The sequence below is a fragment of the Platichthys flesus genome, chromosome 8 (genome assembly GCF_949316205.1).
Source record: "Platichthys flesus chromosome 8, fPlaFle2.1, whole genome shotgun sequence".
Lineage (NCBI taxonomy): Eukaryota > Metazoa > Chordata > Actinopteri > Pleuronectiformes > Pleuronectidae > Platichthys > Platichthys flesus.
In genome coordinates, this window is record NC_084952.1 from 27,157,055 (window position 1) to 27,301,233 (window position 144,179).

General features: G+C 41.2%; 2 protein-coding genes across 7 annotated transcripts; both read left to right on the forward strand.

Moving 5' to 3' along the window:
* The first annotated feature begins 1,190 nt into the window (after positions 1 to 1,190).
* On the forward strand, positions 1,191 to 84,476 carry enpp6 (ectonucleotide pyrophosphatase/phosphodiesterase 6). The gene is made up of 8 exons (XM_062393418.1): positions 1,191 to 1,505; positions 74,092 to 74,271; positions 77,059 to 77,170; positions 77,633 to 77,774; positions 77,867 to 78,046; positions 83,394 to 83,531; positions 83,842 to 83,965; positions 84,119 to 84,476. Exons 1-8 carry the CDS (start codon positions 1,250 to 1,252, stop codon positions 84,352 to 84,354), a joined length of 1,368 nt encoding a protein of 455 aa, XP_062249402.1. The 5' UTR covers positions 1,191 to 1,249; the 3' UTR covers positions 84,355 to 84,476.
* Positions 84,477 to 104,630: 20,154 nt separating this feature from the next.
* On the forward strand, positions 104,631 to 140,954 carry csnk1a1 (casein kinase 1, alpha 1). 6 transcript variants are annotated; one of them, XM_062393423.1, is made up of 12 exons: positions 104,631 to 105,357; positions 105,617 to 105,723; positions 111,938 to 112,064; positions 115,596 to 115,694; positions 127,538 to 127,621; positions 131,934 to 132,073; positions 132,384 to 132,462; positions 133,051 to 133,125; positions 133,209 to 133,315; positions 133,683 to 133,831; positions 136,989 to 137,073; positions 140,262 to 140,954. In XM_062393423.1, exons 1-11 carry the CDS (start codon positions 105,235 to 105,237, stop codon positions 137,027 to 137,029), a joined length of 1,131 nt encoding a protein of 376 aa, XP_062249407.1. In that variant the 5' UTR covers positions 104,631 to 105,234; the 3' UTR covers positions 137,030 to 137,073; positions 140,262 to 140,954. The 6 variants fall into 6 exon arrangements, with proteins under 6 accessions (XP_062249407.1, XP_062249409.1, XP_062249408.1 ...); XM_062393425.1 differs by having other exon boundaries at positions 133,683 to 133,795; XM_062393424.1 differs by lacking the exon at positions 136,989 to 137,073.
* Positions 140,955 to 144,179: the final 3,225 nt, after the last annotated feature.

Below are 144,179 nucleotides of genomic sequence, written 5' to 3' on the forward strand. Positions count from 1 at the left end.
GTGGACTACAGCTCTGCGTTCAACACAATTGCACCTGCCAAGCTCGTCCCCAAGCTCAGGAGCCTGGGTCTTAAAACCCCCCTGTGCAACTGGATCTTGGACTTCCTGACGAGCAGACCCCAGTTGGTGAGAATGGACAATCACACCTCCCTCACACTGACCCTGAGTACCGGGGCCCCTCAGGGCTGCGTACTTAGCCCCCTCCTGTACTCCCTATACACGCAGGACTCTGTGGCAACACACAGTATCATCGGCTGCCATCTCCCTTCCGTGCAAGGTATCTACAACACAAGATGCCTGAGAAAAGCACGGAAGACCATCAAGGACCACAGCCACCCAGGCTGTGGTATTCTTACACTGCTGCCAGCTGCACGGACTACCAGACTCAAAAACCGCTTCTTCCCCCAGGCCGTAAGATCTGAACAATCAACACTGACCCTCTGAACAGTCACCATTTACAGTCTGCTCCCCCACTCATACAAATATACTTGCTTCACATATATTCATTTTATTTAATTTAATATCCCCCACTTTTTCACCCTGTAAACTGCTGCCTCATTTGACTATGTTATATGTTATACATATATTCATTTTATTTTATTTAATATTCCCCCTTCTTCACCCTGTAAATTGCTGCTTCATTTGACTGTTATATGTTATACATATATTCATATTATTTAATTTAATATTCCCCACTCCTTGCCTCTGTACTTGTACTCTGTGTAATGACAATACATTTAATCCAATCCAATCCAAGAAGTTATATGTTATATGTTATGTTATGTTATATAGTATGTTATTTTTCTATTTTGTAAGGCGTTTATGGCGTAGATGTTGCCTGCCATGTCACAAGAATTTCACTGCTCCGATGACGCTGTCATTGGTGCATGTGACAATAAACTTTGATTTGATTTTGATTTTGATTTGAATATGGTTACATTAGGAATACATTGGGCCACATTCACAGATTTGCCCTTTATTTTGCAGTAAAAATACATAGTTTACCTGAAGAGATACGGCATGAGGATACAAAAATAAACAATCAAATGAGAGACTATAACTAAAATATAGTTGTGTTTTCGTACTTTTTAGGCGCTCCGACTATCTATACCGCTTTACCGTATGAGGCACTGGTAGACGCGCAAAAAAACCCCGAGTGGCGGCTGGCTTCGCATATGAGGGCTCACTTTACTGCAGTGTTTGCGGACATCCGACACACACAGTAAACACAGAAAGAGGCCACACCATCATGTCCGCAAAACAGAAGCTCACGCGGTCTCTGCGACTGATCCTACCGCTGCTACTGCCGTGGGGAGCGGGGCATCGGTGTGCTGCAGTCCGTCCGTTGCTCGTGTTCCTTATCGATGGCTTCCGTTATGACTACATGGATGACTTGCACGCGCTGCCCGGATTTCGAGAGCTTGTGGGCAATGGGGTGAAGGTGGACTACATGACGCCGGACTTCCCAAGTTTATCATATCCAAACTACTATTCATTAATGACAGGTAATCATAATCTTTTAATATGTTGTAAATAGCCGATGGCCCTGACACCAAGACTGAAAATAACTGATGATACTTGTTGCACAGGAGCCGACCTGGATAGCTATTGAATAACCAATGTTAAACAAAAAGATTCAATTACAGGAGGCTAGAGGAGGAAAGGCAATTTATATCTATAAAAAAAATAAAAAAGAACAATAATAATTGTAAGTTTTCACTGTTGACACAGGAGCTTATACGTTTCACTGTGGAGCTTCTGAGTAAAGCTTTACCCTTTTATAACACTTTAAAAAGTACTCCACCAGGTTGCACCATAAGTGGTAGAGCCAGGAATCCTTCAATGGGGTGGCAAGGATGGAACTAGTGATAATTTCGGTGGGTCACAGATGTCTCACTAGAAAATGAATGGCTATTAAATCATCTAAACCACACCTCTACAATATTTGAAATTCAGGCAGTACTGGAGAGGATATTTATAATAATAAATAATATTCAGTGTTTCTAAAAACATTTTTACTCATCCTGTAGGCAAAGTAATAACGAAGCCTGCACTATACAGATTTAGAACAATATACAGACTACTAAACTACTCAGTATTACTACTTTTCTCAGAGTAGATGTTCAGGTCAGCTTATGGTGATAAGCAGAACTTTGACCTTGTTCTACCAGTGTATCAACAAGAATACATAGACACAAATACATCATTTGAAAAACAGATTATTTTAATCAAAGTATGATAATAATATTATACATCAATATCTACATAAAACCTCTGTACAGTGTAGATCACAATAGCCCCATCAATGAATTAAAATTGATACAAGTGCAAGAGGGTCATTTTTACATTTGCGGTATATTACAAAAACCTCTGACCTGACTCTCTGAGCAAGCACTATTAAGTTAAACCTTACTTATTATTCATTGTCAAAACACAAATTATGAATAGTAATTGCAACTAGAAAACCTACAGTATTCTTATTACAAGGGATTATTATTATTATTACTTTAGAGCTGTCTCAAACTAATGCTTGAATCCCTGTTAACAGCATTATGCATGTGACATGAGTTACATGCATTCAGCTTACAACAGCTGTTTTCTGCGGTTATTGTGGAATAAATGATTTTAGTGTTTACTTTTAATTAAACTTGTTAAAGTTAATTTTAATTTTAGAGTTCACTGAACTCACTAAAATCCCCAGTGAGATATTTTCATTTGGTGTACCCAATGGGCAACATTCCGGGCTGAACGATGAGGCCAATACGGAAGTGCAAAAAGCTGCAGTTCGCTGGGTGGCCACTTGAGGCTGGCTCCAAGAAGGAGTCAATTCCCATTGAGTCCCATGTTAAAAAGCCTGACTCTAGAGCAGAATTAAACCTGTTTACAGCCTGTTTAATAAAACGTTTTTAGTCTCAATCACTAAGTTCTGATTACATGACAACTCTGAGGGGGGTGGATTTTAAGTTAGGATGCATAAGTGAAAAATAGTCAGATGAAGGGAGGGCTTCTAAAAAAGAGGAGGTCAGAGAGGAGGGAGCGAGAATGTTGTGACAGACAGGTACAGAGTTAATGTGGTAGGGTTGACAGATTGTGAGATAGTAGAACTTGAGATAAAGAACTTGAGCATTTCTATAAGAGAGCCTGTGACTCAAGCATTTCACTGCCAGCAACTGCTTAATGTTATTGTTGTGCATTTGATAATAAAAATCTTGAGAAGTGTCAGAGACATTAAGTGGGATCACAGTGAGATTTAGAGCAGTTTGAGGTGAAAATAATCGTCAAAGTGGTTACCAGCTTTGTAAGTAGGAGGGGAAGGACTGAGTGAGAGAGCAGAAGAAGTAGAGGGACATTTTCCAGGATGTTCTATAAGAGGAATTCCTAGACATCTCCGAAAGGACCTGGTGAACGATAGAGAACAGCAATTATGAGTACCTGTCACAGCATGAAATTCAAAAGACGAAGGGGTAAAATGTCGAAGAGGGTAGAAAAACTCCATTTTGGGGTGATGAGTACCTGTACCACCACCGCTACCAGTGGGTATGGGTGAAAGAGAAGGCAGAGGAGAATGCAACAGGGGGATAGATAAGAGGCGAAAGATTACGGTGAAGACCGGTGATTGGTGAGGCCGATAGTATCTTGGAGTAGATGTGCGAACAGGGACGGAAAGAGAGGATTACAGGAAGGTTGGTTATAAAAGAGTTATTTAATAAGAGTATTACACAAGGTAATACATTTCAACATCCTGATCTCCTCAGGCAGTTTGTACCAAAGTCTGGGGGCATGAATGGCAAATGCTCTGTCACCTTTATGTAGAAGCCTGGACTGTGGAATAACCAGGAGGGCAGCATTTGCGTATCCGCAAGGTTACTACAGTGAGGAGTAATGATATGTGAGTAAGGGCCTAGCAGGTTTGTGAGTTCGGTATGTGAGGAGTTGGTAGCAATCAGAAGTATTTCTGTCCTTTATCGGTACAGCTGAAGTTTATGTGCCATCCAATTTCAATATCTGTGAAACCTTTTAGAAGTGAAAACATTACATCTGGAGTAAACTTGAGTGTCATCTGCATAATAATGAAAACTGATGTGTTTAATCAGGTGACTAAGGGGTAACATCTAGATAATTAACAAAATGGCTATTGTGGTTCGATGTAAAGGCTTGCGTGTCACAACATGGCGTCATCAATCAATCAATCAATCAAATTTTATTTGTAAAGCCCATATTCACAAATCACAATTTGTCTCATAGGGCTTTAACATGGTGTGACATCCTCTGTCCTTCACCCTCAGCAAGAATAAGGAAAAACTACAAAAAAAACTTTTACAGGGTAAAAATACCTAGAAACCTCAGAGAGAGTTACATGTGAGAGATCCCTCTCACAGGACGGAGAGAAGTGCAATAGATGCCACGTGTAGGAAAACATCATCAAGATTAAATGCATGCATTTATGACGGTCAACATCTCAGAGGCTCAAGGTAAATCTGACTGGCTACTGGTTTGTATGCTAGTACGATGAAAACTATGTGGCCCACTCAGTAGATCAGCTATCAATACCTCTATGCCTTTTTAGACTTAACGCTTCCTAGTTTAGAAAAAATAACAAGTTATGTTCTGCCACACTAATTAGCTCTAACTATAAGCTTTATCAAAAAGGAAGGTTTTGAGCCTACTCTTAAACGAATAGATGGCGTCTGCCTCCCGAACTGAAAGTTATTGCACAGCAGAGGAGCTTGGTGGCTAAAAGCTCTGGCTCCTGCTCTACTTTTAGAGACATTAGGGACGACAAGTAGACCTGAATTCTGGGAGCGGAGTGCTCTACTGGGTTGATAATGTACTAACAGCTCTTTAAGGTAAAAAGGCGTTATATTATTAAGGGCCTTGAAGGTGAGGAGGAGAATTTTAAATTCTATTTTAGATTTAACCGGAAGCCAGTTTAGCGATGCTAATATTGGAGAAATGTGCTCTCTTTCCTTGGTTCTCGTCAGGACACGTGCTGCGGCATTTTGGACAAGCTGCAGAGTCTTTGAAGACTTACTGCTGGTGCCTGATAATAATGAATTACAATAGTCCAGTTTCGATGTAACAAAGGCGTGGACTAGTTTTTCTGCATCTTTTTCCGAAAGGAAATGTCAGATTATTGAGATATTAGGCGGTCCTACAATTTTTTTTAAGTGACTATTAAATTAGGATCGCAGATCACTCACAAGTTCCTGACTGTTTCATTGGAAGAAAGGGCAATTTCGTCTAGTGCATCTATATCATTAGATAATGTATCTCTGAGGTGTTTGGGGCCAGGTATTATAACCTCTGTTTTATCTGAGTTTAATAAAAGAAAATTGCGGGTCATTCAGGTTGTTATGACCTTGAGACATGATCGAAGTTTAGTTAATTGATTACTTTGTTCAGGTTTTATTGATTATTGTTATAATAAAATTTGATGGTCAATTGTGTTGAATGCTGCACTGAGATCTCACAGAACGAGGACAGACACAAATCCCTGATCTGAGGCTATTAGAAGGTCATTAGTGAGTTTTGCCAAGGCTGTCTCTGTATTGGCTCTAAACCCCGACTGACAGTCTTCATTTTCCTGGAGAAACTCACACAGCTGATTGGCTACAACATTTTCTAAGATTTTAGACATGAAGGGGATTAAGATTAAGATTTTAAGATTAAGATGAAGATGCATTTATTAGTCCCAAACACATGCACAGCCATGCAAAGGCACACTCATGCAGGTAGGGACATTTAACCTCTGCTTTTGACCCATCTGGTGCAGGACACACAGAGCAGTGAGCGACCATGTACGGTGCTCGGGGAGCAGATGTTGGGGGAGTAAGGTGCCTTGCTCAGGGGCACTAAACATGGTAGGGAGAATCCTCTTGGATTTTTGGACAGATCAATCCAGGTTCGTCTTTTAATGTCTCTCCGTGGAGTCGAACCAGAGACCTTCTCTGCCCATAGTCCAAGTTTCTGCCACTAGACCACCGCCTCTTGGCCTGTAATTGGCTAAAACCCCTGGGTTTAGGGTGAGTTTTTTGAGTAGGGGTTTGATTACAGCTATTTTAAAAGACTGTAGTACATAACTTGATGATAGTGACAGATTGATTGTGTTAAGTAACGAACTATCAATTAGGGGTATAATTTATTTTAGTAATTTTGTAGGAACGGAATCTAAGATACAGGTTGTTGATTTAGAACCTGAGATTATTTTGGTAAACTGATCATGGGTGATCAGATAGAAGCTATGTAAGTAATCGGAAGGATTCTCAGCCGTTTCTGAGATCTCTGTTGTTGGGAGGGTATTAGTGCCAATTGAGGGCAGGAGATGGTTGATTTTATTTCTAATAGTTAGAATTTTGTCATTAAAAAAGTTCATAAAGATATTGCTATTTAGGGATCGAGGAATACTGGGTTTGGTGGAGGTGTGACTCTGTCAGCCTGGCTACAGTGCTGAAGAGAAACCTGGGGTTGTTGTTCTCTTCCTTTAGTTTTGAATAGTAGGCAGCTCTTGCTTTGTGGAGAGCCTTGTTATATTCTTTAACACTATTCTTCTAGTATATGATATTTTCAACATGGTTGCTGGAGCGCCACTTCCTTTCTAGTTTTCTTGATAATTGTTTTAACTCATTTGTCTGGGAATTTTACCACGGAGCTAATTTACTATGTTTGACATTTTTCTTTTTTAGAGGCTCATTGAATCTAATGTTAATCGTAATGAGTCTGCAGCGCTATCGACAAGGTGGTCGATCTCAATGGAGATCTGGTTTATAAAGAATTTGTTCTTTATATCTATGGATAATACGGGTTTAAATGTAATTAGGGCCCGAGCACCGAAATCGGTGTGAGGCCCTATTGAATTCTTAAGGATTTTTATTATTATTAGGGCCCGAGCACCGAAATCGGTGTGAGGCCCTATTGAATTCTTAAGGATTTTTATTATTATTATTAGGGCCCGAGCACCGAATGGTGAGAGGCCCTATTGAATTTGTAAGGATTTTTAGTATTAGGGCCCGGGCACCGAAATCGGTGGGAGGCCCTATTGAAATTGAAATGATTATTATTATTATTATTATTATTTTTCAGCTCCTAAACTCATTGGCTTTTTGAGGGCTTTAATGTGCTCAAAAAGTTGTAGGAGTTTGCAGTAAATTCGAAGGCGGCGTAAATTTACATATTCTGGAGTATTTTGAAAAGGGCGTGGCAAAATGGCTCAACAGCGCCACCAACGGAGCTTCCCCTCATTTACGGAGAGCCCCTCATTTAGCATTCACTGATCCTCACGAAAATGAAGACAGTTGTGTATCATGACCAGATGCACAAAAAAGCCTCAAGTAGCATTATGAAAAAGTCAACAGGAAGCCCGCCATTTTTGATTTAGTGGCCATTTTGGGCATATTATATTTTTTTTACTTTGATATACTTGTCGTACAGCTTTCATAAGATCAACTAAAAATTTAGACGAGTGTCATCACAACAAGATGAAGATCTAAAGTTATCAAAGAATTAACTTTTAGACACACCGTCTGACCGTGGCGTGGCATCAAAGTGTGACGAAACGCCATGAAAACACGAGCGTCTGTATCTCAGACATATTTGGTCCAATCGACTCCAAACTAAACGTAAGACAAGAGTCCCGTAAGACAAGAGTCCCGACCTGAAGACATCAACACAGCAGTCGTGACATAAAATCACAGTGCCCCCTGGTGGCAACAGGAAATGTCTTGTTTTTGGTAGGTGTTATATTTGTATGTAATACTCGGAGAGCTTTCATCAGATCAACTTAAAAATTAGATGAGACTCTACAAAACAAGATGAAGATCTAAAGTTATCAATATTTAAACTTTTCATCATACCGTGTGACCGTGGTGAGGTCTCAAAGTTCGACTAAACGCCAATATAAGCGAGCTTCTGTAACTTAGACATATTTGGTCCAATCGACTCCAAACTACACATATAAGACAAGAGTCGCAACCGGAAGACATCTACCTAGAAATCATGACTTAAAAGGAAAGCGCCCCCTGGTGGCATCAGGAAATGTCTTGTTTTTGTACATCGTGCGCTTTGATTTATTTGTCGGAGAGCTTTCATCACATCAATTCAAAATTTAGACGGGTGGCATCACAACAAGATGGAGATCTAAAGTTATCAAAGAAACAACTTTTAGACACACCGTCTGACCGTGGCGTGGCATCAAAGTGTGACGAAACGCCATGAAAACACGAGCGTCTCTATCTCAGACATATTTGGTCCAATCGACTCCAAACTAAACGTGAGACAAGAGTCCCGTAAGACAAGAGTCCCGACCTGAAGACATCAACACAGCAGTCGTGACATAAAATCACAGTGCCCCCTGGTGGCAACAGGAAATGTCTTGTTTTTGGTAGGTGTTATATTTGTATGTACTACTCGGAGAGCTTTCATCAGATCAACTTAAAAATTAGATGAGACTCTACAAAACAAGATGAAGATCTAAAGTTATCAATATTTAAACTTTTCATCATACCGTGTGACCGTGGTGAGGTCTCAAAGTTCGACTAAACGCCAATATAAGCGAGCTTCTGTAACTTAGACATATTTTGTCCAATCGACTCCAAACTACACATATAAGACAAGAGTTGTGACCGGAAGACATCTACCTAGAAATCATGACTTAAAAGGAAAGCGCCCCCTGGTGGCATCAGGAAATGTCTTGTTTTGGTCATCTTACTCTTTGATGTATTTCCCCCCAGCCACTTTGCTAAACCATGTCAAACTGTGTCAAATTGGTCTCAAGATATTGATAATGTAGGCATAACATTTCTGTGACTTTTCATCATGCGGGTTGTTAATGGCGTGGCATCAAAGTTCATCAGCTCACCATGACAAATGAAACCCATTTTAACAGAGTTACCATGAACGCATCATGAGACCGCTTTCGGTTTGTTACGTCTCACACTTGGATGTATTTCTCCTCATTCACTTTGCTAAACCATGTCAAACTGTGTCACATGGGTCTCAATATATTGATAATGTAGGCATAACATTGCTGTGAGTTTTCATCATGCAGATTATTCATAGCTTTGCAGCAGACTTCTTCAACTCGCCATGACAAACGAAGATCCATTTAACACAGCTGCAAGTGAACGCCTCATGAGACTTTGAAAAAAGTTACAACGTCACAAGCTGCGGAGCTGTGGATCACGAAGAACCGGAGAACTGTTGGCGAGTCTGGATGAGAGGACGGCGGCGGAGTCATTGTTGACGTTGTTCGCTCAGCAGGTTAGAGTGTGGGACGCTCTCAAAGCTCTTTTCCCCTCTCCCCTCGTGTCTTTTCCTGTGTGAACTCTGCCGCTCTCAACAGCAGCACTGGCTATGAGCTAGCTCCTGCTAGCTCCAACGAAGCATCTCTCAACTGCTACGTAATTTAAACGGACACTTCTGACTGACTGACTGACTGTGATGATAAGCAAAAGAGACACTGTGGACTGACTTTGCAGAGTCAATTCCGTAGCGACATTGAGACTGCATGCTGGTGCACGTGTGATGTGTTGTACTGCATTTGTTTGATCTGTTTACTAATACTAGCTCTAATAAATACTGTATAAGTTTTATTTTGCTCCTGAATTGAACTGTGTTAAAGGGGTTCACATGGAAAATATATGTTGAATTATGTAAAGGGTGATTTTTGTTACTATTATACTAATGGAGATTTAGCACTTGCTACACATTGTAAGAGCAGCTGTTCAAAGGAGCACTACGTCTTTTAAGGCTCTTTATTCAGAGTCACGGTGTTGATGTCCTGTCACGTGTTACAGTGAAAAATAACCGTGTCTCCCACCTTCAGTATTTAAATCGTTAATCTCAGACAGACTTCACTGAATTCTTTTGTTAAATATGAGTAAGTCATACCCTTGTAACTTTACTAGAACAGACAGTGTCATACAGAGTTGTAGGCTTATATGCACTACCTATTTCCTAATCTGAAATGATTATGATCTGATTAACTTTGAATTAATATTTTATTTTTACCATGTCAAAGTCTGTTAATTACTTAACCTGGCCCATGTATGACTTTACATATCTGTGTATTGGTTTTATGTTCCTCTAGAAGGTCCAACTTGACACACAACTTGAATCCAACCAGACTGAACAATGACTCCAGGTACAGACCTGATTTCATTACTTAAAAACAATCAAAGTATTGCACATAATACATAATGTATTAAATTATAATGCAATACTTTTAAAGTGAAATAGCTCCAATAAAAACATTCATTGTCATGGTAGTGCACGTTTTAATCCAAAAGCATATTCAAATTCACAGTTGAATATCAACAGAAAATAAGATTACACACTTTGTTCATATGTAACTCTTCCTCTACAATAATGACGATCACTTTCATGTTTCCTATCATTTTATTAGGGACAGACGAGCCTGAAGGACACAGCTGTGATGACCATGTTCTGTCTCTTATGGCAAAGCAGAAATATAAAACACTGGGTTCTTATCTAAAGTGTATCAAATCAGATCTCCACCATGTTGCTGCTGAGGACATCAGGTGCTGCAGTTCTTCATCTATGAAGAGAAAAAACACACTGTTAAAGAATGTTTTGTGTTGTGTATAAAGCACAACAGATTTCAGATAGAACCGTTGTACTGTGGTCTTGGTTTATATCCTCATGGTTAAATGTACATATTTTAAGTCCCTTCTGATAAAAGTGCTGAAAGAAATACAACATTGTACAAATACATAAAATCTCTTTCTACCTCATCAGTACTATTCAAGGTGATAATCTCCCACAGACCTATTGATAACAGTCCAAATCAAGTCTTTCCACTTCTCTCAGTGTGAAAACAGTTACTATCACATGAAACGTACACGTGTTGCGTATTGATAGTAACTTATTAAAAAAAATAATGTCACAACCAAAACAAGACTGTGGAGTTTTCTTGCTTCAATCTGTTCATTAGACGTGATAAATAAACGGTAACTTTTATAACAATTACATATTACAAAAAACTTGAGGCATGTAAGCATATGATGATAGATAAAGCAATAGGTTATGTTGGATAGTTTGAAGGTTACTTACCTCTAGTTCAGCACCAGCGGCTGGCCAGAAGAAGTGGAGCGATCATCCTTGCCGCACAGGGCAAACGCAGGCAATGTGGAGACGAGCGCTTGGTCATCGAACGTTCTCTCTTCCCCGACCGCAACAGACTTGAAATTGCCTGTGCTCGGGCCCGTTAGTGCTACAACGTAGCCCTAGTTATTATTATTAGGGCCCGAGCACCGAAATCGGTGGGAGGCCCTATTGAAATTGAAATGATTATTATTATTATTATTATTATTATTATTATTTTTCTCTGTTTAAACTCATTGGCTTTTTGAGGGCTTTAATGGGCTCAAAACGTTGTAGGAGTTTGCAGCAAATTCGAAGGCGGCGTAAAATTACGTATTCTGGAGTATTTTGAAAAGGGCGTGGCAAAATTGGTCAAGAGCGCCACCTAAGGAAAAGCCCCTTATTTAGCATTCACCGATCCTCAAAAAAAACATACACTATTGTGTATCATGACAAGATGCACAAAAAAGTCCATCAGTGCATTATAAATAACGCAACAGGAAGCCCGGCAGTTTGACTTTAGTGGCCATTTTGGTCATATTCCATATTTTTTCTTTAATGTACTTGTCGTACAGCTTTCATTAGATCACTTTCAAATTTAGACGATCATCATCACAACAAATTGGAGATCTAAAGTTATTGAAGGTTTACGTTTTAGCAAAACCGTCTGACCGTGGTGTGGCGTTAAAGTTTGATGAAACGCCATCAAAACACAAGCTTCCATATTTCAGACATATTTTGTCCAATTGAGTCCAAACTAGACACATACGACAAGAGTCGCGACCAGAAGACATCGGTGCAGAAATTGTGACTTACAATCACAGCGCCCCCTGGTGGCAACAGGAAATGTCTTGTTTTTAAGACGTGTTATGTTTTTATGTACTACTCGGAGAGCTTTCATCAGATCAACTTAAAAATTAGATGAGACTCTACAAAACAAGATGAAGATCTAAAGTTATCAATATTTAAACTTTTCATCATACCTTGTGACCGTGGTGAGGTCCCAAAGTTCGACTAAACGCCAATATAAGCGAGCTTCTGTAACTTAGACATATTTTGTCCAATCGACTCCAAACTACACATATAAGACAAGAGTCGCGACCGGAAGACATCTACCTAGAAATCATGACTTAAAAGGAAAGCGCCCCCTGGTGGCATCAGGAAATGTCTTGTTTTGGTCATCTTACTCTTTGATGTATTTCCCTCCAGCCACTTTACTAAACCATGTCAAACTGTGTCAAATTGGTCTCAAGATATTGATAATGTAGGCATAACATTATTGTGACTTTTCATCATGCAGATTGTTAATGGCGTGGCATCAAAGTTCATCAGCTCACCATGACCAATGAAACCCATTTTAACAGAGTTACCATGAACGCAGCATGAGACCGCTTTCGGTTTGTTACGTCTCACACTTGGATGTATTTCTCCTCATTCACTTTGCTAAACCATGTCAAACTGTGTCACATGGGTCTCAATATATTGATAATGTAGGCATAACATTGCTGTGAGTTTTCATCATGCGGATTATTCATAGCTTTGCAGCAGACTTCTTCAACTCGCCATGACAAACGAAGCTGCATTTAACACAGCTGCAAGCGAACGCCTCATGAGACTCTGAAAAAGTTACGTCGTCACAAGCTGCGGAGCTGTGTATCACGAAGAACCGGAGAACGGTTGGCGAGTCTGGATGAGAGGACGGCGGCGGAGTCACTGTGGACGTTGTTCGCTCAGCAGGTTAGAGTGTGGGACTCAAAGCTTTTTTCCCCTCTCCCGTTGTGTCTTTTCCTGTGTGAACTCTGCCGCTCTCAACAGCAGCACTGGCTATGAGCTAGCTCCTGCTAGCTCCAACGAAGCATCTCTCAACTGCTACGTAAGTTAAACGGACACTTCTGACTGACTGTGATGATAAGCAAAAGAGACACTGTGGATGTGTGATGTGTTGTACTGCATTTGTTTGATCTGTTTACTAATACTAGCTCTAATAAATACTGTATAAATTATATTTTGCTCCTGAATTGAACTGTGTTAAAGGGGTTCACATGGAAAATATATGTTCAATTATTTAAGGGTGATTTTTGTTACTATTATACTAATGGAGATTTAGCACTTGCTACACATTGTAAGAGCAGCTGTTCAAAGGAGCACTACGTCTTTTAAGGCTCTTTATTCAGAGTCACGGTGTTGATGTCCTGTCACGTGTTACAGTGAAAAATAACCGTGTCTCCCACCTTCAGTATTTAAATCGTTAATCTCAGACAGACTTCACTGAATTCTTTTGGTAAATATGAGTAAGTCATAGCCTTGTACCTTTACTAGAACAGACAGTGTCATACAGAGTTGTGGGCTTATATGCACTACCTATTTCCTAATCTGAAATGATTATGCTCTGATTAACTTTGAACTAATATTTTATTTTTACCATTTAAAAGTCTGTTAATTACTTAACCTGGCCCATGTATGACTTTACATATCTGTGTATTGGTTTGATGTTCCTCTAGAAGGTCCAACTTGACACACAACTTGAATCCAACCAGACTGAACACTGACTCCAGGTACAGACCTGATTTCATTACTTAAAAACAATCAAAGTATTGCACATAATACATAATGTATTAAATTATAATGCAATACTTTTAATGTGAAATAGCTCCATTAAAAACATTCATTGTCATGGTAGTGCACGTTTTAATCCAAAAGCATATTCAAATACACAGTTGAATACCCACAGAAAATAAGATTACACACTTTGTTCATATGTAACTCTTCCTCTACAATAATGACGATCACTTTCATGTTTCCTATCATTTTATTAGGGACAGACGAGCCTGAAGGACACAGCTGTGATGACCATGTTCTGTCTCTTATGGCAAAGCAGAAATATAAAACACTGGGTTCTTATCTAAAGTGTATCAAATCAGATCTCCACCATGTTGCTGCTGAGGACATCAGGTGCTGCAGTTCTTCATCTATGAAGAGAAAAAACGCACTGTTAAAGAATGTTTTGTGTTGTGTATAAAGCACAACAGATTTCAGATAGAACTGTTGTACTGTGGTCTTGGTTTATATCCTCATGGTGAAATGTACATATTTTAAGTCCCTTCTGATAAAAGTGCTGAAAGAAATACAACATTGTACAAATACATAAAATGTCTTTCTACCTCATCAGTACTATTCAAGGTGATAATCTCCCACAGACCTATTGATAACAGTCCAAATCAAGTCTTTCCACTTCTCTCAGTGTGAAAACATAATTCTATAATTAATTTGAGAACTGTTTACAACACTGATGTGTGGAGATTAAAATCATACCTAAACTGTCTAATTCACTGTAAAACTCCATGACATTCGCAGGCCATCTGTAGTTAAGGGAGCAACGCATGGAGTGATGTGTAGATTACTAGTTTGATGATGCATGAGGAGAGGCGGTGGTCGAGTGGCAGAAACTTGGACTATGGGCAGAGAAGGTCTCTGGTTCGTCTTTGGTTCGACTCCATGGAGAGACAACAAAAGTCGAACCTGGATTGATCTGTCCAAAAATCCAAGAGTCTCCCTACCCTCTCTAGTGCCCATGAGCAAGGCACCTCACTCCCCCAACATCTGCTCCCCCGAGCGCCGTACATGGTCGCTCACTGCTCTGTGTGTCCTGCACCAGATGGGTAAAAAGCAGCGATTAAATTTCCCTACCTGCATGAGTGTGCCTTTGCATGTCTGTGCATGTGTTTGGGATGAATAAATGGATTTTAATCTTAATCTTTTAATCTTAATCAGTTGTCTTCCAGTTGACCAGCATGAAGCTGCAGATCTCCACCATGTTGCTGCTGGGGACATCAGGAGCTGCATTAATGAGGAGCAGAAGCGTACTGTTATGAATGTTTTGTGTTGTTTATGAAGCACTACTTATTTCAGCTAGAACCGATGTACTAGGGTCTGGGTTTGTATCCTAATGGTTAAATGCACATACTTTAAATCGCTTTTGATAAAACGTGACAAAGAAATACAACATTGTACACATAGATAAAATGTCTTTCTACCTCATCTGTAATATTCAAGGTGATGATCTCCCACAGAGCTGTTGATAACAGTCCACATCAAGTCTCTCCACTTCCCTCAGTGTGAAAACATAATTATATAATTAATTGGAGAAGTGTTTACAACACTGATGTGTGGACATTATAATGTTATCACTACTGTCTAATTCACTCTACAACTCCATGACAGACTAAATAAACAATGTGAAAATAGTAATGGCGGATATACCATCCTGTATCAGAATATTGGTGAAACAGTTACTATCACATGAAACGTACACGTGTAGCGTATTGATAGTAACTCATTAAAAAAAATAATGTCACAACCAAAACAAGACTGTCGAGTTATCTTGCTTCAATCTGTTCATTAGACGTGATAAATAAACGGTAACTTTTATAACAATTACATATTACAAAAAACTTGAGGCATGTAAGCATATGATGATAGATAAAGCAATAGGTTATGTTGGATAGTTTCAAGGTTACTTACCTCTAGTTCAGCACCAGCGGCTGGCCAGAAGAAGTGGAGCGATCTTCCTTGCCGCACAGGGCAAACGCAGGCAATGTGGAGACGAGCGCTTGGTCATCGAACGTTCTCTCTTCCCCGACCGCAACAGACTTGAAATTGCCTGTGCTCGGGCCCGTTAGTGCTACAACGTAGCCCTAGTTATTATTATTATTTTTCTTCGCTCAGTGAATTGGCTTTTTGAGGGCTTTAACGTGCTCAAAAAGTTTCTAAAGTGTACAGTAAATTACAAATGTGCGCAAGTTTACGTTTTCTGAAGTATTTTGAAAAGGGCGTGGCAAAATGGCTCAAGAGCGCCACCTACGGAAAAGCCCCTCATTTAGCATTCACCGATCCTCAAAAAAAACATAGACTATTGTGTCTCATGACAAGATGCACAAAAAAGTCCATCAGTGCATTATGAATAACGCAGCAGGAAGCCCGCCAGTTTGACTTTAGTGGCCATTTCGGTCATATTCCATATTTTTTCTTTGATGTACTTGTCGTACAGCTTTCATCAGATCAACTTCAAATTTAGACGATCGTCATCACAACAAATTGGAGATCTAAAGTTATTGAAGGATTACGTTTTAGCAAAACCGTCTGACCGTGGTGTGGCGTTAAAGTTTGATGAAACGCCATCAAAACACAAGCTTCCATATTTCAGACATATTTTGTCCAATTGAGTCCAAACTAGACACATACGACAAGAATCGCGACCAGAAGACATCGGTGCAGAAATTGTGACTTACAATCACAGCGCCCCCTGGGGGCAACAGGAAATGTCTTGTTTTTAAGATGTGTTATGTTTTTATGTACTACTCGGAGAGCTTTCATCAGATCAACTTAAAAATTAGATGAGACTCTACAAAACAAGATGAAGATCTAAAGTTATCAATATTTAAACTTTTCATCACACCGTGTGACCGTGGTGAGGTCTCAAAGTTCGACTAAACGCCAATATAAGCAAGCTTCTGTAACTTAGACATATTTTGTCCAATCGACTCCAAACTACACATATAAGACAAGAGTCGCGACCGGAAGACATCTACCTAGAAATCATGACTTAAAAGGAAAGCGCCCCCTGGTGGCATCAGGAAATGTCTTGTTTTTGTACATCGTGCGCTTTGATTTATTTGTCGGAGAGCTTTCATCACATCAATTTAAAATTTAGACGGGTGGCATCACAACAAGATGGAGATCTAAAGTTATCAAAGAAACAACTTTTCGACACACCGTCTGACTGTGGCGGGGCGTCAAATCAGCTCACCATGACACACGAAACCGCTTAAAGGGGACATATTCGCTTTAAAGGGGACATATTATTTCCATTTCAACACAGTTGATATGGTTCCTTGGGGTCTTAATGAAATGTCTGTAAAATATTTTGGTAAAAATACCCCAAGGATAATTTAAAACAGCACCTTTTTACTCTGTCTAAAACAGACCTCCTCAGATCAACCTGCCCCCATCTTACCCCACCCCCTTTCACCCCTCTCATCCCTCCCCCTTCTCACCCCTCCCCCCTCTCATGGAGGTGTAGGACATGTGCTTGAATGTGTTCTCACTACAGAATGCATTCAACATCTATAGGGCAGATTATGGGCCTCGTGAAAATTTACGTAATCTGGGGTATTTGGAAATGGGTGTGGCAAAATGGCTCAACAGCGCCACCAACGGTGCTTTCCCTCATTTACGGAGAAACACCTCATTTAGCATTCACTGATCCGCACGAAATTGAAGACAGTTGTGTATCATCACCAGATGCACAAAAAACGCGCTCGGAGCAATATGAAAAACGCAACAGGAAGCACGCCATTTTCGATTTCGTGGCCATTTTGGTCATATTCCATAATCTTTTACTTTGATATACTTCTCGTACAGCTTTCATCACATCAACTGAAAATTTAGACGAGCGTCATCACAACAAGATGGAGATCTAAAGTTATCAAAGAAACAACTTTTCGTCACACTGTCTGACTGTGGCGGGGCGTCACATCAGCTCGCCATGACACACGAAAACGCTTTAACTTCCGTGTTCATGGGTCCATCTCCCTCAAACTACATGTGTGTATCATCAGCCCCCCTCCCTTGAAGATATTCAGATGGTTTTAAAGAATGGGCGTGGCAAAATGGCTCAACAGCGCAACCAACGGAGCTTCCCCTCATTTATGGAGAAACACCTCATTTAGAATTCACTGATCCTCACGAAATTGAAGACAGTTGTGTATCATCACCAGATGCACAAAAAACGCGCTCGGAGCAATTTGAAAAACGCAACAGGAACCCCGCCATTTTCTATTTGGACCATATTCCATGTTTTTTATTTTCAAGTACTTCTTGGAGAGCTTTCATCAGATCAACTGAAAATTTAGACGAGTGTCATCACAACAAGATGGAGATCTAAAGTTATTGAAAGATAAATTTTTCGCCACACCGTGTGACCGTGGCGAGGCGTCAAAATGTGACTAAACGCCATCAAAACACAAGCTTCTGTATCTTGGACATATTTGGTCCAATCGAGTTCAAACTACACATGTAAGACAAGAAGCGCGACCTGATGACATCAACAAAGACACCATGACTTAAAATCATAGCACCACCTGCTGGCTACAGGAAGTGAAGCGTTTATATCGCAGCAGTGCGCAAATGCATGCAACGCTGAGACGAGCGCTTGGTCATCGAACGTTCTCTCTTCCCCGACCGCAACAGACTTGAAATTGCCTGTGCTCGGGCCCGTTAGTGCTACAACGTAGCCCTAGTTATTATTATTAGGGCCCGAGCACCGAATGGTGAGAGGCCCTATTGAATCTGTAAGGATTTTTATTATTATTATTATTATTATTATTATTATTATTATTATTATTATTTCCCTTTGGGGGGCTTTTTCAGGGTCTAGACATGCTCAAAAAGTTATGAAACTTTGCAGGAAATTCAAGGTCTGCGGATATTTTAGTATTCTGGAGTAATTGGAATTGGGCGTGGCAAAATGGCTCTACAGCGCCCCCTGGAACCAGCCCCTAGGTTTCCACATAACGGATTTTCATCAAAATCTGGATATAGGTGTATCGTGACCAGTCATGAAAAAAAGTCTCATGGAGCATTATGAAAAACGCAACAGGAAGTCCGCCATTTTGCTTTTAGTGGCCATTTTGGCAATATCCCACATTTTTACTTTTACGTACTTGTCCCAGGGCTTTCATCAGATCAACTTCAAATTCAGATGAGTGTCATCACAACAAGATGGAGATAAAAAATGATTGAGGGATTTTTTTTTTATCACACCGTGTGACCGTGGCATGGCGTTAAAAATTGGTTTCACGCCATCAAAACACGGGCATCTGTATCTCGGACTTACATGTTCCAATCAAGTCCAAACTAGACATGTAAGACAATAGTCCCCGCCTGATGACATCTATGCATAAATGATGACTTAAAACCGCAGCGCCCCCTGGTGGCAACAGGAAATGTCTTGTTTTTTGCTTGTCTTACACTTGGATGAATTTCTCCTCATCCACTGACCTCAACCATGTCAAACTGTATCAAATGGGTCCCAAGACATTGACAATGAAGACATAAGATTACCGTGACTTTTCGTCAAACGCCATATGAATGGCGTGGCATTAAAGTTCATCAACTCGCCGTGAAACACGAAATTGCTGTAACTTCAGTGTTCATGATTCTATCTCTCTCAAACTACATGTGTGTAACAACAGCCCCCCCCTGAAGATATTCATATGGTTTTAAGAAATGGGCGTGGCAAAAAAACTGACCAGCGCCCCCTATAGGGCAACCCCGGCACTACGATGGCCGACATTTATACAAATCTATCGGGACATGTGTCGTTTCATAACAAACAAAAAAATATCTTGGATAGGTATGCTTGACCAAACAGGGAGGCCGCCATTTTGGATTAAGTGGCCATTTTTTTTCCATATTCCACATTTTTACTTGATGCACTTGTCCCAGGGCTTTCATCAGATTAACTTCAAATTAAGATCAGTGCCATCACAACAAGATGGAGATAACAAGTGATTAAGAGATTGACCTTTCGTCACACCGTGTGACCGTGGCGTGGCGTCTTGAGTTTGATTAAACGCCATCAAAACACGAGGTTCTGTATCTCGGACATACATTGTCCAATCGAGTCCAAACTAGACATGTAAGACAAGGGTGCCATCCTGATGACATCTACACAGAAATTTTGACTTGAAATTACAGCGCCCCCTGGTGGCTACAGGAAGTGACATGTTTTATACTTTGATGAACTGCTCCTGGCTGATTTACAATATACAGCTCAAATCAGATCAGTCAAGTCATTAGATCATGGTCAGAATTGTGACGTTTCCTCAAACCGTGTAAACATTGATGTGCGGCGAAGGATCTTCCTTCGCCAAAGGACACAATGTTATCATAACTCCACTGTGCATTGTCCTATCACTACAAAATTTCTGTCACATGGTCAGAGTCCAAGCCTGAACAGCTCTATGTGTCAATATTTCCTCAGTGTCATAGCGCCACCTACTGATTCGCCAGGAAACAGGAAGTACTTTGTTAATCCACTCTGCATTATCCAACCGGCTCCAAACTACTGACCTATGATCACAATACTGATCTGAACAGCTCCACATATAAATATTAGTAAAGGGTCATAGCGCCACCTACTGATCAGTGTGAAAATTAAGTTGTGTTAACATTGTCCAATTGACACAAAATTGCTCACGCTACATCAGAGCGCCTACATGAACAGATATATATGTCTGTGCGTAATAATAGTGATGGCGCCACCTACTGGCAAACCTACTGCCGCAGAGCGCAAAACGCATGCAACGTGGAGAAGTGCATGCTCGATCGATGATGTGCGCTTGGTCATCGATCGCTCTCTCCACCGACCGCAACAGGCTTCAACGTGCGGGTGCTCGGGCCCGCAAGTGCTACAACGTAGCCCTAGTTATTATTATTATTTCCCTTTGGGGGGCTTTTTCAGGGTCTAGACATGCTCAAAAAGTTATGAAACTTTGCAGGAAATTCAAGGTCTGCGGATATTTTAGTATTCTGGAGTAATTGGAATTGGGCGTGGCAAAATGGCTCTACAGCGCCCCCTGGAACCAGCCCCTAGGTTTCCACATAACGGATTTCCATCAAAATCTGGATATAGGTGTATCGTGACCAGTCATGAAAAAAAGTCTCATGGAGCATTATGAAAAACGCAACAGGAAGTCCGCCATTTTGCTTTTAGTGGCCATTTTGGCAATATCCCACATTTTTACTTTTACGTACTTGTCCCAGGGCTTTCATCAGATCAACTTCAAATTCAGATGAGTGTCATCACAACAAGATGGAGATAAAAAATGATTGAGGGATTTTTTTTTTATCACACCGTGTGACCGTGGCATGGCGTTAAAAATTGGTTACACGCCATCAAAACACGGGCATCTGTATCTCGGACATACATGTTCCAATCAAGTCCAAACTAGACATGTAAGACAATAGTCCCCGCCTGATGACATCTATGCGTAAATGATGACTTAAAACCGCAGCGCCCCCTGGTGGCAACAGGAAATGTCTTGTTTTTTGCTTGTCTTACACTTGGATGAATTTCTCCTCATCCACTGACCTCAACCATGTCAAACTGTATCTAATGGGTCCCAAGACATTGACAATGAAGACATAAGATTACCGTGAGTTTTCGTCAAACGCCATATGAATGGCGTGGCATTAAAGTTCATCAACTCGCCGTGAAACACGAAATTGCTGTAACTTCAGTGTTCATGATTCTATCTCTCTCAAACTACATGTGTGTAACAACAGCCCCCCCCTGAAGATATTCATATGGTTTTAAGAAATGGGCGTGGCAAAAAAACTGACCAGCGCCCCCTATAGGGCAACCCCGGCACTACGATGGCCGACATTTATACAAATCTATCGGGACATGTGTCGTTTCATAACAAACAAAAAAATATCTTGGATAGGTATGCTTGACCAAACAGGGAGGCCGCCATTTTGGATTAAGTGGCTATTTTTTTCCATATTCCACATTTTTACTTGATGCACTTGTCCCAGGGCTTTCATCAGATTAACTTCAAATTAAGATCAGTGCCATCACAACAAGATGGAGATAAAAAGTGATTAAGAGATTGACCTTTCGTCACACCGTGTGACCGTGGCGTGGCGTCTTGAGTTTGATTAAACGCCATCAAAACACGAGGTTCTGTATCTCGGACATACATTGTCCAATCGAGTCCAAACTAGACATGTAAGACAAGGGTGCCATCCTGATGACATCTACACAGAAATTATGACTTGAAATCACAGCGCCCCCTGGTGGCAACATGAAGTGACATGTTTTATACTTTGATGAACTGCTCCTGGCTGATTTACAATATACAGCTCAAATCAGCTCAGTCAAGTCATTAGATCATGGTCAGAATTGTGACGTTTCCTCAAACCGTGTAAACGTTGATGTGCGGCGAAGGATTTTCCTTCGCCAAAGGACACGATGTTATCATAACTCCACTGTGCATTGTCCTATCACTACAAAACTTCTGTCACATGGTCAGAGTCCAAGCCTGAACAGCTCTATGTGTCAATATTTCCTCAGTGTCATAGCGCCACCTACTGATTCGCCAGGAAACAGGAAGTACTTTGTTAATCCACTCTGCATTATCCAACCGGCTCCAAACTACTGACCTATGATCACAATACTGATCTGAACAGCTCCACATATAAATATTAGTTCAGGGTCATAGCGCCACCTACTGATCAGTGTGAAAATTAAGTTGTGTTAACATTGTCCAATTGACACAAAATTGCTCACGCTACATCAGAGCGCCTACTTGAACAGATATATATGTCTGTGCGTAATAATAGTGATGGCGCCACCTACTGGCAAACCTACTGCCGCAGAGCGCAAAACGCATGCAACGTGGAGAAGTGCATGCTCGATCGATGATGTGCGCTTGGTCATCGATCGCTCTCTCCACCGACCGCAACAGGCTTCAACGTGCGGGTGCTCGGGCCCGCAAGTGCTACAACGTAGCCCTAGTTATTATTATTATTTCCCTTTGGGGGGCTTTTTCAGGGTCTAGACATGCTCAAAAAGTTATGAAACTTTGCAGGAAATTCAAGGTCTGCGGATATTTTAGTATTCTGGAGTAATTGGAATTGGGCGTGGCAAAATGGCTCTACAGCGCCCCCTGGAACCAGCCCCTAGGTTTCCACATAACGGATTTTCATCAAAATCTGGATATAGGTGTATCGTGACCAGTCATGAAAAAAAGTCTCATGGAGCATTATGAAAAACGCAACAGGAAGTCCGCCATTTTGCTTTTAGTGGCCATTTTGGCAATATCCCACATTTTTACTTTTACGTACTTGTCCCAGGGCTTTCATCAGATCAACTTCAAATTCAGATGAGTGTCATCACAACAAGATGGAGATAAAAAATGATTGAGGGATTTTTTTTTTATCACACCGTGTGACCGTGGCATGGCGTTAAAAATTGGTTACACGCCATCAAAACACGGGCATCTGTATCTCGGACATACATGTTCCAATCAAGTCCAAACTAGACATGTAAGACAATAGTCCCCGCCTGATGACATCTATGCATAAATGATGACTTAAAACCGCAGCGCCCCCTGGTGGCAACAGGAAATGTCTTGTTTTTTGCTTGTCTTACACTTGGATGAATTTCTCCTCATCCACTGACCTCAACCATGTCAAACTGTATCAAATGGGTCCCAAGACATTGACAATGAAGACATAAGATTACCGTGACTTTTCGTCAAACGCCATATGAATGGCGTGGCATTAAAGTTCATCAACTCGCCGTGAAACACGAAATTGCTGTAACTTCAGTGTTCATGATTCTATCTCTCTCAAACTACATGTGTGTAACAACAGCCCCCCCCTGAAGATATTCATATGGTTTTAAGAAATGGGCGTGGCAAAAAAACTGACCAGCGCCCCCTATAGGGCAACCCCGGCACTACGATGGCCGACATTTATACAAATCTATCGGGACATGTGTCGTTTCATAACAAACAAAAAAATATCTTGGATAGGTATGCTTGACCAAACAGGGAGGCCGCCATTTTGGATTAAGTGGCCATTTTTTTTCCATATTCCACATTTTTACTTGATGCACTTGTCCCAGGGCTTTCATCAGATTAACTTCAAATTAAGATCAGTGCCATCACAACAAGATGGAGATAAAAAGTGATTAAGAGATTGACCTTTCGTCACACCGTGTGACCGTGGCGTGGCGTCTTGAGTTTGATTAAACGCCATCAAAACACGAGGTTCTGTATCTCGGACATACATTGTCCAATCGAGTCCAAACTAGACATGTAAGACAAGGGTGCCATCCTGATGACATCTACACAGAAATTATGACTTGAAATTACAGCGCCCCCTGGTGGCTACATGAAGTGACATGTTTTATACTTTGATGAACTGCTCCTGGCTGATTTACAATATACAGCTCAAATCAGATCAGTCAAGTCATTACATCATGGTCAGAATTGTGACGTTTCCTCAAACCGTGTAAACATTGATGTGCGGCGAAGGATTTTCCTTCGCCAAAGGACACGATGTTATCATAACTCCACTGTGCATTGTCCTATCACTACAAAACTTCTGTCACATGGTCAGAGTCCAAGCCTGAACAGCTCTATGTGTCAATATTTCCTCAGTGTCATAGCGCCACCTACTGATTCGCCAGGAAACAGGAAGTACTTTGTTAATCCACTCTGCATTATCCAACCGGCTCCAAACTACTGACCTATGATCACAATCCTGAATAGAACAGCTCCATATATGAATATTAGTTCAGGATCATAGCGCCACCTATTGATCAGTGTGAAAATTAAGTTGCGGAAACATTGTCCAATTGACACAAAATTTCTCACGCTACATCAGAGCGCCTACTTGAACAGATCTATATGTCTGTGCGTAATAATAGTGATGGCGCCACCTACTGGCAAACCTACTGCCGCAGAGCGCAAAACGCATGCAACGTGGAGAAGTGCATGCTCGATCGATGATGTGCGCTTGGTCATCGATCGCTCTCTCCACCGACCGCAACAGGCTTCAACGTGCGGGTGCTCGGGCCCGCAAGTGCTACAACGTAGCCCTAGTTATTATTAGGGCCCGAGCACCGAATGGTGAGAGGCCCTATTGAATCTGTAAGGATTTTTATTAGGGCCCGAGCACCGAATGGTGAGAGGCCCTATTGAATCTGTAAGGATTTTTATTATTATTATTATTATTATTATTATTATTTCCCTTTGGGGGGCTTTTTCAGGGTCTAGACATGCTCAAAAAGTTATGAAACTTTGCAGGAAATTCAAGGTCTGCGGATATTTTAGTATTCTGGAGTAATTGGAATTGGGCGTGGCAAAATGGCTCTACAGCGCCCCCTGGAACCAGCCCCTAGGTTTCCACATAACGGATTTTCATCAAAATCTGGATATAGGTGTATCGTGACCAGTCATGAAAAAAAGTCTCATGGAGCATTATGAAAAACGCAACAGGAAGTCCGCCATTTTGCTTTTAGTGGCCATTTTGGCAATATCCCACATTTTTACTTTTACGTACTTGTCCCAGGGCTTTCATAAGATCAACTTCAAATTCAGATGAGTGTCATCACAACAAGATGGAGATAAAAAATGATTGAGGGATTTTTTTTTTATCACACCGTGTGACCGTGGCATGGCGTTAAAAATTGGTTACACGCCATCAAAACACGGGCATCTGTATCTCGGACATACATGTTCCAATCAAGTCCAAACTAGACATGTAAGACAGTAGTCCCCGCCTGATGACATCTATGCATAAATGATGACTTAAAACCGCAGCGCCCCCTGGTGGCAACAGGATATGTCTTGTTTTTTGCTTGTCTTACACTTGGATGAATTTCTCCTCATCCACTGACCTCAACCATGTCAAACTGTATCAAATGGGTCCCAAGACATTGACAATGAAGACATAAGATTACCGTGACTTTTCGTCAAACGCCATATGAATGGCGTGGCATTAAAGTTCATCAACTCGCCGTGAAACACGAAATTGCTGTAACTTCAGTGTTCATGATTCTATCTCTCTCAAACTACATGTGTGTAACAACAGCCCCCCCCTGAAGATATTCATATGGTTTTAAGAAATGGGCGTGGCAAAAAAACTGACCAGCGCCCCCTATAGGGCAACCCCGGCACTACGATGGCCGACATTTATACAAATCTATCGGGACATGTGTCGTTTCATAACAAACAAAAAAATATCTTGGATAGGTATGCTTGACCAAACAGGGAGGCCGCCATTTTGGATTAAGTGGCCATTTTTTTTCCATATTCCACATTTTTACTTGATGCACTTGTCCCAGGGCTTTCATCAGATTAACTTCAAATTTAGATCAGTGCCATCACAACAAGATGGAGATAAAAAGTGATTAAGAGATTGACCTTTCGTCACACCGTGTGACCGTGGCGTGGCGTCTTGAGTTTGATTAAACGCCATCAAAACACGAGGTTCTGTATCTCGGACATACATTGTCCAATCGAGTCCAAACTAGACATGTAAGACAAGGGTGCCATCCTGATGACATCTACACAGAAATTATGACTTGAAATTACAGCGCCCCCTGGTGGCTACAGGAAGTGACATGTTTTATACTTTGATGAACTGCTCCTGGCTGATTTACAATATACAGCTCAAATCAGATCAGTCAAGTCATTAGATCATGGTCAGAATTGTGACGTTTCCTCAAACCGTGTAAACATTGATGTGCGGCGAAGGATTTTCCTTCGCCAAAGGACACGATGTTATCATAACTCCACTGTGCATTGTCCTATCACTTCAAAACTTCTGTCACATGGTCAGAGTCCAAGCCTGAAAAGCTCTATGTGTCAATATTTCCTCAGTGTCATAGCGACACCTACTGATTCGCCAGGAAACAGGAAGTACTTTGTTAATCCACTCTGCATTATCCAACCGGCTCCAAACTACTGACCTATGATCACAATACTGATCTGAACAGCTCCACATATAAATATTAGTTCAGGGTCATAGCGCCACATACTGATCAGTGTGAAAATTAAGTTGTGTTAACATTTTCCAATTGACACAAAATTGCTCACGCTACATCAGAGCGCCTACATGAACAGATATATATGTCTGTGCGTAATAATAGTGATGGCGCCACCTACTGGCAAACCTACTGCCGCAGAGCGCAAAACGCATGCAACGTGGAGAAGTGCATGCTCGATCGATGATGTGCGCTTGGTCATCGATCGCTCTCTCCACCGACCGCAACAGGCTTCAACGTGCGGGTGCTCGGGCCCGCAAGTGCTACAACGTAGCCCTAGTTAGGGCCCGAGCACCGAATGGTGAGAGGCCCTATTGAATCTGTAAGGATTTTTATTAGGGCCCGAGCACCGAATGGTGAGAGGCCCTATTGAATCTGTAAGGATTTTTATTATTATTATTATTATTATTATTTCCCTTTGGGGGGCTTTTTCAGGGTCTAGACATGCTCAAAAAGTTATGAAACTTTGCAGGAAATTCAAGGTCTGCGGATATTTTAGTATTCTGGAGTAATTGGAATTGGGCGTGGCAAAATGGCTCTACAGCGCCCCCTGGAACCAGCCCCTAGGTTTCCACATAACGGATTTTCATCAAAATCTGGATATAGGTGTATCGTGACCAGTCATGAAAAAAAGTCTCATGGAGCATTATGAAAAACGCAACAGGAAGTCCGCCATTTTGCTTTTAGTGGCCATTTTGGCAATATCCCACATTTTTACTTTTACGTACTTGTCCCAGGGCTTTCATCAGATCAACTTCAAATTCAGATGAGTGTCATCACAACAAGATGGAGATAAAAAATGATTGAGGGATTTTTTTTTTATCACACCGTGTGACCGTGGCATGGCGTTAAAAATTGGTTACACGCCATCAAAACACGGGCATCTGTATCTCGGACATACATGTTCCAATCAAGTCCAAACTAGACATGTAAGACAATAGTCCCCGCCTGATGACATCTATGCATAAATGATGACTTAAAACCGCAGCGCCCCCTGGTGGCAACAGGAAATGTCTTGTTTTTTGCTTGTCTTACACTTGGATGAATTTCTCCTCATCCAATGACCTCAACCATGTCAAACTGTATCAAATGGGTCCGAAGACATTGACAATGAAGACATAAGATTACCGTGACTTTTCGTCAAACGCCATATGAATGGCGTGGCATTAAAGTTCATCAACTCGCCGTGAAACACGAAATTGCTGTAACTTCAGTGTTCATGATTCTATCTCTCTCAAACTACATGTGTGTAACAACAGCCCCCCCCCTGAAGATATTCATATGGTTTTAAGAAATGGGCGTGGCAAAAAAACTGACCAGCGCCCCCTATAGGGCAACCCCGGCACTACGATGGCCGACATTTATACAAATCTATCGGGACATGTGTCGTTTCATAACAAACAAAAAAATATCTTGGATAGGTATGCTTGACCAAACAGGGAGGCCGCCATTTTGGATTAAGTGGCCATTTTTTTTCCATATTCCACATTTTTACTTGATGCACTTGTCCCAGGGCTTTCATCAGATTAACTTCAAATTAAGATCAGTGCCATCACAACAAGATGGAGATAAAAAGTGATTAAGAGATTGACCTTTCGTCACACCGTGTGACCGTGGCGTGGCGTCTTGAGTTTGATTAAACGCCATCAAAACACGAGGTTCTGTATCTCGGACATACATTGTCCAATCGAGTCCAAACTAGACATGTAAGACAAGGGTGCCATCCTGATGACATCTACACAGAAATTATGACTTGAAATTACAGCGCCCCCTGGTGGCTACAGGAAGTGACATGTTTTATACTTTGATGAACTGCTCCTGGCTGATTTACAATATACAGCTCAAATCAGATCAGTCAAGTCATTAGATCATGGTCAGAATTGTGACGTTTCCTCAAACCGTGTAAACATTGATGTGCGGCGAAGGATTTTCCTTCGCCAAAGGACACGATGTTATCATAACTCCACTGTGCATTGTCCTATCACTACAAAACTTCTGTCACATGGTCAGAGTCCAAGCCTGAACAGCTCTATGTGTCAATATTTCCTCAGTGTCATAGCGCCACCTACTGATTCGCCAGGAAACAGGAAGTACTTTGTTAATCCACTCTGCATTATCCAACCGGCTCCAAACTACTGACCTATGATCACAATACTGATCTGAACAGCTCCACATATAAATATTAGTTCAGGGTCATAGCGCCACCTACTGATCAGTGTGAAAATTAAGTTGTGTTAACATTGTCCAATTGACACAAAATTGCTCACGCTACATCAGAGCGCCTACATGAACAGATCTATATGTCTGTGCGTAATAATAGTGATGGCGCCACCTACTGGCAAACCTACTGCCGCAGAGCGCAAAACGCATGCAACGTGGAGAAGTGCATGTTCGATCGATGATGTGCGCTTGGTCATCGATCGCTCTCTCCACCGACCGCAACAGGCTTCAACGTGCGGGTGCTCGGGCCCGCAAGTGCTACAACGTAGCCCTAGTTATTAGGGCCCGAGCACCGAATGGTGAGAGGCCCTATTGAATCTGTAAGGATTTTTATTATTATTATTATTATTATTATTATTTCCCTTTGGGGGGCTTTTTCAGGGTCTAGACATGCTCAAAAAGTTATGAAACTTTGCAGGAAATTCAAGGTCTGCGGATATTTTAGTATTCTGGAGTAATTGGAATTGGGCGTGGCAAAATGGCTCTACAGCGCCCCCTGGAACCAGCCCCTAGGTTTCCACATAACGGATTTTCATCAAAATCTGGATATAGGTGTATCGTGACCAGTCATGAAAAAAAGTCTCATGGAGCATTATGAAAAACGCAACAGGAAGTCCGCCATTTTGCTTTTAGTGGCCATTTTGGCAATATCCCACATTTTTACTTTTACGTACTTGTCCCAGGGCTTTCATCAGATCAACTTCAAATTCAGATGAGTGTCATCACAACAAGATGGAGATAAAAAATGATTGAGGGATTTTTTTTTTATCACACCGTGTGACCGTGGCATGGCGTTAAAAATTGGTTACACGCCATCAAAACACGGGCATCTGTATCTCGGACATACATGTTCCAATCAAGTCCAAACTAGACATGTAAGACAATAGTCCCCGCCTGATGACATCTATGCATAAATGATGACTTAAAACCGCAGCGCCCCCTGGTGGCAACAGGAAATGTCTTGTTTTTTGCTTGTCTTACACTTGGATGAATTTCTCCTCATCCACTGACCTCAACCATGTCAAACTGTATCAAATGGGTCCCAAGACATTGACAATGAAGACTTAAGATTACCGTGACTTTTCGTCAAACGCCATATGAATGGCGTGGCATTAAAGTTCATCAACTCGCCGTGAAACACGAAATTGCTGTAACTTCAGTGTTCATGATTCTATCTCTCTCAAACTACATGTGTGTAACAACAGCCCCCCCCTGAAGATATTCATATGGTTTTAAGAAATGGGCGTGGCAAAAAAACTGACCAGCGCCCCCTATAGGGCAACCCCGGCACTACGATGGCCGACATTTATACAAATCTATCGGGACATGTGTCGTTTCATAACAAACAAAAAAATATCTTGGATAGGTATGCTTGACCAAACAGGGAGGCCGCCATTTTGGATTAAGTGGCCATTTTTTTTCCATATTCCACATTTTTACTTGATGCACTTGTCCCAGGGCTTTCATCAGATTAACTTCACATTAAGATCAGTGCCATCACAACAAGATGGAGATAAAAAGTGATTAAGAGATTGACCTTTCGTCACACCGTGTGACCGTGGCGTGGCGTCTTGAGTTTGATTAAACGCCATCAAAACACGAGGTTCTGTATCTCGGACATACATTGTCCAATCGAGTCCAAACTAGACATGTAAGACAAGGGTGCCATCCTGATGACATCTACACAGAAATTATGACTTGAAATTACAGCGCCCCCTGGTGGCTACAGGAAGTGACATGTTTTATACTTTGATGAACTGCTCCTGGATGATTTACAATATACAGCTCAAATCAGATCAGTCAAGTCATTAGATCATGGTCAGAATTGTGACATTTCCTCAAACCATGTAAACATTGATGTTTGGCGAAGGATCATCCTTCGCCAAAGGACACGATGTTTTCATAATTACACTGTGCATTGTCCTATCACTACCAAACTTCTGTCACATGATAAGAGTACAAGCCTGAACAGCTCTATGTGTCAATATTTCCTCAGTGTCATAGCGCCACCTACTGATTCACCAGGAAACAGGAAGTACTTTGTTAATCCACTCTGCATTATCCAACAGGCTCCAAACTACTGACCTATGATCACAATACTGATCTGAACAGCTCCACATATAAATATTAGTTCAGGGTCATAGCGCCACCTACTGATCAGTGTGAAAATTAAGTTGCGGAAACATTGTCCAATTGACACAGAATTGCTCACGCTACATCAGAGCGCCTACATGAACAGATATATATGTCTGTGCGTAATAATAGTGATGGCGCCACCTACTGGCAAACCTACTGCCGCAGAGCGCAAAACGCATGCAACGTGGAGAAGTGCATGCTCGATCGATGATGTGCGCTTGGTCATCGATCGCTCTCTCCACCGACCGCAACAGGCTTCAACGTGCGGGTGCTCGGGCCCGCAAGTGCTACAACGTAGCCCTAGTTATTATTATTTCCCTTTGGAGGGCTTTTTCAGGGTCTAGACATGCTCAAAAAGTTATGAAACTTTGCAGGAAATTCAAGGTCTGCGGATATTTTAGTATTCTGGAGTAATTGGAATTGGGCGTGGCAAAATGGCTCTACAGCGCCCCCTGGAACCAGCCCCTAGGTTTCCACATAACGGATTTTCATCAAAATCTGGATATAGGTGTATCGTGACCAGTCATGAAAAAAAGTCTCATGGAGCATTATGAAAAACGCAACAGGAAGTCCGCCATTTTGCTTTTAGTGGCCATTTTGGCAATATCCCACATTTTTACTTTTACGTACTTGTCCCAGGGCTTTCATCAGATCAACTTCAAATTCAGATGAGTGTCATCACAACAAGATGGAGATAAAAAATGATTGAGGGATTTTTTTTTTATCACACCGTGTGACCGTGGCATGGCGTTAAAAATTGGTTACACGCCATCAAAACACGGGCAACTGTATCTCGGACATACATGTTCCAATCAAGTCCAAACTAGACATGTAAGACAATAGTCCCCGCCTGATGACATCTATGCATAAATGATGACTTAAAACCGCAGCGCCCCCTGGTGGCAACAGGAAATGTCTTGTTTTTTGCTTGTCTTACACTTGGATGAATTTCTCCTCATCCACTGACCTCAACCATGTCAAACTGTATCAAATGGGTCCCAAGACATTGACAATGAAGACATAAGATTACCGTGACTTTTCGTCAAACGCCATATGAATGGCGTGGCATTAAAGTTCATCAACTCGCCGTGAAACACGAAATTGCTGTAACTTCAGTGTTCATGATTCTATCTCTCTCAAACTACATGTGTGTAACAACAGCCCCCCCCTGAAGATATTCATATGGTTTTAAGAAATGGGCGTGGCAAAAAAACTGACCAGCGCCCCCTATAGGGCAACCCCGGCACTACGATGGCCGACATTTATACAAATCTATCGGGACATGTGTCGTTTCATAACAAACAAAAAAATATCTTGGATAGGTAGGCTTGACCAAACAGGGAGGCCGCCATTTTGGATTAAGTGGCCATTTTTTTTCCATATTCCACATTTTTACTTGATGCACTTGTCCCAGGGCTTTCATCAGATTAACTTCAAATTAAGATCAGTGCCATCACAACGAGATGGAGATAAAAAGTGATTAAGAGATTGACGTTTCGTCACACCGTGTGACCGTGGCGTGGCGTCTTGAGTTTGATTAAACGCCATCAAAACACGAGGTTCTGTATCTCGGACATACATTGTCCAATCGAGTCCAAACTAGACATGTAAGACAAGGGTGCCATCCTGATGACATCTACACAGAAATTATGACTTGAAATTACAGCGCCCCCTGGTGGCTACAGGAAGTGACATGTTTTATACTTTGATGAACTGCTCCTGGCTGATTTACAATATACAGCTCAAATCAGATCAGTCAAGTCATTGAATCAAGGTCAGAATTGTGACGTTTCCTCAAACCGTGTAAACATTGATGTGCGGCGAAGGATTTTCCTTCGCCAAAGGACACGATGTTATCATAACTCCACTGTGCATTGTCCTATCACTACAAAACTTCTGTCACATGGTCAGAGTCCAAGCCTGAACAGCTCTATGTGTCAATATTTCCTCAGTGTCATAGTGCCACCTACTGATTCGCCAGGAAACAGGAAGTACTTTGTTAATCCACTCTGCATTATCCAACCGGCTCCAAACTACTGACCTATGATCACAATCCTGAATAGAACAGCTCCATATATGAATATTAGTTCAGGATCATAGCGCCACCTATTGATCAGTGTGAAAATTAAGTTGCGGAAACATTGTCCAATTGACACAAAATTTCTCACGCTACATCAGAGCGCCTACATGAACAGATATATATGTCTGTGCGTAATAATAGTGATGGCGCCACCTACTGGCAAACCTACTGCCGCAGAGCGCAAAACGCATGCAACGTGGAGAAGTGCATGCTCGATCGATGATGTGCGCTTGGTCATCGATCGCTCTCTCCACCGACCACAACAGGCTTCAACGTGCGGGTGCTCGGGCCCGCAAGTGCTACAACGTAGCCCTAGTTATTATTATTTCCCTTTGGGGGGCTTTTTCAGGGTCTAGACATGCTCAAAAAGTTATGAAACTTTGCAGGAAATTCAAGGTCTGCGGATATTTTAGTATTCTGAAGTAATTGGAATTGGGCGTGGCAAAATGGCTCTACAGCGCCCCCTGGAACCAGCCCCTAGGTTTCCACATAACGGATTTTCATCAAAATCTGGATATAGGTGTATCGTGACCAGTCATGAAAAAAAGTCTCATGGAGCATTATGAAAAACGCAACAGGAAGTCCGCCATTTTGCTTTTAGTGGCCATTTTGGCAATATCCCACATTTTTACTTTTACGTACTTGTCCCAGGGCTTTCATCAGATCAACTTCAAATTCAGATGAGTGTCATCACAACAAGATGGAGATAAAAAATGATTGAGGGATTTTTTTTTTATCACACCGTGTGACCGTGGCATGGCGTTAAAAATTGGTTACACGCCATCAAAACACGGCCATCTGTATCTCGGACATACATGTTCCAATCAAGTCCAAACTAGACATGTAAGACAATAGTCCCCGCCTGATGACATCTATGCATAAATGATGACTTAAAACCGCAGCGCCCCCTGGTGGCAACAGGAAATGTCTTGTTTTTTGCTTGTCTTACACTTGGATGAATTTCTCCTCATCCACTGACCTCAACCATGTCAAACTGTATCAAATGGGTCCCAAGACATTGACAATGAAGACAGAAGATTACCGTGACTTTTCGTCAAACGCCATATGAATGGCGTGGCATTAAAGTTCATCAACTCGCCGTGAAACACGAAATTGCTGTAACTTCAGTGTTCATGATTCTATCTCTCTCAAACTACATGTGTGTAACAACAGCCCCCCCCTGAAGATATTCATATGGTTTTAAGAAATGGGCGTGGCAAAAAAACTGACCAGCGCCCCCTATAGGGCAACCCCGGCACTACGATGGCCGACATTTATACAAATCTATCGGGACATGTGTCGTTTCATAACAAACAAAAAAATATCTTGGATAGGTATGCTTGACCAAACAGGGAGGCCGCCATTTTGGATTAAGTGGCCATTTTTTTTCCATATTCCACATTTTTACTTGATGCACTTGTCCCAGGGCTTTCATCAGATTAACTTCAAATTAAGATCAGTGCCATCACAACAAGATGGAGATGAAAAGTGATTAAGAGATTGACCTTTCGTCACACCGTGTGACCGTGGCGTGGCGTCTTGAGTTTGATTAAACGCCATCAAAACACAAGGTTCTGTATCTCGGACATACATTGTCCAATCGAGTCCAAACTAGACATGTAAGACAAGGGTGCCATCCTGATGACATCTACACAGAAATTATGACTTGAAATTACAGCGCCCCCTGGTGGCTACAGGAAGTGACATGTTTTATACTTTGATGAACTGCTCCTGGCTGATTTATAATATACAGCTCAAATCAGATCAGTCAAGTCATTAGATCATGGTCAGAATTGTGACGTTTCCTCAAACCGTGTAAACATTGATGTGCGGCGAAGGATTTTCCTTCGCCAAAGGACACGATGTTATCATAACTCCACTGTGCATTGTCCTATCACTACAAAACTTCTGTCACATGGTCAGAGTCCAAGCCTGAACAGCTCTATGTGTCAATATTTCCTCAGTGTCATAGCGCCACCTACTGATTCGCCAGGAAACAGGAAGTACTTTGTTAATCCACTCTGCATTATCCAACCGGCTCCAAACTACTGACCTATGATCACAATACTGATCTGAACAGCTCCACATATAAATATTAGTTCAGGGTCATAGCGCCACCTACTGATCAGTGTGAAAATTAAGTTGTACTAACATTGTCCAATTGACACAAAATTGCTCACGCTACATCAGAGCGCCTACATGAACAGATATATATGTCTGTGCTTAATAATAGTGATGGAGCCACCTACTGGCAAACCTACTGCCGCAGAGCGCAAAACGCATGCAACGTGGAGAAGTGCATGCTCGATCGATGATGTGCGCTTGGTCATCGATCGCTCTCTCCACCGACCGCAACAGGCTTCAACGTGCGGGTGCTCGTTATTATTATTTCCCTTTGGGGGGCTTTTTCAGGGTCTAGACATGCTCAAAAAGTTATGAAACTTTGCAGGAAATTCAAGGTCTGCGGATATTTTAGTATTCTGGAGTAATTGGAATTGGGCGTGGCAAAATGGCTCTACAGCGCCCCCTGGAACCAGCCCCTAGGTTTCCACATAACGGATTTTCATCAAAATCTGGATATAGGTGTATCGTGACCAGTCATGAAAAAAAGTCTCATGGAGCATTATGAAAAACGCAACAGGAAGTCCGCCATTTTGCTTTTAGTGGCCATTTTGGCAATATCCCACATTTTTACTTTTACGTACTTGTCCCAGGGCTTTCATCAGATCAACTTCAAATTCAGATGAGTGTCATCACAACAAGATGGAGATAAAAAATGATTGAGGGATTTTTTTTTTATCACACCGTGTGACCGTGGCATGGCGTTAAAAATTGGTTACACGCCATCAAAACACGGGCATCTGTATCTCGGACATACATGTTCCAATCAAGTCCAAACTAGACATGTAAGACAATAGTCCCCGCCTGATGACATCTATGCATAAATGATGACTTAAAACCGCAGCGCCCCCTGGTGGCAACAGGAAATGTCTTGTTTTTTGCTTGTCTTTCACTTGGATGAATTTCTCCTCATCCACTGACCTCAACCATGTCAAACTGTATCAAATGGGTCCCGAAGCATTGACAATGAAGACATAAGATTACCGTGACTTTTCGTCAAACGCCATATGAATGGCGTGGCATTAAAGTTCATCAACTCGCCGTGAAACACGAAATTGCTGTAACTTCAGTGTTCATGATTCTATCTCTCTCAAACTACATGTGTGTAACAACAGCCCCCCCCTGAAGATATTCATATGGTTTTAAGAAATGGGCGTGGCAAAAAAACTGATCAGCGCCCCCTATAGGGCAACCCCGGCACTACGATGGCCGACATTTATACAAATCTATCGGGACATGTGTTGTTTCATAACAAACAAAAAAATATCTTGGATAGGTATGCTTGACCAAACAGGGAGGCCGCCATTTTGGATTAAGTGGCCATTTTTTTTCCATATTCCACATTTTTACTTGATGCACTTGTCCCAGGGCTTTCATCACATTAACTTCAAATTAAGATCAGTGCCATCACAACAAGATGGAGATAAAAAGTGATTGAGAGATTGACCTTTCGTCACACCGTGTGACCGTGGCGTGGCGTCTTGAGTTTGATTAAACGCCATCAAAACACGAGGTTCTGTATCTCGGACATACATTGTCCAATCGAGTCCAAACTAGACATGTAAGACAAGGGTGCCATCCTGATGACATCTACACAGAAATTATGACTTGAAATTACAGCGCCCCCTGGTGGCTACAGGAAGTGACATGTTTTATACTTTGATGAACTGCTCCTGGCTGATTTACAGTATACAGCTCAAATCAGATCAGTCAAGTCATTAGATCATGGTCAGAATTGTGACGTTTCCTCAAACCGTGTAAACATTGATGTGCGGCGAAGGATTTTCCTTCGCCAAAGAACACGATGTTATCATAACTCCACTGTGCATTGTCCTATCACTACAAAACTTCTGTAACATGGTCAGAGTCCAAGCCTGAACAGCTCTATGTGTCAATATTTCCTCAGTGTCATAGCGCCACCTACTGATTCGCCAGGAAACAGGAAGTACTTTGTTAATCCACTCTGCATTATCCAACCGGCTCCAAACTACTGACCTATGATCACAATCCTGATCTGAACAGCTCCATATATGAATATTAGTTCAGGATCATAGCGCCACCTATTGATCAGTGTGAAAATTAAGTTGCGGAAACATTGTCCAATTGACACAAAATTTCTCACGCTACATCAGAGCTCCTACATGAACAGATATATATGTCTGTGCGTAATAATAGTGATGGCGCCACCTACTGGCAAACCTACTGCCGCAGAGCGCAAAACGCATGCAACTTTGAGAAGTGCATGCTCGATCGATGATGTGCGCTTGGTCATCGATCGCTCTCTCCACCGACCGCAACAGGCTTCAACGTGCGGGTGCTCGGGCCCGCAAGTGCTACAACGTAGCCCTAGTTAGGGCCCGAGCACCGAATGGTGAGAGGCCCTATTGAATCTGTAAGGATTTTTATTATTATTATTATTTCCATTTGGGGGGCTTTTTCAGGGTCTAGACATGCTCAAAAAGTTATGAAACTTTGCAGGAAATTCAAGGTCTGCGGATATTTTAGTATTCTGGAGTAATTGGAATTGGGCGTGGCAAAATGGCTCTACAGCGCCCCCTGGAACCAGCCCCTAGGTTTCCACATAACGGATTTTCATCAAAATCTGGATATAGGTGTATCGTGACCAGTCATGAAAAAAAGTCTCATGGAGCATTATGAAAAACGCAACAGGAAGTCCGCCATTTTGCTTTTAGTGGCCATTTTGGCAATATCCCACATTTTTACTTTTACGTACTTGTCCCAGGGCTTTCATCAGATCAACTTCAAATTCAGATGAGTGTCATCACAACAAGATGGAGATAAAAAATGATTGAGGGATTTTTTTTTTATCACACCGTGTGACCGTGGCATGCCGTTAAAAATTGGTTACACGCCATCAAAACACGGGCATCTGTATCTCGGACATACATGTTCCAATCAAGTCCAAACTAGACATGTAAGACAATAGTCCCCGCCTGATGACATCTATGCACAAATGATGACTTAAAACCGCAGCGCCCCCTGGTGGCAACAGGAAATGTCTTGTTTTTTGCTTGTCTTACACTTGGATGAATTTCTCCTCATCCACTGACCTCAACCATGTCAAACTGTATCAAATGGGTCCCAAGACATTGACAATGAAGACATAAGATTACCGTGACTTTTCGTCAAACGCCATATGAATGGCGTGGCATTAAAGTTCATCAACTCGCCGTGAAACACGAAATTGCTGTAACTTCAGTGTTCATGATTCTATCTCTCTCAAACTACATGTGTGTAACAACAGCCCCCCCCTGAAGATATTCATATGGTTTTAAGAAATGGGCGTGGCAAAAAAACTGACCAGCGCCCCCTATAGGGCAACCCCGGCACTACGATGGCCGACATTTATACAAATCTATCGGGACATGTGTCGTTTCATAACAAACAAAAAAATATCTTGGATAGGTATGCTTGACCAAACAGGGAGGCCGCCATTTTGGATTAAGTGGCCATTTTTTTTCCATATTCCACATTTTTACTTGATGCACTTGTCCCAGGGCTTTCATCAGATTAACTTCAAATTAAGATCAGTGCCATCACAACAAGATGGAGATAAAAAGTGATTAAGAGATTGACCTTTCGTCACACCGTGTGACCGTGGCGTGGCGTCTTGAGTTTGATTAAACGCCATCAAAACACGAGGTTCTGTATCTCGGACATACATTGTCCAATCGAGTCCAAACTAGACATGTAAGACAAGGGTGCCATCCTGATGACATCTACACAGAAATTATGACTTGAAATTACAGCGCCCCCTGGTGGCTACAGGAAGTGACATGTTTTATACTTTGATGAACTGCTCCTGGCTGATTTACAATATACAGCTCAAATCAGATCAGTCAAGTCATTAGATCATGGTCAGAATTGTGACGTTTCCTCAAACCGTGTAAACATTGATGTGCGGCGAAGGATTTTCCTTCGCCAAAGGACACGATGTTATCATAACTCCACTGTGCATTGTCCTATCACTACAAAACTTCTGTCACATGGTCAGAGTCCAAGCCTGAACAGCTTTATGTGTCAATATTTCCTCAGTGTCATAGCGCCACCTACTGATTCGCCAGGAAACAGGAAGTACTTTGTTAATCCACTCTGCATTATCCAACCGGCTCCAAACTACTGACCTATGATCACAATACTGATCTGAACAGCTCCACATATAAATATTAGTTCAGGGTCATAGCGCAACCTACTGATCAGTGTGAAAATTAAGTTGTGTTAACATTGTCCAATTGACACAAAATTGCTCACGCTACATCAGAGCGCCTACATGAACAGATATATATGTCTGTGCGTAATAATAGTGATGGCGCCACCTACTGGCAAACCTACTGCCGCAGAGCGCAAAACGCATGCAACGTGGAAAAGTGCATGCTCGATCGATGATGTGCGCTTGGTCATCGATCGCTCTCTCCACCGACCGCAACAGGCTTCAACGTGCGGGTGCTCGGGCCCGCAAGTGCTACAACGTAGCCCTAGTTATTATTATTTCCCTTTGGGGGGCTTTTTCAGGGTCTAGACATGCTCAAAAAGTTATGAAACTTTGCAGGAAATTCAAGGTCTGCGGATATTTTAGTATTCTGGAGTAATTGGAATTGGGCGTGGCAAAATGGCTCTACAGCGCCCCCTGGAACCAGCCCCTAGGTTTCCACATAACGGATTTTCATCAAAATCTGGATATAGGTGTATCGTGACCAGTCATGAAAAAAAGTCTCATGGAGCATTATGAAAAACGCAACAGGAAGTCCGCCATTTTGCTTTTAGTGGCCATTTTGGCAATATCCCACATTTTTACTTTTACGTACTTGTCCCAGGGCTTTCATCAGATCAACTTCAAATTCAGATGAGTGTCATCACAACAAGATGGAGATAAAAATGATTGAGGGATTTTTTTTTTATCACACCGTGTGACCGTGGCATGGCGTTAAAAATTGGTTACACGCCATCAAAACACGGGCATCTGTATCTCGGACATACATGTTCCAATCAGGTCCAAACTAGACATGTAAGACAATAGTCCCCGCCTGATGACATCTATGCATAAATGAGGACTTAAAACCGCAGCGCCCCCTGGTGGCAACAGGAAATGTCTTGTTTTTTGCTTGTCTTACACTTGGATGAATTTCTCCTCATCCACTGACCTCAACCATGTCAAACTGTATCAAATGGGTCCCAAGACATTGACAATGAAGACATAAGATTACCGTGACTTTTCGTCAAACGCCATATAAATGGCGTGGCATTAAAGTTCATCAACTCGCCGTGAAACACGAAATTACTGTAACTTCAGTGTTCATGATTCTATCTCTCTCAAACTACATGTGTGTAACAACAGCCCCCCCCTGAAGATATTCATATGGTTTTAAGAAATGGGCGTGGCAAAAAAACTGACCAGCGCCCCCTATAGGGCAACCCCGGCACTACGATGGCCGACATTTATACAAATCTATCGGGACATGTGTCGTTTCATAACAAACAAAAAAATATCTTGGATAGGTATGCTTGACCAAACAGGGAGGCCGCCATTTTGGATTAAGTGGCCATTTTTTTCCATATTCCACATTTTTACTTGATGCACTTGTCCCAGGGCTTTCATCAGATTAACTTCAAATTAAGATCAGTGCCATCACAACAAGATGGAGATAAAAAGTGATTAAGAGATTGACCTTTCGTCACACCGTGTGACCGTGGCGTGGCGTCTTGAGTTTGATTAAACGCCATCAAAACACGAGGTTCTGTATCTCGGACATACATTGTCCAATCGAGTCCAAACTAGACATGTAAGACAAGGGTGCCATCCTGATGACATCTACACAGAAATTATGACTTGAAATTACAGCGCCCCCTGGTGGCTACAGGAAGTGACATGTTTTATACTTTGATGAACTGCTCCTGGCTGATTTACAATATACAGCTCAAATCAGATCAGTCAAGTCATTAGATCATGGTCAGAATTGTGACGTTTCCTCAAACCGTGTAAACATTGATGTGCGGCGAAGGATTTTCCTTCGCCAAAGGACACGATGTTATCATAACTCCACTGTGCATTGTCCTATCACTACACAACTTCTGTCACATGGTCAGAGTCCAAGCCTGAACAGCTCTATGTGTCAATATTTCCTCAGTGTCATAGCGCCACCTACTGATTCGCCAGGAAACAGGAAGTACTTTGTTAATCCACTCTGCATTATCCAACCGGCTCCAAACTACTGACCTATGATCACAATCCTGAATAGAACAGCTCCATATATGAATATTAGTTCAGGATCATAGCGCCACCTATTGATCAGTGTGAAAATTAAGTTGCGGAAACATTGTCCAATTGACACAAAATTGCTCACGCTACATCAGAGCGCCTACATGAACAGATATATATGTCTGTGCGTAATAATAGTGATGGCGCCACCTACTGGCAAACCTACTGCCGCAGAGCGCAAAACGCATGCAACGTGGAGAAGTGCATGCTCGATCGATGATGTGCGCTTGGTCATCGATCGCTCTCTCCACCGACCGCAACAGGCTTCAACGTGCGGGTGCTCGGGCCCGCAAGTGCTACAACGTAGCCCTAGTTAGGGCCCGAGCACCGAATGGTGAGAGGCCCTATTGAATCTGTAAGGATTTTTATTATTATTATTATTATTATTATTATTAGGGCCCGAGCACCGAATGGTGAGAGGCCCTATTGAATCTGTAAGGATTTTTATTATTATTATTATTATTATTATTATTATTATTATTATTATTATTATTATTATTATTATTATTTCCCTTTGGGGGGCTTTTTCAGGGTCTAGACATGCTCAAAAAGTTATGAAACTTTGCAGGAAATTCAAGGTCTGCGGATATTTTAGTATTCTGGAGTAATTGGAATTGGGCGTGGCAAAATGGCTCTACAGCGCCCCCTGGAACCAGCCCCTAGGTTTCCACATAACGGATTTTCATCAAAATCTGGATATAGGTGTATCGTGACCAGTCATGAAAAAAAGTCTCATGGAGCATTATGAAAAACGCAACAGGAAGTCCGCCATTTTGCTTTTAGTGGCCATTTTGGCAATATCCCACATTTTTACTTTTACGTACTTGTCCCAGGGCTTTCATCAGATCAACTTCAAATTCAGATGAGTGTCATCACAACAAGATGGAGATAAAAAATGATTGAGGGATTTTTTTTTTATCACACCGTGTGACCGTGGCATGGCGTTAAAAATTGGTTACACGCCATCAAAACACGGGCATCTGTATCTCGGACATACATGTTCCAATCAAGTCCAAACTAGACATGTAAGACAATAGTCCCCGCCTGATGACATCTATGCATAAATGATGACTTAAAACCGCAGCGCCCCCTGGTGGCAACAGGAAATGTCTTGTTTTTTGCTTGTCTTACACTTGGATGAATTTCTCCTCATCCACTGACCTCAACCATGTCAAACTGTATCAAATGGGTCCCAAGACATTGACAATGAAGACATAAGATTACCGTGACTTTTCGTCAAACGCCATATGAATGGCGTGGCATTAAAGTTCATCAACTCGCCGTGAATCACGAAATTGCTGTAACTTCAGTGTTCATGATTCTATCTCTCTCAAACTACATGTGTGTAACAACAGCCCCCCCCTGAAGATATTCATATGGTTTTAAGAAATGGGCGTGGCAAAAAAACTGACCAGCGCCCCCTATAGGGCAACCCCGGCACTACGATGGCCGACATTTATACAAATCTATCGGGACATGTGTCGTTTCATAACAAACAAAAAAATATCTTGGATAGGTATGCTTGACCAAACAGGGAGGCCGCCATTTTGGATTAAGTGGCCATTTTTTTTCCATATTCCACATTTTTACTTGATGCACTTGTCCCAGGGCTTTCATCAGATTAACTTCAAATTAAGATCAGTGCCATCACAACAAGATGGAGATAAAAAGTGATTAAGAGATTGACCTTTCGTCACACCGTGTGACCGTGGCGTGGCGTCTTGAGTTTGATTAAACGCCATCAAAACAGGAGGTTCTGTATCTCGGACATACATTGTCCAATCGAGTCCAAACTAGACATGTAAGACAAGGGTGCCATCCTGATGACATCTACACAGAAATTATGACTTGAAATTACAGCGCCCCCTGGTGGCTACAGGAAGTGACATGTTTTATACTTTGATGAACTGCTCCTGGCTGATTTACAATATGCAGCTCAAATCAGATCAGTCAAGTCATTAGATCATGGTCAGAATTGTGACGTTTCCTCAAACCGTGTAAACATTGATGTGCGGCGAAGGATTTTCCTTCGCCAAAGGACACGATGTTATCATAACTCCACTGTGCATTGTCCTATCACTACAAAACTTCTGTCACATGGTCAGAGTCCAAGCCTGAACAGCTCTATGTGTCAATATTTCCTCAGTGTCATAGCGCCACCTACTGATTCGCCAGGAAACAGGAAGTACTTTGTTAATCCACTCTGCATTATCCAACCGGCTCCAAACTACTGACCTATGATCACAATCCTGAATAGAACAGCTCCATATATGAATATTAGTTCAGGATCATAGCGCCACCTATTGATCAGTGTGAAAATTAAGTTGCGGAAACATTGTCCAATTGACACAAAATTGCTCACGCTACATCAGAGCGCCTACATGAACAGATATATATGTCTATGCGTAATAATAGTGATGGCGCCACCTACTGGCAAACCTACTGCCGCAGAGCGCAAAACGCATGCAACGTGGAGAAGTGCATGCTCGATCGATGATGTGCGCTTGGTCATCGATCGCTCTCTCCACCGACCGCAACAGGCTTCAACGTGCGGGTGCTCGGGCCCGCAAGTGCTACAACGTAGCCCTAGTTATTATTATTAGGGCCCGAGCACCTAATGGTGAGAGGCCCTATTGAATCTGTAAGGATTTTTATTAGGGCCCGAGCACCGAATGGTGAGAGGCCCTATTGAATCTGTAAGGATTTTTATTATTATTATTATTTCCCTTTGGGGGGCTTTTTCAGGGTCTAGACATGCTCAAAAAGTTATGAAACTTTGCAGGAAATTCAAGGTCTGCGGATATTTTATTATTATTATTATTATTATTATTTCCCTTTGGGGGGCTTTTTCAGGGTCTAGACATGCTCAAAAAGTTATGAAACTTTGCAGGAAATTCAAGGTCTGCGGATATTTTAGTATTCTGGAGTAATTGGAATTGGGCGTGGCAAAATGGCTCTACAGCGCCCCCTGGAACCAGCCCCTAGGTTTCCACATAACGGATTTTCATCAAAATCTGGATATAGGTGTATCGTGACCAGTCATGAAAAAAAGTCTCATGGAGCATTATGAAAAACGCAACAGGAAGTCCGCCATTTTGCTTTTAGTGGCCATTTTGGCAATATCCCACATTTTTACTTTTACGTACTTGTCCCAGGGCTTTCATCAGATCAACTTCAAATTCAGATGAGTGTCATCACAACAAGATGGAGATAAAAAATGATTGAGGGATTTTTTTTTTATCACACCGTGTGACCGTGGCATGGCGTTAAAAATTGGTTACACGCCATCAAAACACGGGCATCTGTATCTCGGACATACATGTTCCAATCAAGTCCAAACTAGACATGTAAGACAATAGTCCCCGCCTGATGACATCTATGCATAAATGATGACTTAAAACCGCAGCGCCCCCTGGTGGCAACAGGAAATGTCTTGTTTTTTGCTTGTCTTACACTTGGATGAATTTCTCCTCATCCAATGACCTCAACCATGTCAAACTGTATCAAATGGGTCCGAAGACATTGACAATGAAGACATAAGATTACCGTGACTTTTCGTCAAACGCCATATGAATGGCGTGGCATTAAAGTTCATCAACTCGCCGTGAAACACGAAATTGCTGTAACTTCAGTGTTCATGATTCTATCTCTCTCAAACTACATGTGTGTAACAACAGCCCCCCCCTGAAGATATTCATATGGTTTTAAGAAATGGGCGTGGCAAAAAAACTGACCAGCGCCCCCTATAGGGCAACCCCGGCACTACGATGGCCGACATTTATACAAATCTATCGGGACATGTGTCGTTTCATAACAAACAAAAAAATATCTTGGATAGGTATGCTTGACCAAACAGGGAGGCCGCCATTTTGGATTAAGTGGCCATTTTTTTTCCATATTCCACATTTTTACTTGATGCACTTGTCCCAGGGCTTTCATCAGATTAACTTCAAATTAAGATCAGTGCCATCACAACAAGATGGAGATAAAAAGTGATTAAGAGATTGACCTTTCGTCACACCGTGTGACCGTGGCGTGGCGTCTTGAGTTTGATTAAACGCCATCAAAACACGAGGTTCTGTATCTCGGACATACATTGTCCAATCGAGTCCAAACTAGACATGTAAGACAAGGGTGCCATCCTGATGACATCTACACAGAAATTATGACTTGAAATTACAGCGCCCCCTGGTGGCTACAGGAAGTGACATGTTTTATACTTTGATGAACTGCTCCTGGCTGATTTACAATATACAGCTCAAATCAGATCAGTCAAGTCATTAGATCATGGTCAGAATTGTGACGTTTCCTCAAACCGTGTAAACATTGATGTGCGGCGAAGGATTTTCCTTCGCCAAAGGACACGATGTTATCATAACTCCACTGTGCATTGTCCTATCACTACAAAACTTCTGTCACATGGTCAGAGTCCAAGCCTGAACAGCTCTATGTGTCAATATTTCCTCAGTGTCATAGCGCCACCTACTGATTCGCCAGGAAACAGGAAGTACTTTGTTAATCCACTCTGCATTATCCAACCGGCTCCAAACTACTGACCTATGATCACAATACTGATCTGAACAGCTCCACATATAAATATTAGTTCAGGGTCATAGCGCCACCTACTGATCAGTGTGAAAATTAAGTTGTGTTAACATTGTCCAATTGACACAAAATTGCTCACGCTACATCAGAGCGCCTACATGAACAGATCTATATGTCTGTGCGTAATAATAGTGATGGCGCCACCTACTGGCAAACCTACTGCCGCAGAGCGCAAAACGCATGCAACGTGGAAAAGTGCATGCTCGATCGATGATGTGCGCTTGGTCATCGATCGCTCTCTCCACCGACCGCAACAGGCTTCAACGTGCGGGTGCTCGGGCCCGCAAGTGCTACAACGTAGCCCTAGTTAGGGCCCGAGCACTGAATGGTGAGAGGCCCTATTGAATCTGTAAGGATTTTTATTAGGGCCCGAGCACCGAATGGTGAGAGGCCCTATTGAATCTGTAAGGATTTTTATTATTATTATTATTATTATTATTATTATTATTATTATTATTATTATTATTATTATTATTATTTCCCTTTGGGGGGCTTTTTCAGGGTCTAGACATGCTCAAAAAGTTATGAAACTTTGCAGGAAATTCAAGGTCTGCGGATATTTTAGTATTCTGGAGTAATTGGAATTGGGCGTGGCAAAATGGCTCTACAGCGCCCCCTGGAACCAGCCCCTAGGTTTCCACATAACGGATTTTCATCAAAATCTGGATATAGGTGTATCGTGACCAGTCATGAAAAAAAGTCTCATGGAGCATTATGAAAAACGCAACAGGAAGTCCGCCATTTTGCTTTTAGTGGCCATTTTGGCAATATCCCACATTTTTACTTTTACGTACTTGTCCCAGGGCTTTCATCAGATCAACTTCAAATTCAGATGAGTGTCATCACAACAAGATGGAGATAAAAAATGATTGAGGGATTTTTTTTTTATCACACCGTGTGACCGTGGCATGGCGTTAAAAATTGGTTACACGCCATCAAAACACGGGCATCTGTATCTCGGACATACATGTTCCAATCAAGTCCAAACTAGACATGTAAGACAATAGTCCCCGCCTGATGACATCTATGCATAAATGATGACTTAAATCCGCAGCGCCCCCTGGTGGCAACAGGAAATGTCTTGTTTTTTGCTTGTCTTACACTTGGATGAATTTCTCCTCATCCACTGACCTCAACCATGTCAAACTGTATCAAATGGGTCCCAAGACATTGACAATGAAGACATAAGATTACCGTGACTTTTCGTCAAACGCCATATGAATGGCGTGGCATTAAAGTTCATCAACTCGCCGTGAAACACGAAATTGCTGTAACTTCAGTGTTCATGATTCTATCTCTCTCAAACTACATGTGTGTAACAACAGCCCCCCCCTGAAGATATTCATATGGTTTTAAGAAATGGGCGTGGCAAAAAACTGACCAGCGCCCCCTATAGGGCAACCCCGGCACTACGATGGCCGACATTTATACAAATCTATCGGGACATGTGTCGTTTCATAACAAACAAAAAAATATCTTGGATAGGTATGCTTGACCAAACAGGGAGGCCGCCATTTTGGATTAAGTGGCCATTTTTTTTCCATATTCCACATTTTTACTTGATGCACTTGTCCCAGGGCTTTCATCAGATTAACTTCAAATTAAGATCAGTGCCATCACAACAAGATGGAGATAAAAAGTGATTAAGAGATTGACCTTTCGTCACACCGTGTGACCGTGGCGTGGCGTCTTGAGTTTGATTAAACGCCATCAAAACACGAGGTTCTGTATCTCGGACATACGTTGTCCAATCGAGTCCAAACTAGACATGTAAGACAAGGGTGCCATCCTGATGACATCTACACAGAAATTATGACTTGAAATTACAGCGCCCCCTGGTGGCTACAGGAAGTGACATGTTTTATACTTTGATGAACTGCTCCTGGCTGATTTACAATATACAGCTCAAATCAGATCAGTCAAGTCATTAGATCATGGTCAGAATTGTGACGTTTCCTCAAACCGTGTAAACATTGATGTGCGGCGAAGGATTTTCCTTCGCCAAAGGACACGATGTTATCATAACTCCACTGTGCATTGTCCTATCCCTACAAAACTTCTGTCACATGGTCAGAGTCCAAGCCTGAACAGCTCTATGTGTCAATATTTCCTCAGTGTCATAGCGCCACCTACTGATTCGCCAGGAAACAGGAAGTACTTTGTTAATCCACTCTGCATTATCCAACCGGCTCCAAACTACTGACCTATGATCACAATACTGATCTGAACAGCTCCATATATGAATATTAGTTCAGGATCATAGCGCCACCTATTGATCAGTGTGAAAATTAAGTTGCGGAAACATTGTCCAATTGACACAAAATTGCTCACGCTACATCAGAGCGCCTACATGAACAGATATATATGTCTGTGCGTAATAATAGTGATGGCGCCACCTACTGGCAAACCTACTGCCGCAGAGCGCAAAACGCATGCAACGTGGAGAAGTGCATGCTCGATCGATGATGTGCGCTTGGTCATCGATCGCTCTCTCCACCGACCGCAACAGGCTTCAACGTGCGGGTGCTCGGGCCCGCAAGTGCTACAACGTAGCCCTAGTTATTATTATTATTATTATTATTATTATTATTTCCCTTTGGGGGGCTTTTTCAGGGTCTAGACATGCTCAAAAAGTTATGAAACTTTGCAGGAAATTCAAGGTCTGCGGATATTTTAGTATTCTGGAGTAATTGGAATTGGGCGTGGCAAAATGGCTCTACAGCGCCCCCTGGAACCAGCCCCTAGGTTTCCACATAACGGATTTTCATCAAAATCTGGATATAGGTGTATAGTGACCAGTCATGAAAAAAAGTCTCATGGAGCATTATGAAAAACGCAACAGGAAGTCCGCCATTTTGCTTTTAGTGGCCATTTTGGCAATATCCCACATTTTTACTTTTACGTACTTGTCCCAGGGCTTTCATCAGATCAACTTCAAATTCAGATGAGTGTCATCACAACAAGATGGAGATAAAAAATGATTGAGGGATTTTTTTTTTATCACACCGTGTGACCGTGGCATGGCGTTAAAAATTGGTTACACGCCATCAAAACACGGGCATCTGTATCTCGGACATACATGTTCCAATCAAGTCCAAACTAGACATGTAAGACAATAGTCCCCGCCTGATGACATCTATGCATAAATGATGACTTAAAACCGCAGCGCCCCCTGGTGGCAACAGGAAATATCTTGTTTTTTGCTTGTCTTACACTTGGATGAATTTCTCCTCATCCACTGACCTCAACCATGTCAAACTGTATCAAATGGGTCCCAAGACATTGACAATGAAGACATAAGATTACCGTGACTTTTCGTCAAACGCCATATGAATGGCGTGGCATTAAAGTTCATCAACTCGCCGTGAAACACGAAATTGCTGTAACTTCAGTGTTCATGATTCTATCTCTCTCAAACTACATGTGTGTAACAACAGCCCCCCCCTGAAGATATTCATATGGTTTTAAGAAATGGGCGTGGCAAAAAAACTGACCAGCGCCCCCTATAGGGCAACCCCGGCACTACGATGGCCGACATTTATACAAATCTATCGGGACATGTGTTGTTTCATAACAAACAAAAAAATATCTTGGATAGGTATGCTTGACCAAACAGGGAGGCCGCCATTTTGGATTAAGTGGCCATTTTTTTTCCATATTCCACATTTTTACTTGATGCACTTGTCCCAGGGCTTTCATCAGATTAACTTCAAATTAAGATCAGTGCCATCACAACAAGATGGAGATAAAAAGTGATTAAGAGATTGACCTTTCGTCACACCGTGTGACCGTGGCGTGGCGTCTTGAGTTTGATTAAACGCCATCAAAACACGAGGTTCTGTATCTCGGACATACATTGTCCAATCGAGTCCAAACTAGACATGTAAGACAAGGGTGCCATCCTGATGACATCTACACAGAAATTATGACTTGAAATCACAGCGCCCCCTGGTGGCTACAGGAAGTGACATGTTTTATACTTTGATGAACTGCTCCTGGCTGATTTACAATATACAGCTCAAATCAGATCAGTCAAGTCATTAGATCATGGTCAGAATTGTGACGTTTCCTCAAACCGTGTAAACATTGATGTGCGGCGAAGGATTTTCCTTCCCCAAAGGACACGATGTTATCATAACTCCACTGTGCATTGTCCTATCACTACAAAACTTCTGTCACATGGTCAGAGTCCAAGCCTGAACAGCTCTATGTGTCAATATTTCCTCAGTGTCATAGCGCCACCTACTGATTCGCCAGGAAACAGGAAGTACTTTGTTAATCCACTCTGCATTATCCAACCGGCTCCAAACTACTGACCTATGATCACAATCCTGAATAGAACAGCTCCATATATGAATATTAGTTCAGGATCATAGCGCCACCTATTGATCAGTGTGAAAATTAAGTTGCGGAAACATTGTCCAATTGACAAAAAATTTCTCACGCTACATCAGAGCGCCTACTTGAACAGATCTATATGTCTGTGCGTAATAATAGTGATGGCGCCACCTACTGGCAAACCTACTGCCGCAGAGCGCAAAACGCATGCAACGTGGAGAAGTGCATGCTCGATCGATGATGTGCGCTTGGTCGTCGATCGCTCTCTCCACCGACCGCAACAGGCTTCAACGTGCGGGTGCTCGGGCCCGCAAGTGCTACAACGTAGCCCTAGTTATTATTATTTCCCTTTGGGGGGCTTTTTCAGGGTCTAGACATGCTCAAAAAGTTATGAAACTTTGCAGGAAATTCAAGGTCTGCGGATATTTTAGTATTCTGGAGTAATTGGAATTGGGCGTGGCAAAATGGCTCTACAGCGCCCCCTGGAACCAGCCCCTAGGTTTCCACATAACGGATTTTCATCAAAATCTGGATATAGGTGTATCGTGACCAGTCATGAAAAAAAGTCTCATGGAGCATTATGAAAAACGCAACAGGAAGTCCGCCATTTTGCTTTTAGTGGCCATTTTGGCAATATCCCACATTTTTACTTTTACGTACTTGTCCCAGGGCTTTCATCAGATCAACTTCAAATTCAGATGAGTGTCATCACAACAAGATGGAGATAAAAAATGATTGAGGGATTTTTTTTTTATCACACCGTGTGACCGTGGCATGGCGTTAAAAATTGGTTACACGCCATCAAAACACGGGCATCTGTATCTCGGACATACATGTTCCAATCAAGTCCAAACTAGACATGTAAGACAATAGTCCCCGCCTGATGACATCTATGCATAAATGATGACTTAAAACCGCAGCGCCCCCTGGTGGCAACAGGAAATGTCTTGTTTTTTGCTTGTCTTACACTTGGATGAATTTCTCCTCATCCACTGACCTCAACCATGTCAAACTGTATCAAATGGGTCCCAAGACATTGACAATGAAGACATAAGATTACCGTGACTTTTCGTCAAACGCCATATGAATGGCGTGGCATTAAAGTTCATCAACTCGCCGTGAAACACGAAATTGCTGTAACTTCAGTGTTCATGATTCTATCTCTCTCAAACTACATGTGTGTAACAACAGCCCCCCCCTGAAGATATTCATATGGTTTTAAGAAATGGGCGTGGCAAAAAAACTGACCAGCGGCCCCTATAGGGCAACCCCGGCACTACGATGGCCGACATTTATGCAAATCTATCGGGACATGTGTCGTTTCATAACAAACAAAAAAATATCTTGGATAGGTATGCTTGACCAAACAGGGAGGCCGCCATTTTGGATTAAGTGGCCATTTTTTTTCCATATTCCACATTTTTACTTGATGCACTTGTCCCAGGGCTTTCATCAGATTAACTTCAAATTAAGATCAGTGCCATCACAACAAGATGGAGATAAAAAGTGATTAAGAGATTGACCTTTCGTCACACCGTGTGACCGTGGCGTGGCGTCTTGAGTTTGATTAAACGCCATCAAAACACGAGGTTCTGTATCTCGGACATACATTGTCCAATCGAGTCCAAACTAGACATGTAAGACAAGGGTGCCATCCTGATGACATCTACACAGAAATTATGACTTGAAATTACAGCGCCCCCTGGTGGCTACAGGAAGTGACATGTTTTATACTTTGATGAACTGCTCCTGGCTGATTTACAATATACAGCTCAAATCAGATCAGTCAAGTCATTAGATCATGGTCAGAATTGTGACGTTTCCTCAAACCGTGTAAACATTGATGTGCGGCGAAGGATTTTCCTTCGCCAAAGGACACGATGTTATCATAACTCCACTGTGCATTGTCCTATCACTACACAACTTCTGTCACATGGTCAGAGTCCAAGCCTGAACAGCTCTATGTGTCAATATTTCCTCAGTGTCATAGCGCCACCTACTGATTCGCCAGGAAACAGGAAGTACTTTGTTAATCCACTCTGCATTATCCAACCGGCTCCAAACTACTGACCTATGATCACAATCCTGAATAGAACAGCTCCATATATGAATATTAGTTCAGGATCATAGCGCCACCTATTGATCAGTGTGAAAATTAAGTTGCGGAAACATTGTCCAATTGACACAAAATTGCTCACGCTACATCAGAGCGCCTACATGAACAGATATATATGTCTGTGCGTAATAATAGTGATGGCGCCACCTACTGGCAAACCTACTGCCGCAGAGCGCAAAACGCATGCAACGTGGAGAAGTGCATGCTCGATCGATGATGTGCGCTTGGTCATCGATCGCTCTCTCCACCGACCGCAACAGGCTTCAACGTGCGGGTGCTCGGGCCCGCAAGTGCTACAACGTAGCCCTAGTTAGGGCCCGAGCACCGAATGGTGAGAGGCCCTATTGAATCTGTAAGGATTTTTATTATTATTATTATTATTATTTCCCTTTGGGGGGCTTTTTCAGGGTCTAGACATGCTCAAAAAGTTATGAAACTTTGCAGGAAATTCAAGGTCTGCGGATATTTTAGTATTCTGGAGTAATTGGAATTGGGCGTGGCAAAATGGCTCTACAGCGCCCCCTGGAACCAGCCCCTAGGTTTCCACATAACGGATTTTCATCAAAATCTGGATATAGGTGTATCGTGACCAGTCATGAAAAAAAGTCTCATGGAGCATTATGAAAAACGCAACAGGAAGTCCGCCATTTTGCTTTTAGTGGCCATTTTGGCAATATCCCACATTTTTACTTTTACGTACTTGTCCCAGGGCTTTCATCAGATCAACTTCAAATTCAGATGAGTGTCATCACAACAAGATGGAGATAAAAAATGATTGAGGGATTTTTTTTTTATCACACCGTGTGACCGTGGCATGGCGTTAAAAATTGGTTACACGCCATCAAAACACGGGCATCTGTATCTCAGACATACATGTTCCAATCAAGTCCAAACTAGACATGTAAGACAATAGTCCCCGCCTGATGACATCTATGCATGAATGATGACTTAAAACCGCAGCGCCTCCTGGTGGCAACAGGAAATGTCTTGTTTTTTGCTTGTCTTACACTTGGATGAATTTCTCCTCATCCACTGACCTCAACCATGTCAAACTGTATCAAATGGGTCCCAAGACATTGACAATGAAGACATAAGATTACCGTGACTTTTCGTCAAACGCCATATGAATGGCGTGGCATTAAAGTTCATCAACTCGCCGTGAAACACGAAATTGCTGTAACTTCAGTGTTCATGATTCTATCTCTCTCAAACTACATGTGTGTAACAACAGCCCCCCCCTGAAGATATTCATATGGTTTTAAGAAATGGGCGTGGCAAAAAAACTGACCAGCGCCCCCTATAGGGCAACCCCGGCACTACGATGGCCGACATTTATACAAATCTATCGGGACATGTGTCGTTTCATAACAAACAAAAAAATATCTTGTATAGGTATGCTTGACCAAACAGGGAGGCCGCCATTTTGGATTAAGTGGCCATTTTTTTTCCATATTCCACATTTTTACTTGATGCACTTGTCCCAGGGCTTTCATCAGATTAACTTCAAATTAAGATCAGTGCCATCACAACAAGATGGAGATAAAAAGTGATTAAGAGATTGACATTTCGTCACACCGTGTGACCGTGGCGTGGCGTCTTGAGTTTGATTAAACGCCATCAAAACACGAGGTTCTGTATCTCGGACATACATTGTCCAATCGAGTCCAAACTAGACATGTAAGACAAGGGTGCCATCCTGATGACATCTACACAGAAATTATGACTTGAAATCACAGCGCCCCCTGGTGGCAACATGAAGTGACATGTTTTATACTTTGATGAACTGCTCCTGGCTGATTTACAATATACAGCTCAAATCAGCTCAGTCAAGTCATTAGATCATGGTCAGAATTGTGACGTTTCCTCAAACCGTGTAAACATTGATGTGCGGCGAAGGATTTTCCTTCGCCAAAGGACACGATGTTATCATAACTCCACTGTGCATTGTCCTATCACTACAAAACTTCTGTCACATGGTCAGAGTCCAAGCCTGAACAGCTCTATGTGTCAATATTTCCTCAGTGTCATAGCGCCACCTACTGATTCGCCAGGAAACAGGAAGTACTTTGTTAATCCACTCTGCATTATCCAACCGGCTCCAAACTACAGACCTATGATCACAATACTGATCTGAACAGCTCCACATATAAATATTAGTTCAGGGTCATAGCGCCACCTACTGATCAGTGTGATAATTAAGTTGTGTTAAAATTGTCCAATTGACACAAAATTGCTCACGCTACATCAGAGCGCCTACATGAACAGATATATATGTCTGTGCGTAATAATAGTGATGATGCCACCTACTGGCAAACCTACTGCCGCAGAGCGCAAAACGCATGCAACGTGGAGAAGTGCATGCTCGATCGATGATGTGCGCTTGGTCATCGATCGCTCTCTCCACCGACCGCAACAGGCTTCAACGTGCGGGTGCTCGGGCCCGCAAGTGCTACAACGTAGCCCTAGTTATTATTATTTCCCTTTGGGGGGCTTTTTCAGGGTCTAGACATGCTCAAAAAGTTATGAAACTTTGCAGGAAATTCAAGGTCTGCGGATATTTTAGTATTCTGGAGTAATTGGAATTGGGCGTGGCAAAATGGCTCTACAGCGCCCCCTGGAACCAGCCCCTAGGTTTCCACATAACGGATTTTCATCAAAATCTGGATATAGGTGTATCGTGACCAGTCATGAAAAAAAGTCTCATGGAGCATTATGAAAAACGCAACAGGAAGTCCGCCATTTTGCTTTTAGTGGCCATTTTGGCAATATCCCACATTTTTACTTTTACGTACTTGTCCCAGGGCTTTCATCAGATCAACTTCAAATTCAGATGAGTGTCATCACAACAAGATGGAGATAAAAAATGATTGAGGGATTTTTTTTTTATCACACCGTGTGACCGTGGCATGCCGTTAAAAATTGGTTACACGCCATCAAAACACGGGCATCTGTATCTCGGACATACATGTTCCAATCAAGTCCAAACTAGACATGTAAGACAATAGTCCCCGCCTGATGACATCTATGCACAAATGATGACTTAAAACCGCAGCGCCCCCTGGTGGCAACAGGAAATGTCTTGTTTTTTGCTTGTCTTACACTTGGATGAATTTCTCCTCATCCACTGACCTCAACCATGTCAAACTGTATCAAATGGGTCCCAAGACATTGACAATGAAGACATAAGATTACCGTGACTTTTCGTCAAACGCCATATGAATGGCGTGGCATTAAAGTTCATCAACTCGCCGTGAAACACGAAATTGCTGTAACTTCAGTGTTCATGATTCTATCTCTCTCAAACTACATGTGTGTAACAACAGCCCCCCCCTGAAGATATTCATATGGTTTTAAGAAATGGGCGTGGCAAAAAAACTGACCAGCGCCCCCTATAGGGCAACCCCGGCACTACGATGGCCGACATTTATACAAATCTATCGGGACATGTGTCGTTTCATAACAAACAAAAAAATATCTTGGATAGGTATGCTTGACCAAACAGGGAGGCCGCCATTTTGGATTAAGTGGCCATTTTTTTTCCATATTCCACATTTTTACTTGATGCACTTGTCCCAGGGCTTTCATCAGATTAACTTCAAATTAAGATCAGTGCCATCACAACAAGATGGAGATAAAAAGTGATTAAGAGATTGACCTTTCGTCACACCGTGTGACCGTGGCGTGGCGTCTTGAGTTTGATTAAACGCCATCAAAACACGAGGTTCTGTATCTCGGACATACATTGTCCAATCGAGTCCAAACTAGACATGTAAGACAAGGGTGCCATCCTGATGACATCTACACAGAAATTATGACTTGAAATTACAGCGCCCCCTGGTGGCTACAGGAAGTGACATGTTTTATACTTTGATGAACTGCTCCTGGCTGATTTACAATATACAGCTCAAATCAGATCAGTCAAGTCATTAGATCATGGTCAGAATTGTGACGTTTCCTCAAACCGTGTAAACATTGATGTGCGGCGAAGGATTTTCCTTCGCCAAAGGACACGATGTTATCATAACTCCACTGTGCATTGTCCTATCACTACAAAACTTCTGTCACATGGTCAGAGTCCAAGCCTGAACAGCTTTATGTGTCAATATTTCCTCAGTGTCATAGCGCCACCTACTGATTCGCCAGGAAACAGGAAGTACTTTGTTAATCCACTCTGCATTATCCAACCGGCTCCAAACTACTGACCTATGATCACAATACTGATCTGAACAGCTCCACATATAAATATTAGTTCAGGGTCATAGCGCAACCTACTGATCAGTGTGAAAATTAAGTTGTGTTAACATTGTCCAATTGACACAAAATTGCTCACGCTACATCAGAGCGCCTACATGAACAGATATATATGTCTGTGCGTAATAATAGTGATGGCGCCACCTACTGGCAAACCTACTGCCGCAGAGCGCAAAACGCATGCAACGTGGAAAAGTGCATGCTCGATCGATGATGTGCGCTTGGTCATCGATCGCTCTCTCCACCGACCGCAACAGGCTTCAACGTGCGGGTGCTCGGGCCCGCAAGTGCTACAACGTAGCCCTAGTTATTATTATTTCCCTTTGGGGGGCTTTTTCAGGGTCTAGACATGCTCAAAAAGTTATGAAACTTTGCAGGAAATTCAAGGTCTGCGGATATTTTAGTATTCTGGAGTAATTGGAATTGGGCGTGGCAAAATGGCTCTACAGCGCCCCCTGGAACCAGCCCCTAGGTTTCCACATAACGGATTTTCATCAAAATCTGGATATAGGTGTATCGTGACCAGTCATGAAAAAAAGTCTCATGGAGCATTATGAAAAACGCAACAGGAAGTCCGCCATTTTGCTTTTAGTGGCCATTTTGGCAATATCCCACATTTTTACTTTTACGTACTTGTCCCAGGGCTTTCATCAGATCAACTTCAAATTCAGATGAGTGTCATCACAACAAGATGGAGATAAAAAATGATTGAGGGATTTTTTTTTTATCACACCGTGTGACCGTGGCATGGCGTTAAAAATTGGTTACACGCCATCAAAACACGGGCATCTGTATCTCGGACATACATGTTCCAATCAGGTCCAAACTAGACATGTAAGACAATAGTCCCCGCCTGATGACATCTATGCATAAATGAGGACTTAAAACCGCAGCGCCCCCTGGTGGCAACAGGAAATGTCTTGTTTTTTGCTTGTCTTACACTTGGATGAATTTCTCCTCATCCACTGACCTCAACCATGTCAAACTGTATCAAATGGGTCCCAAGACATTGACAATGAAGACATAAGATTACCGTGACTTTTCGTCAAACGCCATATAAATGGCGTGGCATTAAAGTTCATCAACTCGCCGTGAAACACGAAATTACTGTAACTTCAGTGTTCATGATTCTATCTCTCTCAAACTACATGTGTGTAACAACAGCCCCCCCCTGAAGATATTCATATGGTTTTAAGAAATGGGCGTGGCAAAAAAACTGACCAGCGCCCCCTATAGGGCAACCCCGGCACTACGATGGCCGACATTTATACAAATCTATCGGGACATGTGTCGTTTCATAACAAACAAAAAAATATCTTGGATAGGTATGCTTGACCAAACAGGGAGGCCGCCATTTTGGATTAAGTGGCCATTTTTTTCCATATTCCACATTTTTACTTGATGCACTTGTCCCAGGGCTTTCATCAGATTAACTTCAAATTAAGATCAGTGCCATCACAACAAGATGGAGATAAAAAGTGATTAAGAGATTGACCTTTCGTCACACCGTGTGACCGTGGCGTGGCGTCTTGAGTTTGATTAAACGCCATCAAAACACGAGGTTCTGTATCTCGGACATACATTGTCCAATCGAGTCCAAACTAGACATGTAAGACAAGGGTGCCATCCTGATGACATCTACACAGAAATTATGACTTGAAATTACAGCGCCCCCTGGTGGCTACAGGAAGTGACATGTTTTATACTTTGATGAACTGCTCCTGGCTGATTTACAATATACAGCTCAAATCAGATCAGTCAAGTCATTAGATCATGGTCAGAATTGTGACGTTTCCTCAAACCGTGTAAACATTGATGTGCGGCGAAGGATTTTCCTTCGCCAAAGGACACGATGTTATCATAACTCCACTGTGCATTGTCCTATCACTACACAACTTCTGTCACATGGTCAGAGTCCAAGCCTGAACAGCTCTATGTGTCAATATTTCCTCAGTGTCATAGCGCCACCTACTGATTCGCCAGGAAACAGGAAGTACTTTGTTAATCCACTCTGCATTATCCAACCGGCTCCAAACTACTGACCTATGATCACAATCCTGAATAGAACAGCTCCATATATGAATATTAGTTCAGGATCATAGCGCCACCTATTGATCAGTGTGAAAATTAAGTTGCGGAAACATTGTCCAATTGACACAAAATTGCTCACGCTACATCAGAGCGCCTACATGAACAGATATATATGTCTGTGCGTAATAATAGTGATGGCGCCACCTACTGGCAAACCTACTGCCGCAGAGCGCAAAACGCATGCAACGTGGAGAAGTGCATGCTCGATCGATGATGTGCGCTTGGTCATCGATCGCTCTCTCCACCGACCGCAACAGGCTTCAACGTGCGGGTGCTCGGGCCCGCAAGTGCTACAACGTTGCACGTTGTAGCACTTGTAGCCCTAATAATGGAGCATTATGAAAAACGCAACAGGAAGTCCGCCATTTTGCTTTTAGTGGCCATTTTGGCAATATCCCACATTTTTACTTTTACGTACTTGTCCCAGGGCTTTCATCAGATCAACTTCAAATTCAGATGAGTGTCATCACAACAAGATGGAGATAAAAAATGATTGAGGGATTTTTTTTTTATCACACCGTGTGACCGTGGCATGGCGTTAAAAATTGGTTACACGCCATCAAAACACGGGCATCTGTATCTTGGACATACATGTTCCAATCAAGTCCAAACTAGACATGTAAGACAATAGTCCCCGCCTGATGACATCTATGCATAAATGATGACTTAAATCCGCAGCGCCCCCTGGTGGCAACAGGAAATGTCTTGTTTTTTGCTTGTCTTACACTTGGATGAATTTCTCCTCATACACTGACCTCAACCATGTCAAACTGTATCAAATGGGTCCCAAGACATTGACAATGAAGACATAAGATTACCGTGACTTTTCGTCAAACGCCATATGAATGGCGTGGCATTAAAGTTCATCAACTCGCCGTGAAACACGAAATTGCTGTAACTTCAGTGTTCATGATTCTATCTCTCTCAAACTACATGTGTGTAACAACAGCCCCCCCCTGAAGATATTCATATGGTTTTAAGAAATGGGCGTGGCAAAAAAACTGACCAGCGCCCCCTATAGGGCAACCCCGGCACTACGATGGCCGACATTTATACAAATCTATCGGGACATGTGTCGTTTCATAACAAACAAAAAAATATCTTGGATAGGTATGCTTGACCAAACAGGGAGGCCGCCATTTTGGATTAAGTGGCCATTTTTTTTCCATATTCCACATTTTTACTTGATGCACTTGTCCCAGGGCTTTCATCAGATTAACTTCAAATTAAGATCAGTGCCATCACAACAAGATGGAGATAAAAAGTGATTAAGAGATTGACCTTTCGTCACACCGTGTGACCGTGGCGTGGCGTCTTGAGTTTGATTAAACGCCATCAAAACACGAGGTTCTGTATCTCGGACATACATTGTCCAATCGAGTCCAAACTAGACATGTAAGACAAGGGTGCCATCCTGATGACATCTACACAGAAATTATTACTTGAAATTACAGCGCCCCCTGGTGGCTACAGGAAGTGACATGTTTTATACTTTGATGAACTGCTCCTGGCAGATTTACAATATACAGCTCAAATCAGATCAGTCAAGTCATTAGATCATGGTCAGAATTGTGACGTTTCCTCAAACCGTGTAAACATTGATGTGCGGCGAAGGATTTTCCTTCGCCAAAGGACACGATGTTATCATAACTCAACTGTGCATTGTCCTATCACTACAAACTTCTGTCACATGGTCAGAGTCCAAGCCTGAACAGCTCTATGTGTCAATATTTCCTCAGTGTCATAGCGCCACCTACTGATTCGCCAGGAAACAGGAAGTACTTTGTTAATCCACTCTGCATTATCCAACCGGCTCCAAACTACTGACCTATGATCACAATCCTGAATAGAACAGCTCCATATATGAATATTAGTTCAGGATCATAGCGCCACCTATTGATCAGTGTGAAAATTAAGTTGCGGAAACATTGTCCAATTGACACAAAATTTCTCACGCTACATCAGAGCGCCTACTTGAACAGATGTATATGTCTGTGCGTAATAATAGTGATGGCGCCACCTACTGGCAAACCTACTGCCGCAGAGCGCAAAACGCATGCAACGTGGAGAAGTGCATGCTCGATCGATGATGTGCGCTTGGTCATCGATCGCTCTCTCCACCGACCGCAACAGGCTTCAACGTGCGGGTGCTCGGGCCCGCAAGTGCTACAACGTAGCCCTAGTTATTATTATTATTATTATTATTATTATTATTATTATTATTTCCCTTTGGGGGGCTTTTTCAGGGTCTAGACATGCTCAAAAAGTTATGAAACTTTGCAGGAAATTCAAGGTCTGCGGATATTTTAGTATTCTGGAGTAATTGGAATTGGGCATGGCAAAATGGCTCTACAGCGCCCCCTGGAACCAGCCCCTAGGTTTCCACATAACGGATTTTCATCAAAATCTGGATATAGGTGTATCGTGACCAGTCATGAAAAAAAGTCTCATGGAGCATTATGAAAAAAGCAACAGGAAGTCCGCCATTTTGCTTTTAGTGGCCATTTTGGCAATATCCCACATTTTTACTTTTACGTACTTGTCCCAGGGCTTTCATCAGATCAATTTCACATTCAGATGAGTGTCATCACAACAAGATGGAGATAAAAAATGATTGAGGGATTTTTTTTTTATCACACCGTGTGACCGTGGCATGGCGTTAAAAATTGGTTACACGCCATCAAAACACGGGCATCTGTATCTCGGACATACATGTTCCAATCAAGTCCAAACTAGACATGTAAGACAATAGTCCCCGCCTGATGACATCTATGCATAAATGATGACTTAAAACCGCAGCGCCCCCTGGTGGCAACAGGAAATGTCTTGTTTTTTGCTTGTCTTACACTTGGATGAATTTCTCCTCATCCACTGACCTCAACCATGTCAAACTGTATCAAATGGGTCCCAAGACATTGACAATGAAGACATAAGATTACCGTGACTTTTCGTCAAACGCCATATGAATGGCGTGGCATTAAAGTTCATCAACTCGCCGTGAAACACGAAATTGCTGTAACTTCAGTGTTCATGATTCTATCTCTCTCAAACTTCATGTGTGTAACAACAGCCCCCCCCTGAAGATATTCATATGGTTTTAAGAAATGGGCGTGGCAAAAAAACTGACCAGCGCCCCCTATAGGGCAACCCCGGCACTACGATGGCCGACATTTATACAAATCTATCGGGACATGTGTCGTTTCATAACAAACAAAAAAATATCTTGGATAGGTATGCTTGACCAAACAGGGAGGCCGCCATTTTGGATTAAGTGGCCATTTTTTTTCCATATTCCACATTTTTACTTGATGCACTTGTCCCAGGGCTTTCATCAGATTAACTTCAAATTAAGATCAGTGCCATCACAACAAGATGGAGATAAAAAGTGATTAAGAGATTGACCTTTCGTCACACTGTGTGACCATGGCGTGGCGTCTTGAGTTTGATTAAACGCCATCAAAACACGAGGTTCTGTATCTCGGACATACATTGTCCAATCGAGTCCAAATTAGACATGTCAGACAAGGGTGCCATCCTGATGACATCTACACAGAAATTATGACTTGAAATTACAGCGCCCCTTGGTGGCTACAGGAAGTGACATGTTTTATACTTTGATGAACTGCTCCTGGCTGATTTACAATATACAGCTCAAATCAGATCAGTCAAGTCATTAGATCATGGTCAGAATTGTGACGTTTCCTCAAACCGTGTAAACATTGATGTGCGGCGAAGGATTTTCCTTCGCCAAAGGACACAATGTTATCATAACTCCACTGTGCATTGTCCTGTCACTACAAAACTTCTGTCACATGGTCAGAGTCCAAGCCTGAACAGCTCTATGTGTCAATATTTCCTCAGTGTCATAGCGCCACCTACTGATTCGCCAGGAAACAGGAAGTACTTTGTTAATCCACTCTGCATTATCCAACCGGCTCCAAACTACTGACCTATGATCACAATCCTGAATAGAACAGCTCCATATATGAATATTAGTTCAGGATCATAGCGCCACCTATTGATCAGTGTGAAAATTAAGTTGCGGAAACATTGTCCAATTGACACAAAATTTCTCACGCTACATCAGAGCGCCTACTTGAACAGATCTATATGTCTGTGCGTAATAATAGTGATGGCGCCACCTACTGGCAAACCTACTGCCGCAGAGCGCAAAACGCATGCAACGTGGAGAAGTGCATGCTCGATCGATGATGTGCGCTTGGTCATCGATCGCTCTCTCCACCGACCGCAACAGGCTTCAACGTGCGGGTGCTCGGGCCCGCAAGTGCTACAACGTAGCCCTAGTTATTATTATTTCCCTTTGGGGGGCTTTTTCAGGGTCTAGACATGCTCAAAAAGTTATGAAACTTTGCAGGAAATTCAAGGTCTGCGGATATTTTAGTATTCTGGAGTAATTGGAATTGGGCGTGGCAAAATGGCTCTACAGCGCCCCCTGGAACCAGCCCCTAGGTTTCCACATAACGGATTTTCATCAAAATCTGGATATAGGTGTATCGTGACCAGTCATGAAAAAAAGTCTCATGGAGCATTATGAAAAACGCAACAGGAAGTCCGCCATTTTGCTTTTAGTGGCCATTTTGGCAATATCCCACATTTTTACTTTTACGTACTTGTCCCAGGGCTTTCATCAGATCAACTTCAAATTCAGATGAGTGTCATCACAACAAGATGGAGATAAAAAATGATTGAGGGATTTTTTTTTTATCACACCGTGTGACCGTGGCATGGCGTTAAAAATTGGTTACACGCCATCAAAACACGGGCATCTGTATCTCGGACATACATGTTCCAATCAGGTCCAAACTAGACATGTAAGACAATAGTCCCCGCCTGATGACATCTATGCATAAATGAGGACTTAAAACCGCAGCGCCCCCTGGTGGCAACAGGAAATGTCTTGTTTTTTGCTTGTCTTACACTTGGATGAATTTCTCCTCATCCACTGACCTCAACCATGTCAAACTGTATCAAATGGGTCCCAAGACATTGACAATGAAGACATAAGATTACCGTGACTTTTCGTCAAACGCCATATAAATGGCGTGGCATTAAAGTTCATCAACTCGCCGTGAAACACGAAATTACTGTAACTTCAGTGTTCATGATTCTATCTCTCTCAAACTACATGTGTGTAACAACAGCCCCCCCCTGAAGATATTCATATGGTTTTAAGAAATGGGCGTGGCAAAAAAACTGACCAGCGCCCCCTATAGGGCAACCCCGGCACTACGATGGCCGACATTTATACAAATCTATCTGGACATGTGTCGTTTCATAACAAACAAAAAAATATCTTGGATAGGTATGCTTGACCAAACAGGGAGGCCGCCATTTTGGATTAAGTGGCCATTTTTTTCCATATTCCACATTTTTACTTGATGCACTTGTCCCAGGGCTTTCATCAGATTAACTTCAAATTAAGATCAGTGCCATCACAACAAGATGGAGATAAAAAGTGATTAAGAGATTGACCTTTCGTCACACCGTGTGACCGTGGCGTGGCGTCTTGAGTTTGATTAAACGCCATCAAAACACGAGGTTCTGTATCTCGGACATACATTGTCCAATCGAGTCCAAACTAGACATGTAAGACAAGGGTGCCATCCTGATGACATCTACACAGAAATTATGACTTGAAATTACAGCGCCCCCTGGTGGCTACAGGAAGTGACATGTTTTATACTTTGATGAACTTCTCCTGGCTGATTTACAATATACAGCTCAAATCAGATCAGTCAAGTCTTTAGATCATGGTCAGAATTGTGACGTTTCCTCAAACCGTGTAAACATTGATGTGCGGCGAAGGATTTTCCTTCGCCAAAGGACACGATGTTATCATAACTCCACTGTGCATTGTCCTATCACTACAAAACTTCTGTCACATGGTCAGAGTCCAAGCCTGAACAGCTCTATGTGTCAATATTTCCTCAGTGTCATAGCGCCACCTACTGATTCACCAGGAAACAGGAACTTTGTTAATCCACTCTGCATTATCCAACCGGCTCCAAACTACTGACCTATGATCACAATACTGATCTGAACAGCTCCACCTATAAATATTAGTTCAGGATCATAGCGCCACCTATTGATCAGTGTGAAAATTAAGTTGCGGAAACATTGTCCAATTGACACAAAATTGCTCACGCTACATCAGAGCGCCTACATGAACAGATATATATGTCTGTGCGTAATAATAGTGATGGCGACCACCTACTGGCAAACCTACTGCCGCAGAGCGCAAAACGCATGCAACGTGGAGAAGTGCATGCTCGATCGATGATGTGCGCTTGGTCATCGATCGCTCTCTCCACCGACCGCAACAGGATTCAACGTGCGGGTGCTCGGGCCCGCAAGTGCTACAACGTAGCCCTAGTTATTATTATTTCCCTTTGGGGGGCTTTTTCAGGGTCTAGACATGCTCAAAAAGTTGTGAAACTTTGCAGGAAATTCAAGGTCTGCGGATATTTTAGTATTCTGGAGAAATTTGGATTGGGCGTGGCAAAATGGCTCAACAGCGCCCCCTGGAACCAGCCCCTAGGTTTCCCCTTCTTCGATCTTCACCAAAATCGGGACATAGGTTTATCGTGACCAGTCATGAAAAAAAGTCTCAAGGAGCATTATGAAAAAAGCAACAGGAAGTCTGCCATTTTGAATTTAGTGTTCTTTTTAGCCATATTCCACTTTTTTTGTTTTATGTACTTGTCGTAGAGCTTTCATCTGATCAACTAAAAATTCAGATGAGTGTCATCACAACAACATTGAGAAAAAAATGATCAAGGGAATTTTTTTTCGTCACACCGTGTGACCGTGGCGTGGCGTCAAAGTTTGATTAAACGCCATCAAAACACGAGCATCTGTATCTCGAACATACATGGTCCAACCGAGTCCAAAGTAGACATGTAAGACAAGAGTCCTGACCTGATGACATCTACACAGAAATTATGACTTGAAATCACAGCGCCCCCTGGTGGCAACAGGAAATGTTTGTTTTTTTCAATGTCTTACACTTGGATGTATTTCTCCTCATCCATTGACCTCAACCATGTCAAACTTTATCAAATGGGTCTCAAGACATTGATAATGAAGGCATAAGATAACTGTAACTTTTCGTCAAACGCCATATTAATGGCGGGGCATCAAAGTTCATCAACTCGCCGTGAAACACGAAATTGCTGTAACTTCAGTGTAAATGGTTCTATCTCACTCAAACTACATGTGTTTAGCAAAATCCCCCCCCTGAAGATATTCAAATGGTTTCAAGGAATGGGCGTGGCAAAAAAACTGACCAGCGCCCCCTAATGGGCAGCCCCGACACTACGATTGGCCAACATGTACAAAAATCGTTTTGGGCATGTGTCTTTTTATAACAAACAAATAAGTCTCTTGGATAGATATGCTAGACTAAACAGAAAAACCGCCATTTTGAATTTAGTGGCCATTTTAGCCATATTCCCCATTTTTTCTTTGATGTACTTGTCGTAGAGCTTTCATCTGATCAACTTCAAATTCAGATGAGTGTCATCAAAACAAGATTAAGAAAAAAAGTGACTATGGGATTTTTTTTCCATCACACTGTGTGACCGTGGCGTGGCGTCAAAGTTTGATTAAACGCCATCAAAACACGAGCATCTGTATCTCGAACATACATGGTCCAATCGAGTCCAAACTAGACATGTAAGACAAGAGTCCCGGCCTGATGACATCTACACAGAAATCATGATTTGAAATCACAGCGCCCCCTGGTGGCTACAGGAAGTGACATGTTTTATATTTTGATGAACTGCTCCTGGCTGCTTTACAATATACAGCTCAAATTACCTCAGTCAAGTCATTGGATCCAGGTCAGAAATGTGACATTTCCTCAAACCATGTAAACATTGATGTTTGGCGAAGGATCATCCTTCGCCAGATGAGGCGATGTTTTCATAAGTCCACTGTGCATTGTCCTATTACTACCACACTTCTGACACATGATAATAGTACAAGCCTGAACAGCTCTGTGTGTCAATATTTCCTCAGTGTAATAGCGCCACCTACTCGCTTCGCCAGGAAACAGGAAGTACTTTGTTAATCCACTCTGCATTATCCAACCGGCTCCAAACTACTGACCTATAATCACAATACTGATCTGAAAAGCTCCACATATAAATATTAGTTCAGGGTCATAGCGCCACCTACTAATCAGTGTGAAAATTACGTTGTGGTAAAATTGTCCAATTGACACAAAATTGCTCATGCTATATCAGAGAGGCTACTTGAACAGATCTATATGTCTGTGTGTAATAATTGTGATGGCGCCACCTACTGGCAGACCTACTGCCGCAGAGCGCAAAATGGATGCAACGCGGAGACATGCGCTTAGTCATCGATCGCTCTCTCCACCGACCGCAACCGGCTTCAACCTGCGGGTGCTCGGGCCCGCCAGTGCTACAACGTAGCCCTAGTTGGAATTATTTCCTTAAATTTAGCTACAGCACTATCAAGTAGAAATCTAGAAAATTAGTTTTTTATTACTGGCATATATTCAGTTTTGGGAAAATCAAAGGTTATTAAATTATGGTCTGAAAGAACTGGATTGCGCAGAAGTACTGTTAAATGTTCAATTCAACACTGTACAAAAATACAAGGCCAAGTGTATGGTAACAACGAGTAGGTTGGTGTACACACTGACTGAAACCAATTGAGTCTAGTATTGAAATAAATGCTACGCTAAGGCTATCTTTATTATTGTCAACATGAATATTACCAACAATAATAATTATTGTATACTATTATTGGTCTTAGGATTTTCTTGATAAAAACTCAGGGAAATCGGTACAAAATTCGGGATAAGCCCCCGGAGCACTGTAAACTACAGCTAATATGATAGTTTATGGTTGTTTCCTAGATCAGCGTGGAAGACTAAGAACAAGACATTCAAATGAGTTATAGCTGAGTTTAGGTTTAGGATTAATTGAGTTAAAAATAGCAGCAACTCCACCTCCTCGCCCAAATTCTCTGGGAACCTGTGAATTTATATGACTGGGGGGAGTAGATTCATTTAGACCAGGGGTGGGCAATTAATTTTCCCGAGGAGCCACATGAGAAACATGGACAGTTGTGGTGGTCCGGACCAATAAGCTGAACTTAATTCTACTCATATTCATTTGATAAGCTTCTACAGGTAAAAGTAAATGTTATGGTTAGGCAATGAAAAAGTAAGGCAGGCAAAGTAACAACGCCAACAATAAATCACACTTTAATCTACATTTAAAAGAACAGTTGTGAACAAATAATGCAATACTTTTATAGTATTCCAAAGATCAGCTTTAAATTAACTGTATACAAAGCGCTATTACTATTTGCATATAGTCTAATCACCCCATTTGCGTTTTTTTTTCTTGTTAAGTGAGAGAAATCAAGTCTGTTTTGGGCATGAACAAGTGCACTGAAGTCAGGTTGAATATCTGAGGTGGATATGCGAAGGACAGCTGACAGGTGATCATCAGTGAGAGAGGATCAGTATCTGGATTTGTTAAACTTCATCACAGAAAATGTGTGTTCACATATGTCAGTCGATCCAAAGAGAACCAATATCTTCTGAGCATGCCTCCTCAAGTATGAAAAGTTCTCCACTTTGAGAGAAGAATAAAACTCCAGCAGTGATACTGACTTAAAGTGCTCTGCCAGCAGTGTACCTGTGGAGGTGATCAACTGATGGTGTGGCTTTTTACAGATATGGCATGTGGTTGAGAATGTTACCCTCCAACTGGCTTGAAAGAAACTGCAACTTTCTCATGAAAGCCTTCACCAGGCTGCACATTTCATGTGCAAATAGGCCCTTGCCGTGCAGTTTGATATTACGCTCATTCATTAATGCAGTGACATCAACAGCAAATGCAAGATCTTCCATCCAGTCTGCATCAGAGCGCTCTGGGATGTCCTTGCCTTTCTTTTCACAAAACTCTTGAATCTCTGATCTCAGGTCCCATACTGTTTTAAGCACTTTGTCCAGACTGAGCCAACTGACAGCTTTGTGGTAGCCTATGTCCCCATGTTCAGTCTCATGCTCCTCCAAAAGTGCAACAAACTGTCTGAGATTAAATGCTCTTGCTCTGATAAAGTTAACTAATTTAGTTACAACTAGGGAGGGCGTTCGATTAAATAATCTTCATCGATCGTCGGGAGAATTAATGATGAACTTTCGATTAATCATTCATATTTTCAAGTAAAAAAATTCACTATTTATAGGCTATATTAAAATGAAGTGAAAAAACAAAGTGTGTTTCCTCATTGAGATCTTTAATACAAGATGAAAAAATATGCGCTGCCGTAATCTTAAGCAGCGGAGCCGACAGCTAAAAGCCGGTGCTAGAAAACACAACCGGCCCCACGTTTTTTTTTTTCAAAATAATATAATAATATTAATAATAATATAAAAAACATCATGTTAAACAACAACTTAACCACATCTATATAATACTTGGGTCTGACAGGTTTTGCCAGATGTAACTCGAAACTATCAAACAAGGCACAGAGTCGAGAAACCTTCATAAAAATAACCAGTAACTCACATACAACCTCAGCACCAGCCTACGGGTTTGTGTTGAGAAAGATGAGCATGTTAACATTCCCCGAGGTCAGACGCGAACGCAGCCTGGTGACCGTAAGTCCATCCGCCGAAAAACTCGCTCTGAGATACACAGGTAGCTCCATGCTAACTTCGCTAGCCTGGCCGCGGCTCCGGTTTTTGCGCTCCCCTCGTCCATGTCAGACAACGTAGGCTCCTCGTCTCCCCCAGTCTCGGGGATGGCTTCGCAGTAAAGTCATTTTTTAACTCAAAATGGTCCCACTCTACACTTCGCCATGACCTCTTCATGTTTATTTTGGAAATGGAAATCCACGTTAACTCGCAGCCAGTCGCAGGTAACTGTGGCTTTTTTTTCAAACACTGCCCCCCGTGGTCAAATCTGTAATTAGTGTATTTCTTGATGAAAAAATAATTTCCTCAACGAAATTCTTAATGATCAATTAATCGATCGTCGATTAATTATGCTCATCCCTAGTTACAACATCAGTAACATGATTCATTTTTAGCACTGACTTACACAACACCTCCTGATGTATAATACACAGGGTTCATACACATTTTGACCCATGGATTTCCAAGACTTTTCCATGACTTTCAATATCTTTAAACCAACCTTCCATGACCAGACATTTTGTGAGATCTCAGTGTATACATGCAAAATAGACTAAATTTAGTATTTAAGCTAACAATGAGAATTTCAAAGCATACAGTCAACCTCTAACTACACAAATGAATCAGTCAATAGTTTGATTGACGTCTGTTGTAACACATGGCATGTACATTTCCATTTGTAGCCAAGCATGGTTAAATCTACACTTCCCTGGCGTAGTGCATTGTCTCACCTGCTTCCCCACCGAACATTTCAATTAGTATGAGATAGTACGCCTGCTTATATTTTGAGCGTATTTCTTTTAAAAGCATATGAATTGATTAAAACTCAGCGTAAATTAACGACATGAAAATATGAATATAACAAATCTCCATGACTTCTCCAAAACTTTTGGGATTACATTTTTTTCAAGCACTTTTCCAGGACTGGAAATAAACATTTAACAATTCCATGACTTTTCCAGGTTTTTCATGACTGTGGGTTAATTTCCCTCACTTTATCTTGCATCCGCTTCAAAAGATGAGTAACTGGGCTGTGTCGTGGACATCACAGCCCTCATCCAGAGCCAAGGAGAAAAAGTCAAAATCGACTACTTTCTTTAGCAGCTGAAGATCGAGATTTCCCGCGATGTCCTCGATCCTTCTTGTTACGTTTCGTCCGTAAAAGTCTCTCTGTGCTTTGTCTCGTAAGGGCGGTTCAAATTGTAATCCTTAAAAACAGCAATCTTTTCTCCACAAACTAAGCACACGGCTTTCCCATCGATATTTCTTGTCATAACGTGGGCTGACATTTTTGCGGACTTTAACAGCTAACTCACATCTCTTCTTAACTCCGTTCGCCAAAACATCATCCGCTCGCGGGCATTCAGGATGTACGTCAGGTAGATGTTAAAAAAAGGCACCTTCAAAATAAAATACATTTTGTTGTATTCTTTGCATGATTTTCACCTATTTATGTGTGATTCCTAATATTCCGTTGACCTCACGCGGGCCGGTCACAGACAGCCAAAGGGCCGGATGCGGCCCGGGGGCCTTAGAATCCCCAGGTCTGATTTAGACTGACATATTCATCAGGATGCAGCCACGTCTCAGTGAGGGACAATAAATCTATGTTGTAATCGGAGAGTAGTTCATTAACTAAAATAACCTTAGTTGGCAGTGATCTAATGACCACATTTAAAAGTCTTAGTTTCCTGTGTTGTTTCAGATTGATCTAAAATGGCGCCGCGGAAGGCTGCCTCAGCGATTTGGTGAGCAATGTTTTGTCTTGTTTTGTTAGTCAATTCAGTTTTCTGCTTAAAAACCGGGAGCACTTCCACCAGAGAGATGCTTATGAACATCTGGGACATAACTCCGGATAATTTATATCCGACTTTTATTGCCTCATCTAAAGAAATTTTTGTCATTCTGGTCAAAGGTGCGCTCACCTTTGTTCACACGGTGAAGCGGCGGAGGAGAGGTAATCGAGCTGGTTCGCTTGTGCGTCTCCGCCGGTGTTCCAGTTTAACTGGCGCGCATGGCAACTGGCGACATTCCAGATGTTGAGGCTGTTTTTCAGAGCCGGTGGCAGATTCGTCATTTTCACAAAGCACCTGAGTATGAAGTTCGGTGATCTACTGAAGGTCTTACTGAAATAAAAATCCTACAAAAACCCTTCACGAGTTCATGTGTCCGTGTCAGCATCATGTTGAGACCGCAATATACATTTAAATGGTAGAAAAAAAAAAAGAAAATAGTACAAAAACCTTGAACGGAATTTGAAACAACAAGCTGAAGCACTATAAGCTTCTAGCCTGATGACGATCTCACTACGCCACCGAGTCGCTGAAATCTGCATCGCGTGTCAGATAAATGTCTCGTTCTTTACTCTGTTAGCTGTATAACACCAGATGTGCTTTAAGGTAACGCCCATGTCATCTGGTGATAGTCCGAACACAGAATAAACGCTTTAAACGTAATACCAGGCTTTACAAATCTGACGCTCCTCTTCATAGGAGACACAGGGAGCATTGAAGAACACACATGCGTCACCAGCTCCACTCGAAGTGCTTTTGTATGTCGCTGGTGATCATTACAACACACACACACCAAACCAGTGCTACATGTAAACATCCCTCACATCAACAAGGCGGAAGCTCGAGCGGTGTTTTCATGAGTTAAGTTGGTGAACGTGCTTCTAATGGACGCGCAGAGCTTCACGTGTCCTCCTATCACTGCTGGTTAAAGTCAGCGGACGGGATTTTAAAAGATGTTCTCGTTGTTGTCGATGATCAGGTTCTGTCATCAGAGAATGAAAACAACCCAACCGCTCATCACAGAATGGGTGTGTTGGTTTTTCGTAGTTTCTGTAATGCAAGTGTTGTTTATCTGTGTGAAATAAACAGATGATCTGTCCGAAGTGTGTCGAGTGTGTTGTCAACATGACAAATGTGTGACGATATGAGTGCAGGATACAGCCGTTTTTCTATGATGTTGTGCGTGTGGTAAGCACACGCACAAATGTGTGATGTGTGACCGATAACTCTGAGTTTACGGTTACAGTTTGACTGTCACAAGTTAACCTGGGCGTGTTCCCTGAAACAATAACTCATGTTAAGATGTGCACAGGCTTCACACTCACCTGAACATACAGGTGAATCTATTAACTCTGATCAGTGGTGCAGTGCGAAGTGCCGTTGTCCCTTCATTAGTTTTTATGTGGACCACAGCAGATCGATTCCCCTGGTGGGATTTTTTCACATTTATTTTTCCCAGATTTGCCTCGTCACACATTTGTCATGTTGACAACACACTCGACACACTTCGGACAGATCATCTGTTGATTTCACACAGATAAACAACACTTGCATTACAGAAACTACAAAAAACCAACACACCCGTTCTGTGATGAGAACGGGTGTAAAACCCGTCTACTCAACCCGTGAGTTCGCTTCATTCATTCTGGTCGGTGTGTACATCCCACCTCAGGCTGACGTGCAAGAGGCACAACGCATGCTCGCCGATCAGATACTGTGTGTGGAGCAGACTAACCCGGACTCCTTAGTGATTGTCCTCTGTGACTTTAACAAAGGAAATCTCACCCTTGAACTCCCCAAATATAAACAATTTATTAAATGGCCGACCAGAGAGGAGAATATTCTGGATCTCTGTTACACCACAGTAAGCAGTGCTTATCACGCCGTCCCCTGGGCTGCACGGGGACTCTCAGACCATGTTCGATTTGATTCCTGCATACAGGCAGAAATTAAAACTATGTAAACCTGTTGTGAGGACTTCAAAGCAGTGGACCAGTGAAGCTGTGGAGGAGCTTCATTCGTGCTTTGACTGTACAGATTGGGATGTGTTCAGGACTGCTACTAATAGTCTGGATGAGTACACAGAGGCTTTGACTTCTTATATCAGCTTCTGTGAGGACAGCTGTGTTCCATCATGCACCAGGGTGATTTACAATACTAACAAACCCTTGTTCACAGCCATACTCAAGAAGGTAAGGTTGGAGAAGGAAGAGGCATTCAGGAGTGGAGTCAGAGTCAGGTTTATAGAGTCGAAATACAGGTTAATGTTAGGATAAGGGGCTAGGGAATGGATTATGTCAATGAGTGTCCTCACAACTATATAGAGTCCTGTATATGCGTTTGTGTGTGCGCACGTCTATCTATTGTCATGAAGGCCGATTTTCCCGATTTGGTTCAAACCGGCCAATGGTATTTTGATGACTGCCTTCTGATAATGTGATGATGTTTGGAGCACAAATAAACACATTGGTTTCATTTGGGAAATGCTCAGTCATGAATCATAAACTGCCTTGTATGTGTTAAGGATCAGTGAAGAAACTGTGTGGCTAAAACATTTTTTTGACATTTTTGGATGTAAATTAAGCTATACCAGTCTTTGGATATTATATTAAATTTATTTTCTCTATGTTGACTTTTGTCAGGCCGTCACTGTAATGTTCATCAAATGACCGGAAACTACATGTGGGATGCAGTCTCCGAGAAGGAGTTTCTGATTGGGACAAATTCTGACAGCCGGCTGCCGCTTTGGTGGGATGGATCAGAGCCATTATGGGTCACCCTGCAGAAGCTTGGAAAGAATGTTTTCATGTACTACTGGCCTGGTGAGCATATTCAAATCTTTGCCTTTCTGTTTATCTGTACACAAAGGCAAACCGATTGACTATTGATACACACGTGGACAAAATTGTTGGTAACATCCGTTAAGAAAAGAAAAACCCACTGGAATATCTTGAAACTGACAAAAGTAATAATAAATAAAAATTGATTGAAAATTAATGAATAATAATAATGAAAAATCAGCCATGGCTTTTGAACTGTGGTTCAACATAATCATTTAGAAAAACAAACTAATGAAAATGGCCTGGACAAAAATGATGGTACCCGAGAAAAGATTGAAATTATTTGACCATAGGGACATGTTAAACTAAGGTGTGTCCTCTAATTAGCATTGCAGGTGTCTTTAAAACTTGTAATCACTCAGTCTGCTTATTTAAAGGGTGAAAAGTAGTCAGTATGCTGTTTGTTATCATGGTTTGCATCACACTGGACAAGGACCGCAGAAAGCTAAGGAGAGAGTGGTCTCAGGAGATTAGAAGGAAATTATAGACAAGCATGTTAAAGGTAAAGACTATAAGACCATCTCCAAGCAACTTGATGTTCATGTGACTACAGCTGCACATATTATTCAGAAGTTTAAGGTCCACGGGACTGTAGCCAACCTCCCTGGATGTGACCGCAAGAGGAAAATTTATGACAAAATGAAGTGACGGATTAATACGAATGGTAACCAAAGAGCCCAGAACAACTTCCAAAGAGATTAGAGGTGAACTCCAAGGTCAAGGTCCATCAGTGTCAGATCGCACCATCTGTTGCTGTTTGAGCCAAAGTGGATTTCATGGAAGACGGCCGAGGACCACAACACTGTTGAAAGCAAATTATAAAAAACAACACTGGAATTTGCCAAAATGCATATTGACAAGCCACAAAGCTTCTGGGAGAATGTTCTCTGAACAGAAGAGACAAAACTGGAGCTTTTTGGGAAGTCACATCAGCTCTATGTTGACAAGACGCAAAAATTAAGCATTCAAAGAAAATAACACTGTTCCTACTGTGAAACATGGAGGAGGCTCGGTTATGTTCTGTGTATGGGTGCAACGATTAACCGACGACCACAACGAAAATCAATGACAAAAATGGTCGTGGAGGAATTTAATCGTCGATGATTCTTTGGTTACGTCATAGCGCGTGTTTTTCGTGCGGTGCAGCTGAACTAAACGTTGTTTTACCCGGGGTGCTGATGGAAGTAACTGAGGAGTGAGCAATCTCGCTCCCTTACTATCTCTGAAAGTCTCGTATGTTCAATAGCGGCAAAATATGGACCAATGGCGGCGCACGTTGCAACAGCATCGCGAACCATAAAGTAAAAAAAAAAAAAAAAAAAAGCCAAAAAAACTACCTGCAATATTTGTAGTGCGGACCTCTCTTTCCATGTGCATTTGAGGAGGAGGCATATTTGACCTCGTAACATAGACGATTCAGACTCGCCTCTGTGAGTTGTTATATATAAATGTATATACCTGTGCGCAGGATTCTTGAATCCATTACAAAAATTTGGTTTAAACTATTTTTTAACTAGTTTAAAAGCGTAATGTTATCCTATTGCCTGACAAACGTCTTTTTTACACAAATATGCGGTCCGAAGAAGTCTGTAGATTTGTTAGTTGATGTTTTTATTGCTGATACTTTCCCATTCCTTTTGTTAACAGGATAATGGATACTTTTTTTTGTATTTATTCTTAGTATCAGCACTTAGCCTGTTCTTGGTTTTAAATGGACAAAAACTTGATTTTTCTTTATTTTTGTGCCAAGCGTACCCTAATATGCAGCAAAGTTTATTAAAAGACTTTTTTGAATGATGTTTTGATCTTTGTCTTTATTTTCAGTCATCACATGCCTCGAACAACCTCAAGCTAAATTTAAAAGCTGTTGGCTAGATAAAAGCAATTGAGAATTTGTGTCTTTCATAATACGATTAGTTGATTAATCGTTTCAATAATCGATGATTAATCGACTATCAGAATAGTCGTTAGTTGCTGCATCTGGCACAGGGTGTCTTGAATATGTGCAGGGTGCATATATTCAAGACACCCTGTTATTTGCCATTTTATGGCAAATAATCGTTTTAACTCGATTATAGTAGTTTGGAGATCGTTTGACCCCATAATTGTAATCAAGATGAAATTTTGATTAATCGAGCAGCTCTAGTGTTTGCCTCCTGAACGAAAACTGGAAGATGATTCCACAGGAGAGGAGCTTAATAGCTGAGGCTCTGGCTCCTATTCTACTTCTAGACTAAATTATCTTGAGTGGTTTAAATTGTGAACTCAGGACATCAGACTTCAGAATATGAGAATGCATAATGCTCAGTTGTTGTATTGATGGACCATGTCCCAGCTTCAATACATATTTCAGCATAAGACATCAACAGACTCCTGAACACTTTCTTCCCTGATGAGTTGACCAGTCTTCAACATACTTTCGATAAAACTCCTGGCAGAATGGCAAGGTGAAAGTGACAAAATCATGCATTGATATATGTCATCGTCATTTCATGATTATGGACAGAAAATTATACACAGTGGAAACCCTGTATTTGTTAAAACAGATTTACAAAAAGACCTGACCATATTTCCAATTTGTAAGACAAGTTTACAGTTAAATGCAGGTAGTTTCCATGAGGGGTCAGTTATTATTCTGCCACTGCAGATCTTTGTGCTACTGTATGCCATATATATTACCCAAAAATATAATTAACATGAAGTGTGTGTGTGTGTGTGTTTGTGTTTGTGTTTGCTTGCCTGCCTTGTTGGTTGTGTGCATCTCTTTAGGCTGCGAGGTAGAGATCCTGGGTGTTCGCCCATCTCTCTGCGAAGAATATGTCTACAACCCGTCGGAGATAAACCTCACAGACTCAATAGTGAATGCTCTCACTGTCCTGAGGTACCAACACAATGACGTGCCCCTCTCATGTATTCTGCTATGTCCTTTCATCGAATATTTAGCCTGTATGTCAGAGCTTTGAAAGTTGAAATGTTACAGTGAAAGCAACAACAAAATTATCTAAATGTTAATAGAAAAACTAATAGCTGAATAGTTCTGTTCAAGATGTAAATCAATTTGCCTCGTGTTAACTTGCTAAATGTTTGGTACGCAGGCAGACAGATGGATGGAGGCAAACTAAAGCCAAAAAGATTTTTGATGAGTTACTGCTTTTTTATTACATGGGTGAAGAGATTCCAACTGACCAATTAATTAACTGTTGCCCCTCAATTTCTACCATTTCAGGATAATAATAACTGATGAAGCAATTCTGATTGAGCGATTGACTTAGTAGTAGTTGGCTAGCCTGATAATGACATCATGCCTTTGTGTTTGTGCGTGTGCGTGTGCGTACGCACGCAGGTCAGGCCAAGCAGACATGGCAGCTATATATTATGAGAAAATAGATGTGGAGGGCCATCACTTCGGTCCAGATTCTAAGCAGGTCAGAACAGCTGTGCAACAACTGGATCTTGCCATGCAGACACTTATCAGCAAAATCAATGTTAGTAACATCAATACTCTTGTTATTGCAATTACAGATACCACTGCTGTTGTTGTTTTCATCTGGTTCTGCTGAAATTCATATTCTTGCAGGAGAAGGACATGGTGAACCAGCTGAACATTATGCTGTTTTCTGACCATGGAATGACAAAGATCCAGTGGTCGGAGAAGGTCATAGAGCTTGATAAGTGTATCAACATGTCGGACATTGTCAAGATGATGGACAGAGGACCAGTGGTCAGTCTCTGGCCCAAACATAACAAATATCATGAGGTGAGACCAGCATATGCCGTGATTATCTTTGAGAACAACAATGTCAGATAGTCATAATTAATGGAGAAATATAATACTGACAGATGATTTATGATTGTAGAATGCTTTAAACTTTAGGCTATATCATACTATCCCTCACTTAAATCATAGAGGTTAAATTTTTCTGGTATTGAATTGAATACCACAAACTTTATAAAATATTGTCCCTGTGCAATCATAATAGCAAATAACCACCACATACAGGCTGTGTTTATGGTCTAATAATGCTGCAGGTACTAGTTGGACTGCATGCCTTGTGAGATGGTGGAAGGATATTGGGAACTTTGTCTTGTTTTTTTGACCACTTTTTCCAGTAAAGACAAATCCAACACGTTACTATTTCCAAACCAGTAATCAGATTAAAGTTACTTGTCCAAGTCACTTTGCGTTACTATTTTGGTATTTGTCGTTAAACCGCTGGGCACGTGCCGCGGCTGGGGGAGCAGTCGCCCTGTCGCCCTCCTCTCCACGCCGCCGGAGGCTCGGTGTGCGGCACGCCTCAATGTTTTTTTTGGGGGGGGGGGGAGGTCCTCGTCCGCGGTGCCTCACGGCGTCGCTGGTGCGGGGGCTTTCCTTCTCTTGGGCCGCGGGGTGGTGTCCGTCGGCGGTGCGGAAGGCGGGGACCGGTTGGAGGGGACCGGGTACGGCGGTCGGCGGCAGCGACTCTGGATGCAGGTCCCGTCTCGCGGATCACCTCAGCTACGGCGCCCGCTGGGGGAGCCCTCTGTTCGCGCGGGGTGGGGGGGCCTCCGGCTGTTTTTAATAAAGTGAGTGTTGGCAAAACAAGTTGTCATTTTTATGTTTAGGCGACGGGGGTGTTGTCGGCAGCTGCTGAATGTAACTAATAAAGTAACTTGTAATCTAACTAAGTTACTTTTAAAATCAAGTAATCTGTAAAGTAACTAAGTTACATTTTCAAAGTAACTGTGGCAACATTGGGCTTGTGTCCTGCTAAACTACTCTTCTGTAAGTGAAAATAAGAAGATAATAGTCAGTCATTTGGTTTTCAGCCTTTCTCAGTGTATTAGATAGGATGACTGTTTCACTGAAACTGTGTCCATTTACAAGGGTGTACCACAGCGTTTTGTTTTAGGTCCACTCCTTTTATTATTGTTATTATTATTATTATTATCTTTTTTTATTATTTATTATTTTTTATATAAATAGTAAATATACTATTTATATAAAAAATAAAAAATGTGTCAAATGATCATTTCATTTTTATGCTGATTTTCATGACACCATTATATAGAGCTCTGCAGCAAGTCTTGTACTGCATTGAACATTTACAAAATACTTTTAGTGTTGTGCAAAAAAGTGACACAAAGCTCCCACTTTTTATCTAAACCTTACTATGTTGAAGTGTTATATATGAATACCTCTGCTCATTATCTCCACTTGTTAAACACAGCCTACCATTCCTCCCTATTTTACTCATCACTATGAGTTAAACTATTGGGTAGGATGGCCTGCTCTGGCCACCCATAGGCTCTTTCACTGGTAAACCTTAATTATAAGGCGATTCTGGGCCTGCTTTCCTCATTGTCTGCATTACACAGAATTGTGTTGGGCATTACGCATGGACATCTACAAAATGTCACTATTTTTAATTTACCTGGTTGTGCAGCTGTAATCTTGAAAATGTGGTGCTCTATGTAGTTTATTGGGTCTTTTGAGGATTTTAAATAATATATTACCTCAAGGAACCACCATTCAATGGGAGGGACAAGTTGGCAATTTAGTCATCTTAAAATAGCTGGCCATTCAAATGAATAATCAATCAATAACTACAATACAATATCAAGTAGGAGTTGGAAGTACCCCCTTCCTTCATACTAACTATGTCAAGCAAAAAAAGAGTGGTTGGACGAATATGTACAATATGGATTCACGTGTATAAGGGAACGTGATGGGAGTCAGCGTCCTCAATTCATGATTTGCATCGCCAAGTTGAGCAATTCTAGTCTAGCACCGGCAAAACTAAAGGAAAACTTCCTAAAGCTGCATGGAGATGGGAAATACAAGAACACAACGCACGCTGAATTCAAGGTGAAGAGAGCCAGATTCGATGAAAAAGGCAAATCTGCCTGTTCTTGGCTTTATACCCATCGACAAACCGATCCTCACAGCATCGTACGATGTTGCGTACCTAATCGCAAAGCAGGGCAAACCAGACACCATTGGTGAAACACTCGTTAAACCAGCTGCGTTGAAGATGGCGAATATTATGCTGGGAAAAGCTGCTGAGGATAAGTTATCTGAAATTCTTCTTTTAAATGACACTATCAGATCTGATTTCAAGCCCAGCTAAATTCAGCCTCCAAATCGACGAGACCACCGACGTTTCCAATCTAAGCCAGCTTGTTGTATTTGTGTGCTTTATGAAAGACGACGTGAAAAAAGGAAGATTTTTTTTTTTGTAAGCCTCTTACAACAACAACAAAGGCAGTCGATATGAAGAAACTCGCGGATGTCTTCTTCAGAGACAACAATATTTTTGTGGAATATGGTTTCCGCAGTTTGTTCGGACGGAGCTCCATCCATGCTGGGACAACACTCTGGTTTATAAGCGCTGGTGAAATACGATGCACCACACATCATTGATACACACTGTGTTCCAAAACTGGCAGAAGTATTAACATTGTAGTTTAATGGGAACTACATGCAAAATAGTGCTATGAAGCACTGCATCTTCAAAGATGATACTTAGCAAACTTTCTCCTGCTGGACAACTGTGTAAGTAAGATCGAAGACGTGTCTGGAATTGGAGACTTTTCTTTACCTGGGGAGCTGAAACAAGCAATTGCCATGCACTTAGATTAGCTTGCAAAGGCTCTCAACGGATACTTTCCCACAAGAGAGTCATATCCAGCATGGGTGAGTCAGCCGTTCATGTTTAGTGCTGCGACAGCAGATGTCAACGACGAATACCTCGACGAAATCATTGAACTTCAGCAGAGCCAGCTTCAACATCAACTCTTCAGAACAACAACGCTCTCAACGTTTTGGTGTCACCAAATTGTACAATACCCTCTTATAGCTAAGAAAGCCCTTGAGATACTCACATAGTTTTTTACAACGTATATTTGCCAGCAATCCTTTTCGAGGATGGTAGACATGAAAACTGAGGAAAGGAACAGACTTTGTTGCGAAAATGATATGACAGTGGCACAGCATTTCTGAACTTGTACTGAAAGGCAACAGCAAAATTCACATTGATTTGCAGTTAAATTCATTGAGTTACCTTAAAGAGCTGTTAGTACCTTATCCACCCACTAGAGCACTAGAGAATTCAGGTTTACTTGTCTTCCCCAAAGTCCCTAAAAGTAGAGTAGGAGCCAGAGCTTTCAGCCATCAAGCCCCTCTCCTGTGTAATAATCTCTCGCTTTCAGTTCGGGAAGCAGAAACCATCTGTATGTTAAAGAGTACGCTTAAACCCTTCCTTTTTGATAAAGCTTATCAAGGCTTGTCTTAGACCTGCTCTTAGTGATGCTGCTATAAGTCTATAAGGTTGAAAACATCTACTGGCAGTATGCATTAATTAAAGCGGCAAAACGTAACTTATCCTATTTTCTAAAATAGGAAGGCATAGAGGTATGTCTGATCTACTGAGTGGGCCACATGGCATAGTACTGCCATACAAACCAGTAGTCAGATTTACCTTGAGCCTCAGCCCCCCCAAGTTGGCCTGTATCATTAATTACAAGGCAAAAACACCTGATGACGCTAAGGTGCAAAGGGAATTTATGACACATGACACACGGAGCTTCTCTTTCCAGCTTCTCCTTCCTCTTCTCCATCCTTATCACATCAGTAATTCATATCACATCAATAAATGTTTCTGACCCTTGTTCCCCTCCCCCGGAGTCCCTGTGCTTTATCGCCTGCAGATCAAGGGCCGCAGCTGTGGCCACATCATCATGGATTACGAAATTGTGGATCGCGTATCAGAGGTCGCAATGGTGGATCCAGTATGGTGGATTCTATATCTTGCGGGCTGATCGTAATAATAATGGCGGATCCTTTATCGCGTTGGCATCAGATAATGGTGGTGGACCACAACCGAGGTGGCAGCTGATGATGGATCCTAATCAGTGTTGCCACAGTTACTTTGAAAAAGTAACTTAGTTACTTTACAGATTACCTGATTTTAAAAGTAACTAAGTTAGATTATGAGTAACTTTATTAGTTACATTCAGCAGCAGCTGACAACAACCCCGCCGCCTCAACATAAAACTGACAACCGGATTTGTCAACACTCACTTTAATAGAAACCGCCCAAAGGGGCCCCCCGTGCGAACGGAGGGTTCCCCCAGCGTGCGAACGGAGGGTTCCCCCAGCGTGCGCTGTAGCTGAGATGATCTGCTAGAAGGGCCGTCAGGCGTCAAGAGTCGCTGCCGCCGACCACCGTACCCGGTCCCCTCCAACCGGTACCCGCCTTCCGCACAGCAGAAGGACACTGCCCACGGACCAAGAGAAAGAAAGCCCCCACACCAGCGATACCGTGAGGTGGCGCGGACGAAGACCTCCCCCCCCCAAAAAAACGTTGAGGCGTGCCACACACCGAGCCTCCGGCGGCGTGGAGAGGAGGGCGAAGGGGCGACTGCTCCCCCATTGGCGGCACATGCCCAGCGGTTTAACCACAACTACCAAAATAGTGACTTGGACAAGTAACTTTAATCTGATTACTGGTTTGGAAATAGTAACGCGTTAGATTACTCGTTACTGAAAAAAAAAATCCACAATCTGACGCGTTACCGGCATCAATGATCCTAATTGTCGGCAGTGGACAATGACTGTGGACTATAGTGGCATCCGATCTTGATGGTGGATCATAATATTGCTAGCTGCTGACTATAGACTATGATTGCAGCAGGACTGCTTGACATACTGTATAGTATTTCTCCTCAGATAGCTGTAGGATACTAGTTGGCTTTCAAGTATCTGACCTTCAGTTATCCTTCAAAATGTTTACCCTCATCAATGCTGCTAAAACCTTTATCCTGATGATGTTCTCCTCTACACATGACATCTATTGCACTTTTATCCGTCCTGGGGGAGGGATCCCTCATATGTGGCTCTCTCTGAATCTCGGTGAAAGCACTGATGAAGCTTGCAGGGTTCCGTACCTCCTATAAGGTTAAGAACCAGTTAGTTATAGCATCTTATCAATGTTCTAGTCATGCAAGTGTCAAGACGAAAGGACTGATTTATATAAGAGAATTGGGTTTACTTTGTGTCACCAGCAACCTCATTTTCAAAGTGCTAGATTCTAATGAACAATGTTGGTGCGTTTGTTTTATGTCAGGTGTATGCTGCACTTTCTCGGGTCCCCAACATGCATGTCTATGCAAGACAGGAGATCCCTGAACGTTTTAATTACAAAGGAGGAAAGTTTGTTCCACCCCTGACGCTGGTGGCTGAGCCTGGCTGGTTTATCATTGAGGTAACCAGAAATATTTAACTTGTACCACCACTTTATATAGGTCAGAGTCTACTGCTCTTTAACTACAGATTCTCTCTCTCTCTCTCTCTCTCTCTCTCTCTCTCTCTCTCTCTCTCTCTCTCTCTCTCTCTCTCTCTCTCTCTCTCTCTCTCTCTCTCTCTCTCTCTCTCTCTCTCTCTCTCTCTCTCTCTCTCTCTCTCTCTCTCTCTCTCTCTCTCTCTCTCTCTCTCTCTCTCTCTCTCTCTCTCTCTCTCTCTCTCTCTCTCTCTCTCTCTCTCTCTCTCTCTCTCTCTCGTGTGTGTGTCTACAGAACAATAACAAACTTCCATACTGGAAAAACAACTCAGGGGAGCCGTCAGCTTGGCAAAATGGTTGGCATGGTTACGACAACGAGTTGCGTGATATGAGTGGCGTTTTCTTGGCAACAGGACCTGGTAAAAAGACACATCAAACTATCCTTCTGCACCATACAGTTCTCCTGTTATCTACTGTGTAACAGAAAACACACTGTCTATATCTTATCTCTCTTAATATTGTTCAGTCTATTACTTTGAGATATATTTTTGATTTATTTTAATTTCCTCTAGATTTCAAGCGTAATGTTCAGGCAGCTCCAATTCGAGCAGTGGACATCTACAATGTGATGTGCTGGACATTGGGAGTGGAGCCTTTACCCAATAATGGGTCCTGGTCTCGTGTAGAGAACCTTCTGAATGGCTCTAATGGTCCACCCCAGCCCAGTGCCCTCTGGATATGCTGTATGGGTTTGATACTGCTGGCATTGTGCGGTGACGACAGTTATCAGTTCCACAGTTATATCTGACGATTTTGAACATTAAACCATGTACAGGGGAAAACTTCTGAAATGTAAAGAAATGATTTGATGCTGTATTCCTCATATTTTGCTCTCCTTCTCAAGAGCTAATAAATGTTTAAGGCACAACATACCGGTTGGTTTATTTGAAAAAATGTAACCAATTAATTTGCCTGTTCAATTCCCCTCTCTTATTTGTATTGATAAGCATTCATTGTCATAACACGTACAGTTATGGATACAACATGTCAAAAGGACTCTCACTCTATTTTACATACATCTTTTGTCAATTTAGCCCACATAGTTATTTCAATGACAACTACTTTGAAATAATATCATATATATATACATAATAATGTATAATAATTATATACATCATAGCTGACACATTCAAACAGCATTTCAGGTTGTATTATGTCACTTATATAGTGACCGTTTGATAGTATACAAAGAAACTGTAAACATGAGCAGACTGGGAATTGTAGGTTTCTCTTTACTTTTTAAGTGTTGACCTTCTTTGTAAAGTGTCTTGAAAATGAAAAATGTATATTATGATTTGGCGCAATACAAATACAATTGAATTGAACTTCAGAACAGCTGCATCAATCAAATTATATTTGTGTAGCCCATATTCACAAATCTGAAATTGTCTCATAGGGCTTTAACAAAGTGTGACATCCTCTGCCCTTAACCCTCAAAAAGAATAAGTCAAAAAATTAAAACTTTAAGATTAAGATGCATTTATTACTCCCAAACACATGCACAGACATGCAAAGGCACACTCATGTAGGTAGGGAAATTTAACCTCTGCTCTTGACCCATCTGGTTCAGGACACACAGAGCAGTGAGCAGCCATGTACAGCGCTCGGGGAGCAGATGTTGGGGGAGTAAGGTGCCTTGCTCAGGGGCACTAGACAGGGTAGGGAGATTCTTGGATTTTTGGACAGATCAATCCAGGTTCGTCTTTTGTTGTCTCTCTGTGGAGTCGAACCAGAGACCTTCTCTGCCCATAGTCCAAGTTTATGCCACTAGACCAGCGCCTTAACAGGGTAAGAAGAACATAGAAACCTCAGAGAGAGCCACAAGTGAGGGATCCCTCTCCCAGGACGGGCAGAAGTGCAATAGATGCCAAGTGTAATGGGGAACATCAGAAAGATAAGGGTATTTACAGCATTGATTAGAATAAACAGTTTGTAGCATAATGGAAGGTAAATTAATTGATGGATTATAGTCAGTAATGGTAGAATATCATAGTCAATAGTTGGCAGCCACCACAATGAGGAGCCACCATCACGATCAGCAAGCACGAAACAGAACCCGCCATTATTATCACAATCTGCCAGCACGATACACAATCCGCCTATATGATCACGATCAGCCATGAAGATAAAGGATCTGCCATTACGTACACGATCTTTGATCCACCATCATGATCCATGATGTGGCTACGGCCCTGGATCTGCAGACGATAAGGCAAAGGGACTCCGAGGAAGAAGTCAAGTCGGTAACATGTATGGATGAAATATTAATTTCTATGATGTGATAAGGATGGAGAAGACTATATATATCATATATAGTATTTTCCTGGAGAAACTCACACAGCTGTTTGGCTACAACTTTTTCTATGATTTTAGACAGGATATTGGTCTGTAATTGGCTAAAACCTCTGGGTCTAGGGTGTTTTTTTTGAGAAGGGGTTTGATTACTGCTATTTTAAAGGACTGTGGTACATATCCTGATGATAATGACAGATTGATTGTGTTAAGTAACATTACTATCAATTAGGGGCAGAATTTCTTAAAGTCATTTTGTCGGAATGGGATCTAAGATACAGGTTGCTGGTTTAAAACCTTAGATTATTTTTGGTAGACTGATCACGGGTGATGATAGAGAAGCTGTCTAAATAATGGGTAGGATTCTCAGTTGTTTCTGAGATTTCTGTTCTTGTTAGGGTATTAGTGCCAATTGAGGGCAGCAGATGGTTTGAATTTATTTATAATAGTTCAAATTTAATCATTAAAGAAGGTCATTAAGATATTGCTATTTAGGGATCGAGGAATACTGGGTTTGGTGGAGGTGTGAATCTCTGTCAGCCTGGCTACAGTACATTTAGGGGTTCAGTATCTTGCCAAGGACACTTACGCATGCAGATGGGAAAGAGTGGGATTCGAACCGGCAACCTTCTTGTTGCACCCACTCTATCCCCTAGGCCACGCTCTCCCCCCCTTCCTTTCTAGTTTTCTTGATGGTTGTTTTTACTCATGTGTCTAGGAATAATACCACGGAGCTTATTTACTATGTTTGACATGTTTCTTTTTTAGAGGCGCTATTGAGTCCATTGAGGGTTAATCGTAATGAGTCTGCAGAGCTATTGACGAGGTGGTCAGTCTCAATGGAGCTCGGTTTTTAAAAAAATTGTTGTTGTATATCGACGGATAATACGTGTTTAAATGTAATCAGAATTATTTCCTTAAATTTAGCTACAGCACTATCAGGTAGACATCTAGAAAATGAGTTTTTTATTAGTGGCATATATTCAGATAATGAAAAATCAAAGGTTATTAAATTATGGTCTGATAGAATTGGATTGGGCGGAATTACTGTTAAATGTTCAATTCCTCACCGTACGTTGATACAAGGTTAAGTGTGTGGTTACAAGAATGTAACCACACACTTGGTTGGTGTACACACTGACCAGGGCAAAAATCCAGTGATGGAAATTTTGTAAGTATAGCAGATAGGGCAACGATGTTCTACAAAGAATATATTTCAAAAAATCTGAGGCAGAACGACTTACATAGGGAAGTGTATAGGATTTCAACCTGTATACCAAGACTTTGCCTACTCGAGGAGCTGACAACTGCCCAATATATTGAAATTTGACTTCACAGTGATACAGGTCGGGGCTCTCACAGCTGCCTGAGAGATCCTCATATAATGGAAAAGTACAGCCTCTCCAGATATTAAGATATAGAGGGAATGTATGTTGGAAATAGTATAAAATCAACACATAGCTAGAATTAATAATGAAGGTGAGAACTTTAAAAGGAAATGGGAAAGCTTTCTCATTCAAATCATTGCTGGGATACAGTGTGATGACCTGGTTGTACTATCGAAACTGCTAAATGTTTATTCTGATCGTTCTAAATGGGTGTACTTCTCACAGGTCTTTGGGTATTTTGTTATTCAAAGTAGGGGAGAGTGAGGTAATGTGGGAATTTTTTTTACATTTGCTCCCCTCTAGGTGAGCTAAAATTATATATCAGTAAAATGTACTCATTTCCCATTAATTCAGGATGTTTTACGTCATTACGGTAAGCGTGCTGCGTCATTTCCTGTTTTCTTGCCACTGATGGTGGTCGCTCTGCGAATTAGCTCCGCTGCTAAACACAGCTGTTTCTCTGTAGCACTACGGCTAAAATCACCGGTCTGTAGTTAAACACTCGCACACCAACCACTATCATGCTTAGTGATTCTGCGTTCTGTCTGAGCCTACCCTCGTAGCTATATAGCAGCGATGTCTTCTCTCTCTCCCTGTTGCTCCACTGCTCTCTCTTGCTCCGAGAGTCTTATGTTTACCTACTCCTCTGCCTCCCTTAACAGTAGTGGTACATGTAATAAATGTGTTGCTCCACTGCTCTCTCTTGCTCCGAGTCTTATGTTTACCTACTCCTCTGCCTCCCTTAACAGTAGTGGTACATGTAATAAATGTAGCGATGGAGGCGAGGCTTAGCGACTTAGAAGCTCGGCTCCGCAGCTTAGAAACTCCGTTAGCTGTAGCTAGCCGCGGAGCCACGTTGTTTAGCACGTAGCTTAGCCTTAACGAAGCGGGTAAAAGTCAGCCGCAGGTTCGATATTCGCTGGATATTCGGTTTTCATTTACCCCGCAATCAGCTTAATCAACCCAATTGCATTTCATTACGGCTGTAGTTTGTTGAGGACAGCATAGGACACCGTATCAACAAAAATCACAGTGACATGTTGCTCCTATCGATATCTGTGCGAGAAAAGCTCTTAAATCAACGTCCTGGCTGCTGTCTGTTTTAGGGACCGTCTACAAATTACACCCCACAGACTGGTGGCATAAACGTTTCCATGGAATTGTTTCAGGAAAGAAATCACCACAAATCACTTGAAACATATTTTCTCATTCTGATTGCTGTAGTACTTGCCAATGGTGGGCTTTTACTTACTACGGGTCATTATTTGTTGATATAGCAGCAGTCCCCTAACTAGTCCCGTGCAGCCGGGAGCCCAGGGCAGCTCAGTGACGTTCCGGAGGGGGCATAGTGCTAGTCTTAAAAAGCCCACGATTAAAGAGCCACCAGCTCACGTTTCAAATAGATTCGCTCCACTCAGCGAGGCACCCATAAAATTATAATTCACGTCGGCAGCAACGACTCCCGGCTTCGTATGTCGGAGGTCACTAAATTGAATGTTGGGTTCGTGTGTGCTTTTGCTAAAACGATGTCGGACAAAGTCGTTTTCTCTGGCCCGCTCCCTATTACAACAGGTGACGACATGTTTAGCTGCATGTTGTCTTTTAACCGCTGGCTGTCGAGGTGGTGTCCTGTAAACTGTGTGGGCTTTATAGATAATTGGCTAACTTTTTTTGGAAAACCTGGTCTTGTTAGGAGAGATGGCGTTCATCCCACTTGGGATGGAGCAACTCTCTTATCTAGGAATATTACTCAGTCTTTAACATGACAACCCATAGTTGGGACCAGAAAGCAGAGCTGCAGTGCTAAACATTTATTAAAATTAAACAATAACAGAGCGAGAACTCCACACAAAAATCTAATACAAATTAAAACAACCTCTGAAACAACACAGGAAACCCAGACTTTTAAATGTGGTCTTCTAGACATTAGATCACTGGCAAAAAAGGCTCTTTTAGTTAATGAAATAGTCTCCGACTACAACATAGATTTATTGTCCCTCACCGAGACGTGGCTGCATCCTGATGAATATGTCAGTCTAAATGAATCTACTCCCCCCAGTCATATCAATTCACAGGTTCCTAGAGAAATCGGGCGAGGAGGTGGAGTTGCTGCTATTTTTAACTCCAGTCTATCAATTAATCCTAAACCTAAACTCAGCTACAAATCATTTGAATGTCTGGTTCTTAAGCCTGAAACATGCTTCTGCGTCTGCGTCTGCGTCTTTTCACGCCGCTGTGGCGCAAGACTCGTTTTCATTCATGCTTCCCCAACCGTTGCGCGTCTTACAAAGCAATTCCGCGCCAGAACACTAGGCGGAGTAATGCTTTTTGTCGAGACGACCTTAGAGACGCCTTCTTTCTTCTTTGTCGATTGTTTATTTACATAGCCACTGCGGCTCCTCGTAGCCTTTTTCTGGCGGACAAATCCGCCAGTCAGTGACAGGTTATACAAGTGATCATACTGTCGGATATCTTCTGCCAAGTGCTCTTCTATTTGGTCCATATTCGTTCTTCTAAATCTTCCGTGATTTCTGCCGGTGTTATGGCGCATGAAACCGGAAATGCAGCCCCAGAAGGGATGTAGAGCAGACCAATCACAGCCTTGCGGGCTGAGTGAGCTTGCGGAGCTTTGCCGTAAATTTTAGAAAAGGGGGTCGACACCCGTCAGCACGTAAGGAGGGATACATAAGCACGTAAGGGACCCGGAAGGGCTCTTGCGCTTACGGGCCCGTGAAAACGCAGAAGCATGTTTCAGGCTTTAGTCTTCCACGCCAATCCAGGAACCACCAACAGCCAATCATATTTGCTAGAGTTTATCATGCTCCCAGGGCTTATACTGAATTTTTAAAGGAATTCCCTGAGTTTTTATCAAACTTAGTCATAAAGACCGATAAAATTATTATTGTTGTTGACTTTAATATTCATGTTGATAATAATAAAGATTGCCTTAGCGTAGCATTTATTTCAATACTAGACTATTGGTTTCAGTCAGTGTGTGCACAAACCTACTCATTGTGGTAACCACACACTTGACCTTGTATTATCGTACGGTGTCTTGAAAATTTAACAGTACTTCCGCGCAATCCAGTTCTATCAGACCATAATTTAATAACCTTTGATTTTTCAATAACTGAATATATGCCACTATTAAAAAACTCATTTTCTAGATGTCTACCTGATAGTGCTGTAGCTAAAATTGAGGAAAAAATCCCAATTACATTTAAACCCGTATTAGCAGTAGATATAAACAACAAATTCTTTAAAAACCTGAGCTCCATTGAGATCGACCACCTCGTCGATAGCTTTGCAGACTCATTACGATTAACATTAGACTCAATAGCGCCTCTAAAAAAGAAAAATGTCAAACATAGTAAATTAGCTCCGTGGTATAATTCCCATACAAATGAGTTAAAAAAATGATCAAGAAAACTAGAAAGGAAGTGGCGCTCCAGCAATGATGTTGAAAATCTAATAGACTGGAAGAATAGTGTTAAAGAATATAAAAAGGCTCTCCACAAAGCAAGAGCCGCCTACTATTCAAAACTAATAGAAGAGAATAAAATCAACCCCAGGTTTCTCTTCAGCACTGTAGCCAGGCTGACAGAGAGTCACACCTCCACCGAACCCAGTATTCCTCGATCCCTAAATAGCAATATCTTTATGACCTTTTTTAATGATAAAATTCAAACTATTAGAAATAAAATCAACCATCTCCTGCCCTCAATTGGCACTAATACCCTCCCAACAACAGAGATCTCAGAAACGGCTGAGAATCCTACCCATTACTTAGACAGCTTATCTCTGATCACCCCTGATCAGTTAACCAAATTAATCTCAGGTTCTAAACCAACAACCTGTATCTTAGATCCCATTCCTACAAAACGACTTTAAGAAATTCTGCCCCTAATTGATAGTAATGTTACTTAACACAATCAATCTGTCATTATCATCAGGATATGTACCACAGTCCTTTAAAATAGCAGTAATCAAACCCCTACTCAAAAAACCCACCCTAGACCCAGAGGTTTTAACCAATTACAGACCAATATCTAATCTCCCCTTCATTTCTAAAATCTTAGAAAAAGTTGTAGCCAATCAGCTGTGTGAGTTTCTCCAGGAAAATAATATATATGAAGACTTTCAATCGGGGTTTAGAGCCAATCACAGTCCAGAGACAGCCTTGGCAAAAGTCACTAATGACCTTTTAATAGCCTCAGATCAGGGACTTGTGTCTGTCCTCATTCTGTTAGATCTCAGTGCAGCATTCGACACAATTGACCATAACATTTTATTACAAAGACTCCAGAAGATAATTAACATTAATGGAACCGCCCTTAACTGGTTTAAATCGTACTTTTCTGATCGCTCCCAATTCGTGCAAATTAATGATGAGTCATCTGTGCGCACCAAAGTAAACCATGGTGTTCCCCAGGGCTCTGTGCTCGGCCCAATTTTATTCTCATTATATATGCTTCCACTAGGAAACATTATCAGGACATACTCGGTAAATTTCCACTGCTATGCGGATGACACCCAGTTATACTTATCAATAAAACCTGAACAAAGTAATCAATTAACTAAACTTCGAGCATGTCTCAAGAACATAAAAACCTGGATGACCCGCAATTTTCTCTTATTAAACTTAGACAAAACAGAGGTTATAATACTTGGGGATGCTTACCCTCATCAAATGCTGCTAGAGACTTTAATCTTTAATCTTGAAGACTTTAAGATTGATGATGTTTTCCTGCACGTGGCATCTATTGCATTTCTGTCCGTCCTGGGAGAGGGATCCCTCACATGTGGCTCTCTCTGAGGTGTCTACGTATTTTTACCCTGTTAAAAGGGTTTTTAGTAGTTTTTCCTTACTCTTGCTGAGGGTTAAGGACAGAGGATGTCACACCCTGTTAAAGCCCCATGAGATGAATTGTAATTTGTGAATATGGGCTATACAAATAAAATATGATTGATTGATTGATTGATTGATTGATTTTCTAGCAATGGAAATGATCAGAATGTCTTCAGGACAAAGGGCAGTGAAAATATGATTGTTTTTCCACTTAGACACCACTTTTTCCACTTACTTTTTCCACTTTAAAACTAAAATAACAACACATGTTGTAATAGTTAAAATCCTGACAGCTAGATTGACAACCACCTATTCCAAAACTATTATTGGACTAGTAACAGAATCATGAGGATTGGTCAATTAAGCACATTTATGATTATTATGATTCATGTGATCTCTTGCACACCCTAGCTTACCTGCACATTGTTTCTCTGTCCAATTGGCAGGGACAGGGATATTGTTTTTCTCTGCGTATTCAAATAACAGTTCACGGCACTTAACTGGAGCAAGGCCATGGAACTGGTCAGCTAGTTGTTTCAAGTGTTTGGCAAGCTCCTCCTCCATCTCATCTGTGAATATGCTCTTTGCCTCAGTTACTGCACCCATGGCTACTGACTTTTTTCTTTATGCATCTTTTGAGGGTTGTCTTATCAATATTTCTATCCCTTCAAGCTTTTCTTAAGGAATTCTTTCCTTCCATGACCTCAGCGGCTGCACTCTCCATCTCTGCGAGGGGTGTTTGGTCCCAGGTTGTCTTCCTGGTGTATAGTTTCTTGGCATGATGGCTTTTCTACAATGTTTATGACATTAAAAATAAAACATTTATAATGTAATATTGTGGGAATTGCATTTTAAACACAGAAAACAATTCCTGAAGTTTGAACACAAGTCTGTGTCCCGTTTATTTTTGTAGCTCAAAATAGAATACAAAATAGCGCTTACCCAGTTACCCAGCAAGCCTTGGGCGCAACGTCATTACCTTACCCAGCAAGCACTGGGCTCAACATCATCACGCACATATATATTTAAAGGGACACGATCCCGGCACAATCATACTTAACAAATTAATTAAATAACGGCATGAAACAACAGTGTATAGAACCATACTTAGAACAAGGGTGATTTATGTAAGTCATATTCACTACACACGCCCCCCCAGAACTGCCTGTGGAGACGTCACACAGGAGTGTGGTGCCAGCCTGACCAAAAACCAAGTCCTCTATTTTCAAACCTGTAGTCGAGGTCCTCAGGATGTGTACGTCCGGGTCTGTGGTCTGGTCAGCTGCCATGCGGCTGTAATCCAGACCAAGATGGACGGCCCCTGCCACAGCCCCTTGACAGGCAGTTCGCCACCTGGTTGTCATTACCGGCCACGTGCTGCAAATCCGTGGCGAACTCGGAGATGTAGGACAGATGACGTTGCTGGATGGCGGACCATGGCTCGGCCACCATGGCCATGGCGAAGATCAGCGGCTTGTGGTCGACGAAAGCGGTGAAGTGTCGACCTTCCAGCAGGAAACGGAAGTGTCTGATGGCGAGGTAGAGACCCATCAGCTACCAGTCGAAAGTACTGTATTTACGCTCGTTGGTGCGCAGTTGGCGGCTGAAGAAAGCAAGCGGCTGCCAGGCCCCGCCTACCCACTGCTCGTAGACGGCACCGACAGCGTAGTCCGAGGCGTCCGACGTGATGGCAATGGAGGCTGTGCTAGAAGGATGTGCCAGCATGGTGGCGTGCGCAAGGGCTGCCTTAGTGTCAGTAAAAGCCCTGACCCTGCCCTCAGTCCAGTCCACAGTGTGCGTGGGTTTACCTTTCGAGGACTCGTGCAGGGGCTGCATTAGCTGAGCGGTTCGAGGGATGAAACGGTGGTAAAAGTTCAACATGCCAAGGAACTCCTGCAGGGCTTTCACGGTGAGCGGGCATGGAAAACGTGTGACCGCCTCCAACTTTGATCGGAGAGGGACTGCGCTGTCCTTGGTGACGCTGTATCCCAGGAAATCAATGGTGGAGAGACCAAACTGGCATTAGGCAGGGTTGACAATCAATGAGTGCATAGGCACTTGATGATAGCCCCGGACAAGGTCCACCTTAAAAAATAATCACCATACCGGCCAGGTATGATGAAAATCCTATATGTTCGAAACTGGAGGTAGTTAGAGTCTTCAACTGACATGGCTGCATCTTGTTACTTTTTGGAGAGGGATTCTACTGTACTACATTATGCTGTGACTTTAGCCATTCTCCAGGCTTAGCTTCATCTGGATGTTATATTTTTAAGAATTGCAGTGTGCAGTGAGGTGGGTTGATGGGGAGTTTTGCTTGTGGTATATTGGCTTTAGTCAATATATTCCATTTCCATGCTTCTCTGAAAGTCTTGTGAAATTTGGCCAATCCAATAGACCGGTGGTTCTCAACCTTTTTTCAGTGATTTACCCCCTTTGACAAAAAAATTCAGCCGAGTACACCCTAACCAGTGCAAAACATTTTTTTGTGACAGAAAGATGTAATACACAGTGCTGCCATTAGTGTCTGTTTTTTTTTTTTTTACTTTGTATCTGGACACTTTCAAATTTAAAACTCCATCAATGTCCATAGCATTGCTCAATTGTAGTGTTCTCTTGAACTATTTGGAAATACAAAGATATAAAAGTAACTAAACGAAATATTTATCTCAATTATAAATAAAGATTTGTGCACATAAAATAATTATCATCTTAAGGTGACCTCTTATGTGATCATAATAAAGATATGTTCTCAAACTGAACTCATGAACATAATTATAGATAAACACTAAAATAGATAATTAACTTAATTTTAAATAAAAGACTAGCTCAAATAAAATAAAAATATTTATCATCTTAAAATATCTTCTTTAAGGATCGAAAAGAATACTGATCTTAAATTTACAAACTGTCAACAATGAAGATAACATTGTTGCATTGAACTGAGTGAGTGCTTTTGCATTCATAGAGAAACTTGTGCTTGTGCTTCACTGAGAAACTTTGTCAGTCTTAGTGGCAGGGAGGCAACTGCTGTGACCAAGCTCTTCTCCAGGCACAGTCGGTTCCTCTGCTATGTTTTGATCACAGTCATTGCAGAGAAAGAGGCCTCACATAAATAAATAGAGGCAAAGGGTAGTAGCTGCTCCATAGCTTTCTGTCCCAGGTGAGGATGCTCCTGCTTCACCCTAACCCAAAACTGTGTGAATGTTGATGTGTCAGACTTCATCTGGAGGTCACAGTCAGATGACACCTCCAGGAGATTTTCCTGACAAGTGACAGGTAGCTTGTTTTCATTTGCTTCTGGGAGGCTTTTCGCATCGTGTTTTGAGATGACCTGAATTCAGAAAATGCCATCTTAAAAAAGATGACATTTAGGTTTAGGGAAGTTTCAAATAAACCTGAAAACATCAGTTAAATTCTCTACCATCTTTCGGGGGATATGCTACACAACGCCTTGGGTGGGTGGAAACTCGTGGACATAAATCCCATCAAACATATACTTGTGAATACTGACAACATTTTACCGGCTCTGGTTTCGCCTTCTTTGGCACTTGTCCCTCCGTGTTTTCAGCGGCATTACTGCTACACTTCAACCCCGACTCCATTGTTTAAGTTTTCAAGGCGGCAGTGATGACAGGTGATGACAGGTGGCGTGTGCCAGGTTGGGTCAAACCATCCTGGTATGGGGTTTGACCCAACCAGAGGTCGGTATCAGCTGCTTAATCCCTGAGAATACAGCAGTCTTGACCAATTGTCCTGAAATTGGTGGTGGGCGGCTTCTGAAGTGCCATCGCCTTGATGGGCTTTTCTGCCAGATGAACCTGTACAAGCCCTGTTGGTTTCACAATAGGGCTTGTAACGCACTTTGAATCCTCAAGGCACCCCTAGTATCCACTGAGTCCCTGCCATGGGTTGTCAGGCCTGCTTGAAGGTTGTTCTTGCAGTGGCTGATACACTTGGTTGAGAATATACCATCCGTGATTGCTTCCAATGGCACTCTCTGCAATCTCCTCCGTCCTTGTCGTCTCCTGAGCCCAGGGAATTGAATGACCATCACTGGGGGCACTAGGGTTTGGGGCTGCTGTTAAGAGGTCACAGGTGGAGCTATAGACTGAGACACAACAGCAGGCTTCCTTTTCGTGGTGTGGTGGCAATTTTCTGTGAATCTAGCTCAAAGTCAAATAGTTGCCTTTTCTAATGGATGTCACACTTTGTTAAAGCCCTCTGAGACACGGGCTATTTGTGAATATGGGGTATACAAATAAAATTTGGTTGATTAATTGATTGATACAGCTTCTCTTTTCGGCTGGCATGTACTGGAATGAGACAGACTCTATTCTCATAATGAGGTACAGATGTGTGAGGTGGTCAGAAATTCCTCCACCAAATTCAATTTCTTTACATTGCTCCACGTCAAACATTCCATCCTCTAGCCATGGAGTCAGGTTGTTTTTGGTTCTTATTTTCCTGAATTTCTTGTATTTAATCACACAAATATTATAAGAATATCCAAATAGCACAAGATATCACCTTCCTCCTTCAATAACCGCTGCAGCTTTAATCTGTCTTGTTGTGTGTGTGTGTATGGCAGTGGCTGCAGCTTTAAACCTTAATGTGATTGTGTTTATCTGTGTTTCCGTTTGTGTATGCTCAATGTGTGTGAAAAAAATATGACTGTGTTAGCTCAGCACCAGTTTTTATTTCAATTATCCCTTTACCTGGGGAGGCTGTGGCTGAGTGGTAGAGCGGTCGTCCTCCAACCAGAAGGTCGGCAGTTTGATCCCCAGTCTTCCCCATTTCTATGCTGTAATGTCCTTTGGCAAGATGCTGAACAAAAAAAAACAACAAAGTGCTGCTAACAGATGCACTGTATGAATGGGTGAATGTACAACTGTACTGTAAAGAGCTTTGAGTGGTCATCAAGATTAGCAAAGCTTTATATAAATACAAAATTATTTACCTAAGCCAAATATAAAATAGCATTTATAATTTGTACTATAATACTTAAACCACACATATATACAGACCCTTCACAGCTTGTGAATTGAATATATATATATAATGTGCACATATCACGCTTTGTGCACAATATTCACCCTAACAGCACCATTTTGTTATCCTCGACGGTGGTCAGAGTTTATTTTCCAGTTATTTCCTTGAGCATGGTACATGGAGGAAATGGCGTTTTGCTACTCACTTTCAGCAAACGTTTTTTTTTTGTTCCAGGGAAGGTGTGACTTGTTCTCCTGCCTTACCGTCCAAGGACCAATAATTATTTTGTTCTTATTTTTCTGTCCGTATTTGAATTGTTATTAGTCTCAACAGCACTCCATACAAAATTATTAAATACGCCAGAATGCACTGTGAAGTGAAGGGAAACAACCAAAACTATGATCATTTAAGTCAATAATGGCATGTTATATTATTATTTATTTAAACTCATATTTTAGCTTTTGCCTCCATATTGTGTACATAGTACAGCTTACCTGAAAAATACAAAAACACAACTTTATACTGACAATACTTACGCAGTGTTGTCTGCTTTCATCTTGAACAGTGTACAGAGAATGTTATTATCTCACTCCTTTATGCAAGACTCTGATGCTACCCACACATACACTGCTCATGGAGCAACACTGAGACCTACTGGCGATTTACAGGTGCTGCTTCCTAACAATGCCACTGGCAATGAATAATACTGTACCCTAAGTTTTAACTCAAAAGAACACTTTTATTACATGATCATTTATAAACACATAGGAGCATATAAAGCTCTTTCTCAGCTTATCTTGTATCCATGAAACCACTGTGTGAAACCACTTTATTTCTTCTCTAACACCTTTTGGATTCTCCTCCAAGCCAGGAGATGCTCCAGCAGCATTTTTCCGCCTCTTCGCTTGCCTCTGGAGTGCCTCCAGCTGACGTCTAATCCCCACTGCTGGCTCTCTGTACATGGCAACATAGTCCTTCGTTATTCAAGCCAGTGCCGTCTCTGATTGCTGGTGGGTTTTCCTGGCTGTATTGGACCCTGTGTTTGGCACCACTGTGACAAACAACATTGCCACAAGGGTCTCCAAACCACAGCCAGAGAAAAACTCTTTAACTGGTTTGGTGCAGATTTTCCTCAGGATGCAGCTCTCTGCCAGCCCGGACATTCCGACTTTTATTTACAGCCAATAGGTATTGATTAACATATTTTTTTATCCAATGTGGTTGGGCGTCCTACAACACTGAGTTATGTTTGCAGCAAGATGACTGGCTTCAGCGGAACTGTGGCTATTCTGTTCATTTCTTTACAAAAACACCTTGACAAGAAAAAAAGAGGATAAAGGTGCTTGGGTGATGAATGTAGGAAAATATCCCAGAAGAAATATGTGGTGAAAAATACTTGAAAGGTTGACATGGAAAACTGTTAACCTGGAGCAATGCAAAGGTGATGAGTGATGTCAGAAAACACAGAGAGGCAGTAGGTAGCCTAATTTATTTGACTACATGTACAAGACCAGATTTCAGTTTTACAGTGAGTTAATTATCACAAAACTAAATGTACTAAGATATGTGAGAGGTACGAGCGACAGAGTTGTGCTACTGAAAATGTGACAATGGAGAACTGATATTGAGCTTTGGTGACTGTCTTCACATAGTTCAAAAGAGAATGGTCGATTGGTTTCATGGAAAACCAAAAAGAAACTCACTGTTGCACTGTGAAATTGTGAAGCGAAGTAGAATATTTGGCGTTAGCCACCACCACACTAGAGTGTGTGTACCTTGTACAACTGTAAGAGGACATTGACAGAGACGAGTATAGAGTATAATTGTGGCAGTGGTGCTTGACATGGGGCTCTCCCACACACAGCCAGAGACGGAATTGGTGCTTTTTAACATCTTTTATTAATACACCACACACGTGACCAAACGCTTTCCAGCTTAGTCTGGCTTCTCTCAGGTTTCTCCAGTCTCTGAGTCTCTAAGGAGCCCTGAGGCAGCGAAGACGCTGCCTTTTAAGTGTGAGGACCAATCAGCTAACAGCTCTCACCTGCGCTGATTGATCCTCTGTGGTGCAGGCTCTCCCAACCCCTCACGTCCACAATAATTGTTTAAGGTCAATTGTAAACTTGGGCTGCAAAGCAGCATTGAGGTGGCTGAGCACTTGCCAACTTGGGAACTGAAGTGGCTGCGAGAGAGAGCAGTCAGGTAAGTGCTTCACTTCCTGTGTCCCCGAGTTAAAAAAGACACAGAGCTGTTCAGGCCCAGACTGTTACGGTTTGAAGGAGGAGATGGACCCAGGATGCTGAGGTTATAACAAAAAGGGGATTTAATCTACAAAAAGGCTTTAAACAAGAAAGAAACAAAACAGGAACACTAACAAAAGTAGCACTTGCGACAAGGCGCACTGAGAACAAGGAACGAGGAAGCAGGAGAAGCTGGTCAAAACCGCAGGAACAAACAAACCATCTCTCTCAACGTGTGGAGAAAACAACGAGTACAACCCGACACCAGACAAAGGGAAACAGAGGCTTAAATACACAGAAGGAAGGCCGGGGCAATTACACCAGGTGAAACACATGAGGATTGGAGATCACAATCAAGGACAGGAAGTGAGACAACGAGAAGCTGAAACAAGACAGTGAGAGCAAGGCTACAAAATAAAACAGGAAATAGAAAACACACAGACGACTGAAATTAACAAACTAAAATGACAGGACACCACACAGACTCTGATAATGTAATCAAATTTTTGGGCTGACTGCACGCCTTGGGGTTACAAAATACTTCTTGTTTCATGCCAAATCAGTAGGTGGCGCTATGACCCTGAGTCAATATTGACATAAGGAGCTGTCCAGCCCAGGACTCTGATCATTCGAAGAATTTGGGGCTGATTGTACACTGTGGAGTTACAATATACTTCCTGTATCATGCCAAACCAGTAGGCGGCGCGATTACCCTGAGTTAAAAGTAGAATAGGAGCCAGAGCTTTAAGCCATCTCTCAGTTTCAGTTTGTGAAGCAGACACCATCTGTACGTTTAGGAGTAGGCTTAAAACCTTCCTTTTTGATCGAGTTTATAGTTAGAGCTGGTCCAGGCTTGTCTTAGACCTGCTCTTAGTTATGCTGCTATAGGTCTATATTAGATAGGGGGACACATGAGCTTCTTTGTCAAGCTTCTCCTTCCTCTTCTCAAATAGTTATCACATCAAAGTAATTCATATCTCATCAATACATGTTGCTGACTTGACCCCTTCCCCGGAGTCCCTTTGCCTTATCGCCCGCAGATCTAGGGCCGCAGCTGTGGCCACATCATGGATTACGTTCTGTGAATAGTGTATCAGAGATCTCAATGGTCGATCCAGTTTGGCGTATTCTGTATCTAGCTCATAGTAATAATAATGGTGGGTCCTTTATCGTGTTGGCATCTGATAATGGTGGTGGACCACAACCGAGGTGGCAGCTGATGATAGATCCTAATTGGCGGCAGTGGACAATGACTGTGGACTATAGTTGAACCTGATCTTGATGGTGGATCATGTTCTTGCTGGCTGCTGACCATAGACTATGATTGCAGCAGGACTGCTTGATATACATAACACTTGACATCTATGGCACTTCTGTTCGTCCTGGGAGAGGGATCCCTCACACATGTGGCTCTCTCGGAGGTTTCTACGTTTTTTTTACCCTGTAAAAATGTTTTTTAGTAGCTTTTCCTTATTCTTGTTGAGGGTTAAGGAAAGAGGATGTCCAGCATGTTGAACAATGCATCAGTTATGACTAAACGTAACTCATTGAATATTTACTGCAAATCAATGTGAGTTTTGCTGTTGCCTTTCAGATAAAAGTTCAGAAATGCACGGCTTCACCTTACATAGCATTTTTTTATTGAGGCCAAAAAGTTAAATTTGACTCATCTGACCAGCCTACTAACTTCCACATGTTTGCTGTGTCTCCCACATGGCTTGTTGCAAACTCCAAACAGGATTTCATATGGTTCACTTTCAATAACTGCTTTATTTTTGACACTCTTCCATAGAGGCCAGATGGGGGGGGGGGGGGTACACGACTAATAGTTGTCCTGTGGACAGATTCTCCCACCTCAAGCCTGAAACATGCTTCTGCGACTGCGTCTGCGTCTTTTCACGCCGCTGTGGCGCAAGACTCGTTTTCATTCATGCTTCCCCAACCGTTGCGCGTCTTACAAAGCAATTCCGCGCCAGAACACTAGGCGGAGTAATGCTTTTTGTCGAGACGACCTTAGAGACGCCTTCTTTCTTCTTCGTCGATTGTTTATTTACATAGCCACTGCGGCTCCTCGTAGCCTTTTTCTGGCGGACAAATCCGCCAGTCAGTGACAGGTTATACAAGTGATCATACTATCGGATATCCTCTGCCAAGTGCTCTTCTATATGGTCCATATTCGTTCTTCTAAATCTTCCGTGATTTCTGCCGGTTTTATGGGGCATGAAACCGGAAATGCAGCTCCAGAAGGGGTGTAGAGCAGACCAATCACAGCCTTGCGGGCTGAGTGAGCTTGCGGAGCTTTGCCGTAAATTTTAGAAAAGGGGGTCGACACCCGTCAGCACGTAAGGAGGGATACATAAGCACGTAAGGGACCCGGAAGGGCTCTTGCGCTTACGGGCCCGTGAAAACGCAGAAGCATGTTTCAGGCTTCAGCTGTGGATCTTTGTAGCTTCTCCAGAGTTACAATGGGCCTCTTGGTTGCTCCTCTGCAAGTGCAACTCTCATTTTCGCAAAACAAAGTCTGTTCCTTTTCTTAGTTTTCATCTCTACCATCCTCGGAAAGGATTGCTCGCAAAGATACGCTGTAAAAAACGGTGTCAGTATCTCCAGGGCTTTCTTAGCAATAAGAGGGTATGGTACGATTTGGTGACACCAAAACGTTAAGACCGTTGTTGTTCTCAAGAGTTGCTGTTGAAGCTGTCTCTGTTGAAGTTCAATGATTTCGTCAAGGTATTTGTCGTTCACATTAAACGTTGTCTCACCCATGCTGGATATAACTCTCTGTTGGGGAAGTATCCGTCGAGAGACTTTGCGAGCTCATCTAACTGCATGGCAATAACTTGCTTCAGCTCCTCAGGTACAGAGATGTCTCCAGTTCCAGACACGTCTTAGATCTTACTTACACGTCGTTTTCCCTCTGCAGAAACCAACGGGTGACGTCACGGACCCTCTGCCCATTATATATACAGTCTATGGAGCACACACACACACACACACATTCGCCTGCTCCTGGTATTTCATGACGGGGCTGATACCATGATGATTTAAAAAATGAACGTGAAGTTCACTCACGTTCATCATTTGAAAACTGATTCGTTGAGTTCACCATTCGCAACAAATATATGCAACATGCACAACACTGTACAGGGAGCAACTGCAGAGGGGCTGAAGAGCCATGGGTTGCCGACCCCTGGCCTAGAAGGCTGATGTAAAATACAACGATGTTTTGCTCTTGAATGTCTTGCACCATATCCTCTATTCGGCAGGTAACTGTGTTCCGTGAAAAGCTGATTTGGGGGAAAGCCTGTGCCTGGTTAGGGCAAACTCCGTAAGCAGCAACAGTAAAGCCTGAAACATGCTTCTGCGACCGCGTCTGCGTCTTTTCATGCCGCTGTGGCGCAAGACTCGTTTTCATTCATGCTTCCCCAACCGTTGCGCGTCTTACAAAGCAATTCCGCGCCACAACACTAGGCGGAGTAATGCTTTTTGTCGAAGACGACCTTAGAGACGCCTTCTTTCTTCTTCGTCGATTGTTTATTTACATAGCCACTGCGGCTCATCGTAGCCTTTTTCTGGCGGACAAATCCGCCAGTCAGTGACAGGTTATACAAGTGATCATACTATCGGATATCTTCTGCCAAGTGCTCTTCTATTTGGTCCATATTCGTTCTTCTAAATCTTCCGTGATTTCTGCCGGTATTATGGGGGCATGAAACCGGAAATGCAGCTCCAGAAGGGATGTAGAGCAGACCAATCACAGCCTTGCGGGCTGAGTGAGCTTGCGGAGCTTTGCCGTAAATTTTAGAAAAGGGGGTCGACACCCGTCAGCACGTAAGGAGGGATACATAAGCACGTAAGGGACCCGGAAGGGCTCTTGCGCTTACGGGCCCGTGAAAACGCAGAAGCATGTTTCAGGCTTAAGACACTGCTTCACAAAGTCCCCACTTGAAAAAGCTAGTCCACCCTTTGCAATCTTGCAACCTGTGCAAGTTATATCTGATAACTTGGACAGGTTTCATTCTTTCGTGCTGATATTGGCTGTGCCTTGGTGAGAGTTAAGTTTCGCTAGTAGGCTACTTGCCTTCTCCTTTTGCTCATCGTTGCTGTACTTTGAAAAAACAAGGGAATTTTTTGTTTCATAGTGGCGACTGATGTTACATTCGTTCAAAACAGCCACTGGCTACAAATAAGACAGACTGCTGTTGAATTTATTTTCAAATAAAATCTTGACAATTTTTCCTGAATTTTCGTATATCTGTGTGCCATTGTCTTTAAATATGTACTTTCAAAATAAGATATAATATATAAGTTGTCATTATTAACTTTACAATAAGAGGGGAATAATAAAAAGCTATTAAAATGCCATAGTGGGCCAAAACAAAGGGAAGGCAGGCCCTGAATAGGGCAGCCCTGATCTAGGCGGAGTTCCTTAAAAAAGTGTAAAATTGCCAAAATGGCCACTAAAATGTCCGACTTCCTGTTGTGTTTTTCCATAATGTCTAGTGACACTTTTTCGTTCATCTGATCATGATACACCTGTGTGATTATTTTTGTGAAGATCATTGAAAGTAAACTCAGGGGCTGCATTCTCGGTGGAGCTGTTCAGCAATTTCGCCACGCCCATATACGTACAGAATACATACATTTTCACCACATTTTCTGCAAACTTTTTCGGGCAATGGAAAAATAATGTTGGTCAATTGCCCAACAGATGGTAGCAGATGTGATGACAAAACCTGCCACAAAGTTCAAGTTGGAAATGTTTATAATATTTGTGTTTGGAGAGTAGATGATGCAAGGTGAAAGGCCTCATGTTCAAGTTAGAGGAAGTGGGGGTGTTTATATGTATGAAAGCTGCGCTCTCAATTGTAATTATAAGACTTGCCTTTTTTTTTCAACTTCTGGGTATCCACGGCAGTGACACTTCGATTAATAAATCTATTAACGCAGACTGAACCGTATCTATCTGTGCAGCTTCAGTTTATTTAGTTCATTTTCACATCATCACCTAGAACGCCAGTACAACAAAAAATACATTCAGTTTTATTTAACTATACATTTTTGGCAAAATGCAGAAGAGGCCTAATGTTCTAGACAAAATATACAAAGTGGATGCAGGCTGCTTCTCAGTTGTTAAATTGGTAAGTTACGGTCATCATTGAGATGACATTTTATTTTCATGTCACAGTATTTGATACGGCGTTCGTGCGTCGAATGGTATTTTTCTCCGACAGAACCTGAAGCGGTCTTCGAATACCTAATCACCTCCAACGGAAACCAGCTGAGAGAAAGGGTAGAGAAGATAAGATGGCGGAGTGATCGAGTTGTACTTTGAACAGACGTTTGTGACCCTTGAAGTTTGTCAATAACAACAGCGGGGGACTAAAAAGATCGAGGAGATTACGTTAACGTCATCGACAGGCAGATTTGATCCTCAGCGCGGAGGAGGTCGAGAGTTTCTTTTTGCGGTGGTCCTTGCGACAGCGTTAGCTTGATGCTAATGTTAGCCAGCTACAGAGTCGAATCGACTGCTACATCGAGGTAGCTGGGAGGTTGTTGGAGGCCGTAGGCTTTGTCAGAGTTTATTGTGGGTGTTTATTATTTTATACTCCAATTGTATTCTGTGGTTCCTTAAGAGGTTGTGTTTTAACGTAGATAAATTGTAACAGAATAAAGGGAAACATCAGGAGATATATATATATATATAGTTGCTTGCATTTGTTATTATCGTTAGGGAGGTAAGTCCGTAACTGCCCTTAAAACCAAGTGGACATTAAGGACTCTTATGTTCTGCGGACAATCGGACCAAACCACCAAACAGAATTTCCTAAGGTGAATCGGGGGGAAATCGTCATTTGGTGGAAATTATGGCGAGCAGCGGTGGCTCAAAAGCCGAGTTCATAGTCGGTGGAAAATACAAGCTTGTTAGAAAAATCGGATCGGGATCTTTCGGCGACATATATCTGGCCATCAACATCACAAATGGAGAGGTAACTTACTGCATCGACATCTACATTTCTCACTGTTCTCATAGCGATGTTTCTGGCAGTTTTCCCGACAGGAACAGCAGTGGCTGAATCTAAAATATCGGAGACACATTGCAACATCGCCTTGTATTTTAGTATTTGTCTAGCGAAGTAGTTGTTAAATTTGTTTGACTGATATTTTGCTTTGACTGCTACCTTGACCAGAGAGTCTTAAAAGGCAAAATACACATGAATGTTGGTTTTTTTTTTATACTGTTTTTAGGAGGTAGCTGTAAAACTGGAGTCACAGAAAGCGAGACACCCACAGTTGTTATACGAAAGCAAACTGTACAAGATTCTACAAGGTGGTGTCGGGATCCCACACATCAGGTAATGACAACCTTTTCACGTCTTGCTTTTTTTATCGACAATGACATGAAATTCTTTGTAATTTTCAGTCGAAAATACCGTGATGTTGTTAGATTTGGAAAATACAACCATTGTAAAAGTGAAAACAGCCTTACGGTATAGGCCTGCGAGTCGGCCTGAAATTACTCTGTTGATTCTAGTAACAGTCTTTTCTACGCACGTTAAAATATTATGGGACTGGGAATTTAATTTCGTTTAAGTCATTATGTTGTCATTATTTTGTGACATGTATCGTGATTATCAGTTGGTAGGGTAGAGAAAACAGCAACTACTTGGCTGGAAATGGCCGCTCCTCTTTTGTTGCGTTAGTTCCCAACATGTCTTCCTGAACCATTTTAGAAAATGGCGGCGGAGCACAGACGTTTAGAAAAACAAAACATTCATGCCCTCGGTTAAAAGGCGTTTTCATCAGCTGATATAAGCCCTGTATGGCTTTACTTTACATTCTGGAGGCCTCTAATGATTTGAACAATGTTTGTCGTGTTCAAGTATGTGTTGAGTAAGCTGATCGATGCATGTGGAAATATTACAGTCACTCTACAACAGCTACAGAATGTACTAATATTGACAGCATACTGCCCTACCTTTGTTATTTTATTGAATCAGAAACATTGTACTTATACTGAATAGTACTTGCGTCACTTTTGAAGCCAGTGTTATTTGTTTGTCAATCGCATAACTGGAGAAGGTACTGTTTGTTAGTACTGTAAACACAGTGATAAGTTTCTGTGCATGCTGTACCCAAAAATGGAATACAATAGTTCCATCAGTAATGAGAAGTTGTATTTAATAAATGCAAGTTCATGTAGCAGGGAAGGAAATCATATTCAGTATTTAGTGTATGGTTTAAACTGAAGTTTGATATACCAATGTGTTGTGTAATAGAGATGGCTGCATCAAGAGCTTAAGTTACTTTGTTTTTATGTCTTGAGACATACAAATTAAAACAAAGCTATAGGGAAGTGTTATCCTATTTCTTACGGGTTTTTCTGTCTAGTTTATGTTGTACCAGTCGAATAGAAAATCTATATTATTCTGCCCTCACTCAGGAAGATATTTATGTTGAAATTCTAACACTATAGGAGGTTTTACTTGGATTTTGAACAGCTGGAGACTGTTAATTAATCTTTGTTCTGGTGCCTTTTTAACAACGCCTTGTTACAGCCTGTCGAACCTGTTGGTCCTGCTGCCCCTCCTATACTTTCTTTCATACAGCCAAACCTGTCATAGTTTCGGTTTTTTACTCATTCTCGTAAGGATGTCAGCATACCGAAAGGGAAGTTGTCGATACCGATGTGATGAAATTCAATATTCTCCATTATTCTATACCCAAAAGAAAACGAAACAATAAATCCCATATACTTAAACATACACTCCTGTATTAAAAATATTTTAATATACATAAAAACATTGGCCATGTAGCCTTCAAGTTATAAATTAAAAAAAAAAACTATTAACATTACAAGAACAGTGGCATGTAAGAAAATAATGACAATTCAGTATAGCTCAATGCCAAAAAAACTGCAGTGGCTGCCCAGACCTTTTTATATACTCAATGCTGTAAGCGTGACTGTTTCAGTCACACATAGCGTTTTTTTATTTAGGCCAAAAAGTTCAATTTGACTCATCTGACCAGCCTACTAACTTCCACATGTTTGCTGTGTCTCCCACATGGCTTGTTGCAAACTCCAAACAGGATTTCATATGGTTCACTTTCAATAACTGCTGGGGGGGGGTACACGACTAATAGTTGTCCTGTGGACAGATTCTCCCACCTCAGCTGTGGATCTTTGTAGCTTCTCCAGAGTTACAATGGGCCTCTTGGTTGCTCCTCTGATAAATCTTTGTCCGTGACCGTTTGGGGTTGAGCCATATTCTTTCCATTTTCTGATGATGGATTTTATGGTGCTCTGTGAGATGTTCAAAGCTTGGGATATTTTTTTTATAACCTAACCCTGCTTCATACTTCTCCACAACTTGATCCCTGACCTATTTGGTGAGTTCCTTGATCTTCATAAAGCTGTTTATTCAGTAATGATCTGTAACAAACTCTGAGGCCTTCACAGAACAGGTGTATTCATACTGAGATTTATTGCAGACAGATGAAATCTATTTACTTATTATGTGACTTGCAATTGTGACCTTCGAAGGCAATTGTTCGCACCGGGTCTTTGTCTGGAGTTTCACAGTAAGGGTCTGAATACATATGCACTCAACACTTCTCAGAGGTTTATTTGTAAATAACCTTGAAAACCATGTAATATTTCCCCCCACTTCCAAATTATGTCCAATTTGTGTTGGTCCATTACAGTGTTAATTTTGGCAGCTATTTTTGAGTTAGTCTTAGTCTTTTGACAAAAATGCATTTTAGTTTTAGTCACATTTAGTCATTTTTATCCTTCTTAGTTTTAGTCTAGTTTTAGTCGACGAAAACGAATTCCATTTTAGTCACATTTAATAGCCAAATTAAACTCCTTTTCTATAAAAACATATAGCTGCAGCCTAATAGCTTAAAAATATATATTTAGTTTTAAATGTGAAAACAAAAAGTGAGAGCAGGTCAGACTGGAGACGAACACAGAAACTGCAGCTCGGTAGAAACCAACTGCAACTTTTACTCTGATCAAGAAGCTGAGGCGCTGATCTCTGATCAGCTGAGACCAGAGAAACTGTGTTTTCACTGTTTCCATAGTTAAGAAGCAGTCTGTAACTGAGAGGCTTCTTCACGTGTACTAGCTCTGATCTTGTGTCTCTGAGCGGGTGAGCAGGGTGGGGAGCGGAGCCTCGGGACCGGTGCGCTATCTGGGAGGGCACAGACACGCACACACAGACTCACTCGCCCGCACGCTCCTGATACTTTATGACGGCCTGATACGATGCTGTTAAAAAAATGATTGTGACTTAGTCAACCACCAACATTTTCGTCACGTCAACGAAAGTTAAAAATAGATTTAGTCATAGTTTTTATTTTCAAAGATCCGTTTTCGTTACTTCTTCTTCTCGTCTCCGTCATGGAAAAGGGGTCGTTAACGAATATATTTCGTCAACGTTTTCGTCAACGAAATTAACACTGGTCCATTACATAAAATCTCAATGAAATAAAAAAATTATACCAGGGGAAAATATCAAAGTCCAAGGGGGTGAATACTTATTCATGGCACTGTATTTGCTTGAATTACAGTACTTGGATATATTCTACAGCATAGAGGTTCATCTGTGTACTATACCAAATAATGTATTTGACATTTTCATAAAAATCCATACTATGAAAATCTTTTGGCTGCATTAAGGTTCTAGCTGACTAGCGGACATCCATTTCATATATATACATTTTATGTGCAAAACACCCTTTTCTTACAGTGTCAAACATGAGCAAGAGTCGCTAATGTCACTAATATTAACATATTTTTTTTAAATGGGGTCATACAATTGATGTGCAGACTGTTGTAATGTGCTGTGTTTCTTATTTGTAATGTTACTCAATGTTCAGTAGCACTACGTAGAGTGGAGAACACCCTTACCATGAAAAGATTCCTCAAGGTTAAGAAGCTGTGCCATCCCCTTAAACATCCTTGCTGTTCATATGTTTCTGTTCAGATATCTTTATAATGGAGTGTGTGATATATTGTTTTGCTTTAGTTTTCTTCCATTGTGTTGAATTGGTTATCGAGAATCATGGACATTAAAGGTATCTTTTTTGAGTACTCAATTTGTTATTGAGACATCCCAATTAGAGATGCACATATAAACTTGCCATCTAATATTTATATAGGTCTGTATTTTATTGAAAAAAATGTATCTCTTATCTAAATATAAAGATAACTTAAATGATCTCAGATTGGGAAAACACACTTGTTACCACAGCAGATAGTAAGACTGAGGGAGACAAAAGACTAAAAAGGTGATTGAATATAAAATACAGATTATGTACATAATAACGTTAAATTACATTAATGTTTGTAGAGAAATGTACTTGAATAAAGTTCAGAAGCACAGGATGATTGCATGAAGATCAACTCTTTTTATTCATTAGTATTTGGGGATATTAGAAAAGATGTGTACATAATACCTACATATTAGTCATAGATATATATAAGCAGGTATGGTATTCAAAATGAGGATAAATGTCTGTGCTATATATATACTTCAGTGTTTCCCCCAGTAAATGTCTCAGTCAAGGTGGTAAGCAGGTGGCGGTGCTGTTGGCGCGGCGAAAATTTTTGGGGGTATTTTGCTCAAAGATGCCAGTACGCATGAATGAAATAAACAACTGTTTATTTCAATATAAATAAACAACAGTAGGTACAAATGTTGTGGAAAACTTGCAGACACTACAAAATAGGGTTTAAGCCGGTTTTTAAGAAAAATCAAGCTGCCTCGGAAGATGACAGTTTGTGATGTCGGATTCCGTTCAAATTAACCGCCTATTCATTGTGGACGGCAAGAAAAAAAAAGTTTTCGCGCATGCGCACCTGATTCTGTCAGATTTAACATGTACGCAAATAAGCATCATTCTTTGTGCCTTTTTTACGTAAATGGTATGCCACATAAGCCTTTACGTTACATATCATTCATGGACCAATTAAAATCGAGATATTACTAGACATTTACGCTGCTTAAAGTTTAAGTTTTTGCTGAATAAAGTGACACCCAGCGGGTCATAATGCTTATGTTATCGTGTCTTAACGCAGCGGTTCCCCGGTCTTGTTTCCAAACTGCGTTGCTAATTCAACAGCTGCAACAGCTTGAAGCTACACGGAGGCAGCTAGCTTCCCCCCAGCTTCCACACACAGTCAGCAGGGACACCCGATACTAACTACTACCGTTAGTTAGTATCGATCTAAAGTGTTTGCTTCTAACCTGACGGTGTTTGAGAGAGTGTCATGAGCCGTGGGATTAAAGTCAGCGGGTTTTTGCGCTGTTCCCACCGCAGTTAGCATGGTGGTTAGCCCGCTAGCCACGTTATGAAAGTTCGTTATAACAGTATGTGACCGTACACACGTGCCGTAAGTGCTCTAACCAGCCACCGTCAGCCGGACAACGCCGCTGGCTTAACACACTTGTCACATTAATTATAGAGTCGTAGTTGTGATTTTGGTTTATTGTGATGTAGGGAATGGAACAGGAAGTTTCCATTCCGAAATGCTGGCGTTAGCGGACCAATCACAGCCAAGGGCTATCCGTGGGCTCTCCGCCATTTCGACGTGTAGTTAGAAAAATGAGAGCTGCACAAAAAGCTCTCCGAGTAGCCGCGGAGAGGCACGGAGAGGGCGTTCCACGTTGGAGAAGGCGGTCCTATCTGTCCGTTATGCTGTAGTCCTACATAATGATGAATGCTGTCTTTTATTTTTAAGTTGAATAGAAGTAGTACCGGTAGTTTGAATCGGCGAAGGTTTGACTTGTTGCCTTACGTTTATTCTGCCCTCAGTGTGTGGGACGGGTCCGTTAAGTCGATGGATGCGATGTTTAATCATTTAGACCAAACTACAGTAGGCTACGGGCAAACCTGAAGTCACCGTCGTGACATTTCATATACGTCCCGTCTGTGTGTGTGAGTGAGTGAGTGAGAGAGAGAGAGAAAGAAAGAAAGGGAGGAACTTATTTGAAATCGGCCGTGCGTGCCTGTTTGTTGTTTATTGTTTTTGATTTAACAATATATAGGTTTAGAGAAATCTGGCTTTCAGTGCCTACCCACTCACTGACCTCACCGCACGTCACTGGCGGTAGATTGACAGGTGACTATGATAGACTATGCAACAATATATTCAACCACCAGATGTCGCCGTCTCAATTACACTCAAAAAACTTTATTGGCACGACTAATGTTGTAAACAGTATTACCTGAGTATTATCAATGCCATTTTTTTTTTTTTTTTTCAACTTTTTTTTTTTTTCAACTTTTTTTCAATACATTGGTAGTCAAGGCGGGGCCCTAGTCTTGTTAAGGCGGCCGCCTTAACAAGAGTGCTGGGGGAAACCCTGCACTTGCCCGTGCTGCTAAAATTATCCTTGGGGATGCACATATATTGTTACCTCCCAAAATCAATGTCTTGATTAAACAATACCTTTTTGTTAACTCACTTTTCGTCAGAGACCTTTTCAAAAGAAAGACAAACAGTGTGGGATCTGAGTTCAACCTGAGGAACTTGTTCAAACATTTTTATTGTTTCACCAGGTGGTATGGGCAAGAGAAGGACTACAATGTCCTAGTCATGGATCTGCTTGGACCGAGTCTGGAGGATCTGTTCAACTTCTGCTCTCGCCGCTTCACCATGAAGACTGTCCTTATGCTGGCAGACCAGGTACCTAAAGCATACACACAATCTACCATTATGTAATTACATTTCATTTTGCAGAAAGTGCCATTTGAGGGGTTCAGTAGCTTCCCCATCTGCATGCTAAAGTGTCCTTGGGCAAGTCTGAGGAGTGAGTCCGCAACAGAGCACCTGCCATACCACACTGAGATGCAGTTGGTTGAGGATGCTCTCGATGGTGGAGTGGTAGAAATTCACCACAATCTGAGGAGACAGCTGGACCTCTTCTCTTCAGGCCGACTCATCTTTGTTGATGATGAGGCCAATGTCTGTATCTTCTGCAAACTTGACAATTGTATTGTCAAGTTTGCAGTCATGCAGAACCGTGTGCAGTCATAGGTGAAGAGGGAGTAGAGGAGACGCCGATGTTCAAGTTGAGGAGGTGTGGTTCTCTAACCTAACAGACTGGTGTCTGTTAGAAAGGAAATCCAGTTGCAGAAGGAAATGTTGATGCCAAGGGCACTGAGATTCGTGATCAGTTTGGAGGGGATGATGGTGTTGAAAGCTGAATTGAAGTCTATGAATAGCATACTTACATAAGAGTTGATATTGTCCAGGTGAGAAAGTGCGGAGTGTAGTGCAGAGGAGATGGAATCCTCCGTACTCCTTATCTGGCGGGAGGCGAATTGGAAGGGATCCAGTGTAGGTGGTAAACAGCTTTGAGGTGAGCCAGGACCATCCTCTCGAAGCGTCTTTTTGAAACTATTTCATACCAGTGAAAAAAAATAATATTTGAGCATAATCTTGCAATTACACCCTTTCAAAGAGCAATGAACTTCAATTCTAAAGAATATTCAGCTCCATGTATCCATACTTGACCCCCTCACTCGCTCAGAGCGAACGACGCAGTGAGATCAGAGCTCGTTCTCATTAAGTAGCCAGTAAGTGACTTTGTAGAAAAACAACGAAATGGACTTTCTCTGGTCACCGCTGCTGACTCGTCGACATCTTATGCTCGGTTCAACACGAGACGTGACGCTCACAGTCAGGAGAACTCTATGTTAAAGTGAGCTGAGAGACATGCAGACATGATCCGACACTATTGATTCATAACCAAACACATGACCGTACGTTTGTCACCTTAATCATCACAATAAAAAATGAAAGTGAACTAGTTCATTTTCCTCTGCATGAACTGAACTTGAAACTCATTCTTTTTAAGTGTGAACTGGCACAACACTGCTTCTACAGATGGGCTCAGATTTCACGTTCACATTTAATTGTGTAAAGGTTTGGTTGTTTGATTTATAAAAGACGTTTTATTCAACCATCCTATATTTGCTTAAAAAAAGAGCAAAGGCTAGGATGCCCCAATTGTTTACGGTAAAGGTTCTTTCAGTTTGGTAAAAAAAAAGTTATAGTAAAGATACAGCCCATCCATAATCAAATTATGTTATGGTATGTATTAGTCTGATCTTAATAACTCTAGCATTTGGATTAGTCATCAATAAAAAAAAAACGTTAAATGTATATATCATCCTTCTGTTTATCTTTCTGTTCCGACAGCAATAAACATAGCAAATGGGAATTTTTTTTTCTTTTAGAATCGTGATTACTTAACCTGTGATTAGTCTGAGTAAAAATTGATATCATTTGACTGCCCTAATTTACTTATTAATCAATGGTGTTGGATCATGAATCCGGATTGTTTGTGTGTGAGTTGCGCTTGATTGTGTTTGCCACTAAAATGTTAGTTCATAAGATGGAACAGACGTATTAGCCTCAATTCCATCAACCTTGGCCCTCTCACACTCGCCTATACTGAGAGGAAAAACTAAAATAAAGATTTGAAGAGTGTTCTTGAATAAAATGCCCTTTTTAAATTTGCCCCTTCACAAAAAATACCGAATAGATACACTGCTGATGTTGACAGGAGACACACAATCACTAACCAACTCCCACAATAAGGGACTAAATAAAATCACTTACATAAATTACTTTTAAATGGCCAAACGTTGCACTATAAATATGAACTGGATATATTTAATAAATATTTGATTTTATTAGGTATGTTATTAGCTATACATTGCTTGTTGTGTGTCTTTCCATCTAAAGTATCGATAATGTTGAATCCGTGATTTTTTACGATAATGTAATAATAGTTCCAGCTGAAGTAAAACAGCCCCAAAGCAGAAATGCTGCTACCACCGTGCTTCACTGTGGGTGTTCCTTGGATGATGTGCAGTGTTGTCATCGGACTATCAAATATTTTCCCACATACTTTTTGGAGACTTCATGTATGTTTTTACAAAATTTAGCTGGGCTTGGATGTTTTTCTTTGTAAGAAAAGGCTTCCGTCTTGCCACCCTACCCCGTAGCCCAAACATACGAAGAATACGGGAGATTGTTGTCACAGAGCCAGTACTTGCTAGAGAGTCCTGCAGCTCCTTTAATGTAGCTGTAGCTCTCTTGGAAGCCTCACTAACCAGTGTTCTTCTCGTCTTTTCATCAGTTTTGAAGGGATGTCCAGTTCTTTGTCATGTCACTGTTGTGCCACATTTTCTCCACTTGATATAGGCTGTCTTTACTGTGTTACATGGTATATCTTATGCCTTGGAAATTCTTGCATACCCTTCTCCTGACCGATACCTTTCAATGAGATGAGATCCCTCTGATGCTTAGGAAGCCCTCTTCGGACCATGGCTCTTGCTGTAAGATGCAACTAAGAAAATGTCAGGAAAATCCTACTAGAATCACTGACCTTCATTTGGGATTAATCAGTCACTGTAAATTAGGGCTGCTCGGTTATGGAAAAGATCCTAATCACGATTACCACACACACAACTCTCCTCCTTCAGTTTACTGCTGCCTGAGAGTGCGAGCCAGTCAGCTGGGCCGCTGAATGCTTTGGGGGAAGGACTGAATTGTTTTTTTCAACTGAACGTTGTAGTAATGGTAGGAAAAGTTCAGAGATGATTTATCTTGGTCCCATTGTATACACCTAAAGATCCTAGGTTTGGTTTACGATATGTAAAGGCCCTCATATGAATGTGCACATCAGGTCTGTGTGAGTGGTTGAATTTGTGAAAGTGTGTGAGAGAAACCGACTGAGAAAGACAGAGCATAGAGGTTTAACAAGCTTTTCAGATTTTTCTAACTTTCCTTTTTATTGGGGTTCTTTTTTTTTTACTCGCCCCACTATGATGTCCACATCAGCCCACACGGATCATTTCAGATCTATATATGAGGCCATGACTTTAGAATGAGAAAATTAAACTTAAATGACAGGATTATGTATTCTAATAGCAGCGGGATCAAAAAAGTAGTCAAATGGCTTCTCATGGTTACATTTTTGATGAAAGGTGGTATTTTCATTACGTAGTGAAAACAAGAGATATCAATGGAAAAAAAGGTTGATATTTCAAAATTCTATAAAAAAATATACATACCATATGCATTAATACAGCAGAAATGATCGAAATATATAAATGGGTAATGACAAACATGTCCCAAAGATGCCCTAAGGGTTAATGTGGAGAACAGTGCATTTTTTGACCATGATCTTTTCTCCATCTGCAGATGATCAGCAGAATTGAGTATGTACACACAAAGAACTTCATCCATAGGGACATCAAACCAGACAACTTTCTCATGGGCATTGGTCGTCATTGTAATAAGGTAAGACCTCTCTGCATCCTATAATAGTAGTGTGGATTTTTGATGGCGTATATAGAGCCGTTGAAATATAAGGCGAGCCATGAAAAATCCACGATAACATACAAGCTTATCTTCATAAATGTTGATCTCTTCTTGTTAATGTTAATCTATTCTATCAGCTATGGCTGACTCACCATCACTGCTGTTTCAGAAAAACCTTGCTGGTTACTTGGTCCATGGCATGTTTTTGTAAGAATTATCAAAACTCGTATTACTCATTACTTGAGTGATAGCGACATTGCTGAGAATTAAAAATGTCTTATAGGCAAGATCTCATGCATGTGTTACGCATATTTTCAACACAGCTTTTATTGTTTCAGGTTTTATAATATCTATAGTTTTCTAGAATTACAAGTCTGTGTTTGTACTGTTGACCTTCAAAGGTTGCACCTCATACATGCTGAAACTGACATGTGATTCATCATTTGAAAACATAAAATTGTCCCTAATATTGCAGACTGGGTGGGTCAAATATTAATTGTAGTAATAAAAATAATTGTAATTATTGTTTGCTCTTTCACAAATGCAGACAAAGCTATTGATTCACAGGAATTGAGAGATCAGGAACATCACACTTGAACTCTATAAGACTGATTGTTCTATTGAAAATGATTAAAAGTCGCATGCTAGAAATGCTTTCCTGTAAAAACAGGTTTTGAGCAGTGATTTAAAGATTGGTACTGAGTAGGCGAGCCTAATCTTATCAGCCAGGGAGATCCAGAGCCTCAGGGCCCAGACAAAGAAAGCCCTGTCACCTTGAGTAGCCAGCCTTGACCTAGGGATAGCCAACAAGGACAGGCTGGCCGATCTCAGGTTACGACCGGGATTATAGGGAGTGGAAGGCTGCAAAATGAATGTGAGAGCCAGCCATTGTTGAGGTTTAAAATTAAAAATATTAAAATCAATCCGGAATTCAACTGGTAACGTGTAATGGGACGCAAGATTTGGCATGAAATGAGCCCTAAGGTTGCTTTTCGTTCAAATACGAGCATCAGTGTTTTGAACAAGCTGCAAACGAGTTACTATTTTTGGTTGAGTCATATTTACAGGGTTATGCAATAATCAAGGTGGGAGAAAACAAAGGCAGGTATTGGTCTTTCTAAGTCTGGAAGAGATGGAACCGATTTGATTTTAGAAATGATTCGTAGATGACAGTAATAGGATTTAGTGATTAGATTAAAATGTATTTTGAAGTACAGATGATAATCAAATGTTTGAGCTGCAAGGGGTCCAGGACATTATAGAGGTCTGCCTGCTAGCTGGTCCGGACTGATGATGCTTATTTAAGTTTTATTCAAATTTAACTGAAGAAAGTTAAGTGACATCCATTCCTTAATGGCAGATAAGCACTCTGTTATGTGATGTCTGGCTTGAAGGACAAGTATATTTGGGTGTCATCGCCCTGGATAATTCTAATGAATGCATAATTGACTAAAAAATCTGGTTCATATTAGACTACTTTTAACCATATTGGCATTTTTGCAATTGATAAAATTCGATTAAGATATCGGATGATTTCAGTCCTTTTACATTCTTAAATGCTCTTGTGTTGTTACATCATAGGGGAAGGAGGAGCCTCAGTTGTAAGATTTAATTTGCTGACTATGTTGTTAGCTGGCTGGATTGTGTGAAGACAAATCACTACATTGGTAATATGGCTGCATGATATTAGGAAAATATACGATAATGTTGTTTAATATCGTGATGACGATATGACTTGTGATGAATACACAAGCAGTCCTAGGCTATGGACGCAGAGATCGCAGACAGCTCCATGGCTGGGAGAAGGCGCTCAGCCTGGCTGCAGTGGCACAGAATCGGGCAGTCAATCAAAAGCCATGCAAAGCGCCATTCTGTCCACTTACAGTGTTAATTTTGAGTTCTCATCAATTTTTGGGCTGTGGCAATTTATAAAGTGTGTGTGTGTGAAGATTAAAAAGTATTGATCATTATGTTGTGAACAGAATTAATATTTTGGCGACAAACAAAAACTTAAGTTTAGAGAAACACACAGCAGCAGGATCTGTTTGCTTCTCTCTGTGTGCCTTGTTAATTTCCCCACGGGTTCTGAGATCATTAATAAAATTCACAATTGTTTTTACATAATCAACCGCTCATAATGATGAATTTAACTCTGGACAAACATGATCACTATAAGTTTCCACAGAGTTTATTTGCAGGAGCTGCGAAAGTTTGGCAAATCTCTGGTTTCAAATTCTTAGTTTTCTCTAAAGGCCTGGTGCATGCTTCTGCGTTTTCAGGGGCCCATAAGTGCAAGAGCCCTTGCGGGCCCCTTACGTGCTTACGTATACCTTCTTACTTGCTTACGTGTGACACCCAATTTTTTCTAACTATACGTCAAAGCTCTGCATGTATCACACAGCCCGCCAGGCTGTGACTGGTCTGCCAACTACATCCTTTCCGGAGTCGCATTTCCAGTTTCATGCCCCATAATACCGGCAGAAACTATGGAAGATTTGGAAGAACAAATATGGCTCAAATAGAAGAGCGTTTGGCAGAAGAGATACGAAAGTATGACCACTTGTATAACCCGTCACTGACTGGTGGATTCGTCCGCCACAAAAAGGCTATGAGGAGCAGCAGTGGCGACGTAAATAAACAATCAATACACCAAACTAACATGTCCTGGGGGCTGTAGCAGGCAAACATCTCTCGGCCAATTTGAGTGAAAGCTCTGCAGCAAACTTTAAGTCCTACAGCTTGTTTTTTGATGTTATTCAAAGAATACATGAAACAACAAAAAGAAGAGGACACAGTGTCTTCGAAAATGTCCTTAACAATTAGATTTAACAACTTGAATCAAAATCTTAATCACATTAACCATAATCATAATTAACACATTTTACAGTCTTCAACCCCTGTACATTACATACAGTAGAGGGTTACCACCGTGGAGAGGTTACGAGCACATACGATGCATGGCCATATGGATTCCATCCTAGCAGGATCATCACTTTGCCTAATTATAAAGTACAAGTATTTTTTTCATGATACATGTCTTTGAAGATTCTCATAAATGTTGTATTATTTAGATCGATTTGATTCAATATCTATTCAGTTAAGGATATATCATTGTACATACCAATTTTGCTTGGCTGTGTAACTCTGCAAGGTAACCTAACAAGTTGCATCATGAAAATATTATGGCATGTCTTTCTCGATAGCAAATACTGGACGATACATAACATATTCTTTAACACATTCAGTGGATATCACCACCACTCAACATACAATATATGCAAAACAACTGAGATTATAGCGCTGTCTTTGAGGACTAAACCTTTTTCTGAATCAAACCTTGTTTTCCTAAACAAACATGGCACTGCCACACATTTCACACAAATGTACAGTAACACATTCCGTGGTTTTCAGTACCACACAAAATACAATTCCTGACTGTAGCAGAACAACTGAAATGATAGTGCTGTCTGTAAGGACTAAGACGTTTTTTGAAATGTGAGGGGCAGATTATTTTTTTGGATGAAAATAGGCTTCTCTGCATATTCGCTGTAAGCCTGAGAGATGGAAACCACGCTTTATTAACCCCCCAGTACTGCAGTGTTTTCTTTCCAAGAAGTTGTGGTCTCTCCAAGGTATGTCTCTAACAGAATAGCAGCACCTACTGGTGCACTGCTCAGTGATGTTGATGCTTGCTCATCTGTATCTCTTCAAACACACTGTCTAGACTGCTTTTGGCCTTGCCTAGCTTTCTGGCAGATGCTTCCCCGATACTCGTGCTTGTCTGCTTGTGTCCCAGGCACTTTCTGAAACTCCAGCATAACCATCTCTTTGGCCTCTCTAGTAGTTTTATTGTTGGAGAAAAACTCAAGAAAATAATTTAGCTGGTATCGGACAAGGTTGTAAATTGGTCCTTATAAAGATTTGTTTTCGGCATTCTCGCTTTCTATCATGATAAGCAAAACTGCATGTAGACAGAAACTACCTGGGAACTAGCGCAGTTGCAGCGCAGCAGTGTGAGTTTTTCTCCATGTAAGTGAAGTGTCTCTTGACTACTGTAGCTAAGGTTCCTTTCATTGTTTATGCCATAGTCATCTGTTTCTTTGGTCAAAGGTATCTGAAGCACGGTCACAAAAGGAATTACATCTGATGCCAAAGCATCAGAGGCGCATGCGTGAGTAGGCTAAGGCATAATGTTTAAAATGTCCCAACTATTTACACCCGACTGCCACCATCTGTTTCACTCCTCTGAGCCGAAAGACCCTTGTTAACAGCCAGCTGAAGGATGTGGGTAGCACACTGCAGGCTAGGGAATCCAGCCTCACTCATGGCCTTGATCATGTTTTTGCCACTGTCCCTAAAACAATGTGAACAGAACCTTTTGGAATTCCCCACGTCTCTAGCATGTCCTCAAACGCACCTGCTATGACTTGACTAGTTCGCAAACCCAAAGATCATTGGTGAAGCTCTAGTCTGAAATGACCTGCAACAGGCTGTTGACATGCTTTTTAACGAAGGCATGCAGCTTTGGTTCTATGATTTCTGTGATGTGACGGCTGAGAATCTCATAATCGGCTCCAGTATACTGGGAAGACAGCTAAATCCTGTATTATCGACAACTGACGACGGCTGGTCATCAAGAGCAATGCACTGGGTAAGAGCTTCTGTTATTTTTACTGCTCGTGGATTTTGTCTGGACATTTTCTCTCGCTTCTCCAGCATTTGCTGCAAGGATGGTTGTTGTGTTGGTTCTTGAGATGCTTTATCAAATTGCTAGTGTTGAAGGTGCTACTTTTCAGTCGTCTTGACAATTTTGTAGAGCATAGTTTGCAGTCTGCTCTACCTTTGTCATCATCGCTTATCTTAAAATATCCCCAAACTCCTGACATTGCACCTTCTTTGGCTACCTACTCAACCGATGAGAGGTTGTCAAGTTGCCGTGAAGCGGTATTGGCTACTGTTTTAGTAGTTTTGATTACGAGTTCATGAGCATAGTTTCAACCGATACTGGTATTGTTGCATCCCCAACTAAAGCATTTGCATGCAAGGTCACTTTTTCAAAGATCAATGATCTTAAGTGTAAAGAACTTACAAGCCGACATTTGAATTAGATGTATTAAAATATCCATGGTGAAAAAAGCATAAATAAATTAAACCACTCGCAACCAAAACAGATCAAATGTATTCTAGCCCGTTCACAAAATTGCTCTTGAATACATATTACACATTTGGCAGAAGATGTTATTATACGTCAATGGGACGTGCGAGGCAATACATGAACCTAAACGGTCTTGCCAGACGTTCCCCACCCCTGCTCTAATTGTATCTTTAAAATCCAAACACTTGTATAGTAGAATATCAAAAGTATTGGGTCAATTACTAACTGATCCAGAGCTTCAGACCTTCACACTCTAGGCATAAGAATACATTTATAATTTCATCAATTAGGAAAATTAAGAAATTAAAACTCAAACATAAAGTTAAACTAGGAGTTAAATATTTTAATTTAATGCTTGTACCCTCTCAGGTAACAAAAGGCACTGTCCCAAATATGAAACCTCTGGCAGGCCGATCTGTACCTTAGCTCCTACTGCTGTGATCACATTCAGGAAGTCAGCATACGGCAGGAGTGTGCTGCCACCAGGCAAGCGTAGGTTATCAGGTCACGTTTTCCCATTGTTGCATACACCACCAGACATTCCCTGAAGAAGTTCAAGTACAGTCTGACTGGGTGTAGTGGAATTAAGAAATCTGTGCTCAAATCGAAAACTGTATATTCTTTGAATCCAGCAGCATGAAGCCAAAATCAAATTGTATCTGAATAATGGATATCATTACTAACCTGCAAATCTTAAACAAATCTCCACTGATCAGTTAGGTTTTGTTTTCTGCATCCATGCAATGACTGAACATAAGTATTCATGTTTTCCTCTATGGTTATAGTTTCAGCGGGTTTCCACCGCTGAATAATTATAACACTGCTGCTTCAGAACCAGGACAGATACTCATTAAAGGTCTGGTCCTCCTGTGTAAATGTCTGTGTCGGAGCTAACTTTACACTTTAACAATAAACACCATTACTGATCACAAGTTAATGGAACATACAGGACTGATGTTAACTAGGTGTATGAGACAAGCATAAACCTGCTGCATGAGTGTTACCGTGACGTGCACTGAAAGGACATCCGGGTTAACCAGCTCTGCATCATCCTCCCGGCGGCACCTAAAGGTGTGCTGTTTTACTGATCAGCGTCGAACATTGTTATTTACTGAACTGCGTCGTACAGCTAGGTACTAATGCAGATTTCGTTGGCTAGTTAAGATTCTTTTGATTCCACTGATATTAACCCTTTCAAGGTCCGATCACCACAGCCGGCACAATCAATGTCTAAGTCAGACCGGAAATAACATTTTTTTTTCTTTTTTTAACAAATCAACGTCACTCACCTAAGAAGCTTCATATTAATCCACAGATCAATACAATTTCCAACAAAAACGGTCATGGTACATTGCCAAAGTTCGAGACGATCCAATCCAGTAACATAATCAGTCAAAAAAACGATAACAACAAAGAATAGCCACTGTCAGCTGTTGCGTAATCTCAGCGCAGCCTACTCCATGTAAACAGTGACGTACTCTCCTTCGTAACTGTGTCCATGTAAACAAAGATCTCAAAATGGTGGCTAGCCAAATCCTATTGGGTTAAGTGAGCTGTCAATCTAAACTTGACCCAATCGTAGCTGGCATGGGCTGTCCACAGCCTACAATAGCCAATGAGACACCTCGTTGACAGATAGAGCTCACCCCTCTTCTGACGTGTAAAAGACTGAACCAATTGCAACCGATTGTTCTGATAACTGGCGTATCGTTAAGCCAATGAAATATCCAATACAGAAATGTGCTGGTACAAGGGACAAAACTATGGAGGCACCAAATAAGTCACTGCGCAACAGTGTCCAGCTGGTTCCACAGCACTGTGCGCCTGTGTTTCCTCCCCGGTCATGACTGCTACATGTTGCTAAAAATATGCAAGATGTTTATTTGTATAAATTTAAAACCATATGACCGGTTTTGTCTCCTTTTATATAAAAGTATGATTTTGAGGGTAAAATTATCCTTTTTAGCCTGGTTACCATGGTTACAAAGAGTCCTTTCGAGTCTCCAAATGGCCTTTGGAAAACACCTAGACATGCACTTAGGAAAAAAAATCGGTCCAATATTCATTTTCTGTGGTATTATCAAATTTGAACTTTGGCTGGTCAAGGCTTCATGTAAGGATCCCATTGTGTTTTCAGGCTCATAAATTCCAGCTCAAGTCATAAGCAGGCATCTGTTTATTAAAAATATTCAGGCGGAAATAAAAACCTTCTACTTCAATGTGTGCTAACTGCTATTACTCAATGCTAACAGCACTTAAAGTGATTCTGACTGATGGGGGGGTGGGATTTCAGAATGTTTACTTTCAAAAGAGACCAAGATCATGCATGTACTCCAAATGGTTCAAGAACAGCTTTCAATTTACTTTCGGTATTCCTCAGACAGGCGTTTTAAGCGAATCTCACCCGCCTCTTGAGAGGTTAAAGTGGCGGGAACAATCTGGAGTCATGATCTGACATTAACTATTTTATAATATAGGACCTGATGGTGAATATCCCATGTGATAATCGGTTTGTGTGTGAAGAGAGACAGAGACGAGTGGACAAACGCACTCCTGCAGACCGATGTTCCTCATTAGATTAAGCAGATTAAGACTTAACAGTGTTTTAGTGTCTTAGTTGGTGCAGAATAACAGATGCCCACTTTTATCCTGGAACATAAATATATCAGTTCTAAGTGAGTGATTAGAAAACTTTTGTGAGAACTGTTGCCTCTTGTTGACAGCATATGTGTAATGCGCCTCAGTGCAGTGTTGCTGACTTGTGATAAGTTTAATTATAACCTTACTAATCCACACTCTGGCGAAATTCAGTTGATACAACGGCAGTCCCCGTCAGAATGAGGTATACAGTGAATAAAGCAGTATAAAAAGGCAATAGAATAGAGCTAAATAAATTGCTGAGTATATACATTATATATAAGCCCTAAGAGAGAAATTGTGATTTAGGAACATGGACTTTACAAATATATTTTGATTGATACATATTTCATTGTAGTGGTTTGTATAAAATGTTATAAGTAAAGTGCAGTGGATGATTGTACGAGCAATACAATCTTTTTTGGGCATAAGAATAACTTTTGTACATAAGAACATCGTACACCTACTTTTTGGTTATTTGATTTTTTTCACGATATTGACTGATATGGGAAAAGATTTGTGAGAATATTTTTTTCTATATCACTCAGACCTACATTTAGTCTGACTTGAATTGGCAAGGTGCAATTGTAGACCAAATAAATGTATTTATCAACTCCATTTTCTGACGGTTGTGTAAAATAAATGTGGATTTAGTATTTCTTTTATAAGAAGCTAAGTCAGTGTAAACATTCTTTAGGATTAGGTGATAACTTAAGCGATTGAGTGTGTGTATGTATGTGTATATATATATATATATATATATATATATATTTCTCAGACGCAAATCTTAAACAGACTTTTATTCTTTAGAAAATAGTTTGTGGCAGGAACGTTGCCTTTTCTTTCTTTTTGTTCCATGTCATTGACAACATTCCTCTAGTTTCATTCTGAAAAGTCATTTAAAAAACATCCTTCAATAAAGTCTCCTCTCATCCCTGACATGTTGCGCACAAAAGCTCCACAACACATAATTTGCTGTAAATTGTTTTATATATTTTGTAATAAAAAGGTTTGTTTTTATGTCATTGGTGAAGTGGATCAATTATCTGGCTACAGTTCAACACCTCACATCTGCATCGCCATTTTCCAACTCAAAAAATGTTGTACATATGGATTAGAGTTTGCTTCGAAATGCACACATTCGCCAGAAAATTTAGTTTTTATAACATTTTATCACTGGTATTTACTGTTTTGGGAGCATGAGGCTTCTTCTGCTCCAGCCTCTTTAATCTCGTCCGATTTGTAATCAGTTATAACCATTTTTTACTTCCTGGGGCAAATCTCCCAGCAACTAGCCATTCACTGTTGGTCCACTTACGTGAGCGCAGCTAAAGACACAGCGTTTTGTAAGTCTATTTTTGTATGTCTATTACTTAAGCTGGCATTCTGGAGCAAAACATTGCTACGACCCTTACGCCTTGTTTTGCCTGTTTATCACTAGTGGACTGATTTACTTGACACTTTTGCTTTGCCTTTTTTAAAACAAATTGTTTACAGTTTAGTTTTAACCTCTGTTGTGGACTGATTATTTCCCTTGTTCGCATATTTATAAAAAAAAAAAAAAAAAACATTCTTTAAACCCTGCTGCAGCATCAGAGCTTCCATAGTTACATTTTACTTTTCTACATAAGCTGTGGCAAACCTTGAAAGAATTTAACCAAACTCTAAAAGTATTTTGCATGTGTACACACTCATAAACCTATCGGCGCCTCGACTCCGGGATCAGAAATCCAAACGCAGCCATCACTTTTCTCAACTAGACAGAGAAGGTTATCCCCATTACTGATTCAAACGAAATGGGCCTCTTAGCACTACTTAAAAAAAAAAGAAGCCTTTTCTATACTTTAAACCTCAGGTGGGTCAGTATGTGTCGAGTGCAGTACGAAGCCGACCCGGAAAACATCCCCTCCTTTTGGGGGGCTGTTGGGTTTAATTAACACACTTTTTTTTCTACAGACACAGGCTTAACAGCCAACTTCAGATTACACCAATGTTGGGGTGTAACTAAGTGGGGGCTATTGCCTAATTCGGACAGTTAAAATATTTTCTTTCTTAAAGTAAACATCAATTCTGATCATAACATAATGATCGATACTTTTCCTAATCTTGCGTACATTTATCAGCCACTCGCTGACACACACACACACACTGTGATTAGACAGCTGCTAACTCAGACTGCCTACAAACTAAAGAATTTGTAAACTTAGTTAATGTAAGGAGCTTGGTTTGGCTTGATGCGTTTGGCCCAGTGTGCAGCTTGAATGATGGAGACAGAAAGGAGAACTTGATACATACAGAGCTGCACAAAATTTGTAAACCAAAACTTTTCACAGCCCAGACATGTATGGAAATACCCCAAATGAACACTCAAAGTGGACTTGGTGTAGCATGGCTCCCTGGGTGTCTTCCCCGAACTTGGTGGAGCTATGGCCAGGCTGGGCCCCCTTCATTGACCGTTTACTGATTGTCTGTTAGTAGTGATTCCTAAGCAGAAAGACCTTAACACCACATAATTAAGTGTTTATTTTTCGCAAGTCATATCGTCATTGCAATTGTCAACGTTATCGCTAGAGATGTGTATCTTCACTAGCCTCATGATTCAATTCGATTACAATTCAGCAGTCAATGTTTCGATTCACAACGATGCATTGCAATGTATCATATCCAATTACTGCACATAACTGCTTTTATTTTTATAAATACAATCAGCCTTGGCGCTTCAGCGTCCGGTGTGAACCGCACAAAGGTTTGACATGGTAGTGGATAGAGGCCAGCTGACTTTTAAGGCTTGGCGCTGGACTTACCTGTTGCTTCGGCATCGCTTCGGCGTCCGGTGTGAACACGGCGTTAGGCTGTTCATGTTGTTGCAAGTGTGCAATACAAAAATCAGACTACAAGCATAAGTAAATAACGGTGTTCAGTGCTCTCCACACAGATTTGACATGCAGGAAAACCTCTTCTGTCTGCAGGTGTGTAGGGCGGCCTCAGTGAGTGTCTGCTATTCTCACACACGTACTGATAATCACATGCATTTATTCATTAATCGATGTGTCGGCTCATGACTCCTGATTCTTCCGGTCACTTTAACCCTGATGTCCAGGTTGTGTGGGTCACGTTATGTCTTGTGTTGTGTAGCAGCTTTAAACATGTTTCATAAACTCTAGAGCAAATCAACCAAACACAAAGTACACCTCAGTACTTTACATGTTCTAACAACTTGTGGTCAGTGATGGTGTTCTTGCCAAAGTGTAAAATGAGCACAAGTCAGCGGGCAAGTGAGGAGGAAGCAGACATATCGTCATTGCAATTTTCAACAACGTTATCGTTTTCCTAAAATCCTGCAGCCCTAATAAATTTCCACAATTCAGTTGAGTTATAAATGTAGACATTTTAAACTGGTAATGTCATAATGATGCAACTGCTGGAAAGGAAACAAATTTAAGGTTTTATCCGATTAAATGTTGATTAATTGATATGAAAATAGATCTGGCAGCCCTCGCCAGTTTTATTATTGTAGCATTGGCCACAATTTAATTTATTTTAAGCTTTTACTTTTAATCAGCTTCTAAAGCCATCCCAATTGGTTAATATTTCACGTGCCGTCTTTGTTTTGCATGACAGGCTCGCTACCATCCCATTGTTCCCATGGTCTTTTCTGAGCAATGGTGTTGCCTTTTTGCACTGGCCTTTAGTGTCTTAATCAGACATAATATTGTAGCTTCCACATCTGCAGAAGCACTTCAGTTTGTGTACATGGTTGTCCTTACAGAAAGAAATCAGTCATGTGGTTTCTTCTAGATTGATGAAGTATCAAATCTGTACCACACGATTTTTGCCTGTGGACGTCCAGTCTTGGAATGCTCAGAAGGAAGTGCCTATATTAGCTCAACAGGACACTGTCAGCTGTATTTGTAAGGGAGCAAATCATGTAGGTGCAACCAGAAGTGCCTGCTATACTCATGCTTACTGTGACTAAAGGTGGATAGAGGCTGTGTGATTTTGACCCCTGCCCCTCTACTGTCTGCCCTAGTGTTTAGACTCGTCAGTGGGGAAGAGGAAAAGAAGCTTGGCTGTTAGCTCTTCTCAGGACCCATCTTTCTCAGGATTAAACCAGGTGTGACCTTTTACCACAACACCAGCTGCCTCATATCAGCAGTTGTCTCTTTGCAATCATACCCAACTACACTGGTTTAAAGTTAATCAGATAACCAGCACCAAACTTACACTCATAATACCCAGAGTATGCATTCCTCCACCTAGATTGAACTTCAATATAGTGTGAGAGGAAAGGTGCCCAGTCCCTCTAACCAAATGTCTTCTCATTTTGAAAAGCCAGTTCCTGGCTCATAAAGTGCTGTTTGCATGAGAGTAGTAAAAGCATTTATGGTAAACGGCCTGTATTAATAGTACAATAAAAAAATTAATTATTCATATATATTTTCCTTGTCCTATTAGATAGCAGTGTAACTGAGACTTAAAAATCTGCCACACAGAACTGATATTCAATTAGAAATCAAAGGGATGAATCTCAAAGCATTTAATTGAAAACCTCCAATAGTGTGGATGTTCATTCACAAATGTACACACAAAGACAAGTCTAGCTACTTTGAATCTGCTCCAATAATATTCTGAGGAATCTTTAACACATGGAAGACAAAATATTTAATGTAGTTTTTTTTAATCTACTGCTAAGTCAATTTTTGTTGCAACAGTCAGAATAGCCTTTTTTGTTTCTGAAGCTGCTCTCAGACATGCACTGAACTCCGGCGATCCTCCACACCTCCACACCACCACAAGAGGTGCATGTGTGAACCCAAATGTCCACGGGACAGCCTCCAGGTTATCTGCAGACTTTCCGCCTCGTCCCTTAGTTTAATTTCCGAAGAAAGCCTGGAGAATCTGACGTAAGAACATAGCAGGGATACCTCGCTGGATTTCATAGCAAGTTAATTGGACTTCCTGCCTCTGTCTGCTGCACCTGGCAATACTGTAATGTAAATATATGAATTCTAAATTACATTTATTAATTCTAAATTACATTAAATGCTTCCTTGGCAGATGGCACAATTCATTGGTCAGTTTACTGACATATCAGGTGTACTGAATATTAGGGTTAACATAAAATTTTCGTAAACTCATCCTAAAAAATGTAGGTCACATTTGCTTGGAGCATGTCCTACTGTTTATCGACATGGGCTGTGGTATCTGTACTGATGTTTAGAGATGGGGGAGAGGGAACGCTCTAACTTGTGTTCTACTTCTGGTTGTGCTCCCTGGAGTAGAACAATCAATTGGTTAAAAGCTGTATGTACAGAGTTCTGTTTCAGTGAAGGGTGTTGCTTTAGTGTTATTCTCATTTAAGACAATAGGAGCCCTGACGTCATGGTTTGTATGGACACATGTCAAATAACATAACACAAGCTATTACAAGTTTAATTGAGTTTGAAGTAACAACAACCAGTATCAAACTGTGAAAAGTAGTTTCTTTATTCACATCAGAAAAATTGCCTTTTACAGTGACAGCTCTTGCAAACATTAATAAGATTTGGGTAAAGTCCTAATAAGAGGGGCTTGTATGAAGCTGGATAAGCTGATGTAGCACAACACAAAGGCAGAGGCCTCAGCTTGTCAATTTGGGTCGTATTTATCTGAACCGATACTCTTGGTATTGTTCACAGAATACATTTTTTGTCTTTCTTTTTTTAACCAGAAACTGCGAGAGGGGATTGAAACTGGGCAGCATGATGAGTGATACTGAGACAACTCAGTGAATGATGTAATGGATGGACATAGTGCTAACTGTATTACACTGCAGAATCTCTTATAAGCAGAAATGATCAATAACCATATTGTTTGTGTCTGTATTCTGGCTGTCGCAAAAAACGATAGTGTAACATTTACAAAACTTAATTACCAATGTGTTCATGTTATGCATACGATAATTCTGTGTACGTACATTTCAATTTCTCCCCGTCCTTCTGCAGTATCTCGCATTCATACATAAATTAATATTTGGTCTTTCAATGATCTATTTGACTATCAATGCGATGATCATCTATTTGCATAATCCTAGAGTATGATATTGTTAAAATAACATGCATACATACGATGTTAAATTGATATCTTTATTATTATAAGAGCCTAAGCAGTGATACGTGGTCATTGATAAGTTATGAATCGCGTCGGTTTTTTGTTGACATGGCAACATGCCAAAAGTTTAGTTTTTACAATTAATCACCTTTTGGGGGACCAGTACATGTCTGGAAAGTAATGAAACTCATCACATACACCGGAAATAACAACCAATGTTTCAACATGTTTGAAAATCGTATTTTGCCCTTTCCATATGTGAACTTTAACATACTTCTAGAGGCTTAGTGGATCGCCTTCATATTGGGTCAGGGTTATCTAAACACCTTCACAATGAGAAGTTTCGCTCTTTGTGAGGCTTCGCTTAAAGCTGGATCAGTGGCGTGATGTTTTGCCTTGAAAGAGGAAGTCCTTCAAACTTTACTAAATGGTGTCCATTCTTCACCAAAGTTCATAAGACCAGATTCAGAGACCCTTCACATCTTGTGAATGCTATCCATTTTATTTTTTTAAACTTCCTGCATTTTTGTAAGGCTTAACATGCATGAAAACTCCCTACCCAACAAAATGTCAACAGCCACAGCAGTACATGTATCATGGTCAGATAAAAAAAAAAGGCGACTTGGACCACAATTTAACAGGCACTGGAGATGTTTATTGTGATATAAATGTTTTCCTTGGATTTTGGTGATTTAATAACTTAACGACTAAAACTGGACCATTTTGAGTTTTTCTTGACAATAGCTAGAAACACTGGAGATTGGAAAATCTTCATATTTGTGTAGAATGTCTGATAACCGTGAGCACCGTGTATAGGGCTGTGAAATATCTGCAGAATGAGCTGTGAGGGATGAGTAGGGTTCATAGTTTGTGAACTTGTGAGATGCTGGACATCCACCCCAGCACACAAACGGTTTTGTTATTGCAAAGGCTAACTTGTCGACATGTTTGAGTAGAGAACCTCCTAAAGGCCGGCGAATGCTTCTGCAACTGCGTCGGTGGCTTTTATTCAGCTGTCTCTCAGTACTCTGTCATTCATGCTTCCCCATGCGTTGCATGTCTTACGAAGCGATTCCCCGCCAGAACACTAGGCAGAGTAATGTTTTTTGTCGAAGACGACCTTAGAGATGCCTTTTTTCTTCTTCGTCGATTGTTTATCTACATAGCCACTGCGGCTCCTCGTAGCCTTTTTCTGGCGGACAAATCCGCCAGTCAGTGACTGGTTATCATACTTTCGGATCTCTTCTGCCAAACACTTGTCTATTTGGTCCATATTCGTTCATCTAAATCTTCCGTTGTTTCTGCCGGTATTATGTGGCATGAAACTGGAAATGCTACTCCGGAAAGGATGTAGTTAGCAGACAAATCAAATCCCTTGCGGGCTGTGTAAGGCTCGCAGAGCTTTCCTGTATAGTTAGAAAAATGGGCGACGCACATAAGAAGAGATGCATAAGCACGTAAGGAACCCGGAATGGCTCTTGCGCTTGCGGGCCCGTGAAAACGTGTCCACCAACCTCCGGTGCAAGTCCAGAACCAATCAATTTATGTATTACAAACATTGACTTGAATTTCAGTTCACTGTATCTTCAATTTAATCACAACTAGGCATAACTCAATTAATCTTTTATTATATATATATATATATATATATATATATATATATATATATATATAAATATATAAAAGAATTACAAATGTTTTGCCAGTCATGTGTTTCTCATAGATATCGTCAGAACTAGCTACATTCTCTGGCAAAGTCGGGTCTTGTTGAAATAAAAATGAGTCTAGTCTCAGACTGTGTAAAAAGCAATTGTAAACCACAACAATGTATGGAGAGAGCACGAATGTTAGAGACACAGATGGAATTTAATTTATGACAGAGCCGGTAAAAACTCTAAAAAATAAATTTCACTGTCCAAACATGTATTAAAAGACCACAAACGACACTGTAAGCCGACTAAGTGGATCTTTGCATGGCTTTCTGGGTGACTACCCCAGGATAGGGTTAGGCAGAAGGGTATGACGGCTAAGTACCACATGCAGTGATGACGGCAATGTGCCCAATCATGGTAGGCATCACATGTTTGCGGTAATGTGGATACTGTCATGGCCCCAGTTCAAGCTTAGTTTAAAGTATCTTCAATTTTGGCGAAAATATATAAATATATCTCCCGACTGGAGTTTTCACATTATTTTAAGACATTGAAATATGACAGTTACAAAATGCTTGACGATATGTTCATGTTAATTCCTGATCAAGTTTGAGTTTGGGATTTTCCCTTTTCTTAATCGCCATCTCTGACTGAAATCCTCCATCTGTTCTCTCCCCATGTCAGTTGTTCCTTATTGACTTTGGCTTGGCGAAGAAGTACCGAGACAACCGAACAAGACAGCACATCCCCTACAGAGAAGACAAGAATCTGACTGGCACAGCCCGCTATGCCTCCATCAATGCTCATCTGGGCATTGAACAGAGGTCTGTGAATACATTTAATACTCAAAGATGACTTAAGGAAAATTGTTTCCCTCTTATAAAATGTTTGTAGAAATCAAGCCTGTAAGTTGAATGTTTGCTTTTAGCATTTACAACATGGTAACCGGTTTAGTTGAACAGAGCAACCAAGGACTTGATTAGCAGTTTCTTAGTCTAACACTAATGCAACTAACCCGTCACTTCATGTTGCAATTTCCATTGTTCCATCCAAAGAAACATCTATTCCGCATAGATTTTTTTTTTTTTATAGAGCATATTTTGAATCAACAAATAACATTACCTTTTTCTGCAGTCGCCGTGATGATATGGAGTCACTAGGGTATGTGCTGATGTACTTCAACAGAACCAGTCTGCCATGGCAGGGATTAAAGGTACGAGACTATTTCTGACTTTGCAGTAAATGATCATAATCCATCTCTTTTTTTCAAAACTACTTTCTTAAAAAAATTTTGGGGTGTTTTAAAGTTTGTTGGTAATACTTAGTCTACCAATAACATTATGTTGTATATAACCAGTGTTTACACAAGTTTTGATGCATGCACTGTATTTGTTCCAACTTCTGCGAATATATATTTTATATTCTGTTTCTGTGTCAGCTGTGTTTTCGTTGATTCAGCAGCCTCTGCCTAAGGATTCCCATAGGTGTCTGTATTGTTAATAAACTACTTATAACTACTTAATCAGCTATTACTAGCTCATATATTGCTACTAAAGTGTTACTTATGTGTTTGTTAATTTTAAGAAAAATAATTATGCAACAATTTATCAGTATTTTGGTTAACCACTTATCAGTAGTTATAACCAAATAGTACAATGACAGGTGGTGCTCTCTGGTCCCAGCTATGTTTGTTGTGCTGTAAATAATAGCTACTAAAATACATTTGTGGCCATTGTTGCCAACACTGGTGTTTCAGTGTATTTTCATACAAATATTATTGTTGGTTTTGTGTTTCTCTTAGGCTGCCACAAAGAAGCAGAAGTATGAAAAGATCTCAGAGAAGAAGATGTCCACCCCTGTTGAGGTCCTCTGTAAGGTAAGACACATTAAACAGGACCGTTGCTGCAGAATACTTTGTCCACAGCCATATGACGTTGTTTTATGAATGCGTGTTTCCAGGGTTTCCCAGCAGAATTCGCCATGTATCTGAACTACTGTCGTGGCTTGCGCTTTGAGGAGGCTCCAGATTACATGTACCTGCGCCAACTGTTCCGCATCCTCTTTAGGTAAACACACATGCACCTGTGGTGGCTTGAATGACAACTGTCACTATTAATATTCCAATGTTCAAAGATCATACTGCAGACCAGCTCTTATCTGAGTAAGCAGCTGCTAATACATGCTTTCGATAGATTCTGTTATTTGCTGATTCTCTTTAACTTGTTTGAATTATTATATCAGCACTAGAGTAGTTATAGAAAAAACTTTTTTCTTACTACTTTTTTCCACCTCACTTTGCTCTTCCTACATCTCTTATTTCCTGCTTAACGTTTTCTTAGCTTTATTCTTTAGTTATTTTTCCTTTTTGTCCATCCTTTTTTTCCTGTTTCATATTGCTGTAAATATGCAAAGAAAATGTTCTGTGTGTTTCAGGACTCTGAACCACCAGTATGACTACACATTTGACTGGACCATGTTGAAACAGAAAGCTGCTCAGCAGGGGGCCTCATCTGGTGGCCAGGGCCAGCAGGCACAAACCCCCACAGGCAAGCAAACTGACAAATCCAAGCCTAACATGAAAGGTTAGTAGCAAACAGCCAAGTGACGTTTTTTTTACAGACACCAATTGCTCATACATTATTACAGTATTGTATTTAGATATTGTTCTATTCCCTTTCCAACAACCCAGTGCCCGTTTTTGAAAATAATAAAAAACATTAAATTGGAAAAGAAAAGCTGAAGAAATTATTCTTGTTGGAATGATGAAGCTTAAAAGCTTTATTAGTCTAAGAGGGCACCCTAAAAGAACAGAACATTCAAAATCAAAAACCTTGATACAATTGGTATGTCTTGCTTCAGCAAAGACGTCCTTGGGGAATTTGACTACTAACTTTGCTGCCATGCTATTCTGTTCCTTTGTTGGGGCTCAACGGACTCTCTTTGCTTTGACTCTGTAATAATGCTGACCGATGTGCTCACATAACATGCCTCTGACTTCCTTCAAACTGGATTATGATTGTTTTTCCCTCCTTATTTAAAACTAGTTTTTTTGTCGCTATGACATTATGATCTACATCTGGTCAAATGCTAATAAAGGCCAGTAATCATCTTAACATAGGTCTTTGCATCGTATCTGCAAATGTACACAGCCTTTCCCTCTACATTGGATGGGGTGAAATGTCTCCACGTGAGAGTGCACATGGCATTGTTCTGTAGAAAAAGATGAGAAAATAGCTTGTAAAAAAATACTACAGCAATGCCAGAGATATAAATAGTTGGCCAATTGGAATCGACTTAAAAAATATTTTACAATTTAAGGATAAATGAATAGAAATAGGCTAGATGAACAATCCTCAATCAGCATGCCAATATATTTTCGCCAGTTATATCATCAAAACTTACCTGACTAGTCCTGCAAACTACAGCTGGCCTCAATAGCCCTGCTGTGTGCAGGATGCTGGGAATTATCTGAGCATGTGATGGAGAAATGCACAGTGCAGGGTTGAAATTCAACATGCAGTGTGAGCTGCATTCCATACATTTTCCATACCTTTGAATAATGTTTTTATTGTTCAGCGCTTAATTTCCTTTTTTTTTAATTTTTTTTTTTAATTCCCGAGCTCAATATTTCCAAGGAAAGTTTCCGCCCCTTTGCAACCCTACTCAGGACTGACATAAAGGGTACGCATGTTATGTTACTTGTTTCTATGGTTGTTCTAACTGGTAAACTTATTGGGAAACGAGATGGATAATTAGGGCTTCACAATTATGTTGTATTAAAATGTGATCTGATTTCTAATTTGAAGATTCTGCCACATTTAAATTTAGGATACCGGCTGCATGAAACCGGCGTTGCTGTTTTTCCCTTAACAAATGACACTCTGGCAATACCTAACATGGAGCAGAGTAGCAGAAAAGCATAGAGAAGTTTGCATCAAGCACCAGTTAAAAACTAAACTGAAGACGATGAGAATCTGAACACTTTGTGTTTAGTCACTAGATAAATCACAGCTTCATTACCACAACAACATTCAAACAAAAATGCAAACCTTTATAAAAATTTGGTAGAAAACATTTGGCTTAAAGATTTATTCCACATATTGTATTTCTTTGAGCACATTATCCAGTGGCCTGGGAGCCATCAAGCGAGAAGTGCATAATATTTTGCATGTGCCCATGCACTGAGTACAAACTGCTGTTCAACAACATTGTTAAATAATTAGTAATGTAACGCATGTAATGTAAAATTTATTGTATATAACCCATAGTCACAATTCAATATTTGTCTCATAGGGCTTACAAGGTGTGACATCCTCTGTCCTTAGCCCTCAACTAGAGTAATAGGCTTACTTTGATGAAAATTTAAGCAACTTAACTTATAATCTCTATTTTTATGCCTTTGCATGGTCAATAGTGGCCGTAAGTATTATGGTGGGTAGTCATACGTCCGCCCCATTCTAGTGAATGCAATATCTCAAGAACACCTCAAGGGAATTTCTTAAAATTTACTCCAAATATTCCTTTGGACTCATGGATGAACTTGTTAGATTTTTGGTGGTGAAAAGGCATGTCAGTGTGACCTCATGAGGCACATTTTTGTCTTATGATTGTGATATCTCCAGTATGCTTTGAAGAAATCATTTCAGATTGAGCAGTAACATTAACTTGGATTTAAGAGAATAAGTTGTGTAATTTTGGTAACCAAAGGATTGGTTCAGAGTGGCCTCACAAAACAGGTTTTTGACCTCTTGAAAGCGATATATCAAGACTGCCTTGAGGGAATTACTTCAACTTTTGACAAGTTGTGACCTGTACTCAAAGATAAACTGAATTCAGTGCTCAACGGCAAAAAGATCACGGCGACCTCAGAAGAATCTAGAAAAAAAAATTGTGTAGACAAAAACTGCAGTGGTCGGCGGTGGCATAAAGCCCCAGTAGTATTTCTTCATTCAACCTCAAACTGATATAAACACTCACCTTAATCAGAACTACAAAGTGCGATATAACAAAGCTGTTAAGGATGAGAAAAAACTGGTTAAAATCCCTGTGGCCAAGTAGCCCTGACATCAATAATAGATCTGGCAGAAACACAATTTTTCCTATTTCAGCCTCCCCTTCACCACTTCTACAGAAGCTCCAGCCCCCAAATCCATGCACATTTATGGGCAAGGTACGCCACTGATCTCAAAAGTTGCAATTATACGTCACATACATAAGCATTATCTGTAAACAAAATACACCTTTTGTATTTTCTCAAGTTCAACCTCTAGAATCAGCTGGGACAAAGAGTGATTGTCTGCCATTGAAGAATCAGACAATCACACACTGGTGTACCATTATCTCTTATCTATCGGAGATAGTGACTCGCAACTTCTCGCTCGGCGGACATGTGTCACACAGTCTGGCCCTTTCTTTATTTAATTTTCTTGTTTGGCTTAGTTGTATTCTGTGGTGCTTCAGCACTTAGCATTTGCAGCACTACTGTGAAAATGACTGTAGGTATAAATTATTTCATTATTTAATTAAAGATGTAACCGATGATGTTTTAACATCAGTTTTACATTAGCATATACTGTTTATGACCATTCAGAGATTCTCCTATGCATGAGCCCGTATTACACTGTTGTGGACTGGCTGGACCAGTGTTGTGCTGTTCAAGTAGTCCAGTTTTCTTTTATTTACCAAATACCAAATACAAATGCTGTGTATTTAAACCATGTTTTTTTTTTTTTTTTTCAGCGCGCACACAGAAAGTACAGCTAGTGGACCAGGAGATATGAGCATACTATGTACTCAGTGGTCATTGGATCAGAAATTGTTTAACGTAAGATCTCTTACTCAGTGTTTGTTACCATTGTTTCATATGTTCAGTAGCGCCACTCGCACTCTCTTTTGACTCTTTAACGGGTCTTTGTCGTTTTTTGTCTTAGTTGACTGGTTTAAAATCCAGACAATTTTTGAACATCTTTTGACACTAAATCCTCCGCCTAGTCAGACAACTGTCGATATGAGATAACAACCTGCTACTCTTGTGTGTTTATATGTGTATATATATATATATATATATATATATATATATATACATACATTGCTCAAACAAATTAAGGGAACACTTAAATTATATCAGATCTTGATGAACGAATTATTCCAGTTGAAAATCCTCACTGAAATCGCAGGCCGATCCAATGTGCAAGATTTCATCACAGCAAATAATAATGTGACTCTGTAGTGTGTATGTATATGGTCTACGCATGCCTTTTTGCACTCCAAACAATGTCTAGACATGCTCACGATGAGTCGGCGGAAGGTGTCATGGGGATCTCCTCCCAGACTTGGATTAGGGCATCAGTGAGCCCCTGGACAGTCTTTGACGAAACTTGGAGACGTTGTTTACACGATACATAGGTCCCATAAGTTCTCATTTGTATATATATTTAACACCTTTCTGGGATTTATTCTGAGGTATAGGTATCCCTGGAATGATATATAAGTGGTTTAAAGTCAGAAAAAACTGCTGCCATGTGTATTTCCATGTCCTCTCTTCTGCCTCTCTGGAGCTGCCGACAGAACAGGCAGATTTCAGCTGCCTCTTGAGCCCCTCCTCTGATCTGCTGACTGCACTTTGAGTGCCAGAGACCAGGCCAATCACCGGTCTCATTCTGGCGCTTTGACGATTACGCTGGTAAACACAGCTGAAACGGTGCTAGACAGTGAGCTCAGGTCCCAATAGAGGCCGGCGGCCCTCTTGCCACCATCATGCATTCTGGTTCTGGCAGTTTGGCCAGAAAACATGCACACTATTAGCCTGCTGGAGGTAATTTTGTAGGACTCGGGCAGTGCATCTCCTTACAGAGTAGCAGATACCAGTCCTGCTGCTGGGCTGAAGTCCTTCTACAGCTCTGTCCAGCTCTCATCCAGCAAGGTTGGTCTCTTGCTATCTCCTCCGGGCTCCTGAGACTCTGCGTGGAGACATCCAGAACAAACCTTCTTTAGGCCTCACGTATGGATGTGCCTTCCTGGAGAAGCTGGACTAGCTGTGCAACCTTATTGGGCTGCAGGTACTGCTTCGTTCTATCCAGTAGTGACTAGAACACTAGCAGAATACAAAACTAAAGAAGACTCAGTCAGAAAGGATAAGGCCAGAGCAATTGTGTGGCAACTATCAATGCAAAAGTTGTCTTGGATTAATTTGCACCAACACAGGTGAAATTGAGTCACAGTCACTTGTCCTTCCTCAATGGACTCATTGATATCCCCTGAAGTTTAACTGACTTGGTGTTTACATTTTTTTTTTATTAAGCAGTGTGTATAAAGCACCATTCCTCCGATTTTTTTGGATTACCACTTTTTAAACAAGCTCTATAAAATTGGAGAAAAATCAATCATAGAAGTCAAAACTGTGTACATTCATAACAATCATAAATATGTAGCATTTTGCTGTGTTAGTGTTGTACAAAAGTGAGAGGTGCGCTATTTGATAGATTCTCCAACTCCCCCTTTCTCAGCCCTACCCCCTCACCCCTCTCCTTCTGAGTGTGAGACCTCAGCTTTCCTGCTGTCGCTCACAAACCTGAAAATAGGATGTGCACTCATGAAACAGTGTTTTCAGCCAAAATGTCGGCTGTGATCCACAGGCGAACGCATCTCCTGAGGAGGATATCATGTATTCTTAGTTTATAAAGACAAGTGCATGTACCTCAAATTATTCCTTGGCATAACTGAGCACACCTCAGTTCCACAATATACTTCTGTTGTCTGAATGCAGAACTGTTTATACACTGAATATGGAGCAAAGTGAAGTTCAAAACTATGCGTTTATCCTACCTGCCTACCTATTTGCTTTATTACTGTTCGTGTTTGGCTTATATTAATGTTTGAATTACTGACCTTTTTATACATTGCTGGTCTGTTAAGCAATCTTCCAACCCAAATTCAAAACTTTTTAAAACAAAACCTCTAATTTTGCTGGATATAAAGCATTGCAGCGACAAAAGAACATACCTTTTTCCTCGACTAATTGCTTAAATCAAACAGATTTTAGGAATGTAGTCATAACGTAAATTACGTCCATGTGCTCCTCAATTTCGAATGGTGAAGCTTCTATATGACAGAAGCTTCACCATTCGTTTATAGTAATCAGTCGCTTACAGTTGTCAATAAGTGTTCAATTTCGCCTGGACAAACATGATCATGAGCGGTTTCCACAGAATGTTGTAGGGATACAAGAGACAGCAGGCTCGCAATTATTTATGCAGGAACAACCTTGTGTATGGACAGGCCCATAAATGTCCCTAGGGGGATATGATGGTAAACTGCCAAACACCGGTAATATATTGATTTATCACTGTGGTGATTAATCACTGATCAGTTTTGTTGGATGTTGCTCACGGTTTAATTACTGAATTGATCAGAGTGCACAGAAGTGTTTATTTGGCCTTCACGCGACCATTGTCTGTGGATAGTGGCTCACTTTGTTTGCCTGTTAAAGTCTATGTTGTGTCACAGTCGTTGCAGTTATAGCTTAAAACCACATGGTTAAAAGAAGCACAAACAAAATTACTGGGCTGTATACAAAAATATGGAAATATCTGTGCATAGGATTTTTTCTGATTGCATTTAAAACTGCTTTCAGATAAAACTCTGGAGATTGTCCAGATGAGATGCACGTGTGAACGCAAATGTCAGAGTGACAGACTCCGGATTATCTGCGGACTTTCACTGCATGGCCCCCTAGTATAAAGTCAGCTGAAAGTCAAGAGAATCCAATTTAAGAACACATTGGGGGATCCCCTGCAGGAGACACAGCGAGCGAGTGGGTGCATTGACCTGTGACATACTGGAGACTCTTACTGATCTTTGGTGTCTTGTCTTATTACGTTTTTGCTCATCTTCAGTGCTGACCTCCTGCTCGCTGACACTAAGCTGGTCCAGTTGGTCCTTGGCCAGCATTTATATCAGTCTTTATTGATCTGTGCGAACACTGAACTAATGATGCTGTCTGTGTGTCTCTAGGTTTCTGAGAGCTCTTTGCTCAAAGTAGAGCTGCAGAAGCGTTGGTGACCAGGGCCAACAAATGTTTCTTCCTGGACAAACGGCAAAGAACGTCTGTCTCTCCTTTCACAAGTATCTATGTAATGGCAATGTATAGATTTACACATGCCTTTGTCTGCTGTGTTATCTATATATTAATGTATATATATAATAAAACTCTCCACTCCGAAAGAAAAAGCAGGTTTATTTTGGATGTGGTTGCTGTAGCCCCCCTAGACACATGCCTATCCCCCACCCATCCCTCTGTCTGTTATCTGTGTTGACTTTTTGTAAGGTTTCTTTGGAATCTCAAGTTAATCAGCTGACCCCTTTTTATCTCCCAGTGGATACGCCACATTCTTCCCCCTCCCAAATTTTTCACTCCCGCATTTTACCAAGCCAATGTTAAAACATGTAAACCTGAAAACTGTTCTCCTTTTTCTTTCTCAAATGATTGAATGACTCAACCCTGGATGTTACTAAAAGACAATGTTTTTTTTGTTTTCCTTTGGTGATTAGCAGTTTGCCTGTTGACAATATAAGCAGCTGGTGGCAACAGTCAGTGGTAGAATTATACTCTGGCTCTCTCCCTCTTTCTTTAGAGCTCTGAATGATTATTAAATCTGTTGTACTACCTTTGGTCTTCTCAAAAATACCAATAAAAACATAACATAACACAGGCTTCAAAGCACATGTCATTATCAATCACCTATTTAACAAGAACTGTAACAAGAAAATGTGACGCACCAGTTGTGTGTGATTTCCCTCATTAGCCGATTGAGCTGTTCATGTTATGCAAATATGATTATTAAATCTCCCATACATGAGTATTTTTATGATAACATTGTTTTTAAGTCAAATCACTACATAAATAGAAACAATCGATGAAAAAAACAAGTGTCACGGTAATTTTATTTTATTTATTGTAACAGTTAATAGTGAATTTCTTTCTATCCAGAATTTCACTTTCTTTGTAGTCAGAGCTTTCAGACATGCCATTATCTCCATTACATTGTTACCTTTAATAGGCCCTTCTGCATCTTTCCTCACTGTGCCAGCTGATAACCTTATCTTCTTCATCCTGAAATGGAAAAGAACAGTTTCTCCCTCAGGGAGATGTTTCTTAAATGGGATACCCTCAACTATGTTGCCTACGACAGTAGGTGTTTAGTTTAAAAAAGGCAAAGGGGTAATGTTTGATTTACTGAGTAGGGTACATGGCTTTCATAGTACTGCCATACAAGCCAGTAAATGGATTTATCTTCAGCCGCAGCGTTATTTTCGGTCATCCAAGAGTTTCCGTAATCCCTGACATTCATATTTTACTCGAAACTATCATTTACGATGTGCTTTAAGCCTAAATTACCTCTAAAATTGTCCTCAGTCACATTCACACACACACACACTTCACTCTAGCTCTAGCTCTCACGCACGGGGTGTACGTTGGAAACGCTACATCCGCTGGCATTTTTACTTCCTGTAGCAGGCCTTAAACTCTGCGTAAATTAAGCAGTTTCGAGATGAATTTGTAACAGGGGAGACCATGAGGCTGCAGCACAGATGTCTCCCAATGTCATTCATCCTTTCAGAGCCATGAAAGAGGAGATTCCCCTGGTTGAATGCGCTCTAATGGTCCCCAGAGGAAGAAGACGCCAGTGAAATTGCCTCAAACCAATTGACTGCCGATCACATTTGCTGTAGATCACAACATCTATGGCTTGTATAACCTATCTATATCTTTTTATTATCATACAAGTAGTTACTCTAAGACAAAAGATGTTTATTTCTAGTTCATCAATGTCCATCGTTACAAAATTAGATAGCAAAGCTTACAATATTCAGTCATACAATTATCAAGCTAAATTGTATGAATTACATATTTAGAATGTCATTCAAAAAGTATGGACATTTACAATTTATCAATTCAATGTAGCCTACTTGAAAGATTATCCAATTAACATGTTATTGCCACAACTTATTTTCTAAGTGTGACTTATACATAGTGGGAAAATAAGAGACAAATATTTAAGACTACAGAAAATATTCTACCTAAAGCCTTAAGATTTATAATTCCAATATAATTAAAAAATGATTTAATATGCTAACCCTAACCCTTCTATCATATTATTAAAGGATTTGTTGTATTTGTAACGGGTGTGTGGATAAGGGCATGAAAGACCACGACTCTAATTTTTCCCAGCATTTATTTGCTCCTGCAAAGATGCTTCCAGTACTTTCTTATGTGCAGATCAGCTCCTTTAGCAATGTGGGTTGCAATGTCTGTACTACAACGCATAAATACAATGATCAGACATTACAGTCTATACTTAGCTCATAATACATTGCTAATCATAGCCAGGAGCTATTTAAACTGACAAAGAAGCATTTTATATTTATTTATAATCAGACATTTCCAAAGACCATGAAGAACATAGACAAAAGGATGCACAGTGACCCATGCTCAGAATAAGCAATGTGCATCGAGTAGGGTAACTCCAGAGAAACATAGAAAACTACTAATATTTCCAGTACTTTCTTGTCTGCACGTTAGACCTATGATGGTACATCCTAAACATATAAAGCTGCCAAATATTACAGAAAAGAAATGAATATCCCAAAACACACCAAAAACAGCCTCAGGACAATACATAAAAAATTAACATTCAAAACACCACAAAGCATAGCATTAAATTAAAATAGCAGAGATAAAATTAAAAATACTCAAAGTCGTGAAATGGCCATTATATAGAAAATGTAAATTGAAAATAATTGTTAAAGGGCATTTTGAAATCCGTTACATATGACTGTCAGGACATCAGATTTGTAACATAGTCATATTAGATGAGGATATACGATGTAACTTCTACATAAAAAACATTAAGTTAAGCATTAAGTGCATTCTGTCCAAAAAAACTAGGCCGTACAATTATTACATTGATGAAGGATTATTGTGACTCCTTATCAGGCTAACCCAACAAGGTCTCTAGGGACCTTCCAGATGAACTAAAACGCTGCCACACAAGAACAGGATCAAGAAAAAGTGATCATATTACTCCTTTATTATCCTCTTTTAATTTTCTCCCTGTAAAATCCAAAATAGAATTTAAATAATGTTGGGACATGGTTTTTGTGCAAACCACAGGCCTCCTTTCAGTCAAACTTGTTACAAACATGCCGCATGTGCTGGAGTGGACTCAATCCCCCAAGATGCAACAGGTTCCATTGATCTTTGAAAGTCAAGGAACTCAGTCTCACAGAGGATGTAACAGGATGCTGCATGTCCTGGGGTCTGGGCAATGTCACACAAAGGTGTCAAGAGCCACCAGGGTCAACTCCTATTGGTCACTCTGGTCCAAGACCTGTGAGGTCACCGGGGCCAATATAAGGAGAGGTCTCCCCAAGATCTTTCTCTCTTTCTACAATCCTTCGAAGGCCAGCAGGCTGTCCAGCCTCTCTTCTCCTACATCGCCAAGGGGGGGGGGGGGGGCCTGGCAGATCCAGCTTCCTTCTCTATCCAACCGGAGGTCAGAGGTGCAGCACCCCTGCTCACCCTTCAAGGAAATCTCCTCGCCCTTCAAGCTCTACCAAACTCCTCGTAGCGACGCGATGTCCTGCAGGAAAACTTCAACCAGCATCTGAGCACACTGGCTCGACAGAACCGCGAATGCAGAACTCCACGACCACAAAGCCAGGAGACGTCACAGAACTTCAAACTGAACAGCAACTTCTTTTCCTCTTTCCCTCGGACTGGTAACATAATCTGGGCTTAATAATTATACATGCTAAGCAAGACTGTTTACTCAATTCTGTGTGTTTACAAGTTTGATATATGCTGTGATGTTGTAGGTATAAGTTAAATGAAGGTTAATGGCAGTTAGGCTCGCCACAGGCTTTATCCCT

Bases quoted from the DNA above. Each gene is read 5' to 3' on its own strand.
- enpp6 (XM_062393418.1), top strand. From the start codon at position 1,250: ATGTCCGCAAAACAGAAGCTCACGCGGTCTCTGCGACTGATCCTACCG. The intron at 74,272-77,058 runs GTGAGCATATTC...GCATCTCTTTAG, and splicing joins TTTCATGTACTACTGGCCTG to GCTGCGAGGTAGAGATCCTG. The intron at 78,047-83,393 runs GTGAGACCAGCA...GTTTTATGTCAG, and splicing joins AACATAACAAATATCATGAG to GTGTATGCTGCACTTTCTCG.
- csnk1a1 (XM_062393423.1), top strand. From the start codon at position 105,235: ATGGCGAGCAGCGGTGGCTCAAAAGCCGAGTTCATAGTCGGTGGAAAA. The intron at 133,126-133,208 runs GTAAGACACATT...GCGTGTTTCCAG, and splicing joins CTGTTGAGGTCCTCTGTAAG to GGTTTCCCAGCAGAATTCGC. The intron at 133,316-133,682 runs GTAAACACACAT...TGTGTGTTTCAG, and splicing joins CTGTTCCGCATCCTCTTTAG to GACTCTGAACCACCAGTATG.